This window comes from Musca autumnalis, unplaced genomic scaffold (genome assembly GCF_047663935.1).
Source record: "Musca autumnalis isolate F117 unplaced genomic scaffold, ASM4766393v1 scaffold_2, whole genome shotgun sequence".
NCBI lineage: Eukaryota > Metazoa > Arthropoda > Insecta > Diptera > Muscidae > Musca > Musca autumnalis.
In genome coordinates this window covers 208,925,792-209,069,970 of record NW_027411755.1, presented here as the reverse complement: position 1 = coordinate 209,069,970, position 144,179 = coordinate 208,925,792, and the positions used below count along the sequence as shown (strand labels likewise).

The following is a 144,179-nucleotide window of genomic DNA, read 5'->3' as shown; positions in this document are numbered from 1 at the left end:
GGGGTTTTTGAACTTCTGGACTATTATCTCAGGAAGTATGACTTACCCCGGGAAAGGGACCAGAATACGGACCGTAAAAAGAACCTTCTTCAAAAAAAAAAAAGAAAATAATAATCAAATAGATCCGATACGGGTCTTCAAACTGCACTTTTTCCAAATTTTGTGTGGGGGGTACTCGAAGGACGGACCGATATAGTTTCGACCAATCAGAAAATCCCCTTAAGAGTTAACTTGCGGATTTGCAGCGCAAGTAAAATCTGCTGAAAAAATTTCAAAACGATTCTAGAGGACTCTTAAATTTCCCTTTTCCGAATTTTTTGTGGGAGGTACCCTAATTACCGATATAGTCTTATCCGATCTATATCTGGAAGGAATAATAATATATGGAAAGTTTGGAGCAAATCGATTGCTCACTTCGCCAGTTATCGTTCACACAATTTTTCGAAAACAATTTTGAACTTTTTTGGGGGTGGTGTGGACCGACATAGCCTACATTCGAACTTAAACAAAGTTTAGTCAAAATATTACGTTTAGTCAAAATGTTACGTTAAAATTTGTTTCTAATCGGTAGATCCATACGAGAGTTGTCGTGCGCACCAGCCAGCTAGACATTAAGAAACGACATCTGAAACGAATTTCGTCCAAATATACTTGGGGTCTAAAACCAATATTTCGATGAGACACATCTTTGGTCGTATTTTGTGTGTATCCCGTTTACCCTAAATCCTGAGGTATACAATAGGTGGCGAGGCGACCCCATGTTGCAATATTTGTATAAAAATCCAATTTGACAACTGAACTGAAAATTTCTCTGTCATGATAGAGACAATTTGTAGCATGGGAGGAAATTGTGGTTCTCTACACAAAACATATTATATATCAGGCAGTAGGTGCGTTATCTAGCAGACACATTATTGCAATTTGCATCAGGGGAATGATCAGTAGTTATTTTTCCATATGTAGGCTACTTTGCCGGTATATGCCCTCCAGGAATGAAAATATGGACCAAAAATTAAATTTGTATATTTTTCATACAAAAGTAATGGCCTAAGTCAACCGCTAAATAATATCAGATAATCATGCAAAAGTATAGGAATTTTCTTCAACCTAAACTCTTACTTCGTGCAAAATTTCGTGGCTATTGAGCTATAATTGCGACCTCTAGCGTGTTTATGATTACACTACCAACAAAAAACTGGATATATAAGGCTGTAACTCTGTTATCTGATCACATACATCAACATAATTGACATTAATGGAAAGGTCATGAGATCGTCTTCCAAATATAACTCACGACTGGGGCAGGTGTCTTTCAGGAACAAAGATATAAGCTGTTAATTAAAATCTTTCCCAATTTTCACACAAAAGTTATGGTCCATTTAACCCTCTAAATATTATCTGATCGCCATCTCAAATTGCAAGCTTCCTCTTTGTCATATACTCTTACCTTATTTAAAATTTCGAGGCGATCGGGCTATTATTGTGACCTACAGAGCAGCTGCAAAATCGGATAAAAATTATGTTTTTGGTCCATTTAACCCGCTAAATATTTCACGATCATCACCAATTAAAATAGCGATCTATTCTGATGTGAAACCGACCTCCATACCAAATTCCGTGACGATCGGTCCATAATTGCGGCCTGGAGTTTGATTACAATTTATAATGGACAGACGGACACACGGACGGACGGACGGACACACATCTCAAAATCGCTTTATCTCGCCGAGATATGAAGATTGGTATACCACATTGGGGGTCTCCGACGAATATTTCGCGGTGTTACATGAATTTTTCCCAAAACAAACTTATATTACCCTTTCCACATAGTGGTGTAGGGTATAAATATACACGTGTGTACGTAAAAATACAAACTTCATTTCTATTGGATCCATGGTTTAAATGCTGATGAAAAAATCGAATCTTACAGGACTTCTTTTGAATGGGTTCTAATGCTGATGAAAAGATCGGATCCTTCACGACTTCATTTGAACCAATGCAAAATATCCATGGAATGGCATCTGATGGAATCACTTTTATAAAATTTTGCTGGGTTTCGATGATGATAATTTTATGCATTGGATGAAGGGCAATATTATCAGGTCTAGAGACTGCATACAAAATAGAAAATATTTTTCAAACGCTTCTACTCTGAAAAATTTCATATTATTATTTCATATTTCATATTACACTGTGAACCGAAAATTTGGGCCAGAGATAATTTCTTTTGGGGATGAAAGCCTTTGGTGAGTATATTAAGAATCCCGAAGCACAGATCCGCCGTGAGTCGAACTTCCGAGTTATGGCGTGATGAAGATTCTGCTGAAGACCCTGTAGGGCATCTGAAATTAGCGTTATATCTTTGTTAATTGTTGTTTTAGCTTATTTATGAGATGGCATGTCTTCAGTTAAATCGAATAAGGATTATTATCGTGGGGCATTTCGACATTCTAACTCGCTTCCTTCAATGTCCTTTTCGTCCTTTATTTTAAGAACCGCTATAAAAGTACCACAAGATGACGTTTTTCAGCTTCGAAATGTTATGCAAAAAAGTCGCTCAGAAAATTTTACATACGGTTCGCACTGACAACTTATCGATATAGTCGCTTTTTCATAGCCCTTTTGTGCATTTGCCCGGTTCAGAAAAATACTATATTTTGTTCTTTGTATATTCGTTATTTATTGTTTTTCGAACATACAGAATAAACAAAAACAGGGTAAATTTCAAAAATGGCCATGAAAGCGCGACAAAATCGATTAGTTGTCAATGAGAGTCGTACCTACAATTTGAGCTGGTGGTACTTTTATAGCGGTTCTTAAAATAAAGGACCTAAAGGGCACTGAAAGAAGCAAGTTAGAAGGTCGAAATAATCTACGAAAATAATCCTCATTCGATTTGACTGCAGACATATCATATCAAAAATAAGCTAAAACAACAATTAACAAAGACATAACGCTAATTTCAGATGCTCTACAGGGTCTTCAGCAGAAACTTCATCACGCCATAATTCGGAAGTTCGACTCACGGCGGATCTGTCCTTCACGATTCTTAATAGATAGAATATATACCCTCGTTAGCATAAATGCTGAGGGTTATAAAAACTGCTTTTCCACATCATGAGTAATAAAAATATAACGATAATACAAAGACTTTAGAAACAAACGTTGTAAATTTTTATAACCTCCAATGGCCCAATGTTGCCCACAGGCAATATTTGGAAACTCCCTTACCGCGAGGAATTGATCAGATTTTTTTTGCAGAGGACTTGATTTTGCGACTACTAATCATAATAAATATGAACAAGTAATGCCTTGTTCAGACTGACGGTGTTTCGCTCTCTATTCGTTGTTCGACCCCAAATTACGATGTAATTACTTCATTTCCCATACAAAATATTGAGAAAGAACAACGTTTTGTGTACATTGTTCAATTTAAATTACTCCCAGAACGACGATAAAATATGTTCCATCCCTAACAAATGAGAGAATTTATCGAAATAAATTAATTATGACAGGAAAAATACAAAAATTTAAAACCAAGGCGAATTTAACAAGGTGATCCAATAGTTGACGTTAGGATGTAGTCTTCATTTGCTGTCAAATTTGTTTGCGCGAAATATCCACAAAAGTTAGAAGAAAACGTTAAAATATTATTCGCGAAACAAAGCTGTTGTATACAGATATTTTTATAGAAGCGAAATATTTGTTATTTATTTTTGATTAAAAATATTTTTTGACAGCAAATGAAGACATAGGTTGCTATTATTGTATCACCTTCTTTCTTACACCATGTTTAAAACTTTATTAAAAACCCAAAAATTTTTAGAAAAACTGCAAAATATGAATGAAATGTAAATGGTTTAACGACCAATATATATTCAAATCATAGCAAATTGTGTCTTCTCATTCATTGCACTTGCATTTCTCGTCCATCGTTTCAAATTCGCGTACAAATTTAGAAACAGAAATCAAATGCCTGCCAGAAAGTCTGTATACCAAAAAGTTATTTTGGAAGGTCTCTCCCTCGTTAATTTTTAAAATAGAAAAACTTGAAAATATACTGAAAACACCAAAATCGTGAGAAAAAATAGAAAACATGAATGAAACATATATAATATAATATTAAATAGATATCTGAAAAAAGGATAAATATTTTTTCAGTTCATATCAATTAACTTTACTCGTCCTTTGGCTGAAACTTATTTTAAAATCAGTAAACAAAAACCATGAAAATATGAATCATGTTGCTATGAATTGTGTAATATGCCGTATGAACGGGTTCATTCGTGTACGTAATTATGAGAACGAACGACGTGATTCAAATGCTGGTATGAACATGGCATAAGAACTTGTTATACCCTCCACCACGAATTGTATTGAAGTAAAATGGAACAATTAGTTTCCTTTCGTTTATGAAGAACACTAACTACCAAATTTCAGCAATTTCGGTAAAACAATGTAGCTAACCTTCAAAATACCAAAAATCGGGAGGTACCGTTCTATGGGGGCTATATGAAGACGTGGACCTATATGGACAAAATTCTGGGGAACATTTTATAACCCCAAGACTAATTACCAAATTTCGGTCATTTCGGTAAAATAAGGAAGCTAAAACCTTCAAAATACCGATAATCGGGAGGTACCGTTCTATGGGGGCTATATGAATTTTGGTGAAATAATGAAACTAGAACCTTCAAGATACAGAAAATTTGCAATACCAAACATCCTAGGAGTATTAGAAACATCTATACCAAATCACAAAGCTCTATATTAAAAATTGCGAGTTGTATCTTGATTTCAACAGACGGACGGACAGATGGACATGGTTATATCGACTAAGAATTTTACCCTGATAAAGAATATATATACTTTATAGGGTCTCCGATGAATATTTCAATGTGTTACAAACGGAATGACAAATTTAATTATACCCTCCATATTATGGTGGAGGGTATAAAAATATTTGTATCTCTACGGAACAAATTCGGGATTCAAAGGGATTCATGCCTGGACATTTTTAAGGACTTCTGCCAGATATTCCTATTTCAAGGAATTTAAAATGACTTCGGGAAAGTATTTGTAATGAATGTTTAAAGCATTTCTTGTAGCGATTGTTAATGATTTTTTCAAGGACTTCTGGCAAGGATTTTAGTGACTTTTTTAATGACTTTTGAATGTCTTCAGATGTGGATTTTTAATGAATCTTTAAAGGACTTCTTATAAGGAATTTTTAATAACAGGGATTTTTTACTAACGTTTATAGTTCGTTGGACGTGAGTTTTAATACCTTTTTAGGGATTTCTGGCAGGGCTCCTTGCAGCAATGACTAATTCATGTTTATGGATTATTGGTAGGAATTTTTAATGAATTATTAAAGGACTTCTGACAGGTATTTTAATGTTTTTTTAAGAGACATGAATCGTATATTTTTAATTAATTTTTAAGGGACTTTAAAAATTCTTCGGACATAAATTTTAAATAATTCTCAAAGGACTTCTGATAGGGATTTTTGTGAACATTTATAGTTCATCGAACTCAGATTTTTAGTGCATATTGAAGGGATTTCTGGTAGGGATTTTTAATTACTTTTTGAAAGACATCTGGCTGGAAATTGTTAATTAATTTTAAAAGACTTCAAATAGAGATTTTAGTGCATTTTGATAGGACTTTTGGCAGGGAGTTTTAACGAATTTTTAAAGGACTAGCGAATTTTAATTATTTTTTAAACGACTTCTGGCAGAAACTTTTTAATATTTTTCAATGTTTTTTTTTTCTTTCTATAGGTCTTCAGTCGTGGTTTTTTATACCCTCCACCATAGTATGGAGGGTATATTAAGTTTGTCATTCCGTTTGTAACACATCGAACTAATCATTTGCGACCCTATAAAATATATATTCTTGATCAGGATAAAATTCTAAGACGATCTAGGCATGTCCGTCTGTCCGTCTGTCTGTCCGTCTGATGTAATCACTCTAGCGTCCGCAATAATTGAGATAGAGTGCTGAAATTTTGCACCCGAGGGTCTTTTTTCGATAGGCAGGTCAAGTTCGAAGATGGGCTATATCGGTCCACTTTTTGGTATAGCCCCATATAAAGGTACCTCCGGATTTGAGGTATTTTGACGTTCTTCGCCACATTTGCAGACCGAATTAGCTATAATTTGGCACTTGGGGTTCCTAGTGACTTATATCCCAAAGGATATGGGCATATGCCCATGTTTTGGTATAGCCCCCATATATCGGTACCTCCCGATTTTCGGTATTTTGAGATTTTTAGCTACAATTTTTAACCGAACTAGCTGTAATTTGCCATTTGAGGTTCTCAGTGGTCGCATAATATATCCACTAAACATCGTCAACATAGGTCCATGTTTTGGTATAGCCCCCATATAACGGTACCTCCCGATTTTCGGTATTTTGAGAATTTTAGCCACAATTTGTGACCGAACTATCTGCAATTTGACATTTGAGGTTCTCAGTGGTCATGAAACATCTCCACCAAACATCGTCAACATAGGTCCATGTTTTGGTATGGCCCCCTTATAACCGTACCTCCCGATTTTCGGTATTTTGAGCATTTTAGTTACAATTTTTAACCGAATTAGCTGTAATTTGACATTTGAGGATCTCAGTGGTCATGAAACATCTCTACGAAACATCGTCAACATAGGTCCATGTTTTGGTATAGCCCCCATATATCGGTACCTCCCGATTTTCGGTATTTTGAGAATTTTAGCTACAATTTTTAATTGAACTAGCTGTAATTTGCCATTCGAGGTTCTCAGTGGTTATGAAACATCTCCACCAAACACCGTCAACATAGGTCCATGTTTTGGTATAGCCCCCATATAACCGTACCTCCCGATTTTCGGTATTTTGAGAATTTTAGCTGCAATTTTTAACCGAACTAGCTGTAATTTGACATTTGAGGTTCTCAGTGGTCATGAAACATCTCCACCAAACATCGTCAACATAGGTCCATGTTTTGGTATAGCCCCCATATATCGGTACCTCCCGATTTTCGGTATTTTGACAATTTTAGCTACAATTTTTAACCGAATTAGCTGTAATTTGCCATTTTAGGTTCTCAGTGGTCATGAAACATCTCCACCATACATCGTCAACATAGGTCCATGTTTTGGTATAGCCCCCTTATAACCGTACCTCCCGATTTTCGGTATTTTGAGCATTATAATTACAATTTTTAACCGAACTAGCTGTAATTTGACATTTAAGGTTCTCAGTGGTCATGAAACATCTCCACGAAACATCGTCAACATAGGTCCATGTTTTGGTATAGCCCCCATATATCGGTACCTCCCGATTTTCGGTATTTTGAGAATTTTAGCCACAATTTGTAACCGAACTATCTGCAATTTGACATTTGAGGTTCTCAGTGGTCATGAAACATCTCCACCAAACATCGTCAACATAGGTTCATGTTTTGGTATGGCCCCCTTATAACCGTATCTCCCGATTTTCGGTATTTTGAGCATTTTAGTTAAAATTTTTAACCGAACTAACAGTAATTTGACATTAAAGGTTCTCAGTGGCCATGAAACATCTCCACGAAACATCGTCAACATAGGTCCATGTTTTGGTATAGCCCCCATATATCGGTACCTCCCGATTTTCGGTATTTTGAGAATTTTAGCCACAATTTGTAACCGAACTATCTGCAATTTGACATTTGAGGTTCTCAGTGGTCATAAAACATCTCCAACGAAACATCGTCAACATAGGTCCATGTTTTGGTATAGCCCCATATAACGGTACCTCCTGATTTTTGGTATTTTGAGAATTTTAGCTACAGGTTTTAACCGAAATAGCTGTAATTTGACATTTGAAGTTCTCAGTGGACATAAAACATCTCCAACGAAACATCGTCAACATAGGTCCATGTTTTGGTATAGCCCCCATATAACGGTATCTCCCGATTTTCGGTATTTTGAGAATTTTAGCTACAATTTTGTCTATTTAAAAATAATCGTCAATATAGGTCCATGTTTTGGTATATCCCCCCATATAACTTTACCTCCCGATTTTCGGGAATTTTCAGTGGTCACGACATTTCTTCATTAAATTCGTCAACATGGGCCCATTTTTGAGGGTCTACATAGTTTTGATAAAATTACCCTGAATTTGACTCTTGAAGTTCCCTGCAGCTATAAAAATTTTCCGCCAAAAAATTTAAAGATAGGTTGTCTCTTTGATATAATACCTTTCACCTAGCTGAACACATTTTTTTAGATTAGATAACACTGTGTAACAAAATGGAGGTGAAAGTCTGGGGCATGGAAAATTCCTCTTGTGGAAGAAAGGCCTTGGTGAGTATATTATGAACCCCGAAGGACAGATCCACCGTGAGTCGAACTTCCGCGTTTTGGCGTGATGAAATTTTTGTTAGAGACCCTGTGGGCCATCAGGAATTAGCGTTATATCTTTGTTCACTGTTGCTTAAGTGCTCTACAAAAACAATAAACAAATATATAATGCTAATTCATGATGGCTTACAGGGTCTCTTGCAAAAACTTCATCACGCCATAACGCTGAAGTTCGACTCAGGGCGCATCTGTCCTTCGGGGTTTTTAATATACTCACTATTGTCGAAAAGTTGTTACACCTAAAATTGTAAAAGGACCCTAATAATTCCATTTTAATTAAGACTTTTTTATGGTGGAGGGTATAAAAAGTTAGGCCTGGCCGAACTTAACGACTTTTTACTTGTTAATACATTTTAAGGGTTACTGACATGGGCTTTTAATGATTTTGTTCTTGGACCTTTAAAGGCCTACAGATATGCATAATGAATTGATTCTTAAGGACTTTAAAAGTACTGTGGACTTAAGAAAATTTCAAGGATTTCTAAACGTGTTGGGATGTACACGAGGAAAACACAAGGACACTTTTATACTTTTCACACTGGTGGTTTATTCACAACTGATGATTTATTCTACAATGGGTACAGGTACTTATATGTATACATCTTACAGCATATTCAGGTATGTAAATATTTGCATTGGTACATTTCCAATACTCCTCCTCAATGAAAATATTTACATTTCCTTTTTACCTTTAGAGTTGACATACAACTTACATTGACATACAATGTTTTCTTAAATATAGACACACTATAAATTATCTTACATTCTAGTATATACAGATACATATTTACATAATTCATTAATTTCATATTATCAACTATTTACATTCCAATTTGAATTAAATCTTTTTATTGCCGTTAATCAAACATATTCTGGACTAACCATTTTCATCAAAAGGCTTCACACTCTTCGTAAGGCTTCACACGTTCGTAACGTGTTCGCATTTTCTGTGGCCCGTATGGAACTATGTTTTCTTCGTTTTCACTTTCGTTGGCTGACTCATAATCGCTCTCATCCTTCTGTTCTTCAACAATCTGGCTCACATTGGATTTTCTCTCCTTACTCGCATCATAGCCGCGCCGATTGCTGGTTTTCTTCGGGCTGTACAAAAACAAATTTCCTTGTTTTCTGGCGAACATAACAGTTTTACCTCTGTCTATTATTTTAGCACCTCTGCTATCAAACTTCACTGTTGCCTTTTCTGCGATCTTGCCCACAGACATAAAATTGCACTGCATCTCAGGTACGTACAGCACATCTTTCAGCATGAAGTCACAATCTGCCAGCCATACACTGCCTTTGCCTCTAGCAACGATTTTCTTTTCGCCAACCAAATCGATCTTTTCTGTGTGCTCAACCAAATTCTCGAACATATCTCTTTCACAACACATGTGATTTGATGCTCCGCTGTCGACACACCACACGCTGGAGTTTAACACGCTCTTCTTGTTCGACGATTGCAGCACTGCATATGAATTTGTGTGTGTTTCTTCACTGGACTTTCCCTTTTCTCTGCACTGTGCGGCAACATGTCCTCGGCGACCGCAACTGTAACACTTCACATTGCCTTTGTTTTTACCTGTGCGCCTGTAGCCATTGTTGTTGTTGCTGTACTCACGCTTGCTTTTGCGCTCACCGCCGTTGCTTTTACCTTTTGCACCTCGGTCTCTACATTGTGCGGCGTAATGTCCAGAACCTCCACAATTGAAGCATTTGAAGTTGCGATGATTTTTCTGCTTACTGGTACCTGCGTCGTTATTTCTGCCCTCGTTGCTTCTTCTTGTGTGTGCCATAAAAATCTGAACGTCGTCTTCTCCTAGTGCGCTGTTGTTGACTTTTCGACGATCGCATTCTTCACCCAATTTGATCTTGAGAGTACTTAACTTTGGCAGCTCATCTCTCGCTTCTAGTGCAACAACTAGATTTTCGTATGATGTTGGCAGGCTCGCTAACAGCATGATGACATACAACTCCTCCTGTAGAGCTATTCCAGTTTCAGTAACAAATTTACAAATGTACTCCTTTACATCTTCCTTTTCTGCCATGCGCATCTGGATCAGTTGCTTGAAGAGGGTCACTTTTCTTACCAGTCCCTTTGGCCGATGTACCTCTTTTAACGCTTCCCACGTCTCCTTCGCTGTTGTGCAGTTCTTAATGTGAGCAATCTGCACCGGCGTTGCACTCAATATGATGGTTGCTGTAGCCTTCTCATCCTTGGTTTTCCATGCGGCAACTTCACTGGAATTCTTCTCATTTGGAACAGGCTTCTCCATCTCACCATTGACCACCGACCACAAGTCTTGATGTACCAGGACACTTCTCACTTGTAGGCTCCATGAGTCGTAGTTGGTATCATCCAATTTCGCAATGTTGTAGAGGGAATTCATTTTCCTTGCTTTTCACGTTCACAGCTGCGCACTTTAATTTTTTACAATGTATTACTGCTCACTGCGTGTTGATTTTTCCTTTTTCACTGCTGCTTTTTCCTTGTTGTCTCTATTTGTCACTTTATGCACACACACTTTTATTTCTGCCTGGGCCCATAACCTGTTGGGATGCACGAGGAAAAACACAAGGACACTTTTATACTTTTCACACTGGTGGTTTATTCACAACTGATGATTTATTCTACAATGGGTACAGGTACTTATATGTATACATCTTACAACATATTCAGGTATGTAAATATTTGCATTGGTACATTTCCAATAAAACGTCTTTAAGGGACTTCTGTCATTCATTTTTAAAATGTTTTTCAAGCTATTTTTAAGGTATTTAAGCCAGGATATTTAAAGGTATTTTATCCAAAATTTTAGTGAATTTTAGAATGAGTGTTAAAGATTCTCAGGGCCGGGTTTGTAATACACCGTTGAAAAGGCGACTGACAGGGGTTTTAAATGTTTTTTTTTTTTCAAGGTCTTCTTGTGTAGATTTTAAATAATTCTTTTAACTTACTTCTGGGTTTTTAAAGATATTTTTATTTTTTAAGGTAATTTAACTCTTAAATGCTTGACATTTAGGACTGTGCTCCTCTTTGGCGTGGATCGAAACTAGTCTTCCTTGCCCTACCCCTTGGCGAACAATGCCGAACTTTCTCCACTAATAAACTTGTTGTTTTAAATATTAAAACAACAAAAGGGATTAAGCCAGACTATTTTGAAAAATCACAATTGTAACAGCTATCCCACTTAAATAAACGCCACCAATGTTCTATTTGTAAAAAATAAATAAAATAACAAGCTTGACTTTTTAAATTCTTTTTTTTTTTTTTAATTTCTTCAGGATTTTGTATAGATGAAAACCCTCTACCTCTACCCTTGTAGATTTTCTTATCTAATACATATTTCTTGCACAGTCTGCGCTATAAATTATATTTTACTCTTGTTGATTTCGTTATTTCATGGAACTCAATTAAATGTGGCACGCACAACCTTTCATGTCTAGGCTTACTTAAACATAACGACAATAATTACGACATTTTTTCATGTAAAAACTTCGTTGTTAATAATATTCAGCTGGGGCGACGACAATTAAATTGCCCTCTTGTTGAATTATAAACCACTTCAGAAGAAATAATAAGTATTAAACTAAAATAATACCCTCTTAGCATAGGTTATAAAAATATAGAAAAACTACTAAAATAAGGTATGTCCTTAATGAACAGAGTTTTACAACGTAAGCAATGACTAAAGAAATCATGAGCATGAAATCAAAATTGTCAGATCAAAATTGTCACATCAAACAATAAAATATATTAAGCCAATATGGTTTGAGATTTGTGTTTAAAGCGATTTGATTTCATGATAAGTTTGAAGATACAAGCCTGAACTCTTAAACAATTTGAAATTAACAACAAACGCCTAATTATATGCAATAAATTAGGCTTACATTTGTGTGTAACAAGTATCCCAACTTGTTAAACAATAAATCTCAATTTATCTCACTATCCCACATTTAACTCCATAGGCCATCGTTTTGCTCAAAGTGGCAGATGTTCGATAATAGCTTGTATCTTATATTCTTTCCATCAGCCACCCACTATGACCGGTAGCAATCAATCTTTGGTTTGTTACACATTTTTGATACAATCAACATTTATTTAGGCAAAAAATGAGCAACATTTGTTTCCTCCCCAAAAAGTATGCAAAGATTTTTTGCATTTATAAATTAGCCTTGAACTTGACTTCGGTGTAACAATTGCCTCGAATAGAATGGAAAATAGTCTCCCACGTTTATTCAAAATTCGTTTACAAAAACATGTCGAAAAACAACAACAAAATTCTGACATTGATGTGGCGTGTACGAAATAATATATTTAATATAATCGAATAGAATATTAAGCGTTCGGTAGGGGTAGCACCACTATTCACTGCTGCCTGAGCTGGAAACACGTCTACTTAAATTAACTTGTTTTAGACACGCCATCATTGACGAACAGCGCCTCCTGCTGTTGAATACGCCATTAGAATTATTTTTATCGTTTGCTGAAAGTAGACAATGATTTGTGACATAAATTAGTGCCTTAAAGTATGCAATTTCAAATGCAAAATTAATTTCATATTAAGTATACACTGGAGGAAGGGATTCTTTCTAAATACTCCCCACATACTAAAATTACCTGATAATTTAATAAATATTTCCATAATAATACGAGGGAGTACTGTTAGAGGTAAATTTTTTTTTAATTTTTTGTGTTGGTTTTGAGTTTTTTACACATGATCTACCAAACTGGCCAACATAACAAATGTCTCTCAACATCAAAGACAGATGACACTCGGACAGAGAACATGAAGGCGGTAAAGCTAAAAATGTTTAAACACAAGTCAAGCCATAGGACTGATGCTGTTACCGGCCCTTGAAGGCTCGATGAGAACTCAAAGCTGATTTTGCTTTCTTTCTGTTCTGCGGCACCAGACTCGTCACAAGAAGAGATAACATACTTTTATTTATTTTTCAAATCGTATATCGAATAACAAATAACAAAAGAAGTTAGCAGGTCAGGAAGTCAAAAAGAACCCCTTCCATCAACATGACTTTCCGTTTTGCTATATTTTTCATAAATGTTCTAATTGTGCATCTTCACCACAATTCGCCACTTTTGTAATCGACCAAGTTTTTCTGTGGCGTGCAGCACTTAAAATTTGTTCTCATTTGAAATCATTGGTGAATATAGAGAAACGAAGGTCGAAGTTAAAGGTTAAGGTCAACATTGACTACAATGTGGCTGTGGAAAACGATCGCATTCACCCGTACCACTTGCATCCCTTTTTCTTCCCCTCCTAACAGACATCTTCAAAGAATTTTCTAAGCAAAACCTTTTCAAACCCACCTCGTCCAAACACAACCAGGAAATCCCCTGACTTGCTCGCTCGTTCACAATTTGTTTTTGCGGATAAACGAAAGCCAAAAACCCGAACCGAATGAAAAACCATTTTAACACTAAAATATTAAACTGTCTAAATGGTGTTATTTATGATTCGTAACCGAAACTTACGGGTTTTCGCTTTCTTTGTCGCTTTGTTGTTATTGTTGTTGCTGCTGTTGTTATTGAAATAGCCATAAATTTTATGGCAAACAACAAAGCTACCAAAACCGATAAACCAATAAAAAACAAACAAATAATGCGCTCAACAAATTAAACTGTGGTGGCAAAACAAAAGACAAATAAACAACTGAAAACTTACACGCTTACAAAGGAGATAACAAAAACATGTAAATATCCTTTATTTATTGCCATTGGGTAGGGGTCGACAAAGTGGTATCCTACATGAGTACCATGACATATGAAAAACAATTGGAATTACAAATAAATACTTATAGGTCTTCTAAGAAGAATAAGACTTATGCCACGGCGGCTGATTTTTCGATACCGGTTTGACCGGTGAGAACAGGCCGTAGTGGGTCGTCGTCATCAGAACACTAGAACCCCTCTTTCTATTGACCGTTGCTGAAAGAAAGGGTGCTTCTATAGAACCTTGCTGACAGAAAGGGTGCTTCCATAATATAATAATAATAATAATATAATTGTTCCACAAACATCCCAGAAAGGACAAGGGAGACTTCTCTCATATCAATGAGTGCACCCCGATTCATATTAGCTCAATGATATGGGACCTACTGTTTATCGCTAAGTCCAAACGGCGTGTCTTAAGACACCCCTTGACACCAAAGACCCTTGTAAAAGGAAGGGTGCTTCTATAGACCCTTGCTGATAGAAAGGGTGCTTCTATAGACCCTTCCTGAAAGAAAGGGTGCTTCTATAGACCCTTGATGAAACAAAGGGTGCTTCTATAGACCCTTGATGAAAGAAAGGGTGCTTCTATAGAAACTTGCAGAAAGAAAGGGTGCTTCTATAGACCCTTGCTGAAAGAAAGGGTGCTTCTATAGACCCTTGCTGAAACAAAGGGTGCTTCTATAAACCCTTGCTGAAACAAAGGGTGCTTCTATAGACCCTTGCTGAAACAAAGGGTGCTTCCATAGACCCTTGCTGAAAGAAAGGGTGCTTCTATAGACCCTTGCTGAAAGAAGGGGTGCTTCTATAGAACCTTGCAGAAAGAAAGGGTGCTTCTATAGACCCTTGCTGAAAGAAAGGGTGCTTCTATAGACCCTTGCTGAAAGAAAGGGTGTTTCTATAGACCCTTGCTGAAAGAAAGGGTGCTTCTATAGACCCTTGCTGAAAGAAAGGGTGTTTCTATAGACCCTTGCAGAAAGAAAGGGTGCTTCTATAGACCCTTGCTGAAAGAAAGGGTGCTTTTATAGACACTTGCTGAAAGAAAGGGTGCTTCTATAGACTCGTGCTTCTATAGATCCCTGCTGAAAGAAAGGGTGCCTCTATAGACACTTGCTGAAAGAAAGGGTGCTTCTATAGACCCTTGCTGAAAAAGGGCGCTTCCATAGACCCTTGTTGAAAGAAAGAGTGCTTCTATAGACCCTTGCTGAAAGAAAAAGTGCTTCTATAGACACTTGCTGAATGAAAGGTGCTTCTATAGACCCTTGCTGAAAGAAAATGTGCTTCTATAGACCCTTGCTGAAAGAAAGGGTGCTTCTATAGACCCTTGCTAAAAGAAAGGGTGCTTCTATAAACCCTTGCTGAAAGAAACGGTGCTTCTATAGACCCTTGCTGAAAGAAAGAGTGCTTCTATAGACCCTTGCTGAAAGAAAGGGTGCTTCTATAGACCCTTGTTGAAAGGAAGGGTGCTTCTATAGACCCTTGCTGAAAGAAAGGGTGCTTCTATAGACCCTTGCTGAAAGAAGGGGTGCTTCTATAGACCCTTGCTGAAAGAACGGGTGCTTCTATAGACCCTTGCTGAAAGAAAGGGTGCTTCTATAGACCCTCGCTGAAAAAAAACGGTGCTTCTATAGACCCTTGCTGAAAGAAAGGGTGCTTCTATAGACCCTTGCTGAAAGAAAGAGTGCTTTTATAGACACTTGCTGAAAGAAAGGGTGCTTTTATAGACACTTGCTGAAAGAAAGGGCGCTTCTATTGACCATAGCTCAATAGAAAGGATGCTTCTATACTTCCTTGCTGAAAGAAAGGGTGTTTCTATACATCCTTGCTGAATGAAAGGGGGCTTCTATAGACCCTTGCTGAAAGAAAGGGTGCTTCTATAGACCCTCTTGCTGAAAGAAAGGATACTTCTAGAGACCCCTGCTGAAAGAATGGGTGCTTCTATAGACCCTTGCTGAAAGAAAGGGTGCTTCTATAGACCCTTGCTGAAAGAAAGGGTGCTTCTATAGACCCTTGCTGGAAGAAAGGGTGTTTCTATAGACCCTTGCTGGAAGAAAGGGTGCTTCTATATACCCTTGTTGAAAGAGAGGGTGCCTCTATAGACACTTGCTGAAAGAAAGGGTGCTTCTATAGACCCTTGATGAAAGAAAGGGTGCTTCTTAAGACCCTTTCCAAAAGAAAGGATGCTTCTATAGACCCTAGCTGAAAGAAAGGATACTTCTATAGACCCTTGCTTAAAGAAAGAGTGCTTCTATAAAACCTTGCTGAAAGAAAGGCTGCTTCTATAGACCCTTGCTGAAAGAAAGGGTGCTTCTATAGACACTTGCTGAAAGAAAGGGTACTTCCATAGACACTTGCTGAAAGACAGGGTGCTTTTATAGACCCATGCTGAAAGAAAGGATGTTTCTATAGACCCTTGCTGAAAGACAGGGTGCTTTTATAGACCCATGCTGAAAGAAAGGATGCTTCTATAGACCCTTGCAGAAAGAAAATTTGCTCCTATAGACCCTTGCTGAAAGAAAGTGTGCTTCTATAGACCCTTGCTGAAATAAATGGTGCTTCTATAGACCCTTGCTGAAAGAAAGGGTGCTTCTTTAGACCCTTGCTGAATGAAAGGGGGCTTCTATAGACCCTTGCTGAAAGAAAGGGTGCTTCTATAGACCCTCTTGCTGAAAGAAAGGATACTTCTAGAGACCCCTGCTGAAAGAATGGGTGCTTCTATAGACCCTTGCTGAAAGAAAGGGTGCTTCTATAGACCCTTGCTGAAAGAAAGGGTGCTTCTATAGACCCCTGCTGGAAGAAAGGGTGTTTCTATAGACCCTTGCTGGAAGAAAGGGTGCTTCTATAGACCCTTGTTGAAAGAGAGGGTGCCTCTATAGAAACTTGCTGAAAGAAAGGGTGCTTCTATAGACCCTTGATGAAAGAAAGGGTGCTTCTATAGACCCTTGATGAAAGAAAGGGTGCTTCTATAGACCCTTGATTAAAGAAAGGGTGCTTCTATAGACCTTTGATGATAGAAAGGGTGCTTCTATAGACCCTTGATGAAAGAAACGGTGCTTCTATATGCCCTTGATGAAGGAAAGGGTGCTTCTATATGCCCTTGATGAAGGAAAGGGTGCTTCTATAGACCCTTGATGAAAGAAAGGGTGCTTCTATAGACCCTTGCTGAAAGAAAGGGTGCTTCTATAGACCCTTGCTGGAAGAAAGGGTGTTTCTATAGACCCTTGATGAAAGAAAGGGTGCTTCTATAGACCCTTGATGAAAGAAAGGGTGCTTCTATAGACCCTTGATGAAAGAAAGGGTGCTTCTATAGACCCTTGATGAAAGAAAGGGTGCTTCTATAGACCCTTGATGAAAGAAAGGGTGCTTCTATAGACCCTTGATGAAAGAAAGGGTGCTTCTATAGACCCTTGATGAAAGAAAGGGTGCTTCTATAGACCCTTGATGAAAGAAAGGGTGCTTCTATAGACCCTTGATGAAAGAAAGGGTGCTTCTATAGACCCTTGATGAAAGAAAGGGTGCTTCTATAGACCCTTGATGAAAGAAAGGGTGCTTCTATAGACCCTTGATGAAAGAAAGGGTGCTTCTATAGACCCTTGATGAAAGAAAGGGTGCTTCTATAGACCCTTGATGAAAGAAAGGGTGCTTCTATAGACCCTTGATGAAAGAAAGGGTGCTTCTATAGACCCTTGATGAAAGAAAGGGTGCTTCTATAGACCCTTGATGAAAGAAAGGGTGCTTCTATAGACCCTTGATGAACTAAGGGTGCTTCTATAGACCCTTGATGAAAGAAAGGGTGCTTCTATAGACCCTTGATGAAAGAAAGGGTGCTTCTATAGACCCTTGATGAAAGAAAGGGTGCTTCTATAGACCCTTGCTGAAAGAAAGGGTGCTTCTATAGACCCTTGCTGAAAGAAAGGGTGCTTCTATAGACCCTTGCTGAAAGAAAGGGTGCTTCTATAGACCCTTGCTGTAAGAAAGGGTGCTTCTATAGACCCTTGCTGAAAGAAAGGGTGCTTCTATAGACCCTTGCTGAAAGAAAGGGTGCTTCTATAGACCCTTGCTTAAAGAAAGGGTGCTTCTATAGACCCTTGCTGAAAGAAAGGGTGCTTCTATAGACCCTTGCTGAAAGAAAGAGTGCTTCTATAGACACTTGCTGAAAGAAAGGGTGCTTTTATAGACACTTGCTGAAAGAAATGGCGCTTCTATGGACCCTAGCTCAATAGAAAGGATGCTTCTATACATCCTTGCTGAAAGAAAGTGTGTTTCTATACATCCTTGCTGAAAGAAAGGGTGTTTCTATACATCCTTGCTGAAAGAAAGGGTGCTTCTATAAATCCTTGCTGAAAGAAAGGGTGCTTCTATAGAAACTTACTGAAAGAAATTGTGCTTCTATAGACCCTTGCTGGGAGAATGGGTGCTCCTATAAATCCTTGCTGAAAGAAAGGGTGCTTCTATAGCACCTTACTGAAAGAAATTGTGCTTCTATAGACCCTTGCTGGGAGAATGGGTGCTTCTATAGACCCTTGCTGAAAGAAAGGGTACTTCATTAGACCCTTGCAGAAAGAAAGGGTGCTTCTATATACCCTTGCTGAAAGAAAGGGTACTTCCATAGACCCTTGCTGAAACTAAGGGTGCTTCTATAAACCGTTGCATTGGAGCCGTGAATAAGTGAATTGCGGTCAACAGTTAACTCTCGAACCCGGGAAAGAAGGAAGATAGGGCCTCGGTCACGTTTGGCGACGTTCCGCTGACTAATCCGAAGAAGTGCGCAAATTATTTTAATCGACAGCTTGTAGAGCGCCCTGTGAGTGGCGTGGCGAAGAGAACAGTACTTCGTCGGAATAGATGTTTTTTCTTGCCGAGGAGGTACCACCACAATTTATAATAGAAGATGTTGCGAATGCCAACAGGATCGCTAAATCATTCAAAGTGTTGGGTCCTGATGGCATCTCCATGGTAATGCCTAAACAGCTGGACGAGCAGGGTGTCAAGTACCTACCTCACCAATGTTCTCCAACCTGTCGCAAACCACCCACATTGTTCCCTAAGTCTGGAAAAAGGACAGGGAGGTCTCGCAAGTACAGCCAAGGCAAGTACAGCCAAGTATTTAGCCGGAAACACTTGGGGTGCAGATAAAGAAAACTTGTTGGCCACATATAATGCGATGGGTCGTCGGTTTGGGCTTAGCTATGCGGCACCAGTGTAGTCCGCGAATATTAGTGCAACGCGTTGGAAAAAATATTCAAACCTGTCATAAGGCCGCCCTATGAAGTGCAACAGGTTACCTTCTCATGTCTTCTGTGGAGCATCTACACGAGGAGACAAATAGGCTTCCAGTAGAGCAACAAAATGGCATGCTCTCGTTGCAGTACTTGATAAGGTGTTACCTGAGAACCATCCTAATCACCATATGGTGGATTGGGTATTGTATCGACAATATCCTGTTGTGTTGACGCACCGATAAATCCTTGGTCATCTCATGAAGATGGTCCACGGGTGTCATGAGGAGGCACCCTGTTGCAGTCCTCAGTGTGACATTCTGGCAGGTGTCGCATTGGCGCCGTATAGCTTACCACAGACCGGCATACTGCAACAAGGTTTCTTTGTCAGCACCCCAAGTACTACCGGCTGGCGACTTGATGACCTTGTTCCTACCTCCGATCTTATCGCAAATAACTGTGGCTTACGCGGACGACTTACGCCTGCTGGTCGGAATCAGTACACCATCGACCAATATGTTCAGTGGGAACCTTATTTCAGCCGTTCAAGTGGCGAAAAGTGCGGATATTTTCATATTCCTCATATGGAAGAACTGCACTAGGTCAGCTATGTAGACATTTAACCTAACACACCTATCATCGATGATAGGACCCGACACCAAGATCGTACAATCATCCGCATACATTACGATCGCTATGCCGTCTGGAGGGTGTGGAATTTCGGAATTGCATGTTTCTGAATTCCACAAACGACTAGCGTCCGCACCTATAATTGATTATCCAACGTTCCAAACACGGCTGGAGTACTCTCTTCTCTATATCCTCGAACAGATTGTCATGGTTGACGGTATCGAAGGTCTTCGATAGGTCAGGTGTTACGATAATTGTTCGGTTGCACAGCCTGTTCTGATTCAGTCCTTTACTGATATGTATGAATATGGCGTGTAATGCTGTTGTAGTACTATGCAATTTCCGGAATCCTTGATGATATTGGGCAATTGTAAAACAGCTTCTCATCGTGTGGAGGAGTAGTGACTATATTTGCTACTGCCGACAGGGGGAAATCGGCCTGTACGATTCAACTCTGCTGTCATCCTTGCCCGGCTTTAGAAGCAGGACCACCCTGCCAATTTTCCAGGCTTCTGGTACAATATGGGTGCTTAACAATAGGTTGAGGATACACAGCATTACTACTGATATTCCGTGTGGGACCAACGCTTTGAATGATTTCGGATGATGACCTCTGCAACTTCGCCCGTCGTAAATTGAAGTGGTATCTCCTCGGCTGGGATGGCTTTTGTTATATGGCGTAGCGCACTCCTCTTCGCCCTATCACTCTCGGGGTGCTCTATAAACTGCCTGTTAAAATTACACACCTACCTCCTTGTGTTAGTTACTCGCACGCCGTTGAATGTAACAGCCATTCTATCATTCTTCATTCCTGTTATCAAGAGTGTACCAATGTTGTATTGCTTCAGTTGGTCTAGCTACTTTTTCCGCTTATGCTCACCCACTTGCGCGTTATGTTCGACAGTAAGTTCTCTAACTCTTGGGTCTACAGGTTTCGTACGACGAAGCTCACCACGCTCATTTGCTAGTCCCCTCGCCTCTACTGAGAAATTCGGTCTGATTTCGGGTATTTGACTAGAAGGTATGTACCCTAGAATTTAAGGGAATGTACAGCTCCTTGAAGCGGTAATTGGTAAATTCTCTGAACCCTTGCCAATCAGCTTGTCCATGGTTCAGAAAAGTGCGGCGTTCAGATGTTAAGAAAACGGGTGGTCTGTTTAAGGAGACGCTGATAGGTGGTTTGACCCAAGGGGAATTACGGGTTGCCAGGACACGCCATTTTTCCGACCTGGTGCCAAAATGGTGATATCTGGCGAGCTGTGGCAATATCCTTTTATCCAGGCCTGTTGGTGTTCCATAAGAAGACCTGTTGGTATTCAATACGAAGACGTATTGGGCTTCTATAAAAGGCCTGTTGGTCTGCTATAAGAAGAACTGTTGGACTTCTATAAAAAGACCTGTTGGTCTTCTAAAGGAAGACCTGTTGGTATTTTATACAAATAGGTATTGGGCTTCTATAAAAGACCTTCTATTAGAAGAAGACCTATTGGTCTTCTATATAAAAAAGAACCACAAGTCTTCTATAAGAAGAAGACCTGTAAGTCTTTTATAAAAATACATGTTGTCTTCTATATGAAGGCCTGTGGTCTTCTATAAGAAGACCTGTTGGTCTTCTAAAGGAAGACCTGTTGGTCTTCTAAAGGAAGACCTGTTGGTCTTCTAAAGGAAGACCTGATGGTCTTCTTAAGGAAGACCTGTTGGTCTTCTATATGAAGATCAGTTGGTCTTCTATTAGAAGACTTCTTGGTCTTCTATAAGAAGACATGTTGTTATTCTTTAAGAAGACCTGTTGGAAGACTTGGTTGTCTTATACAAGATGACCTGTTTGTCTTCTACAGGAAGACCTGTTAGTATTCTATAAAAAGTTCTTTTGGTCTTCCATAAACCTCTTAGTCTTCTATACGGAGGCATGTTGGTATTCTAAAAGAGATACGAATGCTTTTTTAAACGAAGTCCGAATTGTCTTCTATAAGAAACTTTTGTCTTCATTCTATTGGCAATAAAAAATTACTTAAAATTCCAAACTTACAACACGCTTTAATCTCATCCCTTTACCATTCGTTTTCTATTTTTATTTTATTGCGAAACAACAAGTTTAAACTTTGTTGAGCAATTTTTTTTTTATTTCCAAGTGAAAAATATTTTATTGTTTTACGTGTTTACTTTTTTTCTTTTTTTCTTTACTTCTTTTTTATGTTTTTTGTCCGCACCTTTTATTCGATGCGGTTACATTGGTTATAACTCTTGCAGGGCTAGCTTTTCTACCTTTATTTCCTTACAAAGTGGGTTTCTATTTTTTTTTTTTTTGTTATTGTTTTTTTTTTGTCTATGTATTTTATTACCGCATGCAGATGAAAGTTATTTGTTGTATGGAGGCGGTGGTATCAGCTTGAAAGAACACAAACATCATGACGGGTGAAAGTATTTCAAATTGAAATTTTTATTTGGTGGAAAATTTAAATAGAAAATAAATTGAAATTATTTCTATTTGAAATTTAAAATGGAAGTGGATATTGTTTCCGGTAGATAAAATGGGTGGTTTTAAAAGGGGAAAATTAGGGATCTTGGCTTTCTTCAGATTGATGATTGTTTTGGTGCATGATTTTTACATTTGGTTTGGTGACAGAAAATGGGGACAACCACTGGACGCATGCCTATTGACATCAACCATACGCTCTGTGTGTCTGCGGTATATGTGCCTCATCGAAATAATGGTTTTATGCTCCAAGTATGTTGTGACGAAATCCGTTTCAGACAATTTGCAGTTGATATAGCCATGTCTGTCCATCTGCCTGGCTGGTGCGCACGATAACTCTGGGACAGATCAACATTATCGTAATATTTTGTCCAAACTTAGTTTAAGTTCGAAGATAAGCCACTCCTTCCGATACCTCCCCCACAAATGTTCTATTGCAAATTTAATATTATTCAGTAACATCACTTCAACCAGGGTAGGAAATTAAACTCGCGGTTTTCACGTTTTACTTTCACTTTATTTCACTTTAACACTTCAGCAGATTATTCACAACTGAGGTAAATCTTTTTGTCTACAGAGGCTTTTATTCTAGATCATTATACCTTCCACCATAATATGGATGTTTGGTATTGCAAATGGGATATATCGGTTCACATTTTGATATAGCCCCATAGAACGGAACCAACCGATTTTTGGTATTTTGAAGGTTTTAGCCTCATTATCACACCGAAATGGCTGAAACGTGGTACTTAGTCTTCGTTTGAGGTATAAAACTTTCCCCCAGCAATTTGTCGGTATAGGTCCACGCCTTTATATTGCCCCCGTAGAACGGTACTTCCCGATTTCCGGTATTTTGAAGGTTGTGGCCACAATAATCCACCGAAATGGCTGAAATTTGGTATTTGGTCTTCAATTGAGGTATTAAGCGTTCCTCCCCCATAGAACGTACATCCCGATTTTCGGCGTTTTGAAGGTTGTAGCCTCAATATTCCTCAAAACTTGCTGAAATTTGGTATTCAGTCTTCGTTGGTGGTATAAAACCACCAGCAGAAACTTGTCGGTACAGACCCACGCCTTAGTATAGCCCCCATAGAACGGTACCTCCCTATTTCCGGTATTTTGAAGGTTGGGGGCTCAATATACCACCGAAATGTCTGAAATTTCGAATTTGGTCTTAATTTGGGGTATTAAAGGTCCATATGAGAATTTTCGATATAGGTCCACGCCTTCATATAGCCCCCATAGAACGGTACCTTCCTATTTCCGGTATTTTGAAGGTTGGGGGCTCAATATACCACCGAAATGGCTGACATTTGGTATTTTGTCTTTAGTTGGGGTATTAAACGTTCCATATGAAGTTTGTTGGTATTGGTTCACGCCTTCATATGGCCCCCATAGAACGGTACCTCCCTATTTCCGGTATTTTGAAGGTTGGGGTCTCAATACACCACCGAAATGGCTGAAATTTTGAATTTGTTCTTAATTTGGGGTATTAAACGGTCCATATAAAAATGTTCGGCATAGGTCCACGCCTTAGTATAGCCCCCATAGTACAGTACCTCCCTATTTTCGGCATTTTGAAGGTTGTGGCTTCAATATTCCAGCGAAATGGCTGAAATTTGGTATTTAGTTGGGGTATTAAACGTTCCATATGAAGTTTGTCGGTATTGGTCCACGCCTTAGTATAGCCCCCGTAGAACGGTACCTCCCTATTTCCGGTATTTTGAAGGTTGGGGTCTCAATATACCACCAAAATGGCTGAAATTTGGAATTTGGTCTTCATTTGGGGTATTAAACGGTCCATGTGAAAATTTTCGGTATAGGTCCACGCCTTAGTGTAGCCCACAGAGAACGGTACCTCCCTATTTCCGGAATTTTAAAGGTTGTGGCCTCAATATTCCACCGAAATGGCTGAAATTTGTTATTTGGTCTTTAGTTGGTGTATTAAACGTTCCATATGAAGTTTGTCGGTATTGGTCCACGCCTTCATATTGCCCCCATAGAACGGTACCTTCCGATTTTCGGTATTTTGATGGTTGTGGCTACAGCAACCTACCGAAATGGCTGAAATTTGGTATTTAGTCTTTGTTGGAGGTAAAAGCCTTTCTGACTGAAATTCGTCGGTATAGGTCCACGTTTCGAAAAAGCCCCCATAGAACGGTACCTCCCGTTTTTCGTAATTCTGAAGGTTGTGACGTCAAAACACCAACGAAAAGCTTAAATTTGTTATTTAGTCTTACATGGGGTTATAAAATATTCCAGAAGAAAATTATCAGTATAGGTCCGCGGGTTCCTATATCCCCCATAGAAGCGTACCTCTTGATTTTCGGTATTTCGATATATAGATTTGATATAGCCACCATGTTACCGCACCTCCAGAATTTCGGTATTCTGAGGATTAGCCACATTGTTTTACCGAACTTGCTGAAATTTGGAAACTAATTGTTCCATTTTACTTCAACACAACACGTGGTGGAGGGTATAACAAGTTCGGCCTAGCAGAACTTAACGTCGCTCTTACTTGTTCTTATTCTAGATTTCTCTAATGCCATCATCGGATCATTTTGAAATACTAAGATCTTTTTGAAATGAAAGTCATCTCCGGTGAACTTTTGTATAGGAAAAGACATCTCCGGTGAACTTTTGTTTAGGAAAAGTCATCTCCGGTGAACTTTTGTATTGGAAAAGTCATCTCCGGTGAGCTTTTGTATAGGAAAAGTCATCTCCGGTGAACTTTTGTATAGAAAAAGTCATCTCCGGTGAACTTTTGTTTAGGAAAAGTCATCTCCGGTGAACTTTTGTATTGGAAAAGTCATCTCCGGTGAACTTTTGTTTAGGAAAAGTAATCTCCGGTGAACTTTTGTATTGGAAAGCCATCTCCGGTGAACTTTTGTATAGGAAAAGTCTTCTCCGGTGAACTTTTTTATAGGAAAAGTCGTCTCTGGTGAACTTTTGTATAGGAAAAGTCATCTCCGGTGAACTTTTGTATAGGAAAAGTCATCTCCGGTGAACTTTTGTATAGGAAAAGTCATCTCCGGTGAACTCTTGTATAGGAAAAGTCATCTCCGGTGAACTTTTGTATAGGAAAAGTCATCGCCGGTGAACTTTTGTATACGAAAAGTCATCTCCGATAAACTTTTGTATTGGAAAAGTCATCTCTGGTGAACTTTTGTATAGGAAAAGTCATCTCCGGTGAACTTTTGTATTGGAAAAGTCATCTCTGGTGAACTTTTGTATAGGAAAAGTCATCTCCGGTGAACTTTTGTATAGGAAATGTCATCTCCGGTGAACTTTTGTATAGCAAAAGTCATCTTCGGTGAACTTTTGTATAGGAAAAGTCATCTCCGGTGAACTTTTGTATAGGAAAAGTCATCTCCGGTGAAATTTGGTTTGGCAAAAGTCATCTCCTGTGAACTTTTGTATAGGAAAAGTCATCTCCGATGAAATTTTGTATAGGAAAAGTCATCTCCGATGAAATTTAGTATAGGAAAAGTCATCTCCGATGAACTGTTGTATAGGAAAAGTCATCTCCGGTGAACTTTTGTATAGGAAAAGTCATCTCCGGTGAACTTTTGTATAGGAAAAGTCATCTCCGATGAAATTTAGTATAGGAAAAGTCATCTCCGGTGAACTTTTGTATAGGAAAAGTCATCTCCGATGAAATTTAGTATAGGAAAAGTCATCTCCGGTGAACTTTTGTATAGGAAATGTCATCTCCGGTGAACTTTTGTATAGCAAAAGTCATCTTCGGTGAACTTTTGTTTAGGAAAAGTAATCTCCGGTGAACTTTTGTATTGGAAAGCCATCTCCGGTGAACTTTTGTATAGGAAAAGTCTTCTCCGGTGAACTTTTTTATAGGAAAAGTCGTCTCTGGTGAACTTTTGTATAGGAAAAGTCATCTCCGGTGAACTTTTGTATAGGAAAAGTCATCTCCGGTGAACTTTTGTATAGGAAAAGTCATCTCCGATGAAATTTAGTATAGGAAAAGTCATCTCCGGTGAACTTTTGTATAGGAAAAGTCATATCCGGTGAACTGTTGTATAGGAAAAGTCATCTCCGGTGAATTTTGGTTTGGCAAAAGTCATCTCCGGTGAACTTTTGTATAGGAAAAGTCATCTCCGATGAAATTTAGTATAGGAAAAGTCACCTCCGGTGAACTGTTGTATAGGAAAAGTCATCTCCGGTGAATTTTTGTATAGGAAAAGTCATCTCCGGTGAACTTTTGTATTGGAAAAGTCATCTCCGGTGAATTTTGTATAGGAGAAGTCATCTCCGGTGAACTTTTGTATAGGAAAAGTCATCTCCGGTGAACTTTTGTATTGGAAAAGTCATCTCCGGTGAAATGTTGCATAGGAAAAGTCATCTCCGGTGAACTATTGTATAGGATCGTTTTTAAATTTTTGGCAAAACGGTTAGTATGTAGCCCTACTTACGACGGTTCAATTTTTTGCGGCAGCAAGTTCATACTTCTTGAAAATTGACCAAAAAACTCAGAAAACCCCTATAGGCGTCAGAAGTATTGTGTTTACTTATATTACTTAGATCCAAGGCTGAGGGAATATCTCTGTCGGCACTTGACTGATACTTTCTTACTTGTTCTTGTTTCCTCTAATTTTTTTCTCCACAAGAAATAACAACTGCAAATGTTTTTAACATTTTATTGCAATTTATTGAGTTTAAACTTGTAGTTCTGATTAACTTTTACCGTTTCATCCGTTTAGGTTGTATCCCCGGAGTGCTATAAAGAATAGTTGATGGCATTGCAACAACGTTGAATGGAAAATGTTTTTAGTTTGTTGCTGTTGTTGGCCAAGAGATAGGATGACAAAAAGCATACAGGAAAACGATTTATATGATTGGGAATCAAATCCATGATTTCGTGCTGATGACGTTGGGCATCAATTGAATCAGAAATGTACAATTATCCGAAACTTTTCCGGTAATGATCATAATACGAAAACGAAATTTTTCACAGTGTAAATTTCATGCAAGGGTCCGCTTTAACGAGCTATACAAGACGTCTGGCATTAAATATCGACATTTAACCCCCAAATATAATTTTACTTTTTCTAAAACATATCTCAGATACCCGGAGACATTCGCCAAATCAATAAAATGTATAAATTTTGCTGCTAATTCCATAAAATGTGCGATAATATTCATATTTCCTATCACTTTTGTAACTATCATTTTTTGGTTTTTGAAAAATGTACCGTTATTTATATTATGGAAGTAGCTGAATCCGGTGCGCTTCGCTACCCCGACTAAGATAAATTACACAGTACAACAAAATTGAATTTTTTTTAAAAAATTACAAGAAACCCCGCACAGATTATGAAAGTGGACCGAAAAATAGAAGACACGTGTATCGGCGTTTTGAAAGTTTACGTCGGGAAGTAACCTAAATAGGCGTGGCAAGTTCCGCCCATTTCTACAGGTTTTGAAATATTCCACATCGGATTCCTAGAAATTCTTGCATTTATGTATAAAGTGTCTTTGGCAATATTACTGACAACAATGCGGGATATCTTTTTATGGAAAAAATTAACACTCATGCGAGTCACTATAGGGGTCTTTTTGGTCCCTTTTTTCAAAAACGTTTAAAAAATCCTTTAAAATTTGATCGTATCAGATCAAAATGTTCCACAAAATTATTTCTCATAAAATTTTACTATAGGTCACCGAATACAACAAAACTCTAAATCGTACTAAAACGCCAGGATTCTGCCAAAAGTAAAATCACGTTTTAGGGTTAATGTTGTACTTTATCTGAGTTTATTAAGATTTGTCCCACAAAACTTCATTCTAGATAGAAAACGTCAAAGACAAAAATATTATCCATCAAATTTCAATATAAGTCGCCGAATAAATGAAATATGTATTTGCAATATATATATCAAGAAAATATATACATCAAATTTGCCAACAAAACACCCAAATACTGTTTTGAATAAATTTGTTTTGTTCTTTTTTCGAGTTAATGCATGAAAGTAACATGAAATTTAGTTCCAGACGAAAGGTGTTAAAAGAATAAATATTTTACACAAAATTTCACTGTAAGTCCCAGAACAAACTGGATATCTAAGTAAAATACTTTGCTAAGAAAATGTCGTTACACAATTAGATATTATAGGTAGAAAATATTTGTTAAACTTTTAGACCCTTAATTAAAATTTATTCCATACTGAGTCAAAATCTCCTAAAATACTTCACTTTTTGAGGATTGTGTCAAAAGAATAAATGTTCCAAATCAAATTTCATTATGAGTCTCTTAACAAAAGAAATTTGTAGCTATAATATTTAACATCTCCAGAAGCTTTCGCTTTTTATTCACATTTTCGTTATCTGCGGTCACAAAATATATTTTATTGATGTTTTTTTGGCACATTTCTCAAAAAGTGAAGTATTTTAGGAGATTTTGACTCAGTATGGAATTAAATTTAATTAAGAGTCTAAAAGTTTAACAAATAATTTCTAACTATAATATCTAATTTTGTAACGTCATATTCTTAACAAAGTATTTTACTTAGACATCTAGTTTGTTCTTAGATTTACAGTGAAATTTTGTATAAAATATTTTTTTTAACACCTCTCGTCTAAAACTAAATTTCATGTTACTTTCATGCATCAACTCGAAGAAAGGACAAAACAAATTTATTCAAAAACAAGTAAAAAAGTATCTGTCGGCTTTGCCGACAGAGATATACCCTCAGCCTGTGCAAATTGAAACACTTTTTTCACAAAAAACTTATGTATTTAGGGGGTTTCAAAATTTTGGTTGTATGAACCGACGAAATGTTGATTAGGATTAAAGTTCAAAAATTTTGCGGAAAAGGTACTTAAAGGAATGGACCGACATAGACCATGGGGGTGCCATAGGGGGTTTTTACACCCTTCGGGCTGTTTTCTCAAGAAGTATGGACTTGCCCCTGAAACAACTTTTACCATCGTAATTGAGGCTGCGAATGTAAGTTGCTTCAACAAAAATCAAAGTGATTCAATAGCAGGTCTTAAAGTGAACTTATCCAAAATTTTGTGTGGGAGGTACAGGATGGACTGGACAAATATAGTCCATATTCGAACCTGATCTATATCTGGTAGATATTATGAGAAAGTGTAATGTATGGACCAAATCGGTCACTCCCATCAAGAGTTATCGTGCGCACAATTTTTCCGAATATTTTTGAACTTCTGTGGGGTAGGTACCTGAAGGAGTGGACCGATATGGCTTATCTACGAACTTAAACTAAGTTTGGAAACAATATTACGAAGGCCAAATTTTGGCCGGAATCGGCATATCCGTTCGAGAATTATCTTGCGCTTCTACCCATAAACATGGTGTCATAGGGTTTGTTTTTCAACTTTCAGGCTATCTTTTCAGGAAGTATGGACTTGCCCCTGAGGTAACTTGTATCTTCGTATAGGGAACAGTGAATACAAGATGTTACAACAAAAACCAAGGCGATTCGAGAGCAGGTCCTAATTTTGTATGGGAGGTACTCGAAGGAGTTTACCGATTGAGTCCATATTGGAACCTCATCTAAGTCTGGTAGAAATTTCATAATGTGCAAAGTATGGACCAAGTCGGTTACTCCCTTCAAGAGTTATCGTACGCACAAATTTTCCGAACATATTCGAACTTTTGTGGGGGAGGTACCGGAAGGAGTGGACCGATATAATCCATCTTTGAACTTGAACTAAGTTTAGACAAAATATTACCAAAGCCAAATTTTGGGCCGAATCGGTAGATCCGTTCGAGAGTTATCTTGCGCTGCAACCACTACACACGGTGTCATCGTGTTTTTTGTAACTTTCAGGCTATTTTCTCAGGAAGTATGGACTTGCCCCTAATGAAACTTACAGCGTCGTATAGAGGAAAGCGAATACAACTTGCGTAAACAAAAATCAAAGTGATTCGAGACCAGGTCCTAAACTGAACTTTTCCGAAATTTTGTGTGGGAGGTTCCCGAAGGAGTGGACCTATATGGTCCATCTTCGAACTTAAATCGAACCTGGACAAAATATTTCGATACCCAACATTTGAACCGAATCGATTGATCCGTTCGAGAGTTATCGTGGGCACCAGCCAGCCAGACCGACAGACAGACAGACGGACGGACATTGCTAGATCTACTCAAAATTGCCTGAAACGGATATCGTACAAACATACTTGGGGTCTAAAACCATTATTTCGATGAGGCACATTTTTGGTCGTATCAAAGTGTAAATACCCTCTTAAGCCTAAAGGCTGAGGGTATAAAAATATTTGGGTGTTTCGTTGGCAAATTTGATGTATATATTTTCTTGATATATATTGCAAATACATATTTCATTTATTTGGCGACTTATATTGAAATTCGATGGAGAATATTTTTTTCTTTGACGTCTACTATCTAGAGTGTACAATATTAACCCTAAAACGTAATTTTACTTTTGGCAGATTCCTGGCGTTTAGGTACGATTTAGAGTTTTGGTGTATTCCTATAATAAAATTTTATGACATTTAATTTTGTAAAATATTTTGATCCGATACTTTAAAGAATTTTTTTTTTCTTTTTTTTTTTAAAAAAAAGGTCCAAGACCCCGTCAGTGACTCGCATGAGGATTAATTTTTTTCATAAAAAGATACCCCCCATTGTAAGACACTTTATAACTAAAATGCAAGAATTCCAAGGAATCCGATGTCGAATATTTTAAAATCTGTAGAAATGGGCGGAACTTGCCACGCCTATTTAGGTTACTTCCCGACGTAAACTTTCAAAACGCCGATACACGTGTCTTCTTTCTTCGGTCCTCTTGCATAATCTGGCCGAATTATCTTGTAATTATTTTTTGTGTTGTACAGTCTTATAAAGGAATGACGTATATTATATTAACTTTCTAATTTTTTTATTTATAAATACAGGTGATATGAAACGTTCTATACGGCTTCAGTTATGTTTATGGAGCCTATTATATGGTTTTTTAACACTAATCCTAAATCCTCGTATACTCTTTCCCTCTTAAGTTCTCCTAAAGGTAGAATTAGACGTGACATAGCCATAACGCCATAACCATAGGAAACCAAAACCCAATTGGTTTCTTATGGATATGGCTACGGCATTATGTTATGTTACTACTAATCGAATACATTGATTTCCATAGGTTTGGTTGAATCAGCTGATTGATATGGCCTTATGGATTTATGGTTATGTCACGTCTAATTCTACCTTTAGTGTCCAACTGTATAAACTGTGACAACAACCACATGAAAAATGTGTAAGTGATGTCATGTTGGTTCTTGAATTTTTCATGTGGTTGTTGTAACGCGGCACTCAATGGACCGTATGTGCCGGGGTCTTTAGTCGTTTACAAAAAGTTTCTGAACTTTTACAAATTTGTACAAATTATTAGCTCTGTTCCTTTACGTCCAAGAATCTTCAAGTTTTACCACTTTTTACTCGAAAAGCGTTCCTTCACTTCAGACACCATATAATTCATATGGGAGCAGTTTTAAACTTTTACCACTTTTGCCGGTTTTACCATTTTCAAAAGTAAAGGAACAGACCAAATGAGTAAACGAAAGCACCTAATGTGTTATTTTTTAAAGTCAACCAATCTGGCAAGACTCCAACCAAGTGAGAAAGAAGAAGAATGTGCAAATACACTGAACTATCAATTCAATGTGACTGAATCTGTTGTGTTGTTGTTGTCATTCTGTCGCATTTTTTTAAATATCATTCTTTTGTTGGCCGGAATTTGGAATTTTTTGCAAACGGGAAAAGTTAGCAAAGAATTTCTCTGTTGTTGTTGTAGAAAACTATAAAAAGAGTAAACGATTAATGGGTCTATCTTGTATTGCCACTAAACTTGAGTTGCGTTGTCAGTTGTCTGCGCGACTGAGACGAAATGTTGTACCATTAATGTCAACTCAACTGGGTGGTCGATAAACATGTTATCGATCAGTGTTTTTTCAAACTTGTGACCTCTATTCGCCAAAAAAAAGACATTTTAAAAATAATTGCGCTTTGGATAACTCTTTTGTATATTCTGGACAATATTTTAATATTTTGGCTGAGTTTTCGAGCAAATTTGGAAAACAACCCAAGATTGGAATATAACCTGCCCATTGAATCTTCGGATCGTCAAGTTTTATTTGCTGTACCAAAAAAAGATAAGTTCGGTGGAATTATTTTTTGATGATGAGGAAATGTACAGGACATTGCATCTATTAGAAGAAATTTGAGGGAAAAGTCGAATCCATTGGAATTGCCATCTGCACTGTAAGCTGATGATCATGTGGAAAGATCTGTATAATTAGTAAATTATTTCAGGTTTAAGGCGTACTTTCGATTGCGTAGTTTACGTTGTAGAAACGTTAAAGGATGACTTCAAAGTAAGTTACAGATCAACAGCAATACCCCCACTTTTTAAAGTGTACGCAGCGTTGCGATTCTTTGAGGATGGAAGTTTCCAAAAAACCCATGGCAATGATTTCAACAATTGCATGGCTCAATCTACATTGTCGAGAGTATTGAAGGAAGTTGTCCACTTGATAGAGGACAAATTGTGCCAAAATTGGATCGTTTCGAAGTTGAGGAGGAAAAAAGACAAAATAAAAACCATTTTTATTCAAAAACGAAATTCCCTGGTGTAGGAGGTGTTCGTCATTTATACTTAAACTGAACCTACTGTATTTGTCACCAAATTCATTTGCAAAAGATTTGCTGCTGTCCGCTCCAAAGGCGATAAATTCACTTATTGTGATGGACCACCACCAGTGTCGAAGTTTATTTTATTTTGAGGCATTTTCTTTTTCAACTTTGCTCTAAAGTGAATCCAGACTCTGCCACTCTTCAGGTGTTCGTGTTGGAGGTTCATGGCTGTTTAAACTGTCCGAAATGGACCTCCACGCTTCATCCGTGGTTTCACCAAAACTCCCGAACTCCTTGGGCTAAGTTTGGATTTTCACTCAGTTTATCAATTAATATTTCGAACTGTTGCTTTGTCGTTATTTTCACCATATTGATACACAAAATTAATTAATGATGCAAAGAATCAATAATTGTTAACAAAATGTTTATTTTTCCTTCTATTTTACTTCTTGTTTCTTCGAAAATGTTCACTGCAACTGAAAATTGGTGGTTGCTGAAAAACAGCCGCTTCGTCAACTGAGATTCGCAACTTCAGTTGAGAGTTGCCATACGTGGATCAATTTTGACAACTGGCAACGCCACTCAACGATAATTGTTATCGATGATCGACCCCTAAGAAAACACTACAATAACCACAATGGCAAACACATTGGACAGCTATAAATTAAGTCACAGTATGGACAGAAAACCATTCAACGTATGTTCTCCACCTCCTTCATTGCAGGAAATTTCAATTGCAAATGATGGCGACCCATCGTCTAATGTTACTATCCCTATTCTGCTAGTTCAGTTGCTGCCAAAATTAAGATGGTCAAGGTTTGGGGAAAAGTTCTGCCCCAGTTACTCAAGAACAAAAAATCTTTGGAAGCGACATTAGGACAAATAGGAGCAAGTCAAGATTATAACTATGGGACACAATTTGCTGGGTTTGAAAGTGCCTACGACAGGGTAGGTAATTGTTTTGAAATTATCATTTGTGGGATGATAATGAAGTAAAAAATGTCTTATTTCAATTTAATTCTAGGCTAAAGAGCAAAAAAGAAAATATATCGACGACTGGATTGCAGAAAATTCTAATTTGGCAAAACAGCGTGCTCAAGACTTAAAGCCCCCCTTAAACGTGATGTTGAAGTTTTGCAGAAAGCGGTCATTGAAAATTTAGTACTAAAAGATGCTCGATACGACCCAGCAAAATGAATCATGGGTGCAAGTGACATGTCATAGGTGAAAATTTAGGTGAATCACCAATGACATTTACAAGGGAGTGAAACACACATTCACCAATTCATTGTCATGGCTTCTTGCACCAATGCTTTGGATCCAGATTTTCGCCAATCAGAAATAAAATTTGCAATACAGTTATGTAATTTGTTGAATTAATAAGAATACAATGCACAGATGATTTGTACCGCCAGATGTTATTTTTCTTTATTTTGTATGTAATTTTCAAAATTATATATTATATTAATCTGCAATATCATATTTATCTCTTCCAATGGCTGCAAGATATTTCTTTCAACTTGTGGTTCCGTTTTTCCAATATTCGATAAATTATGTGTCAATCTCTGAACCAAGCTCATCATTTAAGAAATCTAGTATAAATTTGAATACTGTTATGTTATTTAAAAAAAATGGAGCAAGTTGAGTTTAAGCATTAAGCTCGGAAAAAATTATAATTTTTTTATATAGCCGGCCTTCGGCCGGGTATTTAAGACTTTCTGCTATGGACAGGAGCCAATCTAGGGAACGGGAGCAACATTTTCTTTTAAATTAAAATTTTTCTCTAAGTAGCCGACATTTAACAAGGGAATTTTCGGAACTTCGGAGGCCCATATCTCGAGAAGTATGGACTTCCGCAAAAAATTTTATATATATTTGTGATCAGGGTAACGAGACCTACCTGTGGAAAAAATTTGGTATCGATCCGAGCTTAATGCTTAAACTCATCTTAAGCCAAAAAAATATATATCCTGTAATAGTTACCATGTTATGGTCTCTTTTATACATACCTATTTTACCGATCTTCTTCTTTGCTTCTCTAACTTTGGATGCCATGTTTTTAATATCCACAAAACTAAACAGGTTTCCAAACACAAAATATATTTTTCTTTTGTTTTATATCAATTTACATTATATTTTTAATTAAAATAAATTTTGCCACTATCGATCACTTTCACCTGACTTTTATTTTCATTTTAACAATTACTTCTGCAAGTACACAATTATTCGGCCACATGATTATTTCATAATTTATTGTGCGGGTACTTATCAATTTATTTAAACTCATGACAATATTATGACGAAGATCGGATCTTTCACCACTTCAATTTCACTCATGAAAATTCGCACTCATGCAAAAGAACCAGTGAAATTATGATTTCACATGGAATCACTTCCAATTAATTTTGCTGGGGATTGTGTTTGGAATTTCGAAACTATCGTGGTCTGGCTTCGCTACACAATGATCATGTAAAACATCTGCGTGGTCGTGTTGTTATTGAATCTGAGATTTAATTTCACGTGGAAGGATTTCGTCTCGTAATGTAAACCAACTACTGTATACTGTATAAAGTACCCATATACCTTGGCCAAATCTACATTATAAAAAAAAATTTTGTTCATGGCCAAGGTATATGGGTACTTTATACTACATGTTTTTTACATATGAGTTGTCACTTCTGCAGCTCTGTTTTATATGAAAATCGTTTACGACTTTTACAAACTTTTACGACTTTTACCACTTTATAAAGGTACACACGATCAGTTTTTACTGTCGATTTTTCAGAAATATCGATAATTGTCAAACAGTCCAGCAACTATCGAAAATCGAAAAAGTATTGATATCGAAATATCGATTGCTCGGTATTCCCCTATCAGACGCGCAAAATAGAGTGTTAGTTTGAAAAATCTTTGAAGCAGGAAGTATGTGCTAAATAATAATTTTATTTTGTTATAAAAAAGTACTAATTCATATATGTATATTATTTTTTCAGCATACATGATGAACTTTTGGAGAAAAATTGCCAATGGCATAAAAAAAAATTGCCAAAAAGGTCTTGGACGCTGCAAAAAAGATGCTCATAGATGCTATATTAGACTTGATTGTGAACGCAGTGAAACAGTTTTTGTTAGCAATTGCCAAAAAGTTTTGCAATTTTATTGTAAAATTGCTTTTTACAATTTTCTTGAAAATTTTCAATCAGTGTCACCATGTATAATATTTTAAGAATAAAATAAATAAATAAAATGTAATGTAATTCGAAACGAGGAGGTTTTTTGTTAGCAGTGGTGGGTGGATTGCAGCAAAGTGTCTTTCTCAAAGGGTGCTGGTGCCTGCTATTAGAACACTAAGTCTTGGTTACTTTTCCAGCAAGAATTGTCCAGGAAGAACTTTCTCAGAGAGAAGGGATTTTTATTCTCTTTTGCTAGAAAATTGTAAAAAGTAAACAGACACCTTCCCAGCAAGCAATCAGCTGACTTGCCAAAACAGATCAATTTGTCCGCTAATAAAGGAAGCAAAAATGTGTATTTTATAAAAAAAAAAAAAAAGCGCAAAAATGGATTTTTTCCACCTCGCAACTTTGTTCTCCAAAAAATAAATAAAATTGGACTTGCTATTTCCGCAATAAAATTGTTTTTTATATTCACAAACATAAATCAACAAACAATTAAAAACAGATGATTGATTGTTTTCAGGAAGAAGAACCCTTGCAAAAATGTTTGGCTAGAAAGAAATTTGTCCAGCAAGAATTGGAAGAACTGTCAAAATGTCTCTCTCGAATTCCTCTCTTTTGCTGGTTTTTAGTGTTAACAGAAGACTTTCCAGCAATTTCCGATTTTTCGGAAATATCGATAATTGTCAAACAGTCCATCAACTATCGAAAATCGAAAAAGTCTTGATATCGAAATATCGATTGCTCGGTATTCCCCTATCAGACGCGCAAAATAGAGTGTTAGTTAGTTTGAAAAATCTTTGAAGCAGGAAGTATGTGCTAAATAATAATTTTATTTTGTTATAAAAAAATACTAATTCATATACAGTTAGTCAACTTAATTATTGCAAAACTAAAATTATTACAAAATTTTAAATAAAACATCATTTTATTGGTATAAATAAATATCATTATTAATATTTTTGTTAACAATGCAATTCTTACACATGTTTATTAATATAATAAAATAAAAAGTAGCTAAATTTCACTAAACATTTTCTTAAAATTAACAAAAATGAGTACAACTCATTATTTGCACTGTCAACTAAAGAATTGCAAAATTCACAACTTTTCAGTCTTTCACGGTATTTTTCGAAAAGTTGGTTCTAATATTTCGTATGCCCACATTTGGCATCAAAAACAGCTTGTAAACGTATCTGAATTTAATAAATAAGTTTCGGAATGTCATATTCCAATGGTATTTTTTAGCCATACTTCTTTATTGCATTTTATTTAGTCCCCCAGGTTAGTGGGCGACCTATTCCCGACTTTTTCCTCCAGGTGTACCTATGAATTTTCGAAGGGGTTAATATCTAGACACTGGAACGGGGTGAAAATGGCTTTGGTACAGTTGTATAACAACCAAGTCTTACACAAATTAGATTTATGCTTAGGGTCGTTGTCTTGGTAGTACTTATATTGCAATTTGTTTGAATTTTCAGGGTCAACAGGCCAAAATTTCTTGACGCTTTTGGTTAAATATTTTCTTAAAGCATCTAAATAAATCTCCTATGTCATTGTTTCTACCAAAATCAGGATTTTACCAAGGTCACTGCTTGGTATACAACCCCATACCATAAGTAACACTTTTCCGAACTTTACGGTATGTACTAAATTTTTGTTTTCCATGGCTTTCAAGGGTTTTCCCAATACTTTTTGAGGTCCATTGTGATAGTACAACATAATTTTAGTCTCATCAGAAAATATAACGACATCCCAATACGAAAGATGGCGTGAAAAGTTGTCTATAACAAGTCGGAATAGTTTCTATATATTGTGATGGGAGGGCAATGGTTTTTACCTAGTCTCTCGTGATGAGTGCTAGTTATTATGTACCACTTTTCTGACTTTTCCCTGTGACACACATACTCCAAAATCATATTTAATTAGAAAAAGCTATTTTCTGGTGCTGCTTTGGGCTATTTCGTTAATTTCTTTAATCATTCTACAGTCAATTCGTGAGGTTACTATTTTGGACCTGCCATGTAACGCCCTCAGTTTGAGCCTGGCTTCTTTCTCGGTGCGGTATATGATGTTGTATACACATATCAGCTTACGAGAGGTGATTTTAGGGATTTCTCTTTCGGATTTACCATTATTATAATTGGAATAGACCAAATCTAGCATATTTTCCGAAACCGTTTACATGACTTTCTCTTTTTCTGTTTATACTGTCTATGTTACACACACAAAAATTAATTTATGATCAAAAATTAGGATCTACATGTCCACATACCATAAAATTCTTAAAAATCCTTAAATGCAAAAAATCGCCGGCGAACCCCCACGATTTTATTGCACATTAATTCATTTTGCAATTATTTAGTTGACACCACAAAAACCAGGTGCCTATCTTTTTCCCCCGCCGTTTTTGTTATTTCCAACCGATTTCTGGATTTATTGGCTTGATGTTGTCATTAACAGGTAAATCAACAGATATTTACAAAAAGCCCAACATTATTGAAAGAATTTCTTGTAGTAATTCCTAATTAAACATCTAAAATTTTAAAAATGCATCATTTGCAATAATATAGTTGACTAACTGTATGTATATTATTTTTTCAGCATACATGATGAACTTTTGGAGAAAAATTGCCAATGGCATAAAAAAATTGCCAAAAAGGTCTTGGACGCTGCAAAAAAGATGCTCATAGATGCTGTATTAGACTTGATTGTGAACGCAGTGAAACAGTTTTTGTTAGCAATTGCCAAAAAATTTTGCAATTTTATTGTAAAATTGGTTTTTACAATTTTCTTAAAAATTTTCAATGAATGTCACCATGTATAATATTTTAAGAATAAAATAAATAAATAAAATGTAATGTAATTCGAAACGAGGAGGTTTTTTTGTTAGCAGTGGTGGGTGGATTGCAGCAAAGTGTCTTTCTCAATGGGTGCTGGTGCCTGCTATTAGAACACTAAGTCTTGGTTACTTTTCCAGCAAGAATTGTCCAGGAAGAACTTTCTCAGAGAGAAGGGGTTTTTATTATCTTTTGCTAGAAAATTGTAAAAAGTAAACAGACACCTTCCCAGCAAGCAATCAGCTGACTTGCCAAAACAGATCAATTTGTCCGCTAATAAAGGAAGCAAAAATGTGTATTTTATTAAAAAAAAAAGAAAATGACGCAAAAATGGATTTTTTCCACCTCGCAACTTTGTTATCCAAAAAATAAATAAAATTGGACTTGCTATTTCCGCAATAAAATTGTTTTTTATATTCACAAACATAAATCAACAAACAATTAAAAACAGATGATTGATTGTTTTCAGGAAGAAGAAGACTTGCAAAAATGTTTGGCTAGAAAGAAATTTGTCCAGCAAGAATTGGAAGAACTGTCAAAATGTCTCTCTCGAATTCCTCTCTTTTGCTGGTTTTTAGTGTTAACAGAAGACTTTCCAGCAATTTCCGATTTTTCGGAAATATCGATAATTGTCAAACAGTCCATCAACTATCGAAAATCGAAAAAGTCTTGATATCGAAATATCGATTGCTCGGTATTCCCCTATCAGACGCGCAAAATAGAGTGTTAGTTAGTTTGAAAAATCTTTGAAGCAGGAAGTATGTGCTAAATAATAATTTTATTTTGTTATAAAAAAATACTAATTCATATATGTATATTATTTTTTCAGCATACATGATGAACTTTTGGAGAAAAATTGCCAATGGCATAAAAAAAAATTGCCAAAAAGGTCTTGGACGCTGCAAAAAAGATGCTCATAGATGCTGTATTAGACTTGATTGTGAACGCAGTGAAACAGTTTTTGTTAGCAATTGCCAAAAAATTTTGCAATTTTATTGTAAAATTGGTTTTTACAATTTTCTTAAAAATTTTCAATGAATGTCAGCATGTATAATATTTTAAGAATAAAATAAATAAATAAAATGTAATGTAATTCGAAACGAGGAGGTTTTTTTGTTAGCAGTGGTGGGTGGATTGCAGCAAAGTGTCTTTCTCAAAGAGTGCTGGTGCCTGCTATTAGAACACTAAGTCTTGGTTACTTTTCCAGCAAGAATTGTCCAGGAAGAACTTTCTCAGAGAGAAGGGGTTTTTATTCTCTTTTGCTAGAAAATTGTAAAAAGTAAACAGACACCTTCCCAGCAAAAACCAGCAAGCAATCAGCTGACTTGCCAAAACAGATCAATTTGTCCGCTAATAAAGGAAGCAAAAATGTGTATTTTATTAAAAGAAAATGACGCAAAAAATGGATTTTTTCCACCTCGCAACTTTGTTCTCCAAAAAATAAATAAAATTGGACTTGCTATTTCCGCAATAAAATTGTTTTTTATATTCACAAACATAAATCAACAAACAATTAAAAACAGATGATTGTTTTCAGGAAGAAGAAGACTTGCAAAAATGTTTGGCTAGAAAGAAATTTGTCCAGCAAGAATTGGAAGAACTGTCAAAATGTCTCTCTCGAATTCCTCTCTTTTGCTGGTTTTTAGTGTTAACAGAAGACTTCCAGCAACAATTTGTACAAATTGTTACAAATTTTAGGGTAACTAGACAGACCTACTTTCTCAAAGAAAGTGTGCTTCTAAAGTCTCTTTCTCAAAGAAAGGGTGCTGCTACAGAAATTTCTTAAAGTGAGCTTCTAAAGTCTTAAAGTCTCTTTCTCAAAGAAAGGGTGCTGCTACAGAAACTTTTTCAACTTATGTTTTTGATAAATGGCGTAAAGAGGAATATTTTTCGTTATCCACAAAGTAATTCAAAATAACATGGTGCTCTTGAAACAACTTTAAAAGCTGTTCTACACGGTATGTTTTTTACATATTTGTGCATACCAACTGTCACTTTTTACAAATCTGAATTTTGTACACATGGTGTGAACCATACAGAAATTTCAATGGATGAAGGTGTTATGTGCATACATATGTATATTTTTCGAATAGAACGCGCTCTATTCTCGTCTGTACAACCAAAGGTAAACAGCTGTTTTGTTTGTACGCGGAATAAATAAAGAAAACAGAAATCGAATGAAAAATAAAATTTTGCCGTGCAGAAGGAATCACATATGCAATGATGGGCAAATTGCGAGAGACTCGTGTATTTTTTACACTTTTGTGTGTGAGGCAGAGCATTTCTGCCCATCAGTGCACATATGGACGAAAAAAAGTGACAGTTGCTATGCATGAATATGTAAAAAACATACCGTGTAGAAACCCCATAAATGGAAGGTGCTTACACCTGGGAAGTTTTAGGGGATTCTGAAACTACAATGTTCATAAATGAGAAAAATTAAAAAACACTGATTCTTACACATTGTGAGATTTGAATGTCATAATGAAATGGAATCGAATTGAATTGGTCATGGTATGGATGTTCGCTCAGTGTCGGCTGGAGCCATAACGGAAGGAAAGGAAATGATTGTGTCTGGCTCGAGAGATAAAACAACTAAGCTATGGAAACCATTAGATAAGATTACATCGAAGCTCTAACGCTGCAAGACAGGACAGACGGACATGGTCAAATCGACATAGAATTTTATGCTGATCAATAGACATCGGATTTTTGCATGTTTTTTATTTATCATCCGATTGGACTCAAATTTTGGATCTAGGCGTTTTAAGGGTCAATTTTTCGATATTTGGGGTCATATCAAAAACATGCAAAAAATATGCAAAATATATGCAAAAAATATGCCAAAAAATATGCAAAAAAATATGCAAAATATGCAAAAAATATGCAAAATATGCAAAAAATATGCAAAATATGCAAAAAAAAAATATGCAAAAAAAAATATGCAGAATATGCAAAAAATATGCAAAATATGCAAACAGATTTTGGCCGAAAATCGTCATAAAAAGTCGTAAAATTGCCATTTAAAGTTGGAAAAACATCAAAAAGTTCATAACAGTGTTCCAAACTAAAACTGTTGACCGTTTAACGTCGATTTTTTCAGCAGATTATTATGTTATTGACACCATTTACGACAGTGTGGTGTAGGGTATAAAAATATGGTATCGTAATACCATTTTTTTATTATTAAACTATGTAGAAATAGAATATTTGATAAAATATCAAACGTTCTGTGTAAAATTCAATTTTTTCTTTGCCATAATTTGTAGCATTGGGCTGGTTATTGTTCAAAGGGAACAAATCGATGTCGGATCTTTTAGGGCGGCACCCGCATAAAGTTTTTAGTTTGGTCAGATTTTAAGACTGTCAAAGTTTGAGCACAATTGGAATATGTTAACACGTGCCACTGAGGCCTCGAAGTTATGAAAATCTAGATTTGTTGGCTATTTATCTACTTCGGTGACCCATTTCTCTGGAATGGTTAAAGCTTTTTGTCCATATTAAGCATTAAATTAAAGGCCATTCTGTTCTTAACATTTCTTGCTGAACAACTAACTACGTAAGTATTACTGAATTCGAGATAATAAAGCCAATGTCCCGAAAAACGTGACTATGTAAGCCTTTGTGCGAAAATGGAGTCAATTAAAAAACATCTTCTTCCTTTTTTCAATTTTTGGAATGAAAACAAATGTCTTTTACATTTTGTTCTAATTTAAATTTATTCAAGAGTCAGACATCATATGGTTTTTGAAACTATCTGGGTACAGCTAAGTACTTGAAGAACGTTCTGCTATGTACTTCGCAACTTTCTAGTTGTTTAGCATCCTTTGCGCCTCCTGGAAATTCGGAGTTAATGTTTAATCCCTTTAACAGCAAAAATTATGCCAGACCCTTTTCTAGGAATTTCGGCAGTTGCTCTTTTAGAAGTTTGGATCGAATATTTCTGAACAAATTGATTTTTGTCGCCTTTTGGCTCTTTACGGCGTTTTGCACCGTTGGATCAAACAATACCAGGTCAGCAAGTTCAGGACTAAGATACCACAGATTATTAATCATGTTGTTATTTCCTTGTTCTGAAATTTGTGTGTCAATGTTTTCATATTTCAATAGATTTTCAATGAGGTCTATGCCTTGTTTTGATGCTAAACGTATCGTAGAATCTGAAGAACCATCTGTCCCGAAAACAATCAAGAGTGGCTTCAAGAAAATCGTAACTATGAAATTGTCATTGGTGCTGGACCCCTGTAAGGTGTATAGGAACGTTGCTAGTATAATTTTTGCTACAGTTGAAGCTATCGGAGAGGATCCCTACAAATATAAGATCTCTAGAAGCTTTATCCGTGAACAGCGGAGAGTAAACGGTGAAAAATACACGCAACAGCTTCAAGGAACGAGGCTATTTGCGTGCACTGGCATGGAAAACTATTACCAGATATTCTCAAAACAGAGAAGAAAAAACCGGTTGCTGTTCTGGTATCACATGGAGGTAAAGAACAACTCCTATTCCTGAAACTGACAGGAGCTCATGGGAGAAACAAGAACTAGCAGTGTACAGATGCCTAGAATAATGGGATGTCAACAGCTCAAGCAGATATTAGGTCGAGAACTTCTGTACCACTGTACAAACTTGTTAGAAAAATTGTTGAGAGGGATTTTTGACTGAAAGTTTTGAAGCACATCCGTACATCAACCAAACATATTTAAGCGATTTCTATAAGAATAGTCGGCGAGTGACAAATCCAAGTTCGAAGTAGGCGAGAGTGTTTTAAAACTACTGCCCAGCTCACTTTCCACGAACAAGCACCTTGCGTTTAAATTGTTCGAGACTTTTTTAACGTCCCCAGAATGTTTTTTAGTGTTATAAGTGAGAGTTTCGGTTATTGATTTTACAAAACGTATAATGAACAAGATAATGTTTATATAGATATAATATAGGATATATTGGGTAAACATTATCAATAGGTTGCAAAGAAATAGAGACAATACATTGAGTTTAAACAAAAAATAGTGAAAACGATATTCAGAAATATTTTTAGGTCCAAAACAAGACCTAAACCGCATTGAAGATTTACTTAATACGAAAGGCGTTCACAAACAAATAAAGGAAATAATAAAATGATAAATCATATGTGGTACCTTAGTCCTGAACTTATTGGTCTGGCATTGTTTGATCTGATAGTGCAAAACACTGTAAAGATCCAAAAGACGACAAAAATCTTAACAAAGCAAAGATATAAATTTCTCCAGAAATATTCGATACAAACTTACAAAAATCAACTGCCAAAATTCCTAGAAAAAGCTTTACCAGGCATAATTACAAGTGAGACTAATTGTTGTTCAAGAGATTAAACTTTAACTCCGAATTTCTTGAAAAAGATCCTGCAACTTGATCACAGAACATCAATTACCAGGAGGGGTAAACAACTTGAAAATTGTGAGCGACATAGCAAGGAGTCGAGTTCATCACCAAGTTGTCATCTGTACCCAGATGGCTCCAAAACCACATTATGTCAGTCCCTTATGTAAATTTAAATATGTATGAACAAAATGTAAGCGTTTGTTATTGAAGCCATACAATCAATGTACAAATTGTAAAAACAAAATTGCATTTGGAAAAGGAAATGTTTGATGGATAGCGAAGCCATTCCACGGCCGATATGTCTGATGAGTCTCTTCGGCTTTCCTTTTTCACTTGCAAACATCATCGGTCTTTAAGCTCGACTCCAACGAGAAATTAATTAAAATTAAAATAAATTTTCGGGTACCTCCCACACAAAATTTCGGATGAGTTCAGTTTAGGTCCTGCTCTCGAATCGCTTTGATTTTCGTTGTAACAACTTGTATTCACTGCCCTCCATACGACGGTACAAGTTTTATCAGGGGCACTTCCATACTTCCTGAGAAAATAGCCTGAAAGTTGCAATAAATCCCTATGACACCGTGTGAGGTGTTTGGAGCGCAAGGTAACTCTCGAGCGGATCTGCCGATTCGGTCCAAAATTTGGCCTTCGTAATATTTTGTCCAAACTTAGTTTAAGTTCGAAGAGAAGCCATATCGGTACACTCCTTCAGGTACCTCCCCCACAAAAGTTCAAAAATGTTCGGAAAAATTGTGCGCACAATAACTCTTGAAGATAGTGACCGATGTGGTCTATACATTGCACATTCTACTATATCTACAATATATAGATTATGTTCAAATATGGACTATATTTATCCACTCCTACGGGTACCGCCCCCACAGAATTTTGGAAAGGTTCACTTTAAGACTTCCTCTTGAATCACTTTAATTTTTTTGGAGCAACTTCCTGTCGCTACCTCCATTACGACGGTAAAAGTTTTTTCAGATGCAAGTCCATACTTCTTGAGAAAACAGCCTGAGAAGTGTAAAAAAAACCCTATGTCACCATACGTAGCGGCCGTAAAGCACGATAACTCTCGAACTGTTCAACCGATTTGGACCAAAACTTTTGTCATATTTTGTACAAACTTAGTTTCTGTTCCAAACTTAGTTTCTGTTCCAAACTTAGTTTGTCCAAACTTAGTTTCAAATGTCCAAAGGGTGCCACAAAATTCTGAAAAGACACTAAATAAATTCGATCTGTTTTATATGATAGTTTCAATTCACATTGGCTGAGGGTATATCTGTGTCGGCAAAGCAAGAAATGTTGTTCAGCAAGAAATGTTAAGAACAGAATGGCCTTTAATTGAATGCATAGCTTTAACCGTTCCACATATATGGGTCGTCTAAGTCGGCAAATAGCAAAAAATCTAGATTTTCATAACTTCGAGGCCCCAGTAGCACGTGTTAACATATTCCAATTGTGCTCAAACTTTGGCAATCTTAAAATCTAACAATAACAGAAAGTTTAGGCGGCTCCCCGGCTAAAAAAATCCGTCTTCGATTTGTTCCCTTTGAACAACAACCAGCCCAATGCTACAAATTAAGACAAAGAAAATATTGAATTTCACATAGAACGTTTGATAATTTATCAAATATTCTATTTTTACATAGTTTAATAATAAAAAAATTGTATTACGATACCATATTTTTATACCCTACACCACACTGTCGTAAAAGGTGTCAATAACATAACAATCTGCTGAAAAAATCGACGTTAAAAGGTCAACAGTTTTAGTTTAGAACACTGGTATGTATTTTTTTGATGTTTTTTCCAACTTTAAATGGCAATTTTACGACTTTTATGACGATTTTCGGCCAAAATCTGTTTGCATATTTTTTGCATATTTTGCATATTTTTTGCATATTTTGCATATTTTTTGCATATTTTGCATATTTTGCATATTTTTTGCATATTATGCATATTTTTTGCATATTTTGTGCATATGCAAATATGCAAAATAAATACAAAATATGACCCTGCCATTTAATTCAGTTTTCTTTGAAACGAATTTTGGTCCAATCAGAATCTTCGTATCTTTAATATAAAAAAATATGCAAATATGCAAAATCCGATGTCTACTGATCAATAATATACAGTGAATCACAGTCAAAAGTATCCACTTCACTTTCTTTCATTAAAACTGCTATTTCTAAGAGTTAATTAATGATAGCGATTTCATTCTTTTTTATATTAGGCCTGTTCGATAACTTCGCAAGTAAAAAGTATTTGCAAGTTCTTGCAACTACTTGCAAGTTCTTTCTCTTTTACTGAACAAGTTTGTTATCGAACAGCATTTTGTAAAAGTTTGTACAGGTTAAAGTTGTCTTCATTGCTTTCATTGGCAGCCTGTTTTGGTCGTATGGACCAATTAAGGTATGTCATAGGGCAAATACCGCCTTGGACCCTAAACACACAATTTCAACAGTAAAGCACAGACTGTTGTGGTATGGCGTTGTATGAGTGCTTTCGGTGTAGGGAAATCGTGCCTTTATCGAAGGAATTAAGGATAAGATGTATTATTTAAACATTCTGAAAGGATAATTTGAAATTTAGGCGCTGAAAAAATGGGATTTGGGACAACATTCCAATTTTATCAATATATGAGCCAGAGCACAAATCACATATTTTTCCAAAATGGATGCTATGTAACTGTCCAAAAGTGATTCAAACATCTCCCTGATCCCCGGATTTGAATCCTATAGATAATCTATGGAGTATTTTGGAGACAAATATAAAAAATCGTAACATCTAAAGTATAGGAACCCTGAAATATGCCTTGCAAGAAGAATGGGGAAACATTCCGATATCTTGCCCCGAAAACTTAGTTAAATCTTTGCCAAAAAGGCTAAAAGCTGTAAAGGATAACCAAGGGCTGAAACCCTAAAAAATCCTTTTTGTTTCATGAAACTTTTAGAGTACATACTATTCACTGTGAGGTAGAAATCGATGTTGTTTTATCTAAATTTACCTGAATTTCGTTAATTTTATTTTATAATATTTAAGTTAAGACACTAATGTAACAATATAAAAAAGAATGAAATCGCTAACATTAATTAACTCTTAGAAATCGCAGTTTTAATGAAAGAAAGTGAAGTGGATACTTTTGACTGTGATTCACTGTATGTCATTTGAATCCTATGGGCAATTTAAGTTGTATTTTGGAGATAAATATAAGAAGTCATAACATCTAAAGTATAGGTATAGGAACCCTGAAAAATGCCTTGCTTAAAACATTAGTGCTGGCGACATTGTTTGAAAATTTTGAAAAAAAAGGTAAAAAAGTAATTGTACCTACAATAAATGTACAAACCTTATTGGCTATTGCTACCAAAAAGTCCTTAATTGCGTTTACAATAATTTCTGCTAGAACATTTATCAGCAGATTTCTCACAGCTTCCAACAACTTTTGTAGCATTGGCAATTTTTTTATGCCATTGCCAATTTTTTCCAAAAATTGACCACCTTATTCATCATTTTTGCTGAAAAAATAATAAACATACATATATAAATTAGTAATTTTTCATAACAAAAATTATTATTTAATACTTACTTGCTGTTTCAAAGATTTTATCGTTGATTCAAAGTAACTATTTTGCGCGTATGATAGGGGAATACCGAGCAATCGATATTTCGATATCAAGACTTTTTCGATAGTTGCGTGAAGCCAACAATGTGCCGAGGGCAAAAAAATGTTTGTTGCTTAGCTGTGACTTCTTTGAATTTGACTGCACCAGATTAATTTTCACGGTCTTCGCCATCTTCGTCTATCCACTACTTTTCCGACGAGTCCCATTCGTCGTCAGCGATTGTGTTTATTGGCACCAGATCAGTCGGCTTAATGGGGTTCTGCTGAAAACAACAATAAATAATGTTAGACGTAAACGTTTTAAAGTTAAAACGCAATATTTAGAATTTTATCAATATGTGTGAATGGGATCAGTAGTGAAACTAAAATCGCTGAACTTCTTTTCTTTTAAGACTTCCTCCTATGGACAAGTGCAAATCTCGGGAACGGGAACAAAATTTTCTTTTAAATTTAATTTTTTTGGAGGCCTATATCTCGGGAAGTATACATACATACCCTTGAAATCTGTATATACATCAACATTTGTGGTAATTTTTTAATAATTTTCTGCGGTGGTTTGCCAAAATTTTAGACTAGGGCCTTTGCACTATCTGTGGTACTTTTTTTTCATAATTTTCTGAGGTGGGTCGGTGAAGGAATTGTTATCCCATTTTCCAGAAGCTTCTCTATCTAATAATTTAGTCAACAAAATTTATTTACCAGTTCCTTCGTTATTATCCTTTTGAATTGCTTTTTCCCAAACGAGCTTCTTTAATGCAATAAAATAAACAAATTTCTCGAGAAAACTTTGTTGACAGGGAAGTTTTCTCTTATTGTGACAGGGAATATTTCATTAGTACTGTCTTCACCACCCAATGACTCGGTGGTAAAATGGGACAAATATCTTAAAAATTGTTTAAAATGACGACGCGTCACGCGACATTTTGTATGGGGGCTATACGAAAGCGTGGACCTACAGTGAGTGTCAAAAATATTCAGTTTTCAATTTCACCAATAATAACAACTCTGTATTTTAGAAACCCATGCCCAATATTCCGAAAACCAAATACTTAAAAAAATGTTGGTCCTGTGGCAGTTAAAAAATGTATGCAACATGGATCCATGGCAACCCTATAAGCGAGAATAACAAGGAAGAAGTTGTTAACCCTGTTTTCTATGCGTCAAAAATATTCGGTTTTTGTAACTTTTGTTAAATATTTTGGCAAAAAAAACCGGTCAATATCGAACTTTTTCTGTAATATTAGTATAATTTTCAATAATTGCGAACAGAATCTTTGTTCCTGTGTGCAAAAATATCATATTTCATAGCAAATTATCAAAAATTAGGGCTAAGGAAAAACGCTATCCTAGAAATGAGAAAACTGTTTATATTTTATTATAAAAACGGCAGAAATAAAGGGAATTTTTGCTTATTTTTGAATAATTAGTGGAATATAGTTAAAACAATATGCAAAAGTCACGAAAATATAGAAATAATCGATTTTGTGAAACACATAAGGCAGCGAAAACCAAGGACTAGGAGGGAAGGTAGAGAAATCTCCTGAAAAATTACGGCTAAACCTCCGTTAATTTCCTTGAAATCGGTCACCCAGTCCTAAATGACTTTCAGAAGATAGAAAATATGCACTTACATTCCAGAAAAATAGTAAGGATTATGCCATGGCCTTGTAACACATCATAAGATATTGATATATACATGTCTCCTAGAAGCTCCTTTAGGCCTGCGTACATAAGCTGCCTTGCCTGCTTACCTTGCTTACTTCTGATAAAAGAATAAAAAAGAAAAGGGCAACCCAGTTCGAAATTTCCTCGGCCTTCTTTATTCTTTTATTTTTATTATGTCAAAAATGAAGCAGGAAAGCAAGGCAATCAGGCAGAGCAGCTTATGTACACAGGCCTTTTGTACTTTTTGTGTTGGTTTCCGGCCTTTCTTTTAGGCATTCAAAACTAACTCCATTTCACCAAGTTTCTGATGTGCAACAAGTTTTGAAGGTACATCAAGGCGAAACTTGAACTAGATTTTTGGTTACGTAAATAAGCATATGGTTTGTGATGTGTTACAAGGCCATTAAAGGCTTTATCCTTACGATTTTTTGGAAAGTAAGTGCATATTTTCTATCTTCTGAAAGTCATTTAGGGCTCGGTGATCAATTTCAAGAAAATTAAGAGCGGTTTAGCCGTAATTTTCCAGGAGATTCCTCTACCTTCCCTCCCAGTCCTTGGTTTGGCTGGCTTATGTGTTCCACGAAATCGATTATTTCTGTATTTTCGTGACTTTTGCACATTATTTCAACTATATTCGACTAATTATTCAAAAATGAGCAAAAATTCCCCTTGTTTCTGCCATTTTTATAATAAAATATAAACAGTTTTCTCTTTTCTGGGATGGCGTTTTTCCTTAGCCCTAAATTTTGATAATTTGCTATGAAATATGATATTTTTGCACACAGGAGCAAAGATTCTGTTCGCAATTATTGAAATTTATACTAATATTGCAGAAAAAGTTCGATATTGACCGGTTTTTTGCCAAAATATTTAACAAAAGTTACAAAAACCGAATATTTTTGACGCATAGAAAACAGGGTTAACAACTTCTTCTTTATTATTCTCGCTTATAGGGTTGCCATGGATTCATGTTACATAAATTTTTTAATTGCCACAGGTCCAACATATTCTTAAGTTTTTGTTTTTTTGTATATTGGGTATGGGCTTCTAAAATACTGAGGTGTTATTATTGGTGAAATTTAAAACCGAATATTTTTGACACTCACTGTACATAGCCCTCTTTCAATACCAAAAGTCCTACGTACATATAATAGATTTTCCCAAAATTTCATCCACCTACGTCAATCCGTTCGGACGTTAGAGTGATTTCCACAGACGGACGGACATGGCTATATCGATATAGAATTGCACGCCGATCACGAATATATATAGTTTGTGGGGTCTACAATTATTATTTCGAGTAGTTATAGTATAAATAAGAATGAAATCGCTATCATTAATTAACTCTTAGAAATCGCAGTTTTAATGAAAGAAAGTGAAGTGGATACTTTTGACTGTGATTCACTGTATATTATTGATCAGCATAAAATTCTATGTCGATTTGACCATGTCTGTCTGTTTGTCTGTTGAAATCAAGATACAGCTCGCAATTTTAAAGATAGAGAGTCAAAATTTAGTACAGAAGTTTTTATTACTTGCAGGATGGTTGGTATTGAAAATGGGACATATCGGTCCACGTTTTGATATAGCCCCTATAGAACGGTACCTCCCGATTTTCGGTATTTTTAAGGTTTTAGCTTCATTATCCTACCAAAATGGCTGAAATTTGGTACGTAGTCTTCTTTAGGGGTATAAAACTTTCCCCCAGAATTTTGTCGGTATCGATCCACACCTTCATATAGCCCCCATAGAACGGTACCTCCCGATTTTGGGTATTTTGAAGGTTTTAGCTTCATTATCACACCAAAATGGGTGAAATTTGGTACTTAGTCTACGTTGGTGGTATAAAACTTTCCCCCAGAACTTTGTCGGTATCGGTCCATGCCTTCATATAGCCCCCATAGAACGGTACCTCCCGATTTTTCGTATTTTGAAGGTTGTGTCTTCAATATGCCAACAAAATGTCTGAAATTTGGTATTAGTCTTCAACGTGATATAAAACTGTTCGCCAGAAATACATATGTCTGGGGTACAGATCTCGACAATGTTTAGAAATGCCTACTACGACCTATTGGACTCACTTCGTGTACTCTGCAGTACTACTGTTGCATATTTTTTAAGGGGAAAATAATACTGACGGCAATATAATGCTTCAGTGTTACCATGGAAGCCAAAAAAAAATTAGAGAATTCCTCTGAACTGGCTCTAAACCGTTAAAATCGGATGTCCATTATAAAATCAGTATAGACTGACAATATCTTGCATATGTATTTCTTAGCGATATTTGTATTTTTATATCATATTTTGGATTGTTTTAGAGAATTGCCTTATCCATTAATTCAATTTGATTTAAATAAACAAATCTTAAGCCCTGGTTATGGATTCAGGTGGTCTCATTTACTGTTTGTATAACCTGGTACCTTTTTCGTACATCTGGCAACCCTCCTGATTTAATTATTCTGAAGGTAATAATTGTTTTAGTTGATGGCAATCCATCCTAGGGAACTAAAGAAACTCATAAAACGTCTTAGTTTTCAGATATTCCCGGTTTAAAACCTATAGGACCCTGTTTACATGTAATATGACCTGGTACCCCCTTGGTCCATATGGTAACCCTCTTAGTACGGTTATTCGATGCCTAATATTGTTGATACTTGTTAGTTACTCCCTGTTTAAAATAAAATTCATAAATTGTCCTGATTTTCAAGTATTTACCGAAAATATGGGGTATATTGGAACCTCCATTACATTTCGAAAACATTTATTTGACATTTTACATTACATGTAGTTATGGGTTTTCGTTATTTTTTGTTGGACTACGTGGGTTAATTTTTTATTTATACATCCTATCTTGTCTTAAATAAGTCGTCCCACTAATTTTTGTAAAAAACCCAACATTTTTATCACAATTATCAGTAATTTTTTCAGAAACTAATACAGAAAATGTTAGTTTTCTTGGTTCGAAAACATTTACTTGACAAACTGTATATATGAATATTTTTGCAATTTCGTGCGTGAGTGTGCGTGTTCGTGCCTTCTTGAAAAACGCCGTGTTTGTGCGTGAATTTGCATAAAAATTTTGTTCCGTGTTCGTGCATGTTCGTGCCTAATTTTTTAGGCACGCGCCCATCTCTACTAGGTTAGGTTAGGGGATGTGCAGTTACTAATTTTGACTGCGTCACTCGGAGACCTTCCGGTCCATTGTGATCATCCAGTAGAAAAGAGCTACAGGAAAAAAAGGAGGTGAAAAAAGGGAGGATAGGGAAAAAAATAAAAAGAGAAAGTTGTTAGCGCAGTGAAAGAACGAGTAGATTACAAGAATGTTTAAGAGTGGAGTGAAAGTTTTAGAGTAGGAGAAAAATTTATTTTTAATGGTAGGCAGAATAGTTGAATTTATTTACGCGTTCAGGTTGCGCTGTCCCAGCCACTTCAGATTTTTGATGATGTTGTAGATCACAGCAGGCTCCACAGTTGAGTAGAAAGTTAGACACGGTGGGAAGTGAGCACCTACTAACCTATGCCGTCTACCAGCCATTGCTGGACAACGACACAAGATGTGCTCGATCGTCTCTAACTCCTCCTCGTCCTCACAGAGTCTGCAGTAGTCAGTAACATCCTCATCCCATTTGTTGGTATGGGCCCTGATGTAGCAGTGTCCAGTAATGACTCCCGTCGTTAAGTGTTAAGTTAAGTTGCAGGATTTGATGGCTTTAAGAGCCGCTTGACTATCCACAAAGATAGTCGCCGGTTCAAAGATTTCTGCATCCAAACTTTTTATCAATTCCGCTGCCTTCCAAATCGTGAAGATTTCAGCCTGGAAGACACTACAGTTGCTGTCTAGCCTGAAGGTGTACTCAAGAGATAGCCTTTCACAGTAGACGCCAGCCCCGGTACCTTCCACCATCTTGGAGCCGTCTGTATAGAAAGCCAGACCGTCCAGAGGGGGGTTACTGCGGTTCCAGTCATCTCTACTAGGTATAACGACGTCTATATCGTCAAATCTCAGGACTGGTGATATATAGTCGCTCAGTTTTCCGCGTTGGTTCACATTTATGCCTGATTCATTCAGGATACAACCATGCCCATAGGCACAACTGCGCCAGAGATCCTGTTCATGCAGCCGTAGGGCACTGCGAGTTGCCTGACACTTAATGCTGAGACTCAACGGTTTTAAGTTCAGCATTGCGTTCAGAGCAGCCTGTGGTGTGCTCCTTGTGGCTCCAGTTATGAGGATCGAGGCTGCTCTTTGTACCTTATCGAGCCTACCCGATGTCGATTTTTGGCGCAGTGAGTGCCACCACACAAGAGAACCATAGGATAAAATGGGTCTAACCACGGTGTTATACAACCAGTGTATAATCGATGGGCTTAGGCCCCAAATTTTCCCAATGGAATTCTTGCATGAATAAAGTGCAGTCAATCCTTTCTTCGCCCTTTCCTCAGCATTCCTGTTCCATCGCAATTGACAGTCCAGGATAGTGCCGAGGTACAGTTGAACCTCGATTATCCGTGAATCGATTATCCGGGAACCTCCATTATCCGTGATAGAAAAGAAATGTTGGACATTTTTCCATTTCTTCTATTTTTCGTTATAAACTTCATTGCCCGGGAGTAAAAACACACTTTCCAATTAATCTGATTAAGCAAACAGAAGCTAAACAAACGAAAACAGGAAATTCTCCCGTATTACACAATTTGTGTATTTATGGTATCACAAAAACCATGGAACAAAGTCCATTCAGATGAATCTGATTATGATGATATTATTGGTCTGTTCCTTTACTTTTGAAAGTGGTAAAACCGGCAAATGTAGTAAAAGTTGTAAACTGCTCACATATGAATTGTTTGGTGTCTGAAGTAAAGGAACGCTTTTCGAATAAAAAGTGGTAAAACGTGAAGATTCTTGCATGTAAAGGAACAGAGCTTGCACATTTTTGCCCAAAATGCGTTCCTGTACACCAAAAAAATTACAAAATGTTCACTTCTCTTTGAACAAAAATGGCGCTGAATAACTTTCTCTTTAGAAACTTTTTACACGACAAATTTGGACGAGCAAAAATGTGCAACATGTTTGCTGCCTTCGGATTGGCTGACACGTCGACTTTGACATTTGTTCCAGTTTTTATGACGTTTCTGCCATTTTTCCGTTCCCGTACATTTTGAAAAATGTGTATGTAGAACTCATTTTCGACGGTTTTCTCTTTTGACACTTTTACCATAAAAAAAGTACTGGAACGAAGCTAATATAATGATGGACTAGTGCTTGGTTTACATTTACGAAATCCACTCGATTTCAACTGTCAAATCCATAGGTTAAACGTCAAATGAAATCCAGATGAGATTTCATTTGACGTTTGAGCTATGGAATTGACAGTTGAAATCGAGTGGATTTCGTAAATGTAAACTTAGCATAATTATTCTGCCATTCTGATTACTAAAATGGATCATTTGCATTGCATCATTTTCAATGCTCATTTCAAAAATGCCAATTTTAAGTTTTCCGGTAAAATTTTAGTATAACGGTACTGTAAACGGGATATTTTTGTATGCCATCTTAGAAGAGATGGTATCAATTCCAACCCCCAAATTAGATGACGACCCGGCAATTCAAAAGGAACATGACTTAGCCAGGGCTGGTGAAAGCCAGTCTACGGCAGACAGGACCGCAGTTGTGGGCGGGGACGACCTTCACGGGACCCTCAGAACTATTCATGACACTTTAGAGAGGCAAAGTAGGGAACTCCTCGACCAGCTGGATAGGCTTGTACCGGAGGAGCATTGTGAGGACAAAGGGAGTGCGAACCCTGATACCCAACCGGATGCGGGACCGATTCCGACTGGTCCTGTGTCGGCACCTGCCAATATAGACAATAGGCTTCAAAGGCAGACTGCAACAGAAATGATGTCCGACGACGGGGACTCTAACGAGAACCCGACAACGGGCAGCGACTCGAAAGTTGCATCTGCACGAGAGGCATCGGATGCGAGGCACTACAAACGTGCTGTATCCTATCTTCGCAAGTTCGTAGGGAGAGATGCGAACTTGCATTCGGCGAGGGAGGTCCACCTCATCAGGGGTAAGCTGAAATTTATAAGGAAGTACGAGAGAACTTACCCGCATGAATTTCATCGCGAGCTCCAGGTGGAACGGATCTTCCTCCCGGATAAAGTAGTGGAGCCGGCTAAGCCTACTGCCTCTGGCAAATGTGCTACGCCTAAACCTATTCAGAAGCTTAACCCGAACCGTCAGGTAAAGGCTATTGAGTGCACCCCCAAACCTACAGGCACCCCTAGTGATGACCGACCGGTGAAGGACTCTGCCTCAAAGCCCGATTCTGCACCGAAAGGCAAGGGTGAAGCGGCTGGAAATGCTGGTCTCAATAGGAAGATGGTTGGACCAGCTAAGGAAACATCGTCTTCTGGAGAAACGAACAATGCCCCGCAGAATAAATCTGTGAAGCGCGTTCGTTCCTCCGAGGGTCCACAGCCCTCACCAAAGAAGACGATGACTTCTCAGCTGGTTGAACCATCAACCTCGTATGCGGCGGCTGTTGAGCGTACTACCAAGGGGAAGCAACCGAGTACAGAGAAGGCATCCACCTCCTCTGGAAAAGTTAACCCCAAGGCGCGCGGTCAAGGACGCAAGAAGCCATACAGTAGACCAGTTGCAGTGGCAGATGATAAAGACCTTCATTTGGCAATCATCGACAGAGCTGACCCGAATGGTAGAATCAGCGACAGTCACTGGTTGCTTTTTGAAATTGGTCTTCGTTCTGCAATAGTTTCTGAACCGGAAGATCAGGAGGACCGACAATTTGGCAGCGCCTTCTTGCGGAAGGGTGTCAAAGTTATTAATTATCTGAACAAGAAGTCACGAGACTTTCTTGTTCGGACAGTTGAGGGCTTTGGCGCTCTGTGGGAAGGAGCTGATCTCGCGGCGGTCCCCCTAACTGATATTCCATCCAGGAAGGTCCTTTCAGCGTGGATTCCCCCACCTACTGTGGATAAGGAGCTCCTGCTGAAGATGCTCAGATTGCAAAATCCCAAACTCACTACATCGGGCTGAACTGTAATAAGTCTAGCACCCTGTAACGAGGATGGTTGTTTAGTTGCAAGAGTGGCGGTAGACCCCCCTGGGGAGTTATATCTTAGAGAACGTGAGGGAAAACTGAATTTCGGTTCAGGATGGGTTCGGTTTCGACTGAGTCCACCCCACGAAACTCAGTAAGGGTAGGGAAGCGGCAAAAGCTGCGCATTTTGCAGATCAATCTGCATCATTGCAAAGCCGCCGCCGCTGAACTACTCTTGTCCCTCACGACCTCTGAAGTAGACATTGTCTTAGTCCAGGAGCCTTATATCTATAAAAATAAGGTTTCTTGACTAAGCAATGCCAATTTCGACATCTTCGCCGCGTCCGAGGGGGACAAGGTGAGGACTTGTATAGTAGGTAAAAAGAGCTTAAATCTAATCTTTTTATCTAATTACAGCAACGGTGACATGTGCAGTGTTAGGCTGGAGAATGGTACGGGGATGGCCACACTGCTGTCATCCGTATACATGCCTTTTGAGGCCCCAGACCCACCAAACTTGGATGTCCGACGGTTGCTCGATGACATGATGGGTACCTGTAACGTGATCCTGGGATGCGACGCAAACGCTCACCATTTCCAATGGGGCAGCAAAGACACCAACAAAAGGGGTGAGTCTATATTCGACTTTATTTTATCATATAATTTACGAATATGTAACAGGGGTAATGATACAACTTTTAAAATTAGGGATAGGGAGGAGGTCATCGACCTAACCCTCTCTAATCTAGATGACTCCGTCCTATGTAATTGGAGGGTATCTAAAGAATGTTCCTTCTCGGATCATATGAAGATATCTTTTGATGTCATTTTGGACGGGGGTCGCCAAATGCCTTATAGGAACCCGCGAAGAACAAACTGGGATAAGTACACGGAACTAACGAGTTCTCAACTGGCTCTTAACATTAATGTGGAAACAGCTGAGGATCTTAACGGGACCGTAAAAAATCTTACAGACGTTCTTCTCCGTTGCCATAAGGAATCCTGTCCACTAACCTATCCTGGGAAGAAATCTCTGCCAGTGTGGTGGAACAAGGAACTTGGCGAGCTTAGAAAAACTACCAGGGCTCATGAGACTAAACTCGACATTGATTGGGACTCCTACAAGGTGAGTTTCAATAAATACAAGAGTGAGATCAAGCGAGCTAAGAAAAAATCTTGGGTGAATTTCTGTGAGTCAGTAGAAGGAGTTAACGATGCAGCTAGGTTTCGTAGGAACTTTCCAAGGACCCTAAATCCATTGGAAGTATCAAGAAGCAAGATGGTGCGTGGACTGACTCTGCTACCGATACTCTTAACCTCCTGGCGGAGACCCACTTCCCAGGCTGTAAGGATGCGGACACCGTCAATAATGAATGTGACGACCTCCAAATTCAAGAGCCTAGGGATTTGGATCTCATTGATAAGATGGTTAACAGAAATAAGATTAAATGGGCTGTCAACACTTTCAAGCCATATAAGTCACCTGGAACTAATGGTATAACGCCGGCGATGCTTCAATTTGCAGCGCCGCTTTTATATCAAATCCTGGAGGAGATCTATAGGGCGTGTTTGACACTCTCATATGTACCGGGTCTGTGGAAAGAGGTAGAGGTTACTTACATTCCCAAAGCGGGGAAACCTAGTCACTCTGCACCAAAGGACTACAGACCCATTAGTTTATCCTCCTTTCTCCTTAAGACTCTCGAGAGACTGATCGATTTGGAGATAAGGAGTCATGTAGACACCGCCTCTATATGCAGCTCACAACACGCCTATATTAAAGGCAAATCTGTGGAGTCTGCCTTGCATGAGGTGTTTGGCTTCATTGAGAGGAATATGGAAAACTCAAACTTTACCTTGGCTGCCTTTCTGGACATAGAAGGAGCCTTTAATAACGTAGAACTTGAGTCCATAAAACTCTCACTTAAAGCATAGTACACACGGTCCAACAAAACTGACAGTCAACGTACTTTAACGGCAATTTTCTGGCAAATAAAAACTTTTTGTTAGCTAAAAATGATTGAAATACAACATTTAAGGTATAATTTAGTGATTAGGAAAGTAATTATTCAGCTAGACTTTGATATTAGGTCTGTACGATAACTCAATAGTTTGTACAAATTTGTACAAACTTTTACAAAATGCTGTTCGATAACAAGCTTCTTCAGTGAAAGAAGACTGGGAGGTATTGCAAGTACTCGCAAGAACTTGCAAATACTTTTTACTTGCGAAGTTATCGAACAGGCCTATTAACGAAATAGACCTCGATGACTGTCAGTTTTGTTGGACCGTGTGTACTAGCTTTAAGAAAGTTAACACACCTGAGCCCCTAACTTGCTGGATAAATAATATGCTAGAAAGCAGAATTATAAACTCCAGCATTGGGGAGACAAAAATTAGGAAAACAGTAACTAGAGGCACCCCCCAAGGAGGGGTGCTCTCACCGCTACTGTGGCTACTTGTTATAAACAATATTTTGACGGACCTGGACAATCAAGGTATAAAAGTTGTCGCCTATGCGGACGACGTTGTACTACTGATTTCCGGTAAGTTTCCGTCAACCATTCGGAGCTTATGCAAGGAGCATTATCGACGCTGTCGCGCTGGGCTAAGGCCAATGGCCTTGGAGTAAAGCCAACCAAGACAGAACTGGTAATGTTCACGATAAAGCGTAAGCTCGGCGCATTTGTACCACCAACATTGGATGGAGTGCAGCTTCGGCTCTCGCCTGAGGCAAAGTACAGTCGGACCTCGATTATCCGTGATGGTCGGGACCGGAGGCATTACGGATAATCGATTTTTCCGGATAATGGAGGCAATGCTTTTATGTAGTTTTTGAACATATTTTTAAGTAAACATGGCATAATATTGTACAATAATATGAAAATCTGCAATTTTTATTAAATTTGTTGCGGTAATCCACCAAATTTTAGAAGGGTAAATAAATATCATCATCATATTCATCTGAATTGACTTTGTCCCATGGTTATTGTGATACCATAAATACGCAAATTGTGTAATACAGGAGAATTTCTTGTTTTCGTTTGTTTACCTTTTGTTCGCTTAATCAGATTAATTGGAAAGTGTGTTTTTACTCCCGGGTAATGAAGTTTATAACGAAAAATTGAAGAAATGGAAAAAAGTCCAACATTTCTTTTCTATCACGGATAATAGAGGTTCCCGGATAATCGATTCACGGATAATCGAGGTTCAACTGTATTTCTTTGCAGTCTACCAATCTGGCAAGTTTCCAAACAAATGAAAAAGAAGAAGAATTTGCACATACACAACTATCAATTCAAAGTGACTGAATCTGTTGTGTTGTTGTCATTCTGTCGCAATTTTTTTAAATATCATTCTTTTGTTGGCCGGAATTTGGAATTTTTTGCAAACGGGAAAAGTTAGCGACTAATTTCTCTGTTGTTGTTGTAGAAAACTATACAAAGAGTAAACGATTAAGAAAACACTGCAATAACCACAATGGCAAACACATTGGATAGCTATAAATTAAGTTGTGAACTTATAGGTCACAGTTCAGATGTGAGATCAGTGTCGGCTGGAGCCATAACGGAAGGTGGACAAATGATTGTGTCTGGCTCGAGAGATAAAACCACTAAGCTATGGAAACCATTAGATAATGGTTACATCGAAGCTCTAACGCTGCAAGATCACAAGAATTTTGTATCCTTTGTATTCTATTATGAAGCAGAAGGTTGGCTATGTACTGGTAGTAATGACGCCACAGTATGCATTTATGCAGAAAATTCAGTATTGCCAATTCTAACACTGAAGGGTCATGAGTCTACGGTTTGTAGCATAGCGTCCGGAGTGGAGCCTCATAGCATAATCACTGGTAGTTGGGATAAAACAGCACGTATTTGGACCATAGACGAATCTGGAGCCTACACATTTGTTGAACTGAAAGGCCATGAAGCTGCTGTTTGGTCTGTGGCCTCAATGCCAGAAACAAAGAAATTTGTGACCGGATCAGCTGATAAAAGTATTTGTTTCTGGAATGCCAAGGGCGAGAAGTTGCGATTGCTCAAGGGTCATACTGATTGTGTAAGGAGTATATTGGCCCTTAGCAGTGGTGCTTTAATATCCTGTGCCAATGATGCCACAATACGAGTGTGGAATGAAGATGGTGAATGTGTCCATGAAATGAGTGGTCATACTAACTATATTTATTCCTTGGCACAGCTAAAGGCATTAGGTGACGATTACATCGTCTCGTGTGGTGAAGACAGTACTATGCGTATGTGGAATATAAGTACAGGCCAACAATTGGGCGATGCTTTAGTCCACCCTGCCCAATCCGTTTGGTCTGTAACATGCTTGCGTAATGGTGATATTGTTACTGGCTCGAGTGATGGCATTGTTAGAGTATTTACCAAAGACGCTGGCCGTGTTGCACCTGAGGCTGTTCTTAAAGCGCATACCTTGGCTGTGGAAACACGTAAACAGCAAATGTCCGAAGATTTGGGAGGTGTTAAGAAGACGGAGTACGTTTTTGGAGTGGAATAATTATAAACATACTAATTTGAAAATGTTTTTGTTTTTAGTTTACCTGGGCCAGAGTCCCTGTTGACCAATGGCACCCGTGAAGGTCAAACCAAAATGGTTAGACATCCAGACGGCAGTGTGAAGTGTTATATGTGGGAACTAGGTAACTGGAAGTTAGTGGGTGATGTGACTGGAGCCTCCGGTGCTACGCAAAATACTTCCGGCAAGAAATTGCATGAAGGCAAGGTAAGTAGAGAAGCGAAATAATCAATTTCAATTCCTTTTAATCTTGGATGTATTTTCATATTTTTTAGGAATATGACTATGTGTTCTCAGTTGATATATCTGATACTGAACCACCTCTGAAACTGCCCTATAATCGCGGTGAAGATCCCTGGCATGCTGCCCAAGCATTTATACATCGTCATCAATTACCTCAAGCATATTTGGATCAAGTTGCAAATTTCATTATTAAAAATGCAGACAGTGCACCCATACAGACGGCCACCAATACAGGGTAAGTATTGCGATATATCGCACTAAAAATATCTTTAACCATATTGTCTTTACAGTGCCTATCAGGATCCCTTTACTGGTGGCAATCGTTATGTACCCGGTTCTGGTAATAGCAATTTTCAACCGACTGGTAATGCGGATCCATTTACTGGTGGATCTAGTTATAGCACTGCTGCTAGTCAGCAGGCGCCTAAAGTGGATGTTAATTTTGTAAAAGGTTTGTGCACTTGCAGATATCCTTTCGAAAGCAAATTTCCTAATTCCACATTTAATGTTTCAGGTGAAAAACATTTTCCTGTTAGCAAATATTTAACATTCGATGTTTGTGATCCTACAAAAGTTTTAGAAAAACTCAAGTAAGTAAACAATAGCGAACGTTTGATTGCCAAATCATCCAGTCGAATCTTCGTTTGAATGAGTTGATCATAAATGAAAACAACTACCTCTACTGGTTCCAATAAAAAATAGCAGGGTTTAAAATACTAACTCCATATTAGCAAAAGCACCGAAAATTTGCAGCTTTGCCTGCTAAAAAAAAACAAAACAAAAACAAAAAACAAATTCTTTAAAAAATCCACGTCTTGTGGTCTGCCGTTCCTTAAAAAAAATATTAAAAAATCCACGTTTTGTGGTCTGCCGTTCCTTGAAGAAATCTTTAAAAAATCGAGGCTTTGGGCTCTGCCGTTCCTTGAAAAAAATCCAGGTTTTGTGGTCTGCTAGTTCTTGGAAAAATTCTTTAAAAAAATCCACGTTTTGTGGTGGTCGTTAAAAAACTTCAGAAAATTCACATTTTGTGGCCAGCTTGTTCTTGGAAAAACGTCTTTAAAAAATTTACGTTTTGTGGTCTGTTGGCCCTTGGAAAAAAATATTTAAATGTCCAGGTTTAGTGGTCTGTTTGTCCTTGGAAAAAATTCTTTAAAAAATCCAAATTTTGTGTTCTGCCGATCCTTGGAATAAATCTATTTAAAGAGTCCCCTAGATACATAATGTATTTTTCTGCTTTCCTCCAGAGAATTTAATAAAAAATTACCTGCCACAAATGAAAAGGTATCCGACACCCTTTTGGAGGCTTGCATCAAGTTGACAGATCCTGCTCCAGAAGTTGAGCAAACATCCATAGAAGCTTTACAAATCCTACTAAGATGGCCAAGTGGTAAGTAAAAACAAAATAAAGAGCCCCATATAAGCCCTGCAACTAAAACCTATTCCTTATTTACAGAACTACTATTTCCTGTTATCGACATCATACGCTTAGCTGTACGCAATGAATCCATATTTGTACTGTTGAATTCGATGAATTTCCTTGATGCCCTACTGCCACACATTACCACATCGGCCCCCAATCAACTGATGATCGTACGCACCTTGGCAAATAGTATGAATCATGCGGCTGGCCGTAAAGAAGTTGATGTACGTTTGGCTCCCTTGGTCGAACATATTAATAACATTAAATCGGGAAGCAATAATTTACAAATTGCCATTGCCACTTTCTATTTAAATCAAACCATAACACAGACCACTGGCCTGGCAAATGGTGATAAGTGCCGCATTTTAACTGAAGGTTTAATAGAATTCCTAAAATGGGCCAGTGATTTGGAGGCCTGTTATCGTTGCATACAAGCATTGGGTAATATGACCACTACACCATTTGGTCAAGAAACTTCAGCCTTGGTTATATCTGTGGACTATGTTATGGATAAGTTGCGTGAGCTTACAAACACACCTCAAGTAGAGACATTTGCCAAAATCAATAAGGCAGGAACAGCTTTGTTGGCGGCATTTTAAGTTTGTGTAATCTGGGTGTGTGGGATGCGTGTGGATGCATAAATACATTTAATAATATCAATCATCAAATATTTGTAGCACTGCAGTGAGAAACAACAACAAGTTAATACAATGAAATAATATTTTATTTATCTCTTTTTTAAACATTAACATTCTATATAAGTATTAATTTGTTTAATGTTTTGCATATTAGGTTAACTACAGAGTGTGGATTACGAAGTTATGGTTATTAGATGATAATGTAGAGGTTTTTCAAATCGTTTTGAAAAACATATGGAATAGTTTGCAGTATGTGGCCGACTTTCGTATTGTCAGTTGCTTTGTATTCGTGCATGAAACTAGGGGATCCTAAATTGATTTCCCCCACTACTGCAATTTCATAAAATTACTCTAGTATGTAACTCGATTTAAGAAAACCTAGTTTCATGCACGAATACAAAGCAACTGACAATACGGAAGTCAGCTATCTGTCTTAATACACTACTTGGTTTGTTTATCTACGTCCATTTGACCATCATTGGAACCTGGTTTCCTTTGTCGTATACGTTCCAGTAGCTCCTCTTTCCAACGTTCTTCCGGTACACCATCAGCCCACGAGGGTACAGCCATATTGGGTAAAGAGAAATTGGCCATGGCGCTTAAAATCTAAAATATACGAAGTATATCAGCAAAAACTTGGTTTTGTTCGGGGCCGTGTCCAAAATCCACAATCGATTTTCCTTTAGATTCACTATTATGGATGTATTTGGCCGACTTCTGTATTGTCAGTTGCTTTGTATTCGTGCACAAAGATGTAAATATATACGTCTTTGTGCATGAATACAAATCAACTGACAATTCGGAAGTCAGTCTGTCTTTTCACTTACCTGCTGTGTCTTATTACTATCCAATTCAATTTCTAACTCTTGTGGTCTTGGTTGACTCCAAACTTCTCGCTCCACTTCAGCATCTATACTTTCAATGGGTGGTAAATTTGGATCACCATATGTCACCTCACTGGCCTCTACATTATCTTCATTTGTAGAGGGTTGTTGTGCTCTAGACTGTGCATTGAAACCTTCAGTATCATCGTCAGCATCTTCATCATCATCTTCCATTGCACCATTTTGTAGTGTATACCCCTGATTATGTTCATCCATAGATAAAGGTTGATACCCATCATAATCGTTCATTGATTCATTATCACTATCATCGCTGCCGCCAGCAGGAGGCGGATGATGTACAATTTGTGTTGTACGTAAATCTTCTTCACCAGCATCGCTGGGTAATTCTGGAGAGCCCATGGAAAAACGTTCTGAACCTTGGAAAGTGCTAGGAATGCTTGGAAAAGGTGATTCAAAATTGTTTTGATTCTTCTTCTTCCTTCTTGAGATTAATTTATTGGTGGGATGATAACCAAATGTGCCCATCTCAAAGTAAATGTCACTGTTGTCATTTTAACATAGTCCGTGTTTACCATGGTACAATTACTTAGGTAGAAACCACGGTACAATTACTTAGGTAGATGCCTCAGCCCAGCTGATCGAATCTAAAACGTCAAAAAACTAGGAATTCGCCATGAAAAATCAAAACAAATAACCATATGATTGGGTAAGTAAGAGATAGCATGTCATCACTTTAAAGACAAACACAAGCGATAAAAAGAGACAACAAGAGACCATTCGGCGAAAATTTTGACAGTTTACATTACAAAAAAAGTTGCTTTGTTGTAGCAATTCGCCGATGCATCTACCTTCCTAATTGTATCATGGGTACATGGTACAATTACTTAGGTAGATGCATGGTACAATTAGAAAGGTAGATGCCTCAGCCCAGCTGATCGAATCTAAAACGTCAAAAAACTAGAAATTCGCCGTGAAAAATCAAAACATAAACCATATGATTCGGTACATGGTACAATTACTTAGGTAGATGCATGGTACAATTAGAAAGGTAGATGCCTCAGCCCAGCTGATCGAATCTAAAACGTCAAAAAACTATGGGGGTTATCATGAATGAAAGTTCCCCCGTGAATTTTGTTTTTCAGCCGTTGCAACTTAAGGGAGAAAGTGAAAAAATTCACGGGGAATTGCCGTTCATGATAACCCCCTATGAATTCGCCATGAAAAATCAAAACAAAAAACCATATGATTCGGTAAGTAAGAGATAGTATGTCTACACTTTATAGACAAACACAAGCGATAAAAAGAGACAACAAGAGACCATTTGGCGAAAATTTTGACAGTTTACATTACAAAAAAAGTTGCTTTGTTGTAGCAATTCGCCGATGCATCTACCTTTCTTATTGTACCATGGGTAGATGCCTCAGCCCAGCTGATCGAATCTAAAACGTCAAAAAACTAGGAATTCGCTATGAAAAATCAAAACAAAAAACCATATGATTCGGTAAGTAAGAGATAGCATGTGTTCACTTCATTGTACAAACACAAGTGATAAAAAGAGACAACAAGAAACCATTTGGCGAAAATTTTGACAGTTTACATTACAAAAAAAGTTGCTTTGTTGTAGCAATTCGCCGATGTTTCTACCTAAGTAATTGTACCATGATTCGGTAAGTAAGAGATAGCAGTTCAAGTACGATCAGCTGGTATTTTCTGTTTCGTCAAACAAAAATAACTACGGTAACTACTTTTTCTCGGAAAATGTTTTGTATGTATCTACCTGAATTGACAGAAAAGAAATTCGCCTCTGTTTATGAATTTTGACATTTAAAATCTTCGTTTTTCATTGAATTCGCTTGATGGAGGACCATGGTACAATTAGAAAGGTAGATGCCTCAGCCCAGCTGATCGAATCTAAAACGTCAAAAAACTATGAATTCGTCATGAAAAATCAAAACAAAAAACCACATGATTCGGTAAGTAAGAGATAGCATGTCTACACTTTATAGACAAACACAAGCGATAAAAAGAGGCAACAAGAGACCATTTGGCGAAAATTTTGACAGTTTACATTACAAAAAAAGTTGCTTTGTTGTAGCAATTCGCCGATGCATCTACCTTTCTTATTGTACCATGTGGAGGACCAATTATTGGGCCATGGTTTTTAGGCAATAGGGGGTAGGAAAGAGTATTGAGGAGCTCTTTCCTCTCCGCTCTCTCCCAAAAACTCAATTTACTTTCCCGAGAAATTTGTGTGTCTAAACACAGACATAAGATGGGTCTGGCTGTTAGAAATTTGAACAAAATGTTAACAGATCAATTCAATTTGTCGAAGGTGTAACGGATGATGAGGACGATTTTGTAGAGACAATTTAATTTCTTTGGTAATTTTTATTCATAAATAAACTATGGATTCATAGCATATACATCAATACTCTCTTTACTTTTAGAAGACAGTGACGAGCAGTACTAAGATGGATTTTAACAGCGAATATGTTGATAAGCTAATGAGTCAAAAGGAGAATAGACAAAAATTAAGAACGGAAAATCTTCGAAATCAAATCATGCTGCGACAGATAAAAGATACTCATCCCATGTACTGAATGTCAGATCGATTAAAGGAGCAAAAGCAAACAAGTGCATACATTGGCTGGATCCAAACATGGTTATGGTTTCAAGGTAATAAATTTCCCATAAGATGGACGTGTCATTTAAATAATTTTATTTATTAACATAATTTCAATTTTTATTTGAAATAGACTTCATATCTATTTTTAACACAACATACTAAAAAAATTTCCTCGAAAAATGGGACGTCGTAACTCCAACAAACAACGTAAATCCAATGCTGAAGAAAAAAATCCAACCCCCTCATCTATGACAACAGAAAATTACCGCAAGCGCATTTTCCTCTATCTACAGCCAAAAACAATATTCTATCCATTGGATGAGGAAGAAGGCAATGTGGAAGAAAATGTAACATCTGTAGAAATTGAATTGACACATCAATATAATGCAATAACTAAACTCTCCGATCATTATACCATCGATAATACCATACACCTTGATGAATTTGCGATGGGAGAGGAGAAACCAACATTTAGCATTACCATTAATCAAGATGATATTGACAATGTAAACAATTGTTTTATAACACTTACCCTTTATGAGAATATTTCCCGGCCATTTTGGCCAGACGTGGGAAGTGAGGAAGAATCTATTGGCGATAGTGTTCATAGATTGGACAAACAACAATACGAAAATGTATCTCTAGAAGAAGCTGGCGAAACCGAAGAAAGTAATACTTTGTACATTATTGAGCACCGTCCTGTGGCTCAGGGCTATATTGATCTATTGGATTTCTTTAGCAAAACTCGCATCAGATCCAGCTGTACTGTTTTTCTTTATCCCCTAAACACATCGAATCATCGTTTAACCTGTAAAATGGAATGGGAAATTTATTCTTTACATCCACTTGTTAAAGACATGACCCTGTCAAATGTCCTCTTTATCACATTGGCTTCCATTTACAATGTAGATGGGGAACTTTTTGAGAGCTCATGTGAAGATCTAATGGCGAAATTTTCATTATTTGCAACTAGACCCAATGAAATGATGGAAGTGGATAAGATACCCTTATGCAGTTTTCGTGGATTCTCCAAGCAATTGATTAAAGATCAAGTACTTGATATAAAATGGGAGAACCTTAAAGATGCTCGATTTCAAAATGAACAAACAATGGCCATAATGGCTGAGTCGAAAATCAATCCCCAAAAATTATTCTATGAACTGTTGACAAATGAAAACAGCGATGTTCACTTTGAGGATATTGATTGTGATCAGGATTCTGCTTGGATATGTAACTCAATGTATCGTTATGTTCTTACGGATGTCATGGAAAGGCAAATAGAAGATGTGTTGGCTTTTGATAGCTATCGAATTTTGTTGGAATTGGTGAGAGAAAGTGAACCGGATTTGGTTATGCTGCAGGGTTTTATAAATCCGGCGGTTTTTATGTATCCTCAAGGTAAGAGGCGCACTTTATCACTATTGATATTAGGTCTGTCTGTAACAAATTGTTAACAAATTGTTGAATGTTATCTGTTTAGACGATTTTTTAATGTCTGCATTTGATGTAGGATATAACGCATCAAATTTTTGGGGCCAATGTGCCATGTTTTTTTTGAGTACATAACGCTTTTTGTCAACTTAAATAATTTTGTTTTCGAATGAAAGCTGAGGTAGGCAGACAGACGGACAGATACAAAATTCGGCTACGCGAACCTTTTGTTTACAATTTGTTCTAATATTTTTTTCTCATTTATTCAAATCAAAAACAAAAAGGCTCCTCTACATCACCAATAACTTGTTATCGGCGATTATTTTCTATCGTTTTACGTAATACAAATTTTAAATTTTGTGGCAGAGACGACTGGCAACGCAACACGACTCGTGTCGCAATACGAAATCGACCCACAAATCTTTTTCTATTTCATCTGCGGCCGTGATTGGAGACGTCAACATTTAGACAGATGCAAACACAGGGAACTAATCTATTTTTACTTGTTTCAGTCCACAACTGTTCATTTGCTGTTGAGTTGAGACCACCGGGTTACAAGAAACCAACTCTTCCCATACCCAAAGATCCGATTCCAAAGAATCTCAAAAACCACAACAAAAAGGGAAAACGTAAGGGTTCTCAGTCAACAGTGGAAACTTCAAGACGATCTACTATGCAATCAAATAACACCACAGTCAAAGAGAAAGTTCCATTTGCCATTGTTAAAATGTGTCTACAAAAACCCATAACGGAACCAAAAGAAAATATGATTCATGTCCCCAAATCTGAAATAAAATCTTCGAAATTTGTTCGATGTCCAAGGAAGACCAAAAATTCCCAACAAATTGTCGAACAAAATATTAAAGATATTTGTGAAGAAACCTATCGAAGTTTTGATGAGACAATTCTCGACATGGCTGATTATATCTTGAGAAATAATATAAAAACGATTGGTGATGATAAACGTTTCTATTGTTCCCAATTGGGTAATCTTAGCAATAAGATGTTGCGTCTGATTGCATGTGATTTCAATAGGCGAGTACCAACGCAAACCAATATTGAATTTGAGGTAATAGAGTTACACTTTTTAATTAGAGAAAAAAATGTTAAAAATTCCAAATCTGTTTTTAGAATCTTATGACAATGGTTTATCAAGAACTATCCGATCGTATCTACAACATTATAATGCAGTGTAGTTCAAAGGGTACCGAAAAGTGTCTTTATGCCGGCGATGAAATACAAAGAGAACTTATTTTCAAATTTAACATTTGCAAATACATGTTTGAAGTTGAAAACTTTGAATTGGTTGATCATTTAAAGGCAAAACTAGTTGAAAAATATGCAAACAATCCGTTATTGAATTTTTATGGTTTTCTTTGGGATATTGAGTGTGAAAACTTTAATTCTGTCTGGGAATATTTGAAGAAACCATTGAAAGAGAAATATATCGCAGGAGAGCACTTCGAGTATGTTTTACAATAATCAAATTATGATTTCAATTATCTTCTTACATTGATATTTCCAGAAAAACAATAGAATTATATATCACCTATATACAAGAATTGGAAGAAAATGAAACATCTCGCAATGCCAAAGAGAATCTAATATACAGCCTAGCACAAAATTGTGAAAGGGATCCACCAAATATTTCATCTTGGATTTTACTCTACTGTCTTTATAAAGATGGCCACTATTTACCTGGCATGGAATATTGCCGTTGGAAATATGAAAATCTATATAATTGCGAATTCATTGATATTCCACCCGCCCCAAAGTCTCGTTGGGAAATTTATTTACCACATGAAATTCAATTTAAAGCACTTAAAGATCAACATTTTTATAAGGTGGTAAAGTTGTTTACAAAACTTGGTCTGTACAAATTTGCAGAGATTATATTTAATGAAATCGCACTGGAATCATTGGATTTTGAAAGGTATATGATGACCAGTACGTTTGGTATAATGTTGCATCAACTTGAGAAAAAGTATAATGTGAAAAATTATCCGGTGGAAAAGTATATGAACCCAAACTATTTGGTAAGATGTTTTTTCCCTATAAAAATCTTTTAAAAATCCAGCCTATTTTCTTTTTGGGTCCCCTACAAAAATCTTCTAAAAATCCACGCCTTTTTTTCTTTTTGGGTCCCCTACAGAAATCTTTAAAAAATCCACGCCTATTTTCTTTTTGGGTCCCCTACAGAAATATTTAAAAAATCCACGCCTATTTTCTTTTTGGGTCCCCTACAGAAATCTTTAAAAAATCCACGCCTATTTTCTTTTTGGGTCCCCTACAGAAATCTTTAAAAAATCCACGCCTATTTTCTTTTTGGGTCCCCTACAGAAATCTTTAAAAAATCCACGCCTATTTTCTTTTTGGGTCCCCTACAGAAATCTTTAAAAAATCCACGCCTATTTTCTTTTTGGGTCCCCTACAGAAATCTTTAAAAAATCCACGCCTATTTTCTTTTTGGGTCCCCTACAGAAATCTTTAAAAAATCCACGCCTATTTTCTTTTTGGGTCCCCTACAGAAATCTTTAAAAAATCCACGCCTATTTTCTTTTTGGGTCCCCTACAGAAATCTTTAAAAAATCCACGCCTATTTTCTTTTTGGGTCCCCTACAGAAATCTTTAAAAAATCCACGCCTATTTTCTTTTTGGGTCCCCTACAGAAATCTTTAAAAAATCCACGCCTATTTTCTTTTTGGGTCCCCTACAGAAATCTTTAAAAAATCCACGCCTATTTTCTTTTTGGGTCCCCTACAGAAATCTTTAAAAAATCCACGCCTATTTTCTTTTTGGGTCCCCTACAGAAATCTTTAAAAAATCCACGCCTATTTTCTTTTTGGGTCCCCTACAGAAATCTTTAAAAAATCCACGCCTATTTTCTTTTTGGGTCCCCTACAGAAATCTTTAAAAAATCCACGCCTATTTTCTTTTTGGGTCCCCTACAGAAATCTTTAAAAAATCCACGCCTATTTTCTTTTTGGGTCCCCTACAGAAATCTTTAAAAAATCCACGCCTATTTTCTTTTTGGGTCCCCTACAGAAATCTTTAAAAAATCCACGCCTATTTTCTTTTTGGGTCCCCTACAGAAATCTTTAAAAAATCCACGCCTATTTTCTTTTTGGGTCCCCTACAGAAATCTTTAAAAAATCCACGCCTATTTTCTTTTTGGGTCCCCTACAGAAATCTTTAAAAAATCCACGCCTATTTTCTTTTTGGGTCCCCTACAGAAATCTTTAAAAAATCCACGCCTATTTTCTTTTTGGGTCCCCTACAGAAATCTTTAAAAAATCCACGCCTATTTTCTTTTTGGGTCCCCTACAGAAATCTTTAAAAAATCCACGCCTATTTTCTTTTTGGGTCCCCTACAGAAATCTTTAAAAAATCCACGCCTATTTTCTTTTTGGGTCCCCTACAGAAATCTTTAAAAAATCCACGCCTATTTTCTTTTTGGGTCCCCTACAGAAATCTTTAAAAAATCCACGCCTATTTTCTTTTTGGGTCCCCTACAGAAATCTTTAAAAAATCCACGCCTATTTTCTTTTTGGGTCCCCTACAGAAATCTTTAAAAAATCCACGCCTATTTTCTTTTTGGGTCCCCTACAGAAATCTTTAAAAAATCCACGCCTATTTTCTTTTTGGGTCCCCTACAGAAATCTTTAAAAAATCCACGCCTATTTTCTTTTTGGGTCCCCTACAGAAATCTTTAAAAAATCCACGCCTATTTTCTTTTTGGGTCCCCTACAGAAATCTTTAAAAAATCCACGCCTATTTTCTTTTTGGGTCCCCTACAGAAATCTTTAAAAAATCCACGCCTATTTTCTTTTTGGGTCCCCTACAGAAATCTTTAAAAAATCCACGCCTATTTTCTTTTTGGGTCCCCTACAGAAATCTTTAAAAAATCCACGCCTATTTTCTTTTTGGGTCCCCTACAGAAATCTTTAAAAAATCCACGCCTATTTTCTTTTTGGGTCCCCTACAGAAATCTTTAAAAAATCCACGCCTATTTTCTTTTTGGGTCCCCTACAGAAATCTTTAAAAAATCCACGCCTATTTTCTTTTTGGGTCCCCTACAGAAATCTTTAAAAAATCCACGCCTATTTTCTTTTTGGGTCCCCTACAGAAATCTTTAAAAAATCCACGCCTATTTTCTTTTTGGGTCCCCTACAGAAATCTTTAAAAAATCCACGCCTATTTTCTTTTTGGGTCCCCTACAGAAATCTTTAAAAAATCCACGCCTATTTTCTTTTTGGGTCCCCTACAGAAATCTTTAAAAAATCCACGCCTATTTTCTTTTTGGGTCCCCTACAGAAATCTTTAAAAAATCCACGCCTATTTTCTTTTTGGGTCCCCTACAGAAATCTTTAAAAAATCCACGCCTATTTTCTTTTTGGGTCCCCTACAGAAATCTTTAAAAAATCCACGCCTATTTTCTTTTTGGGTCCCCTACAGAAATCTTTAAAAAATCCACGCCTATTTTCTTTTTGGGTCCCCTACAGAAATCTTTAAAAAATCCACGCCTATTTTCTTTTTGGGTCCCCTACAGAAATCTTTAAAAAATCCACGCCTATTTTCTTTTTGGGTCCCCTACAGAAATCTTTAAAAAATCCACGCCTATTTTCTTTTTGGGTCCCCTACAGAAATCTTTAAAAAATCCACGCCTATTTTCTTTTTGGGTCCCCTACAGAAATCTTTAAAAAATCCACGCCTATTTTCTTTTTGGGTCCCCTACAGAAATCTTTAAAAAATCCACGCCTATTTTCTTTTTGGGTCCCCTACAGAAATCTTTAAAAAATCCACGCCTATTTTCTTTTTGGGTCCCCTACAGAAATCTTTAAAAAATCCACGCCTATTTTCTTTTTGGGTCCCCTATAAAAATCTTTTAAAAATCCACGCCTATTTTCTTTTTGGGTCCCCTATAAAAATCTATTAAAAATCCACGCCTATTTTCTTTTTGGGTCCCCTATAAAAATCTTTTAAAAATCCACGCCTATTTTCTTTTTGGGTCCCCTATAAAAATCTATTAAAAATCCACGCCTATTTTCTTTTTGGGTCCCCTATAAAAATCTTTTAAAAATCCACGCCTATTTTCTTTTTGGGTCCCCTATAAAAATCTTTTAAAAATCCACGCCTATTTTCTTTTTGGGTCCCCTGCAAAAATCTTTTAAAAATCCACGCCTATTTTCTTTTTGGGTCCCCTATAAAAATCTTTTAAAAATCCACGCCTATTTTCTTTTTGGGTCCCCTATAAAAATCTTTTAAAAATCCACGCCTATTTTCTTTTTGGGTCCCCTATAAAAATCTTTTAAAAATCCACGCCTATTTTCTTTTTGGGTCCCCTATAAAAATCTTTTAAAAATCCACGCCTATTTTCTTTTTGGGTCCCCTATAAAAATCTTTTAAAAATCCACGCCTATTTTCTTTTTGGGTCCCCTATAAAAATCTTTTAAAAATCCACGCCTATTTTCTTTTTGGGTCCCCTATAAAAATCTTTTAAAAATCCACGCCTATTTTCTTTTTGGGTCCCCTATAAAAATCTTTTAAAAATCCACGCCTATTTTCTTTTTGGGTCCCCTATAAAAATCTTTTAAAAATCCACGCCTATTTTCTTTTTGGGTCCCCTATAAAAATCTTTTAAAAATCCACGCCTATTTTCTTTTTGGGTCCCCTATAAAAATCTTTTAAAAATCCACGCCTATTTTCTTTTTGGGTCCCCTATAAAAATCTTTTAAAAATCCACGCCTATTTTCTTTTTGGGTCCCCTATAAAAATCTTTTAAAAATCCACGCCTATTTTCTTTTTGGGTCCCCTATAAAAATCTTTTAAAAATCCACGCCTATTTTCTTTTTGGGTCCCCTATAAAAATCTTTTAAAAATCCACGCCTATTTTCTTTTTGGGTCCCCTATAAAAATCTTTTAAAAATCCACGCCTATTTTCTTTTTGGGTCCCCTATAAAAATCTTTTAAAAATCCACGCCTATTTTCTTTTTGGGTCCCCTATAAAAATCTTTTAAAAATCCACGCCTATTTTCTTTTTGGGTCCACTATAAAAATCTTTTAAAAATCCACGCCTATTTTCTTTTTGGGTCCCCTATAAAAATCTTTTAAAAATCCACGCCTATTTTCTTTTTGGGTCCCCTATAAAAATCTTTTAAAAATCCACGCCTATTTTCTTTTTGGGTCCCCTATAAAAATCTTTTAAAAATCCACGCCTATTTTCTTTTTGGGTCCCCTATAAAAATCTTTTAAAAATCCACGCCTATTTTCTTTTTGGGTCCCCTATAAAAATCTTTTAAAAATCCACGCCTATTTTCTTTTTGGGTCCCATATAAAAATCTTTTAAAAATCCACGCCTATTTTCTTTTTGGGTCCCCTATAAAAATCTTTTAAAAATCCACGCCTATTTTCTTTTTGGGTCCCCTATAAAAATATTTTAAAAATCCACGCCTATTTTCTTTTTGGGTCCCCTATAAAAATCTTTTAAAAATCCACGCCTATTTTCTTTTTGGGTCCCCTATAAAAATCTTTTAAAAATCCACGCCTATTTTCTTTTTGGGTCCCCTATAAAAATCTTTTAAAAATCCACGCCTATTTTCTTTTTGGGTCCCCTATAAAAATCTTTTAAAAATCCACGCCTATTTTCTTTTTGGGTCCCCTATAAAAATCTTTTAAAAATCCACGCCTATTTTCTTTTTGGGTCCCCTATAAAAATCTTTTAAAAATCCACGCCTATTTTCTTTTTGGGTCCCATATAAAAATCTTTTAAAAATCCACGCCTATTTTCTTTTTGGGTCCCCTATAAAAATCTTTTAAAAATCCACGCCTATTTTCTTTTTGGGTCCCCTATAAAAATCTTTTAAAAATCCACGCCTATTTTCTTTTTGGGTCCCCTATAAAAATCTTTTAAAAATCCACGCCTATTTTCTTTTTTGGGTCCTCTATAAAAATCTTTTAAAAATCCACGCCTATTTTCTTTTTGGGTCCCCTATAAAAATCTTTTAAAAATCCACGCCTATTTTCTTTTTGGGTCCCCTGCAAAAATCTTTTAAAAATCCACGCCTATTTTCTTTTTGGGTCCCCTGCAAAAATCTTTTAAAAATCCACGCCTATTTTCTTTTTGGGTCCCCTGCAAAAATCTTTTAAAAATCCACGCCTATTTTCTTTTTGGGTCCCCTGCAAAAATCTTTTAAAAATCCACGCCTATTTTCTTTTTTGGGTCCCCTGCAAAAATCTTTTAAAAATCCACGCCTATTTTCTTTTTGGGTCCCCTGCAAAAATCTTTTAAAAATCCACGCCTATTTTCTTTTTGGGTCCCCTGCAAAAATCTTTTAAAAATCCACGCCTATTTTCTTTTTGGGTCCCCTGCAAAAATCTTTTAAAATCCACGCCTATTTTCTTTTTGGGTCCCCTGCAAAAATCTTTTAAAAATCCACGCCTATTTTCTTTTTGGGTCCCCTGCAAAAATCTTTTAAAAATCCACGCCTATTTTCTTTTTTGGGTCCCCTGCAAAAATCTTTTAAAAATCCACGCCTATTTTCTTTTTGGGTCCCCTGCAAAAATCTTTTAAAAAATCCACGCCTATTTTCTTTTTGGGTCCCCTGCAAAAATCTTTTAAAAATCCACGCCTATTTTCTTTTTGGGTCCCCTGCAAAAATCTTTTAAAAATCCACGCCTATTTTCTTTTTGGGTCCCCTGCAAAAATCTTTTAAAAATCCACGCCTATTTTCTTTTTGGGTCCCCTGCAAAAATCTTTTAAAAATCCACGCCTATTTTCTTTTTGGGTCCCCTGCAAAAATCTTTTAAAAATCCACGCCTATTTTCTTTTTGGGTCCCCTGCAAAAATCTTTTAAAAATCCACGCCTATTTTCTTTTTGGGTCCCTGCAAAAATCTTTTAAAAATCCACGCCTATTTTCTTTTTGGGTCCCCTATAAAAATCTTTTAAAAATCCACGCCTATTTTCTTTTTGGGTCCCATATAAAAATCTTTTAAAAATCCACGCCTATTTTCTTTTTGGGTCCCCTATAAAAATCTTTTAAAAATCCACGCCTATTTTCTTTTTGGGTCCCCTGATAAAAATCTTTTAAAAATCCACGCCTATTTTCTTTTTGGGTCCCCTATAAAAATCTTTTAAAAATCCACGCCTATTTTCTTTTTGGGTCCCCATAAAAATCTTTTAAAAATCCACGCCTATTTTCTTTTTGGGTCCCCTGCAAAAATCTTTTAAAAATCCACGCCTATTTTCTTTTTGGGTCCCCTGCAAAAATCTTTTAAAAATCCACGCCTATTTTCTTTTTGGGGTCCCCTGCAAAAATCTTTTAAAAATCCACGCCTATTTTCTTTTTGGGTCCCCTGCAAAAATCTTTTAAAAATCCACGCCTATTTTCTTTTTGGGTCCCCTGCAAAAATCTTTTAAAAATCCACGCCTATTTTCTTTTTGGGTCCCCTGCAAAAATCTTTTAAAAATCCACGCCTATTTTCTTTTTGGGTCCCCTGCAAAAATCTTTTAAAAATCCACGCCTATTTTCTTTTTGGGTCCCCTGCAAAAATCTTTTAAAAATCCACGCCTATTTTCTTTTTGGGTCCCCTGCAAAAATCTTTTAAAAATCCACGCCTATTTTCTTTTTTGGGTCCCCTGCAAAAATCTTTTAAAAATCCACGCCTATTTTCTTTTTGGGTCCCCTGCAAAAATCTTTTAAAAATCCACGCCTATTTTCTTTTTGGGTCCCCTGCAAAAATCTTTTAAAAATCCACGCCTATTTTCTTTTTGGGTCCCCTGCAAAAATCTTTTAAAAATCCACGCCTATTTTCTTTTTGGGTCCCCTGCAAAAATCTTTTAAAAATCCACGCCTATTTTCTTTTTGGGTCCCCTGCAAAAATCTTTTAAAAATCCACGCCTATTTTCTTTTTGGGTCCCCTGCAAAAATCTTTTAAAAATCCACGCCTATTTTCTTTTGGGTCCCCTGCAAAAATCTTTTAAAAATCCACGCCTATTTTCTTTTTGGGTCCCCTGCAAAAATCTTTTAAAAATCCACGCCTATTTTCTTTTTGGGTCCCCTGCAAAAATCTTTTAAAAATCCACGCCTATTTTCTTTTTGGGTCCCCTGCAAAAATCTTTTAAAATCCACGCCTATTTTCTTTTTGGGTCCCCTGCAAAAATCTTTTAAAAATCCACGCCTATTTTCTTTTTGGGTCCCCTGCAAAAATCTTTTAAAAATCCACGCCTATTTTCTTTTTGGGTCCCCTGCAAAAATCTTTTAAAAATCCACGCCTATTTTCTTTTTGGGTCCCCTGCAAAAATCTTTTAAAAATCCACGCCTATTTTCTTTTTGGGTCCCCTGCAAAAATCTTTTAAAAATCCACGCCTATTTTCTTTTGGGTCCCCTGCAAAAATCTTTTAAAAATCCACGCCTATTTTCTTTTTGGGTCCCCTGCAAAAATCTTTTAAAAATCCACGCCTATTTTCTTTTTGGGTCCCCTGCAAAAATCTTTTAAAAATCCACGCCTATTTTCTTTTTGGGTCCCCTGCAAAAATCTTTTAAAAATCCACGCCTATTTTCTTTTTGGGTCCTCTGCAAAAATCTTTTAAAAATCCACGCCTATTTTCTTTTTGGGTCCCCTGCAAAAATCTTTTAAAAATCCACGCCTATTTTCTTTTTGGGTCCCCTGCAAAAATCTTTTAAAAATCCACGCCTATTTTCTATTTGGGTCCCCTGCAAAAATCTTTTAAAAATCCACGCCTATTTTCTTTTTGGGTCCCCTGCAAAAATCTTTTAAAAATCCACGCCTATTTTCTTTTTGGGTCCCCTGCAAAAATCTTTTAAAATCCACGCCTATTTTCTTTTTGGGTCCCCTGCAAAAATCTTTTAAAAATCCACGCCTATTTTCTTTTTGGGTCCCCTGCAAAAATCTTTTAAAAATCCACGCCTATTTTCTTTTTTGGGTCCCCTGCAAAAATCTTTTAAAAATCCACGCCTATTTTCTTTTTGGGTCCCCTGCAAAAATCTTTAAAAATCCACGCCTATTTTCTTTTTGGGTCCCCTGCAAAAATCTTTTAAAAATCCACGCCTATTTTCTTTTTGGGTCCCCTGCAAAAATCTTTTAAAAATCCACGCCTATTTTCTTTTTGGGTCCCCTGCAAAAATCTTTTAAAAATCCACGCCTATTTTCTTTTTGGGTCCCCTGCAAAAATCTTTTAAAAATCCACGCCTATTTTCTTTTTGGGTCCCCTGCAAAATCTTTTAAAAATCCACGCCTATTTTCTTTTTGGGTCCCCTGCAAAAATCTTTTAAAATCCACGCCTATTTTCTTTTTGGGTCCCCTGCAAAAATCTTTTAAAAATCCACGCCTATTTTCTTTTTGGGTCCCCTGCAAAAATCTTTTAAAAATCCACGCCTATTTTGTTTTTGGGTCCCCTGCAAAAATCTTTTAAAAATCCACGCCTATTTTGTTTTTGGGTCCCCTGCAAAAATCTTTTAAAAATCCACGCCTATTTTGTTTTTGGGTCCCCTGCAAAAATCGTTTAAAAATCCACGCCTATTTTGTTTTTGGGTCCCCTGCAAAAATCTTTTAAAAATCCACGCCTATTTTGTTTTTGGGTCCCCTGCAAAATCTTTTTAAAAATCCACGCCTATTTTCTTTTTGGGTCCCCTGCAAAAATCTTTTAAAAATCCACGCCTATTTTGTTTTTGGGTCCCCTGCAAAAATCTTTTAAAAATCCACGCCTATTTTGTTTTTGGGTCCCCTGCAAAAATCTTTTAAAAATCCACGCCTATTTTGTTTTTGGGTCCCCTGCAAAAATCTTTTAAAAATCCACGCCTATTTTGTTTTTGGGTCCCCTGCAAAAATCTTTTAAAAATCCACGCCTATTTTGTTTTTGGGTCCCCTGCAAAAATCTTTTAAAAATCACGCCTATTTTCTTTTGGGTCCCCTGCAAAAATCTTTTAAAATCCACGCCTATTTTCTTTTTGGGTCCCCTGCAAAAATCTTTTAAAAATCCACGCCTATTTTCTTTTTGGGTCCCCTGCAAAAATCTTTTAAAAATCCACGCCTATTTTCTTTTTGGGTCCCCTGCAAAAATCTTTTAAAAATCCACGCCTATTTTCTTTTTGGGTCCCCTGCAAAAATCTTTTAAAATCCACGCCTATTTTCTTTTTGGGTCCCCTGCAAAAATCTTTTAAAATCCACGCCTATTTTCTTTTTGGGTCCCCTGCAAAAATCTTTTAAAATCCACGCCTATTTTCTTTTTGGGTCCCCTGCAAAAATCTTTTAAAAATCCACGCCTATTTTCTTTTTGGGTCCCCTGCAAAAAATCTTTTAAAAATCCACGCCTATTTTCTTTTTGGGTCCCCTGCAAAAATCTTTTAAAAATCCACGCCTATTTTCTTTTTGGGTCCCCTGCAAAAATCTTTTAAAAATCCACGCCTATTTTCTTTTTGGGTCCCCTGCAAAAATCTTTTAAAAATCCACGCCTATTTTCTTTTTGGGTCCCCTGCAAAAATCTTTTAAAAATCCACGCCTATTTTCTTTTTGGGTCCCCTGCAAAAATCTTTAAAAATCCACGCCTATTTTCTTTTTGGGTCCCCTGCAAAAATCTTTTAAAAATCCACGCCTATTTTCTTTTGGGTCCCCTGCAAAAATCTTTTAAAAATCCACGCCTATTTTCTTTTTTGGGTCCCCTGCAAAAATCTTTTAAAATCCACGCCCTATTTTCTTTTTGGGTCCCCTGCAAAAATCTTTTAAAAATCCACGCCTATTTTCTTTTTGGGTCCCCTGCAAAAATCTTTTAAAAATCCACGCCTATTTTCTTTTTGGGTCCCCTGCAAAAATCTTTTAAAAATCCACGCCTATTTTCTTTTTGGGTCCCCTGCAAAAATCTTTTAAAAATCCACGCCTATTTTCTTTTGGGTCCCCTGCAAAAATCTTTTAAAAATCCACGCCTATTTTCTTTTTGGGTCCCCTGCAAAAATCTTTTAAAAATCCACGCCTATTTTCTTTTTGGGTCCCCTGCAAAAATCTTTTAAAAATCCACGCCTATTTTCTTTTTGGGTCCCCTGCAAAAATCTTTTAAAAATCCACGCCTATTTTCTTTTTGGGTCCCCTGCAAAAATCTTTTAAAAATCCACGCCTATTTTCTTTTTGGGTCCCCTGCAAAAATCTTTTAAAAATCCACGCCTATTTTCTTTTTGGGTCCCCTGCAAAAATCTTTTAAAAATCCACGCCTATTTTCTTTTTGGGTCCCCTGCAAAAATCTTTTAAAAATCCACGCCTATTTTCTTTTTGGGTCCCCTGCAAAAATCTTTTAAAAATCCACGCCTATTTTCTTTTTGGGTCCCCTGCAAAAATCTTTTAAAAATCCACGCCTATTTTCTTTTTGGGTCCCCTGCAAAAATCTTTTAAAAATCCACGCCTATTTTCTTTTTGGGTCCCCTGCAAAAATCTTTTAAAAATCCACGCCTATTTTCTTTTTGGGTCCCCTGCAAAAATCTTTTAAAAATCCACGCCTATTTTCTTTTTGGGTCCCCTGCAAAAATCTTTTAAAAATCCACGCCTATTTTCTTTTGGGTCCCCTGCAAAAATCTTTTAAAAATCCACGCCTATTTTTCTTTTTGGGTCCCCTGCAAAAATCTTTTAAAAATCCACGCCTATTTTCTTTTGGGTCCCCTGCAAAAATCTTTTAAAAATCCACGCCTATTTTCTTTTTGGGTCCCCTGCAAAAATCTTTTAAAAATCCACGCCTATTTTCTTTTTGGGTCCCCTGCAAAAATCTTTTAAAAATCCACGCCTATTTTCTTTTGGGTCCCCTGCAAAAATCTTTTTAAAAATCCACGCCTATTTTCTTTTTGGGTCCCCTGCAAAAATCTTTTTAAAATCCACGCCTATTTTCTTTTTGGGTCCCTGCAAAAATCTTTTAAAAATCCACGCCTATTTTCTTTTTGGGTCCCCTGCAAAAATCTTTTAAAAATCCACGCCTATTTTCTTTTTGGGTCCCCTGCAAAATCTTTTAAAAATCCACGCCTATTTTGTTTTTGGGTCCCCTGCAAAAATCTTTTAAAAATCCACGCCTATTTTGTTTTTGGGTCCCCTGCAAAAATCTTTTAAAAATCCACGCCTATTTTTGTTTTTGGGTCCCCTGCAAAAATCTTTTAAAAATCCACGCCTATTTTGTTTTTGGGTCCCCTGCAAAAATCTTTTAAAAATCCACGCCTATTTTGTTTTTGGGTCCCCTGCAAAAATCTTTTAAAAATCCACGCCTATTTTCTTTTTGGGTCCCCTGCAAAAATCTTTTAAAAATCCACGCCTATTTTGTTTTTGGGTCCCTGCAAAAATCTTTTAAAAATCCACGCCTATTTTCTTTTTGGGTCCCCTGCAAAAATCTTTTAAAAATCCACGCCTATTTTGTTTTTGGGTCCCCTGCAAAAATCTTTTAAAAATCCACGCCTATTTTGTCTTTTGGGTCCCCTGCAAAAATCTTTTAAAAATCCACGCCTATTTTGTTTTTGGGTCCCCTGCAAAAATCTTTTAAAAATCCACGCCTATTTTCTTTTTGGGTCCCCTGCAAAAATCTTTTAAAAATCCACGCCTATTTTCTTTTTGGGTCCCCTGCAAAAATCTTTTAAAAATCCACGCCTATTTTCTTTTTGGGTCCCCTGCAAAAATCTTTTAAAAATCCACGCCTATTTTCTTTTTGGGTCCCCTGCAAAAAATCTTTTAAAAATCCACGCCTATTTTCTTTTTGGGTCCCCTGCAAAAATCTTTTAAAAATCCACGCCTATTTTCTTTTTGGGTCCCCTGCAAAAATCTTTTAAAAATCCACGCCTATTTTCTTTTTGGGTCCCCTGCAAAAATCTTTTAAAATCCACGCCTATTTTCTTTTTGGGTCCCCTGCAAAAATCTTTTTAAAATCCACGCCTATTTTCTTTTTGGGTCCCCTGCAAAAATCTTTTAAAAATCCACGCCTATTTTCTTTTTGGGTCCCTGCAAAAATCTTTTAAAAATCCACGCCTATTTTCTTTTTGGGTCCCCTGCAAAAATCTTTTAAAATCCACGCCTATTTTCTTTTGGGTCCCCTGCAAAAATCTTTTAAAAATCCACGGCCTATTTTCTTTTTGGGTCCCCTGCAAAATCTTTTAAAAATCCACGCCTATTTTCTTTTTGGGTCCCCTGCAAAAATCTTTTTAAAAATCCACGCCTATTTTCTTTTTGGGTCCCCCTGCAAAAATCTTTTAAAAATCCACGCCTATTTTCTTTTTGGGTCCCCTGCAAAAATCTTTAAAAATCCACGCCTATTTTCTTTTTGGGTCCCCTGCAAAAATCTTTTAAAAATCCACGCCTATTTTCTTTTTGGGTCCCCTGCAAAAATCTTTTAAAAATCCACGCCTATTTTCTTTTTGGGTCCCCTGCAAAAATCTTTTAAAAATCCACGCCTATTTTCTTTTTGGGTCCCCTGCAAAAATCTTTTAAAAATCCACGCCTATTTTCTTTTTTGGGTCCCCTGCAAAAATCTTTTAAAAATCCACGCCTATTTTCTTTTTTGGGTCCCCTGCAAAAATCTTTTAAAAATCCACGCCTATTTTCTTTTTGGGTCCCCTGCAAAAATCTTTTAAAAATCCACGCCTATTTTCTTTTTGGGTCCCCTGCAAAAATCTTTTAAAAATCCACGCCTATTTTCTTTTTGGGTCCCCTGCAAAAATCTTTTAAAAATCCACGCCTATTTTCTTTTTGGGTCCCCTGCAAAATCTTTTAAAAATCCACGCCTATTTTCTTTTGGGGTCCCCTGCAAAAATCTTTTAAAAATCCACGCCTATTTTCTTTTTGGGTCCCCTGCAAAAATCTTTTAAAAATCCACGCCTATTTTCTTTTTGGGTCCCCTGCAAAAATCTTTTAAAAATCCACGCCTATTTTCTTTTTGGGTCCCCTGCAAAAATCTTTTAAAATCCACGCCTATTTTCTTTTTGGGTCCCCTGCAAAAATCCTTTTAAAAATCCACGCCTATTTTCTTTTTGGGTCCCCTGCAAAAATCTTTTAAAAATCCACGCCTATTTTCTTTTTGGGTCCCCTGCAAAAATCTTTTAAAAATCCACGCCTATTTTCTTTTTGGGTCCCCTGCAAAAATCTTTTAAAAATCCACGCCTATTTTCTTTTTGGGTCCCCTGCAAAAATCTTTTAAAAATCCACGCCTATTTTCTTTTGGGTCCCCTGCAAAAATCTTTTAAAAATCCACGCCTATTTTCTTTTTGGGTCCCCTGCAAAAATCTTTTAAAAATCCACGCCTATTTTCTTTTTGGGTCCCCTGCAAAAATCTTTTAAAAATCCACGCCTATTTTCTTTTTGGGTCCCCTGCAAAAATCTTTTAAAAATCCACGCCTATTTTCTTTTTGGGTCCCCTGCAAAAATCTTTTAAAAATCCACGCCTATTTTCTTTTTGGGTCCCCTGCAAAAATCTTTTAAAAATCCACGCCTATTTTCTTTTTGGGTCCCCTGCAAAAATCTTTTAAAAATCCACGCCTATTTTCTTTTTGGGTCCCCTGCAAAAATCTTTTAAAAATCCACGCCTATTTTTCTTTTTGGGTCCCCTGCAAAAATCTTTTAAAAATCCACGCCTATTTTCTTTTTGGGTCCCCTGCAAAAATCTTTTAAAAATCCACGCCTATTTTCTTTTTGGGTCCCCTGCAAAAATCTTTTAAAAATCCACGCCTATTTTCTTTTTGGGTCCCCTGCAAAAATCTTTTAAAAATCCACGCCTATTTTCTTTTTGGGTCCCCTGCAAAAATCTTTTAAAAATCCACGCCTATTTTCTTTTTGGGTCCCCTGCAAAAATCTTTTAAAAATCCACGCCTATTTTCTTTTTGGGTCCCCTGCAAAAATCTTTTAAAAATCCACGCCTATTTTCTTTTTGGGTCCCCTGCAAAAATCTTTTAAAAATCCACGCCTATTTTCTTTTTGGGTCCCCTGCAAAAATCTTTTAAAAATCCACGCCTATTTTCTTTTTGGGTCCCCTGCAAAAATCTTTTAAAAATCCACGCCTATTTTCTTTTTGGGTCCCCTGCAAAAATCTTTTAAAAATCCACGCCTATTTTCTTTTTGGGTCCCCTGCAAAAATCTTTTAAAAATCCACGCCTATTTTCTTTTTGGGTCCCCTGCAAAAATCTTTTAAAAATCCACGCCTATTTTCTTTTTGGGTCCCCTGCAAAAATCTTTTAAAAATCCACGCCTATTTTCTTTTTGGGTCCCCTGCAAAAATCTTTTAAAAATCCACGCCTATTTTCTTTTTGGGTCCCCTGCAAAAATCTTTTAAAAATCCACGCCTATTTTCTTTTTTGGGTCCCCTGCAAAAATCTTTTAAAAATCCACGCCTATTTTCTTTTTGGGTCCCCTGCCAAAAATCTTTTAAAAATCCACGCCTATTTTCTTTTTGGGTCCCCTGCAAAAATCTTTTAAAAATCCACGCCTATTTTCTTTTTGGGTCCCCTGCAAAAATCTTTTTAAAAATCCACGCCTATTTTCTTTTTGGGTCCCCTGCAAAAATCTTTTAAAAATCCACGCCTATTTTCTTTTTGGGTCCCCTGCAAAAATCTTTTAAAAATCCACGCCTATTTTCTTTTTGGGTCCCCTGCAAAAATCTTTTAAAAATCCACGCCTATTTTCTTTTTGGGTCCCCTGCAAAAAATCTTTTAAAAATCCACGCCTATTTTCTTTTTGGGTCCCCTGCAAAAATCTTTTAAAAATCCACGCCTATTTTCTTTTTGGGTCCCCTGCAAAAATCTTTTAAAAATCCACGCCTATTTTCTTTTTGGGTCCCCTGCAAAAATCTTTTAAAAATCCACGCCTATTTTCTTTTTGGGTCCCCTGCAAAAATCTTTTAAAAATCCACGCCTATTTTCTTTTTGGGTCCCTGCAAAATCTTTTAAAAATCCACGCCTATTTTCTTTTTGGGTCCCCTGCAAAAATCTTTTAAAAATCACGCCTATTTTCTTTTTGGGTCCCCTGCAAAAATCTTTTAAAAATCCACGCCTATTTTCTTTTTGGGTCCCCTGCAAAAATCTTTTAAAAATCCACGCCTATTTTCTTTTGGGTCCCCTGCAAAAATCTTTTAAAAATCCACGCCTATTTTCTTTTTGGGTCCCCTGCAAAAATCTTTTAAAATCCACGCCTATTTTCTTTTTGGGTCCCCTGCAAAAATCTTTTAAAAATCCACGCCTATTTTCTTTTTGGGTCCCCTGCAAAAATCTTTTAAAAATCCACGCCTATTTTCTTTTTGGGTCCCCTGCAAAAATCTTTTAAAATCCACGCCTATTTTCTTTTTGGGTCCCCTGCAAAAATCTTTTAAAAATCCACGCCTATTTTCTTTTTGGGTCCCCTGCAAAAATCTTTTAAAAATCCACGCCTATTTTCTTTTTGGGTCCCCTGCAAAAATCTTTTAAAATCCACGCCTATTTTCTTTTTGGGTCCCCTGCAAAAATCTTTTAAAAATCCACGCCTATTTTCTTTTTGGGTCCCCTGCAAAAATCTTTTAAAAATCCACGCCTATTTTCTTTTTGGGTCCCCTGCAAAAATCTTTTAAAAATCCACGCCTATTTTCTTTTTGGGTCCCCTGCAAAAATCTTTTAAAAATCCACGCCTATTTTCTTTTTGGGTCCCCTGCAAAAATCTTTTAAAAATCCACGCCTATTTTCTTTTTGGGTCCCCTGCAAAAATCTTTTAAAAATCCACGCCTATTTTCTTTTTGGGTCCCCTGCAAAAATCTTTTAAAAATCCACGCCTATTTTCTTTTTGGGTCCCCTGCAAAAATCTTTTTAAAAATCCACGCCTATTTTCTTTTTGGGTCCCCCTGCAAAAATCTTTTTAAAAATCCACGCCTATTTTCTTTTTGGGTCCCCTGCAAAAATCTTTTAAAAATCCACGCCTATTTTCTTTTTGGGTCCCCTGCAAAAATCTTTTAAAAATCCACGCCTATTTTCTTTTTGGGTCCCCTGCAAAAATCTTTTAAAAATCCACGCCTATTTTCTTTTTGGGTCCCCTGCAAAAATCTTTTAAAATCCACGCCTATTTTCTTTTTGGGTCCCCTGCAAAAATCTTTTAAAAATCCACGCCTATTTTCTTTTTGGGTCCCCTGCAAAAATCTTTTAAAAATCCACGCCTATTTTCTTTTTGGGTCCCCTGCAAAAATCTTTTAAAAATCCACGCCTATTTTCTTTTTGGGTCCCCTGCAAAAATCTTTTAAAAATCCACGCCTATTTTCTTTTTGGGTCCCTGCAAAAATCTTTTAAAAATCCACGCCTATTTTCTTTTTGGGTCCCCTGCAAAAATCTTTTAAAAATCCACGCCTATTTTCTTTTTGGGTCCCTGCAAAATCTTTTAAAAATCCACGCCTATTTTCTTTTTGGGTCCCCTGCAAAAATCTTTTAAAAATCCACGCCTATTTTCTTTTTGGGTCCCCTGCAAAAATCTTTTAAAAATCCACGCCTATTTTCTTTTTGGGTCCCCTGCAAAAATCTTTTAAAAATCCACGCCTATTTTCTTTTTGGGTCCCCTGCAAAAATCTTTTAAAAATCCACGCCTATTTTCTTTTTGGGTCCCCTGCAAAAATCTTTTTAAAAATCCACGCCTATTTTCTTTTTGGGTCCCCTGCAAAAATCTTTTAAAAATCCACGCCTATTTTCTTTTTGGGTCCCCTGCAAAAATCTTTTAAAAATCCACGCCTATTTTCTTTTTGGGTCCCCTGCAAAAATCTTTTTAAAAATCCACGCCTATTTTCTTTTTGGGTCCCCTGCAAAAATCTTTTAAAAATCCACGCCTATTTTCTTTTTGGGTCCCCTGCAAAAATCTTTAAAAATCCACGCCTATTTTCTTTTGGGTCCCCTGCAAAAATCTTTTAAAATCCACGCCTATTTTCTTTTTGGGTCCCCTGCAAAAATCTTTTCTTTTTGGGTCCCCTGCAAAAATATTTAAAAATCCACGCCTATTTTCTTTTTGGGTCCCCTGCAAAAATCTTTTAAAAATCCACGCCTATTTTCTTTTTGGGTCCCCTGCAAAAATCTTTTAAAAATCCACGCCTATTTTCTTTTTGGGTCCCCTGCAAAAATCTTTTAAAAATCCACGCCTATTTTCTTTTTGGGTCCCTGCAAAAATCTTTTAAAAAATCCACGCCTATTTTCTTTTTGGGTCCCCTGCAAAAATCTTTTAAAATCCCACGCCTATTTTCTTTTTGGGTCCCCTGCAAAAATCTTTTAAAAATCCACGCCTATTTTCTTTTGGGTCCCCTGCAAAATCTTTTAAAAATCCACGCCTATTTCTTTTTTGGGTCCCTGCAAAAATCTTTTAAAAATCCACGCCTATTTCTTTTTGGGTCCCCTGCAAAAATCTTTTAAAAATCCTCGCCTATTTTCTTTTTGGGTCCCCTGCAAAAATCTTTTAAAAATCCACGCCTATTTTCTTTTTGGGTCCCCTGCAAAAATCTTTTAAAAATCCACGCCTATTTTCTTTTTGGGTCCCCTGCAAAAATCTTTTAAAAATCCACGCCTATTTTCTTTTTGGGTCCCCTGCAAAAATCTTTTAAAAATCCACGCCTGTTTTCTTTTTGGGTCCCCTGCAAAAATCTTTTAAAAATCCACGCCTATTTTCTTTTTGGGTCCCCTGCAAAAATCTTTTAAAAATCCACGCCTATTTTCTTTTTGGGTCCCCTGCAAAAATCTTTTAAAAATCCACGCCTATTTTCTTTTTGGGTCCCCTGCAAAAATCTTTTAAAAATCCACGCCTATTTTCTTTTTGGGTCCCCTGCAAAAATCTTTTAAAAATCCACGCCTATTTTCTTTTTGGGTCCCCTGCAAAAATCTTTTAAAAATCCACGCCTATTTTCTTTTTGGGTCCCCTGCAAAAATCTTTTAAAAATCCACGCCTATTTTCTTTTTGGGTCCCCTGCAAAAATCTTTTAAAAATCCACGCCTATTTTCTTTTTGGGTCCCCTGCAAAAATCTTTTAAAAATCCACGCCTATTTTCTTTTTGGGTCCCCTGCAAAAATCTTTTAAAAATCCACGCCTATTTTCTTTTTGGGTCCCCTGCAAAAATCTTTTAAAAATCCACGCCTATTTTCTTTTTGGGTCCCCTGCAAAAATCTTTTAAAAATCCACGCCTATTTTCTTTTTGGGTCCCCTGCAAAAATCTTTTAAAAATCCACGCCTATTTTCTTTTTGGGTCCCCTGCAAAAATCTTTTAAAAATCCACGCCTATTTTCTTTTTGGGTCCCCTGCAAAAATCTTTTAAAAATCCACGCCTATTTTCTTTTTGGGTCCCCTGCAAAAATCTTTTAAAAATCCACGCCTATTTTCTTTTTGGGTCCCCTGCAAAAATCTTTTAAAAATCCACGCCTATTTTCTTTTTGGGTCCCCTGCAAAAATCTTTTAAAAATCCACGCCTATTTTCTTTTTGGGTCCCCTGCAAAAATCTTTTAAAAATCCACGCCTATTTTCTTTTTGGGTCCCCTGCAAAAATCTTTTAAAAATCCACGCCTATTTTCTTTTTGGGTCCCCTGCAAAAATCTTTTAAAAATCCACGCCTATTTTCTTTTTGGGTCCCCTGCAAAAATCTTTTAAAAATCCACGCCTATTTTCTTTTTGGGTCCCCTGCAAAAATCTTTTAAAAATCCACGCCTATTTTCTTTTTGGGTCCCCTGCAAAAATCTTTTAAAAATCCACGCCTATTTTCTTTTTGGGTCCCCTGCAAAAATCTTTTAAAAATCCACGCCTATTTTCTTTTTGGGTCCCCTGCAAAAATCTTTTAAAAATCCACGCCTATTTTCTTTTTGGGTCCCCTGCAAAAATCTTTTAAAAATCCACGCCTATTTTCTTTTTGGGTCCCCTGCAAAAATCTTTTAAAAATCCACGCCTATTTTCTTTTTGGGTCCCCTGCAAAAATCTTTTAAAAATCCACGCCTATTTTCTTTTTGGGTCCCCTGCAAAAATCTTTTAAAAATCCACGCCTATTTTCTTTTTGGGTCCCCTGCAAAAATCTTTTAAAAATCCACGCCTATTTTCTTTTTGGGTCCCCTGCAAAAATCTTTTAAAAATCCACGCCTATTTTCTTTTTGGGTCCCCTGCAAAAATCTTTTAAAAATCCACGCCTATTTTCTTTTTGGGTCCCCTGCAAAAATCTTTTAAAAATCCACGCCTATTTTCTTTTTGGGTCCCCTGCAAAAATCTTTTAAAAATCCACGCCTATTTTCTTTTTGGGTCCCCTGCAAAAATCTTTTAAAAATCCACGCCTATTTTCTTTTTGGGTCCCCTGCAAAAATCTTTTAAAAATCCACGCCTATTTTCTTTTTGGGTCCCCTGCAAAAATCTTTTAAAAATCCACGCCTATTTTCTTTTTGGGTCCCCTGCAAAAATCTTTTAAAAATCCACGCCTATTTTCTTTTTGGGTCCCCTGCAAAAATCTTTTAAAAATCCACGCCTATTTTCTTTTTGGGTCCCCTGCAAAAATCTTTTAAAAATCCACGCCTATTTTCTTTTTGGGTCCCCTGCAAAAATCTTTTAAAAATCCACGCCTATTTTCTTTTTGGGTCCCCTGCAAAAATCTTTTAAAAATCCACGCCTATTTTCTTTTTGGGTCCCCTGCAAAAATCTTTTAAAAATCCACGCCTATTTTCTTTTTGGGTCCCCTGCAAAAATCTTTTAAAAATCCACGCCTATTTTCTTTTTGGGTCCCCTGCAAAAATCTTTTAAAAATCCACGCCTATTTTCTTTTTGGGTCCCCTGCAAAAATCTTTTAAAAATCCACGCCTATTTTCTTTTTGGGTCCCCTGCAAAAATCTTTTAAAAATCCACGCCTATTTTCTTTTTGGGTCCCCTGCAAAAATCTTTTAAAAATCCACGCCTATTTTCTTTTTGGGTCCCCTGCAAAAATCTTTTAAAAATCCACGCCTATTTTCTTTTTGGGTCCCCTGCAAAAATCTTTTAAAAATCCACGCCTATTTTCTTTTTGGGTCCCCTGCAAAAATCTTTTAAAAATCCACGCCTATTTTCTTTTTGGGTCCCCTGCAAAAATCTTTTAAAAATCCACGCCTATTTTCTTTTTGGGTCCCCTGCAAAAATCTTTTAAAAATCCATGCCTATTTTCTTTTTGGGTCCCCTGCAAAAATCTTTTAAAAATCCACGCCTATTTTCTTTTTGGGTCCCCTGCAAAAATCTTTTAAAAATCCACGCCTATTTTCTTTTTGGGTCCCCTGCAAAAATCTTTTAAAAATCCATGCCTATTTTCTTTTTGGGTCCCCTGCAAAAATCTTTTAAAAATCCACGCCTATTTTCTTTTTGGGTCCCCTGCAAAAATCTTTTAAAAATCCACGCCTATTTTCTTTTTGGGTCCCCTGCAAAAATCTTTTAAAAATCCACGCCTATTTTCTTTTTGGGTCCCCTGCAAAAATCTTTTAAAAATCCACGCCTATTTTCTTTTTGGGTCCCCTGCAAAAATCTTTTAAAAATCCACGCCTATTTTCTTTTTGGGTCCCCTGCAAAAATCTTTTAAAAATCCACGCCTATTTTCTTTTTGGGTCCCCTGCAAAAATCTTTTTAAAATCCACGCCTATTTTCTTTTTGGGTCCCCTGCAAAAATCTTTTAAAAATCCACGCCTATTTTCTTTTTGGGTCCCCTGCAAAAATCTTTTTAAAATCCACGCCTATTTTCTTTTTGGGTCCCCTGCAAAAATCTTTTAAAAATCCACGCCTATTTTCTTTTTGGGTCCCCTGCAAAAATCTTTTAAAAATCCACGCCTATTTTCTTTTTGGGTCCCCTGCAAAAATCTTTTAAAAATCCACGCCTATTTTCTTTTTGGTTCCCCTGCAAAGATCTTTTAAAAATCCACGCCTATTTTCTTTTTGGTCCCCCTGCAAAGATCTTTTAAAAATCCACGCCTATTTTCTTTTTGGGTCCTCTGCAAAAATCTTTTAAAAATCCACGCCTATTTTCTTTCTGGGTCCTCTGCAAAAATCTTTTAAAAATCCACGCCTATTTTCTTTTTGGGTCCCCTGCAAAAATCGTTTAAAAATCCACGCCTATTTTCTTTTTGGGTCCCCTGCAAAAATCGTTTAAAAATCCACGCCTTTTTTTTGGGTTCCCTGCAAAAATCTTTTAAAAACCCACGCCTATTTTGGGTCCCATACAAAAATCTTTTAAAAACCCACGCCTATTTTGGGTCCCCTTTAAAAAATCTTTTAAAAACCCACGCCTATTTTGGGTCCCCTACAAAAATCTTTTAAAAATCTACGCCTATTTTCTTTTTGGTTCCCCCACAAAAATCTTTCAAAAACCCACGCCTATTTTGGGTCTCCTTTAAAAATCCACGCCTATTTTGGGTCTCCTTTAAAAATCCACGCCTATTTTGGGTCTCCTTTAAAAATCCACGCCTATTTTGGGTCTCCTTTAAAAATCCACGCCTATTTTGGGTCTCCTTTAAAAATCCACGCCTATTTTGGGTCTCCTTTAAAAATCCACGCCTATTTTGGGTCTCCTTTAAAAATCCACGCCTATTTTGGGTCTCCTTTAAAAATCCACGCCTATTTTGGGTCTCCTTTAAAAATCCACGCCTATTTTGGGTCTCCTTTAAAAATCCACGCCTATTTTGGGTCTCCTTTAAAAATCCACGCCTATTTTGGGTCTCCTTTAAAAATCCACGCCTATTTTGGGTCTCCTTTAAAAATCCACGCCTATTTTGGGTCTCCTTTAAAAATCCACGCCTATTTTGGGTCCCCTTTAAAAATCTTTCAAAAACCCACGCCTATTTTGGGTCTCCTTTAAAAATCCACGCCTATTTTGGGTCCCCTTTAAAAATCTTTTAAAAATCCACGCCTTTTTAAAAAACCACGCCTATTTTCTTTTGGGTCCCCTTTGAAAATCTTTTAAAGTTCCACGCCTATTTTCTTTTGGGGTCCTCTTTGAAAATCTTTTAAAAATCCACGCCTATTTTCTTTTTGGATCCCCTCTGAAAATCTTTTAAAGTTTCACGCCTATTTTTCTCTTTGGGTCCTCTTAAAAATCCACGTGTTCTCTCTAGAAACAACCTTCTTAAAATTCGAGATAACTTTCCTATGTTATTTCCCTTAAAATTACACATTTTCATTTAATAGCGTGCAACTCTATCCCAAGTGAATGGAAATATAGAATTTTATCGCAATGGTTCCGCAGATTTTGCCATAAAACACTACTCCCAAATTATTGATGTCAAGGATCTGCAAAAGTATGACCCATTTAATTTGGGTATTTTACGTTATGGCTATCAGATGATGAAAGCGAAGGAATATAACAAAGCCAAGGAAGCATTTTCCCTATGTTGCAGTACTGGTGAAGAAAATGGAAACTGTGTGGTTGCTTCCATTGGGCGGGGAAAGGCTTGTTATAAGGTAAGAATACTGTTTTATTATGGCTTATTTTCAATAGAATTCTCCCATCAGTTGGACGAACTAGATGACGCCGAAGAAGCCTTCGCCCAAAGTACTCAATATGGTATTTATTTGCCAAATGTTTGGGCATATTTGGCATTGATAAATTTGAAAAAGGGTGAAAACTACAAAGCCTTAGAATGTTGGAAATATGCCCGCCTCGACCCGGCAGAAAATATACACCCAGAAATCCTTGATGAATTGGAAAAAATCAATCATAAAGATATCAACCTATACATAGACATACCCGAATTGAGAAAAACTTAAGTCAACCTTAATTTCATACTTTGTATTGGTACTTAATCAACTTATCTAAATCTACATGCAAAAATATACAAACAAAATATCTTAATTAAACACAAAATTTGCTGCCGCAGGCGGCACACCGGGAGGGACGCCTTGAGCAGTGGGATTAACGGTTTGAACAGGCACAGGAACTATGGAAACCTTTAAATCACGATTGGATGGTTTCCTTAACTCCAATGAGGCATGCTTAAGTTGTACCATACATTCTGGATTGGCATTAAGGGCTGTTAAATTAATTGCCTCCTTATCGAATAGAGTAGCCATTGCCTCCAACAGTTCTATGAAACCAATCGAGAGTGCAGCTCGACGTATGCGATTCAGTTCTTTGTAAAAATGTTGAGTTTTTTCTGGCATCTTTTTGGCATGGCGTAAAACTTTCTGGACATCGGATTGTAAACTAACACGATTTATCCACACCACGCAACTTTGTGAATAGGAACGTTTATCAGCCTTAACGGGAAATGATGCCGTTTCACCGGCCATTACATCTTCAGCAAAGCCCAACATTTGTAAATCTCCAAGCCAGGGTATGACATTGCTCCCAAGTGGTAAAATATTTAACATAAGATTTGATTTCTTTTTACTGTCAGCATAGGAATACAAAAAACCATACCATGACTTTTCTGGATTGAGTAGTACCAAGGCAGCCAAATTTTCCACCTTGAGGGCCCCATGTAACAGGGCACACATAGATTCCTTTTGCATTTCATTTAAGGGGACAGATGTATTTGACGTATTCTTGTCCGCTTCTTCTGGTGCCTGCCCAGAGCCCTCATCTCCGTCCTTAACATCTTTGGTGTAGAAATCTCTTATATCTTGTTCCAATTTTTCATATTCATAATTTACATTATTCACATCAAGCTTTGGACTTTTATCGGTGGATAATTTACTTGCACTTCCCGATTTATCGGATGATCGACGGCTTGGTTTCTCCCGTTCGATTTTTGGTATAATCAAATGGCGACTTAGTGACGAAGGAGAACCTATATCTGATAGTGACAAATACCCACAAATTTCCAATTTGGGAGCCAATGTTACTGGTGCGGCTTTATCATTTTCCGGTGGTTGGTATGGTAAGGGTGGAGGCCATAAAATAACCTGACACTCCAAACGGAAGTAGCCACCACATTTTAACACCACCTCATACGGCTTGTAATTTGTCTCGCACAATTTTTCAATCATTTCAAACATTGCAGTGCGCCCAAGTTCACTTTTGTGGCCAGCTAGTGGATTCTTTAATGTTTCCGTTATGGAGGTATCTGATGATTCCAAATCCTTGGGTGCTTTGGTCATGTAAAGTTGACCTGTAAAAAATACAAAACATTATTTAGCATCTCATTTCAACGAAAATAAAACCAAACATCTTACCTTTAACACCAGTTAAATCCAGTAACTGCTGATAAACGCCCACGGCCCGGGTAAAATAATTATCTGCATGTACCCCCAAACAAATGAAATTCCACTTCACCGGCTTAATTGCCTTAACCCATGCATATTCTGGTTCATGTTCTTTACCGGCATAATTTTGAAGAAATGTTTTCAGCGAAGTACTTCCAAATCCCAAACCACAATCTGTAAATGCAATTACCTGGCACTGCGATTGTGTACCCCAGTTTGTAGTGAATATACTACCAACATTTTTCATAAGGGTGATGAAACATAGCTTGTCTACAGCTTCCACTTTCTTGACAACTTGTTTGATTTGATCATAGTCGCGTGTAAAATCTACTTTTAGCTCACAACTGCTGCTGTATGTAAGCAAGGCAACGTACTCCAACTTTGATATCGACAAGTATTCCAAGAGTTGTGATATTCCTTTCAGTGCCAATTGATGATACGTAATGGCATTTTCTTCACTTCGACCTGGAATGGTTCTTTGCATAGACAGCGAAACATCCAAGGCAATTATTGTGGGCATCTTAACAGTCCTTTGGTTTTTTTTTCGAATTTCGGGAGTTAGAGCTTGGCCAATTTCCAGATAACGCCACAACAAAAAGTCCTTCGGTTGTTTGGTGCTGCAAACTTCAAATCAAAACAAGAAACACAATATACAGGGTTCAACAGATTGGAAAAATCTACCTCTCCAGGGTTTTACAGATGGAAAAACAAACCAATAAATGTTTTGGTCGTTGTTACACTATTGCACGAAACGGCGAAAAAGCAAGCAGAAACTGGCAGACACGTTGTACATTTTTGCACTCCCAAATTTGTCGGGTAAAAACTTTCTAAAGAGAAAGCTATTCAGCGCCAGTTTTGGTTAAAGTCTTGTTCATAATGAGGGTAATTCGCTCTCTATTCGTTGTTCGAGTCCAAATTATGTTTTAATTACTTCATTTTCCATACAAAATTCTGAGAGCGAAGATCGATTTCTGTACATTGTTCAATTTAATTGGTCTGTTCCTTTACTTTAAAAAATGGTAACAGTGGCAAAAAATGGTAAAAGTGGTGAACTGGTCTCATATAAATTGTATGCGTGTTAAAGTAAAGGAACGCTTTGCAGGTTAAAAATGGTAAGAAATGGTAATCTCAGACAGGTAAAGGAACAGAGCTAATGGTTATATCACACCATATGCTTTTTCACATGTATGTTTTCACTTTGGCTATACTAATATACAGACCAGCTGATGTCATACATGTGAAAAAGCATATGGTGTAATATAGCCATAAGCTCTGTATCTTTAAGTTTTACCACTTTTTACTCGAAAAGCGTTCCTTTACTTTAGACACCGAACAATTCATATGGGATCAGTTTGCAAATTTTAAAGCTGAAACCACATACAACGTTTGAGTAAAGTTTTGTGTCGTTTTGGCCGTTTTTACACTGTTGGGCATGATGCCGAAAAATTCAAATTCATTTGAAATATATGCCGACAAACAGATAAACGCTGGACTTTGGTGTCGTCGTCGCCCTGTTGTTGTTGTTTTTTTCTCGACGCCCAACGCAAAACTTTAATCAAACGTTGTATCTGTTTTCAGCTTAATACTTTTGCCCGTTTTACTAAGAGCTAGTTTACACTATCTATCAATGTCATATGACACGAAATAAAAATGTGGAGACGTAGTTTTTTTTACATTTTTGCTGGTGTGGACGCACAGAGTAAATGGCGTAAGGAAAATCTCCAATATTGCACATATTAGCGTATATAAAACGATGGAAAATTTTATGTCATATGACATTTACATATAGTGTAAACTACCCCTAAAGGAACAGACCATTAAATTATCCTCCGAACGACGATAAAATATGTCCCATCTCTAACAAATGAGAGTATTTATCGAAATTAATTAATTATGACAGACAAAATTCCAAAATTTATGAAAAACAACAACATTTATAGAAAAACTGCAAAACATGAATGAAAAGTAAACGGTGGAACGATTAGTATACATTCAAATCATAGTAAATCTTGTCTTCTCTTTTTTATTGCAGTTACATTTCTTGTAGATTGTTTCACATTCGCGTACAAATCTAAAAACTAAAATCAAGTACCTGCCTGATAGTCTGTATACAAAAAGGTTTTTTTGACAGGTCTCTCGTTAGTTTTGAAATGTGTTGAAACATTACAATTTTAAGAAACATGAATGAAAAGAACAGTGGTATAGTCCCAATTTACATTAGGCGAGTCCCAGTTTGTGGAAGAGACACGTAAGAGGAGTGGAAATGAAAAAAAAATTGCTCGTACCGGCAATTCTCAGGCAATTCATTTTATATTTTTCGTATTTGACATTATTTTCATTGTTTTGAAAACAAAACTTGTCGGAACAGAATTGCCTTTTATAAGTCCCAATTTACATTAGGCGAGTTTACTTGCGGCAATTGTCAGTTTGTGGGTGAGAGAGGGTGTTGAGAGGCAAAGGGTTACCATATACCTGACCTCTCTCTCCATCAAACTGACAATTGCCGCAAGTAAACTCGCCTAATGTAAATTGGGACTAATATGAAAAAATGAAATGAAAACTTTTATAGCCCTGCGTTTACACATGGCAGGCCTGTGTGACGTAGGCGTCCAGGCAACTGCAAAAACAATTGTAAATTTATGAATGAAAATCATCGATTTCATTTCGTTTTCTGTTCACATATTTTGTTTTTGTACATATTAGCTTCGTTCCCGTTCTTTTTTATGTAAAACTCGTAAAAGAGAGAACTGTAAAATATGTTTTCTCACACAAAAGTTTTTTGAAATATGTAGTTCGGGAACGGAAAAATGGATACGTCAAAAAAAAAAACTGGAACAAATGTCAAAGTGGCCGTACAAGCCAATGAAACGCCGGCAACCATGTTACTATTTTTACACGCTCAAATTTGTTGAGTAAAAAGTGTTTAAAGAGAGCGCCATTCAGCGCCTTTTTTTAAAGAGAAGTGAACATTTTACAACTTTTTTGTGTACGAGAATGGTTTTTGGGGTAAAATGTATAAAAGTCGTAAAAGTTGTAAAATCTTTTTAGTTCTGGAACAAAGCTAATCTTTTGTTTTCAGCATATTTGAATTATCACCTCAATTCTCTGTCACAAAAATTTGTTAACCCCACTGTCTGTAAAAAAATGATGGACAGCTGGAAGACAGCCGACAAATGCATGTATGTGTTAGTAAATCAGAGTTGTATTTGAAGACAAACTGTCAGGTGTAAATGCCTAGTAAAGGAAAAAAATGTCAAATGAAAAAAATTATAAGGGAAATATTTTTCATTTAAAAATTTCATGCAGCCCCAAGTATGTCCCGGTCCACACTAGAGTGATTTCATTGAAAAATGTGCATGAAATTATGCGTCTCTAGATCGACTTCCATAGTAGAGTAAAATCATAAAATTGCTGTAGTGGGGAATTCGATTTGAGAACGCCTAATTTCATGAAATTTTTTAATGAAATTCACGCTCGTGTGGACCGGGACTATGAAAATCACTGAAAAATACAACCCTGTAGCCATGGCTTAAAACGTTAATAGCTATACCTAATTTAAGTCGTGACGTACAAAAAATATTCACCTACCTACCACAACAACGCTCTCTGAGCGTCCGTATTACCCAAATACGTTGAATTCGAAATCCCATTTAAAACACAAAAACCGCGACTGAAACTTTATTAAATGTTTTCATTCGTAAAACAAACATTTTTCCTTTCCAATAAATTGTATTTCATGTTTTGTTGGGCTTTTGTTTTCAAAATACAAAACACACATACATACATACAATAACATATCGTACGTTCTGTCAAAGTTGAAAATGTTCAACTTACAAAAAGTATACGCTCGACGTATTTCGGTAGTTCTCATAAGAATACATGTGTTCTACTTTTTTCACCACACACGCCCTGGGAATACGGTCGTATTTTTAGGCATAGCAGTTAAATGGCATGGAACAATAATAAAGGTAGATGCATCTGGATAGTTAGTCGGTTTTACAAAGGCTCTGTTCCTTTACGTGCAAGAATCTTCAAGTTTTACCACTTTTTACTCGAAAAGCGTTTCTTTACTTCTGACACCATACAATTCATATGGGAGCAGTTTACAACTTTTACTACTTTTGCCGGTTTTACCATTTTCAAAAGTAAAGGAACAGACCAAAAAACATATGAAATTTAGAACTTCACTGTTTATGTTAAAGTTACCGAATATAGTAAAATATAAAATTCATTTCAGCTATGCTCCAGAATATTATTCATAGAAAGGTGGTGGTGAATTTTGTAGAAGACTCTTTTCTGTGTAAATAGAGTCAGGTAGATTTCTTTTTAATGCATGCGTTCGAAGAATCTATGTTTAAAAATAACCGACTGCCTGTCATTAATAATGGAACAAATGTCGTGCCCAAAATAGTAAAGATAAGAAAGGGTCTATAATAAATGTATTTTCCATTACCAATGCAACGTGTGTGTGCATGATGTATTTATAGACACAGCGTGCATTTCTAATGTGCATGTAAACAAAATGTATGTGTATGTGGGTTATTGTTAGATTATAAGATTTAGGTTTAAATATTTTGTAGTAAATAAAGATTCTCTCTAAAACCATCAAACAGACAACATCAGACCGCGTGTTTTCTTTTCTTGGGTTTTTTCCTTAGTTTTTCTTGGGCTGCATTTTTAGTGATGAGGTTGAGGAGTCGACCTCATCATTTGGTGACCCCGACGTGATTGTTTCGTGTTTAAAAAAAGACACGTAATAGTTCGCGTAGATAGATAATAGCGGGATAAGCGCGTAGAAAAAAAGTTACTGCGTTGTATTTATCCGCTAGGATAGGCTAGGATCATAGTGAAATGTGATAGTGTATCCGTCTATTTAGTATAGTGTTAGTGACACGTAGTGAAACGAAAAAAAGTGACTGACGTTAGGTTGGTAACATGTTTATTTAAAGAAAAAAAAATTTAATTTGTTTTCTTAAAGGCGCACAATATTTTTTCGTCAAAATGAATTTTGGAGAATTCATTCAGCATCAAAAGATGTTGGGCGAATATATTGTGTCGCTATACTTAAAAATGTGCAAAATTGCTCAAACAAGTGTAGCAAGAGAAACTAGGGAAAAGTGTGAAGTCATTGTTAGTTCTTTCACGGAAGCCAGAAAGGATTCTTTAGACAATGATAGAGAGCTCCGGCACATGGGAAAATTTCCATAGTCCCGGTCCACACTAGACTAAATTTCATTAAAAATTTTCATAAAATTAGGTGTTCTTAGGCCGGATTCCCCATTGCAGCAATTTCATGATTTCAATCTAGAGACCCATAATTTCATGTTAAAATTTCAGTGAAATTATTCTAGTGTGGCCCGGGACATATGAAATGCATAGCATATTTGCCTCAGGTGTGCGATATGCAATAAAAAAGTTCGACTATTTAGATCGTCAGATTAGAATAGATTTGGGCTTAGAATCAAATAGGGATTCGTCGGAGTTGCGAACTCCTTCTAGATTTAAATATATAGCTGAGATGGACAGCTTAAGTCCATTGGAACAGCATGAAAATAGACACATACTGCGCCATTCTAAAACATTAAAAGGTGGTTTAATTAGAAAGTTTGAATATATGTTGAATGACTTGGAAACTGAAATCAGGACTGACTTTCCAAGTGTGGAATATATGACAGAAAGATACGATATTGCATCGTCAGTCTTGATGGAATTTTTGAGGGAATTTCCAAAAGAGGATGATCTCGTTGATCGCAATAAATAAATAAATAAATTTCAATTTTTTAACAATTTGTTACCGCATGTTGAAATATGGGAACATTTCCAGAGTATCACCTAAGAAGATGATAATAAAAAATAAAGTACAGTTTTTAGGTAGTCTAGGGATTCAGTTGTTGAGATCTTGAAACATACGGAAACTGAAAATGAAAACGTTCGCGGTGATGTTTCGCGAAAATTAAAAATCGAAAATAACCAAATACGTGAGAAAAATGAGCAATTGAAGTCCAGATTACATCGACAAACCAAGGCTTGCTCAATTGCCGAGGAAAATGCTCAAACGGCTATTGATGATCTAAATGATTTACAAAAGGAATTGGAGTTCCTACGCAAGCTATTGAATGAAGCAACCAAGAACTGCCGAATTGCTGAAGAAAAGGCTCAGAAGTATGAGTCACAGTTGGCTGACATTAACGCTAAATATTATGCTGCCAATGCTGATTGTGGAAAAGCCGTCGATGACCTTAATAACTTGCAAAAGGAGTTGGAGTTTATACGAAAACAAATGGATGAGACTCATAAACGTTTGCAAGATGAAACACAGACACGAATTGATTTGGAAAGCAACATTCAGAGTCTACTTAAAGAAAGTGCCGTCAAGAAGCAAGAGTATCATGAATTAAGGAATAGTAAGAATTCATTAGAGGTTGAAGTTCCTGTCTACGACAAACTACTGTGTGGCGAAGCAGGTAGTAGCCAAACGGAATATTTTATAACCAGCAGTGATGACATCGAAGTTTCTAAATATGAGCCGATGGTAACGGTACAAAACAAAGGTACCAATGAGATGGAAAATGATGATTGGCGAATTGAACGTAAGGACAATCCGTTCTATTGCCCTCGCAACGTTACGAGTGCAGCAGATGAACCATCAACCACTATTTCTATGAAGTCACTAAAATGGCAGATTGGCAAAAGCATAAAGACGTCGCCGTGTAATGCCGATGAGGAGGAAGTTACCGGTGCCGACGGTAACAAGCATACAATTATATACAAATCATCGTATAATTAATGAAGAAAGTTCTAGTAGCGAGAAGAATCCTCTAAGAAGAAAATGGATTTACCACGTAATTCATCGAGGGAAAAGAAGTCCTCATCCTAGCTGGTTGCTGAAGGTGTTGGGTGCCATCACCTAGAATGAAGCCATGATAATTCTCTATATTTTTTATTATTAATTTAGAATTTAAAGAATGCCTTCAGCAGAAAATGAAAAGTATTACATTATGATCATGTTTAAGATAATATTCCTATTTTGTAGAAAATAACATTCAAACATTATTGTTAACAGATTAGAATACTCTAAGAGCAGAAGAGTGCTAGTTTTGTATCTAAACTATTTAATGTAAATTGAGTCAGATAAATAGCAAGAAAAAAATGTTCAATGTCCTGTATTAACTGTTAAAAGATTAGGATCTTTTAAGGCGGGGAGAATGGTGAATTTTGTAGAAGACTCTTTTCTGTGTAAATAGAGTCAGGTAGATTTCTTTTTAATGCATGCGTTCGAAGAATCTATGTTTAAAAATAACCGACTGCCTGTCATTAATAATGGAACAAATGTCGTGCCCAAAATAGTAAAGATAAGAAAGGGTCTATAATAAATGTATTTTCCATTACCAATGCAACGTGTGTGTGCATGATGTATTTATAGACACAGCGTGCATTTCTAATGTGCGTGTAAACAAAATGTATGTGTATGTGGGTTATTGTTAGATTATAAGATTTAAGTTTAAATATTTTGTAGTAAATAAAGAGTCTCTCTAAAACCATCAAACAGACAACATCAGACCGCGTGTTTTCTTTTCTTGGGTTTTTTCCTTAGTTTTTCTTGGGCTGCATTTTTAGTGATGAGGTTGAGGAGTCGACCTCATCAGGTGGTGCAAAAATAGAAAAGTTGTACCCAAAACTTAAGACAGTGAAAGTAAAAATGCCATTCTCTTATATTCTACGTGAAAAGATTGGCTGATCTAATATCGTGATAGCTGCCATCCGATTTCCAGATACAGCGACATTTCAGCTAGAAACCCATGTACATGGTTTTCTGTGTTTGTTGTGTCGCCTCTTCTTGTTATTCGTTGCAAGTTTTTTTCTTCCATTTTCTTTCATTTTTATTTTCTCAAGCAAACGTTAACAACAAAATAAGCATAAAAAGATTTAATAAAAACATTTAATTAACGAAATAGTGAAAATTTAACTATTAATAGCTTCGTTCCCGTACTTTTTAATGGTAAAACTCGTAAAAGAGAGAACTGCAAAAAATTTGTTCTTACACACAAGTTTTCTGAAATAGTTACTTACTTACTTAGCTGGCCCATTACAGAACATTTGTTCTATAGGCCGAACTAAGAAGAGATCTCCATTCCTCTCTATTTGTTGCTTTGCTCTCTGGAATACCGCGCCTTGTCATCTCATCATCCACTTGTTTGCGCCATCTATTCCTTGGCCTGCCAATTCTGCGTGCACCGCCATGTGGCATGTATTCATACGCCTTTTTAGTGGGTTCATCATCGCTCATTCTTTTGATATGGCCTAGCCAACGCAATCGCTGCATCTCGATACGTTTAGCAATATTGATGTCGTTGTATAGCAGATACAGCTCGTGGTTCATGCGACGTCGATATTCACCGTCAACGCAGATTGGTCCGTAGATCTTTCGAAGAATTTTTCTCTCAAACACACCAAGCACTGCCATGTCTGCTTGCGCAAGTACCCAGGCTTCGGAGCCATACATCAGCACGGGTAGTATCAGTGTTTTGTAGAGCGTTATTTTTGTTTGACGAGATGTGGCTTTGTTTTTAAACTGCTTACTTAATCCAAAGTAGCATCTGTTGGCCAATACAATTCTTCTTTTTATTTCACAACTGATGTCGTTTGTTGTGTTGACGGAGGTGCCGAGGTAGACGAAGTCTTTTACTACCTCAATATTATAGGAACCAACTTCCACAGTCGGTCCGAGCTCAATGGACGCATTGCGCGTCGACACCATCAACTTGGTCTTCTCACCGTTTACCGCCAGACCCACTTTAGCAGATTCTCCTTCGACTTTTATAAAGGTATCAGTTACTTCTTTTACTGATCGACCCATGATGTCTATATCATCAGCATAAGCAAGTAACATGTGACAATTGGTGTAGATTGTGCCACTTCTTTTGACGTTTGCCTCTCGTATAACCTTTTCTAGCAGGATGTTGAAGAGGTCACACGAAAGGCTGTCTCCTTGTCTGAAACCTCTTTTGGTACCAAACTCTTCGGAGAGGTTCTTTCCTATTTTAACTGAGGACCTCGTGTCAGTTAAAGTCATTTTACAAAGCCGGATGAGCTTTGCGGGAATACCAAATTCAGACATGGCTTGGAATACCTTTGAGCGCAGCGGACTGTCGAAGGCTGCTTTATAATCGACAAAAAGGTGGTAGGTGTCGATCTGCATCTCTTGGGTCTTCTCCAGGATTTGCCGCAGGGTAAATATCTGGTCAATGGTGGACTTGCCAGGTCTAAAGCCGCATTGGTATGGTCCAATAATCTCGTTGACCATTGGCTTTAGTCGTTCGCACAATATCCCTGACACGATCTTGTAGGCAATAGGGAGTAGACTTATGCCCCTATAGTTAGAGCATACAGTCTTATCTCCCTTCTTGTGGACGGGGCACAGGATACTCAGGTTCCAATCGTCGGGTACTCGTTCTTCCTGCCAGATGGTGCTAACTAGCTGATGAATACACCTTATCAGCGTGTCGCCTCCGGTTTTGAACAGCTCGGCTGGTAAGCCATCGGCCCCTGCTGCCTTATTATTCTTCAGCCGATTTATTGCTGTCTTTACCTCATCTTGGCTGGGCGGTATACATTCAATACCATCTTCTGGGATTGGGACTGTGGTATCTTCGTCGTCTTCGCTGCTATTGGATACCAACAGATTTGAAAAATGTTCTTTCCATATCCTGAGTACACTATCTGTATCAGTTACCAAATTACCTTGCTGGTCTCTACAGGAGGATGTGCCTGTACCAAAGCCATCAGTTTGATGCTTGACTCTTTGGTAGAATTTTCGGACTTCATTCTGGCTCCTGTACATCTCGATTTTTTCACACTCCCGCTTTTCCATCTCTCTCTTTTTCCTGCGGAAAAGACGTTTCTCCTCTCTCCTTTTCTCCCTGTATCTCTCTCGTGCGCTACGCGTTGCTACGGATTGTAAAGTAGCCTTATATGCCGCATTTTTCTCTTCGGTGGCAGCACGACACTCCTCATCATACCATGGATTCCTTGGTGGAGGTCTCTGGTATCCAAGTGTGGATTTTGCGGCTGTTTGCATGGAGTGGGCAATGCTTTGCCATTGCGCTGATATGTTATCGGGATGAGGAGGGCTTTGATTAAGCAATTGGGCTAGTTGAGTGGAATATGCTGTGGCTATCTGTTGTGATTGCAGCTTACCGATGTCTAACTTTCGTGTTGTGTCTGTTCGTACTTTGTTTGCTACGTTTAAGCGGGTGCGTACCTTTGCTGCAACAAGGTAGTGGTCCGAATCAATGTTTGCGCCTCGGAACGATCGTACATCCAACACGCTCGATGAATGTCTTCCATCTATCACAACATGATCAATTTGGTTTCTTGTTTTCTGATCTGGAGACAGCCAGGTGCCCTTATGAATATCGAGATGATTAAATCTGGTACTGCTAACTACCATGTTTTTTCAGTGTTCGAAAAGAAACAGTACACTAAAATAACGTACCGAACCAGGTACGGTATCACTAAAAAATTCTTTAGTGTACCGTACCGGTACGCAAGCACTAAAAAATATTTTAGCGTACCGTACCGGAGCACAACGAAAATCGTAGTGAACCGCAGTCGGTACACTAAAAAATCGTAGCGTACCGCAGTCGGTACACTAAAATATCGTAGTGTACCACTGGTCGGTTCACTAAAAAAATAACGTACCGGTAATGTACCACACATGTGTTTTTTTTAATTATGAGGAAATATGAATTGTTATATGCTTTCTTGGGAAAGAAGGCAAGTATAATAAATAAAATTCAATATTGTATAAATTAATTACATTTTAATCGTTTATATATATTGAGAAAATTACTAGAAAATATAATGTTGTTTAAAAAAATCGTGAATTATAATATCATTTACATGAATGAGTAAAGAATAATTTTACTATTTTGATGTCATTAGCATTTTTTGGAAAAAGATTATTCAGAAAAATTTAATATTTGCTATACAATCCACATTAATATTACCAGTACCAACAAAAAATACCCATCTATTTTGTTTGTAGCGAACAGTACTGTTCATCACTAATAGTCCGGTCAAAATAGACATGCGTATAAGGGGGAAATAGCAAAAATTCCCACAAAGCTGAATTTTGGTGGATAGCTAGGGTTAGCCATTAGAAGCAACGTCCTAAAAAAACGGTAAGACTTAGCAAAAGCCGGCTAAAGTAAAAGTTGTAGATTCAATAATTGTCTACAAGAGCGGTCTTTATGATTCTTAAAAAAGACTTACCATTTTCGAGATATCGCGATCTAAAGGTCAAATAAAGAGTTAGCCGCGTAAGTACAGTATGAGGCGAACCGGTTGAAGTAACGACACTATGTGTTAGATACTTCCGTAAGCTTTCAAATGATATCCACTTTGCAGTAATCGGTTCAGTAAAACCGGGTCTAACCCGGTTTTTAAATTTGGTCTTTCGGGTCGAATAACCGGCGAACCAGATCCGCAACCGTTGAAAATTATACATTTTCGTAATCAGCGCAACAAACCCTACCTTCGGACAAAACTAGAAAAAAATCGGAGAGTTTTCGTTGGGGTCGTTCCCGTTGGGCTTTCGATTATACATGTGGGTTAAATGAGTTATTTGTGCATAAAATTACTCTAACATTGAATAACTCTACTAAACACGCTCCGATTTTGTTGGAATTTTTTTTAGAATATAGCTATAATTTCGCTCTTCAAGAAAATATATATTTTTTGGGGGGACAGACCCGATTACTTCGCTTATTTTAGCCGGTTCGTCTGAATATGTGCATATTTCCCTTATAAGTGCATTAAAATCATGTGTTTTTTAGAACAGCTATATCTCAAGAATGGTTGCTTCTAAGAAAAAAATTATAAGGTTCAAACTTGTAGATAATTTTTCTGTCTACAATATTTACTTTAGTCACTTTTTGATTAGATCAACCGTTTTCAAAAAATAAATCCGAAAACCTAAAAACCCTTAAATTTTGACCTTTGACCCCGAATAATTTTTTTTGCACACATGGGATCGATGGGGACTTTTAGGACGTTGCTTCTAATGGCAAACCCTAGCTCTCCACCAAAATTCAGCTTTGTGGGAATTTTTGCTATTTCAATGTCTATTTTGACCGGACTATAAGGTTTTTTCCAAGCTATGTTTATTTACACATTTAAAAGTATTTATAGCCAAATTACAAATTTTAATATGATTTTTTCAATGTGGAATGTATTTATCATAACACCAGTATGAGGTTACTAATTGACGTCATAAGAATGTTTAAAAATCCACTCGTGCAAAATCATTATTATTGGCGGCACCAATAACAGAAAATCTATTCATAGCAAGGTAATGTGGACGATCAAAGAGAATTTTGCCTGTTACTTTGTGGTACTATTGAAAAGGACGAAGCAGTAAAACAACATAAAGAAAGTTGTGGCATAACATATTCAAATTTTTACGATGCCACTACCTGTGTAATTGTGCCATGATTCTTACCATTTTTTTGTTACCTATTACAAACGGATTTTATGTTTTATGCAATTTTATTTTAATTAATTCAAACATATCAACATTAAAACTTCAACAGAATAAACATATTAAAATTTTAAAATATATTAGCTGGAGACTCAATCTTTAGTGATCCGACTGTGGCTGTTTTGTTTGTTCATGTGGATTGGACAACAAACATAACCTTTCTATGAATTGACTTTTGCCGCAAATAAACATCCTTATGACACCAACATATTAACGTTATTCTTTTCCATTCATAGAAATGGTTTTATGATACATGCATTATCACCCCTTTTTACTTGTAGAAACTGTCTAATTATTTAACTAGGGAACAAATAATATTTAAAAAGCAGTGTTTTAATATGTACAATGTACATTGACTACAAGGACCCTAATGAGCCCATAATAAAATTTTCTCAAAGCGAGTAAATAGAAATACATACATTAATAATATGGGTTTTAAACCTAATACTATAATAGAGGGTGGTTCACTAAAACTTCTTATAAAATTTATTAAAATATGTATTGGTTGGAAATTTTAGCTAATTTCATATTTTACACTAATTTTCTAAAAATTCGTATACCGACCGAATTTACCACATTCGTGCATTTAATTTATATAATCTTGAATTTTAGTTACTATTCTTGCCCTTATTCTCAAAAACATCAAACATATAATTTTTCATCACAATTTACAAAAAACACACGTGCGGTACATTACCGGTACGTTATGTTTTAGTGTACCGACCAGTGGTACACTACGATAATCGTACTGTACCGCAGTCGGTTCACTAAAAAATCGTAGCGTACCGCAGTCGGTACACTAAAAATCGTTGTGTACCGCAGTCGGTACAGTAAGATTTTCGTTGTGCTCCGGTACAGTATCACTAAAATATTTTTTAGTGTTTGTGTACCGGTACGGTACATTATCGTAGCGTACCTATCCACCTTGGTACGGTACAGAACGGCACGGTACGATTCCATAGTGTTTATTTTCGAACACTGTGTTTTTTGCAGCTGCAAAGTCTATCAGTCTCATACCATTGTCAGATGTTTCACTGTGGAGACTGAATTTCCCGACTGTTGGGCCAAAGATATTCTCCTTTCCAATTTTGGCATTAAAATCGCCTAGAATGATTTTAATGTCATGGGCAGGGCAACGGTCATATGTTTCTTCTAAGCGCTCGTAAAATATATCTTTGGTCTGTTCATCCTTTTCTTCAGTGGGAGCATGAGCGCAAATAAAGCTGATGTTGAAGAATTTAGCTTTTATTCGAATTGCAGCAAGTCTTTCATTCACTGGAGTGAAGCTGGATACAAGATGTTTTAGTCTCCGACTAACTACGAATCCACAACCAAACTCATGCTTTACGTCATGGCAGCTATAATACAGTGCGTCACCTTTAGGTGTTGTTGTGACGCCTTTCCCAATCCATCGTATTTCCTGTATGGCAGTAATATCGGTCTTGTACTTTTCAAGTACGTCTGCCAATGCGAAGACTGCACCTTCTCTATAAAGAGTGCGAACATTCCAGGTGCAGATTCGCAGATCATGGTCCTTAAAACGTTTGCGGGGTTCGTCAACTTTAGAGGGGTTTGTTTTTCTTTTCTTTCGTTTTTTCATAGTAGGCTGTTTTTTCTAGGGGAGGGTTACTAACCCGACGCCCAAACCCAAGTTTTTAACGTTCTTATGGGTGAACGCGCGGCACATGTTAGCTCACTACCTTTAACGGGTGTTAAAGGCAGTTCCCCAGGTGACACCACGGGGAGGTCAGTGTCCACTTGGGATGAAAGAGGGACCAAGATAAATCCTGGGCTTTGCCATGTTAAAACCGGTCAGGACCGTTCCTTGGTATCTTCCATCCCCTACGTCTGAAATAGTTCGGGAACGGAAAAATAGAAAATACGTCAAAAAAACTGGAACAAATGTCAAAGTCGGCGTATCAGCCAATCAGACGCCGGCAACCATGTTACTATTTTTTTACTCGCCCAAATTTGTCGTGTAAAAAGTTTTTAAAGAGAGCGTCATTCAGCGCCATTTTTGTTTAAAGAGAAGTGAACATTTTACAACTTTTTTGTGTACGGGAACGCTTTTTCGAGTAAAATGTGTAAAAGTCGTAAAAATTGTAAAAACTTTTTAGTTCTGGAACACAGCTAATATTAATTTATTATTAATGTTAATTATTTTGTGTTGTTTTTCAGTTTATTTATGTTTGTTTTGTTTTTTTTTTTGGTATGAGAAACACAACAAACGCGAATGGTAAAATAAAGTGGACACGCAAAAATCTTAAATTTCACGTTAACGTGAGTAGACACTAAAGGGGTGTAGTAAAAGTTGTAAACTGCTGCTATATGAACTGTATGGTGTCTAAGCCCCGGTCCACACTAGCGTGAATTTCATTAAAAAATTTCATGAAATTAGGCGTTCCTAAATCGAATTCCCCACTACAGCAATTTTAGGATTTTACTCTACTATGGAAGTCGATGTAAAGACGCATAATTTCATGCAATTTGTTCAATGAAATCACTCTAGTGTGGACCGGGACTAAAGTAAAGGAACGCTTTTCGAGTAAAAAGTGGTAAAACTTGAAGATTCTTGAACGTAAAGGAACAGAGCTAACGTGTGACCACTATGAAAATTTTCATCTATCAAAGTGACGTGGCAACTCATATATACATTTTTCATTTAAGTCCAATTTACATATGTATATTAAATGATTTCATTTTACGAAATCCTAGAATCAAATGAAGTGTATTTACATCTGTTTTTTTTGCGTCATTTGCTTACGCACACAATCGCACATACACACTTATACAATAACACAAACACACGCACACAATATATTTATTCAGAAAAATAGGAATTTCATAACACAAATGTGTATCAAATAACCTAAATTAATTCCAAAAACAAAAAAAAACATAAGTTTTGCAAGTTTTTTTTAACCATTTATTTTCACTTTTTAACACACACAAACAAATAAAGACATCATAAAACAGTTGCATTTTTTTCGTAGTTTATGACAAAAAGACAGGGCTGCTTATAATAGTATGGTGTTTTCATGCGTTGTTTAGAATAAATGACGCAGCTATCGTCATTTATTTTTGTATGACAAATTACGCAAAATGTTGCCTGTTTTAGCAAATAAATGACGAATCAGCTCTAAATGACGAAAAAGTTGCTAATGTAAATTGGACATTAGGGAGCGCTCTATTCGGCCATGTATTTTCGTATGCAGTTGAGAAATTAATTGTTACCAAAAAATGAAGGAAATAGGTAAAGAAAACGAAAATGTGAGTGCTATTAAAGTTTTTAACAATATAAATTGTGTTATTTGCGTGATTTATGTTTTGTGGTCATATGAAATTTTATGCTAGTGTGAACGCAAAAACTAAAAATGGTATGGACTTTGAGAAGCATATAGGATGTCGAATGGATAAAAGAAGTGACAGCTCATATGACATTGATAGATAGTGTAAACACCCCTTAACGAAACATGAAAATACACTTTAAGTCGATTTCGGTAAAGTTTATTTTCAAGTTTCGTTAGTGTCCACACTAGGGTTATGACTTTTTGACATTTTTCCTCAAAAATGATTTCCTGTAGCAGGGATGAATGAACTTTTGCTTATTAATCACTATGCTATCGTATATTCCATTGAAATATAAAAAAAGGTCACGCACAAATCGATTTTAAAAAAAATAATTTTTTGGAAAAATATATGAAATGAAAAAAATTTTTTTTCAAAAAATTATTTTTTTGTTGCACGAATGAATAAATATTAGACTACTAATAACTATAATAACGTTTATTTCATTCAAATATTAAAAAAGTCTCGAAAAAAGTCACTTTGAAAAAATTTTAAATTTTTTTGTTTTTTGTTAAAAAATTATATTTTTGAATAAAAGCGTTTGCGACATTTTTACGTTTCTCAGAATTGAAGAAAAATAGTGAGAAATAAATTTTATGTCATTTTAATTATCTCATGTGGCTCTAAAGTTTATTTTCAATTATATATCTGTTTTCAGTGACTTCAAAAAATTGTCCATAATTTTGATAAATTCAAATTTTAAAATCATTTTGTGCGTGAGGTTTTTTCACCGAATCACCTTATAATTAAGATTATATGTAATCTTATGGCAAAACTCATCACGCTATGATACAGGGATATGAGGTTGTAAAAAAGTCATAACCCTAGTCCACACACGTTAACGTGAAATTTAAGATTTTTGCGTGTCCTCTTTATTTTACCATTCGCGTTTGTTGTGTTTCTCATACCAATAAAAACAAAAAAAGACATAAATAAACCAAAAAAACAACATAAAATAATTAACATTAATAATTAAATTAATATTAATAGTTACATTTTCACTATTTCATTAATTAAATGTTTTTATTAAATCTTTTTATGTTTGTTTTGTTGTTAACGTTTGCTTGAGAAAATAAAAATGAAAGAAAATGGAAGAAATAATCTTGCAACGAAAAACAAGAAGAGGCAACATAACAAACACAGAAAACCATGTACATGGGTTTCACTACTTCATACCCCTCGCCTATAAACTTGACGTCGCCATGTTGAAATCGTGCTAGTCTGACCATCGACTAACGAAATTGGTTTCAAGAAACCTTGCTAGTCTGACCATCGACTATGTATACGAGACATGGTACAATAAGAAAGGTAGATGCATCGGCGAATTGCTACAACAAAGCAACTTTTTTTGTAATGTAAACTGTCAAAATTTTCGCCAAATGGTCTCTAGTTGTCTCTTTTTATCGCTTGTGTTTGTGTATAAAGTGTAGACATGCTATCTCTTACTTACCGAATCATATGGTTATTTGTTTTGATTTTTCATGGCGAATTCCTAGTTTTTTGACGTTTTAGATTCGATCAGCTGGGCTGAGGCATCTACCTTTCTTATTGTACCATGATACGAGATAATAAATAAATGAAATGTAAAACATTATAAATTTCGATCAATGTAAACGTAGCCTACATTATGTTATCAATCCGAGGTTAGTGTAATTACGACTCAATAGCTTTAACGTTGTTACACAAAAATCGCCAAGCAAAAACCAAACACAACGCCGATACTAATACATCGTTGACTTTGCTCTCTGCGCCGACACAACAAAATTAGTTTACGACAATTATACATTTTTTGTCGCGATATAAAATTAAATTTTGGATATAAAATACTTACAATAACTTATAAACAAAATGATAAACTAATAGAGCAAAAAGAAATTTATTGAATTTTAGTGAAATTGGTGAGTAAATTAAACGGGAAAGTGCCAACAAAATTGTGTGATTTTTGTGTGTCGCTCGCTTCCGTTGATTGCAAATGTGTGTGAATTTTCTTCTCAGGTTGAGGGTACTTACACAAAAAAACACACGCTGTGTTTTGTTCTTTTATGATTTTATTTTGTGCCAAAAAACTTTTATCCTAAATAGCTGATGAAGATATTTCCAGGCAATGTTTTTATTGTTTTGTCATTTGCTGCGCTGTAACTGTGTACTGTGTTTCTTGTTGAGTTGATAATTCAACAGAGGAATCGTTTAATATTTTGCAAAACAAACTCTGAAAATATGCCTATAACGAAAAAACAAAGTGTCTGTTTGTGTGTGTTTTTGTCTGCTTGTTTTACAACATTAAGCCTACGTACACATGCCAATGTAAAATTTTTAATTTTGGCTTTTGTCGTCAACTATTTGGTTAAAGTACAAATTAAAACCCAGTGTCTCGTCTCTCATCCAAATACGGAGCTCATCAACTTGTTCTGGCTGAATTGGTCGGTATTGAACTTTTTGGATTGGTATGTTTGTTTACGGTTGTTTTTTTATTTCACATCCCAGCAAACATATTTGGCCTACGAAGTACATTTTAATGTTTTGACACAATTTTCCTTTAGCGACAGTTCGCAGGAAAAAAATGCAGAACAAATGAACCATATAAATCTCTGGTACTTACAATAATTTCCAGCCATAATTTTTCCATACAGACCTATTTGAACAAGTCGGGGCTTAAATGTCGTTTAGGGGCACCTCTCGGATCGGGCTGAAATATTTACAGTAGATAGCCCTTGGCATCCTGAATAAAAATATATATAATTTTCGGGGGGGAAGTCCGTACTTCCCGAGATATGGGTCTTGATATTTTACAATTCTAACGTGGGCAATATACTACTCCCAGTACTTTTTTGCACGCGACCTATTTTTTACACCTTTTTACAGGAGAATGTATTAAACTCCTGGTCAAAGCCGGCTACTTAGGAAACTTTCAAGTTAAAAGAAAGTTTTGGTCGCGTAGCCCACTTTTGTCCTTGTCCATAGGAGAAAGTCCTAAATCCCCGGCCAAAGGCCGGCTACGTAAGAAAACTTTCAACTTAAAGGAAAGTTTTGATCGCGTCGCCCACTTTTGTCCTTGTCCTACTTAACAACACTTTCAATTTGAAAGACATTTTTGATCGCGTAGCCCACTTTTGGAAATATGAATTTTCACCCGGAGAGCTATATATCGTTGTGTTCAGGGTGCCAAGGGCTATCTAATGTAAAAATTTCCGCCCGATCCGAGAGGTGCCAATAAACAACCTTAAGGTGTTAAAGTACGAAATTTCAGAAATGTCAAGAGCCATATCTCGGGAAGTATGGACTTGCCCCACGAAAATTTATATATCGTTGGGATCAGGGTCGCAAGGGCTACCTATGGTAAACATTTCGGACCGATCCAGGAGGTGCCCCTAAACGACGCTTGTTCCCAATAAATGTTATAGGTATATCTATTTGTGATCAGGGTGACGTGAAAAAATTTGGCCCCGTTACCATTTTTAACCTGCAAAGAGTTCCCTTACTGTAAATGCATACAATTTATATGAGAGCAGTTCACCACTTTTACCATTTTCTGCAACTGCTACCATTTTTAAAAGTAAAGGAACAGACCATAATTATATAGGTTAATTTTCGAAAGCGAACATGCCAAGCGATAGCTTAACATGACACCATTTTGTTTTAAAGCCCGTAGGCGTAGTCTCTACATGCAATTTTATGTCTTCACGGTGAACCGTCCGAAGACGAACTGAGCCAAATTTTCTTAGAACTAGTAATATTTCGCCAATAGCCAGCCTTGATGGACAGGTGCAAAAGTCGGCTAAGAGGTTGTTTACACTAGCTATCAATGTCATATGACTCGAAATAAAAACATTCCATATATACCCAAGTAGGCAATGTGGAGACGTAATTTCACTGCATTTTTGCTGGTGTGGACGCAAAAAAGAAATGGCGTAAGAAAAATCCCCAATATGTGTAATATAACATTAGCGACTGTATAACGATTGAAAATTTCAGCACATATGACATTTATAGATAGTGTAAACAATCCCTAAGCGAACTGAATTTTCTTATACAATATAAATTTGTCCCAATACTCGGTATTCAGATGAGGATTTAAGACTTGCACGGCTACGAGTTTTTTTGGAACTTATCTCCTATATCTCGGGAAAGTATTGACTTCCATAGACGATATATTTTTGATCAGATATTTTAGTTCTTTATCTTATATTCTTTTCATATACCAAATCAACTAAGTTTTTCTTCACTCTTTTTAGGAATAAAATTTTGAATTTCATTTAAACCATCAACATTTTTTCGGAATCGTATCTATGAATTTCAAAAATATCTAAATGCCACTTAAAAGAAACGAAACAAATTTTAAAATCAAATTTAAAATATGAATCCCTCCGAGTTGAGAATGATGTGGATGAGTCAATATAATCCTAATGAACGTATATCACTCGAAGATGCAGCAACATTTTTTAATCCAAATATTGGCCTTTCCGTAATGGATGATATTGGACAGCAACAACAACAACACCAGCAGCAGCAGCAACAACAAACAATGGTAAGTTTTTTTATTAGATTAGATTTTAAATTACAATAGATATCACCAAAACTAACCAAAGCACCAACTTAACACAGTAGAAAATAGAAAAAATCAACAACTATTTGGTTTACTTTTTTCACTGTTTATTTCACACATTAGTTCTTTAATTTTTAATATCTGAATAATTTTTCCTTATAAATAAAACTTTCATTTCAAAATTTTATTTCTCTATGTTTTTTCTTTGTTTCTTTTCATATTCGGTTTCCAAAAAATCTACGTTTATTTCACAACAACAACTTGGCGTCTTTGTTTTGCAATTGAATACAAAATACCTATCCTACAAACAATTTTTTACTTTATGTTTTGATCAAAATTTATAACATAAAAACACTGGTATGTTGGTGGGACACACTAAACAAATCAATAAAAAAAATGGAATCTCCAAAACCAAAACACCATGCAGGATGTCAATTCAATGATGAACTTAGTTGGGGGGGATTTCAATAATCAAGCAGCGGTGGCTGCAGCTGCTGCGGCAGCATCATCTGCGGCCGCACTTGGTATACAGCCCACCACTTTGTTGGCAACAAATACAAACGATATTTACAATTTCGCCCAAATGGGTTTACATCAACAACTACTGCAACAATCTGCAGCTGCCGTGTTTCAAAACTACACAAATGTTGAAGATATGGCAAGTGTTTCGGGAGCCGTAACAGCGAATTTCAATAATGCCTTAAATGTAGCTTCGGCTGCCACAGGAGGAGGTGGCATTTTGGTCAACAGCAATGGTAGACCCATCACAACTGCCCAATTCCTGGCCAATGCAGGACAACAACAACAACAACAGTCACAATCCCAACAACAGCAACAGGTCCAGGCACAAATGTACGATGATACTGCTGGTGGTTATGGTGATGACTCCGCAGAACTTACCCCCAAAAAGGAAATTATCAATATCGATGATTTTGTTATGATGACCGATTCCAATTCCTATGATGAAGATGGTGATTTCATTAATGACAATGATAAATCAACAAGTGGCGGCATTGATATAACCCAACCCCATGGTGTCAACGATAATGATTTGTTGACAACAATGTCACTGAGTGGAAAACATAAATTGCTAAGTGATGCTGCTGCTGCAGCAGCTGCTAATCGTATCGGCGATGGTGGTGCTGGAACTGCAACAGCGACTGGTGGTGTGGGTGCTTCTACTCCTGGTGTTGGTGGTGGTGGTACTACTTCAAGTCTACGTTCGCAACGTAAAACACGTAAAATTGAACCAGTCAATCGGCCAGGTTTAGTTTTAAAAACACCAATTGCCTATAAGGGCAATATTGATCCATCTGTTATACCAATACAAAAAGATGGCATGGGTAGGTTACATTCAGTTTATTTGTTTTGATTTTTTTTAACTTTCTTCTTTTGTTTCTAAGTGTGAATTTGTTATTTTGTTTACAAGTAAAATACTAATATTTGGAAAAATGTATATTTCGCGAAGGTTTTAAATAGTAGTTCTTAGTCAAAAGCTTTGGTGAGGCAATCTATTTATACCACGCTTACAGTTTATCCCGGGGTCCTGAAAAAAATATTAAAATTCCAGTCAAATTTTTATAAAAATTGTCTCCATTCTAGGCCCACGTTTTGGTATAGCCCCTATATAACGGTACTGTCCGCGTTAATTAGCTGTTATTTTGCATTTAGAGTTTCTAGTAGTCAACAAATTTTTACATCAAAATTGTAGACATAGGTCCACGGTTTGGTATTTTTTTTCCTTTATTTATTTATTCCACTTGGGAACATAGTGCTTCTACAAGATTATTCCAACCTATCCTATCATTACATATCATTTTTATATCATCATAAGATTTATTTATGGTTTTTAGTTCATTCAAAATAGTTCTTCGCCACGTCATTTTCGGTCGACCTGGCCTCCTGCTTCCTTGGGGATTACATTCAAGAGCCATTCTTGGGATACTCTCCTCGTTCTTTCTGAGGGTGTGGCCAATCCAATTCCATTTTCGTCTGCATATTTGTCGCGCCATCGGTTCTTGTCTAGTTATCCTGAGCAGGTCCTCGTTTGATATGGTCTTTGGCCAAAATATTCTGCATATTATTCGTAGACATTTGTTCACAAATACTTGTATCCGCTGGTTTATGTTGTTGTTCATAAGCCACGTTTCGCTTCCATACAAGAGGGTAGATTTCACACAGGAGTTGAAAATTCGAAGTTTCGTGTTTTTTGAGATTTGCGTTGAGCGCCAGGTTTTGCTCAGGCGTCCGAATGCAGATCTTGCCTTGTTTAGTCTGTTGCAGACATCGTCTTCTACTCCATTTGTTACTGACATTATACAGCCCAAATAGCAGAAGCTTTCCACGTATCTTACATTTTTATTACAAATTTTGAACGGTGCATCTGTGCTGTAGTTAATTCTCATCGCAAGAGTCTTTTCTATGTTGATTCCAAGACCTGCTTTCGCTGCCAGTGCGACTAATTCGTCCAGTTTTCCTTGCATATCATGGAAATTATGCGAAAGTAGGCATATGTCGTCCGCAAAATCCAAATCTTCCAGTCTTTTTTTGAAACTCCAGACGATACCGCGTTTTTTCTTTTCTAACTTTAGCATAATTTCGTCCAATACCACCGCGAATAACAATGGAGATAGTGGGCATCCTTGTTTTACGCCAGCATTTGTGGTAAAGGGTTCACTCTTTAAGCCCTTGTGACGTACATGTAAATATGCGTTGGAATACATTGCCTTTATTATTGATATAATCTTTTCTGGCACCCCTTTAGTTTTTAGTGCATTCCATATGGCACTACGGGAGATTGTGTCAAAGGCTTTTCTAAAGTCTATGAACACTAGGTACAATGGCGTTCGGAACTCAATGGACTGTTCGATAATTATTCTTAAAGTGTTAGTTTGGTCCAGGCAGTTTCTATGTGGGCGGAATCCAGCTTGCTCATCTCTTAAAAGTTTTTCGATGGGATCTAATCTATTGTTTATGACCAGTGCTAAAATCTTATATATGGTGTTAAGGAGAGTTATACCTCTCCAATTGTCGCAATTGGTCAGATCATTTTTTTTCGGCAGTTTTATTATCGCACCTTCGGTCCATGAGATTGGGAGACTTTCGTTTGTCCATGCAGCTTGAAGGTGGGGATGTAAAATTGCTGCTGCTGGGTTTGTTTGTAGCAGTTCTGGAGGAATTCCGTCCTCTCCAGGTGCCTTGTTCCTTTTTAGTTTGACAATAGAGTGTATCACCTCTTCAATGCTTGGAGTTTCGGTTGATATGCCAGAGTTAGGAGCGGTTTCTATTTGACTTTGTTCAATATTTTCTTGTGACTCTGGTGTATCCACATTACTTACACGTATAAAGTGCTCGCGCCATCTTTTTGTTTGGCCTTCGACGCATGTGATTAGATTGCCGCCGTCATCTTTAACTATTGCTGTACGGGATGTATAAGTGTTCGCCAAACGCCCAATGAGTTGGTGTAATGATCGCATGTTGTTAGAGCCTGCAGCGGCTTCTGCATCTTCCGCAAGGTTTTTAAAATATTTTCTTTTGTCTCTCCTGGCTGAGGTTTTGACTGCTTTGGCAACGTTTTTATATTGTGTTGATAATGACGGGTTGTGTAATTTCTTTTCCTTAAGCGAGTTTCTCTCTTTGATAAGTTGCCATGTCTCGTTTGTTATCCAGATCTTTCGTTTTTCTTTTTGTTTTATTCCGATTTCTTCATCGGCTATATCTTTTAAGGTTTTGTGGGTGTCTTCCCATGACCTCGGGTTTGGTGTGATGCTTTCTCTTAACAGATTTGCTACTCTATTTCTTTTTGGTATATCCCTCAGTTGTTCTACATCTAATCGTTTGTTCTTTTTTTCAGTTACTTTTCGGTAGTTCTTTTTTAGTTTTAGTCTAACTGTTGCCACCACAAGTTCATGGTCACTATCTATATCTGCGCCCCTTTTTGAGCGCACGTCATTTAAGGACCCTCTCCATTTTCTTCGGATACAAATATGATCTATTTGATTTTTTGTACTACCATTCGGAGATGTCCATGTGTACTTATGAATTTCTTTATGTGGAAATAATGAACCTCCAATCACCATGTCGAATGTTTGGCAGAATTCTATCAATTTTTCTCCATTGTCGTTTTTTATGCCCATTCCGTGTTTGCCCATAATATGAGATAGGCCTGTATTGTCGCTACCGATTTTAGCATTAAAATCACCCATCAATAGAAGAATATCGCGGTTTGGAACATTCCGTATTGTTGCGGTTAGTTGGTCATAAAAGTCATTTTTCAGAGTGGGTTCAGCATCTTCCGTTGGGGCGTAGCATTGTATTATGTATAGACACTTTCTTATTTTTGTAAAAAATCTTGCTTTTATGATGCGTTCTGAAATTGGTTTCCACTCTTTTAGAGATTGCTTCATGTCTTTCGATATTATGAAGCCAACGCCATGTTCGCTCCTCTCTTTCTTGCCACTGTGCAATATCAGATTTCCATTTGCTGATGTTGTTTCATCTTTTCCACACCATCGCATCTCGCTGATTCCCAAGATGACTAGATTTAGTTTTTGGAATTGGTCTTCTAATTGAGCCAATCTTGAGGTTTCTCGAAGCGTTCTAACATTCCATTGTCCAATTCTAATCCTTGTTCGTGGTCCAAAAGTCGTCAACGGGTTGGGGGGATTATAGTTCGTTTTCATTCTTGTATTAGTTTCTGTAATCGATTTTGTTTAAGACGTGCGGCTGATTGGGCCACAGCGTCCGATCCTAGCGTTAGGATTGCCAACAAACCCTCTAGGCAGGGTCGCCTTCTCACTCTAGCTATCAACAAACGGTTGTCTGTTCGATATTACCAGGGAATACCACGGTTTGGTATAGCCCCCATATAACGGTACTATCTGATTTCAGCTATTTTAAAGTTTTTATCTACATTTTCGGTCTAAAATTGCATTTATGGTTCTTAGTGGGTAAAAACTTCTCCACCTAAAATTGTGGATACATTAGATTTAAAATCTTGCTACCTGCTACACACGTCCTCAGCTAGTCCTACTCGAACGAAGCGAAGACGTCATAGTTGGCATTGCTTGGCAATGTCTACTTCAGAATCTGTGAGGGACAGGAGTAGTTCGGTAACAGCAGGTGTAGACTATTATATCCGACAACTCCTTACGATAACTCCCTCATTTATCACATTTTCGCTTATGTGTAGTTTAAAGGTCTCTTGGAAGATTGTTTTGAAATTTTCATCGAAGGTAGTCCTTGTGTACATCGTCAGCATTTATGCTAACGAGGGTATGTATATACACTTTCATTCGGGCAAAATGTGCCTCATCGAAATAATGGTTTTAGACCCCAAGTATGTTTGGACGAAATGTGTTTCAGACAATATGGAGTCGATTGAGCAATGTCCGTCCGTCTGTCTGTCTGTCTGTTCGGTTCAAATTTTGGCTTTAGTAATATTTTGCCCAAACTTAGTTTAAGTTCGCAGATGGGCTATATCGGTCCACTCCTTCCGGTCCCACACAAATGTTCGAAAATGTTCGGAAAATTTGTGCGCACGATAACTGTTGAAGGGAATAACCGATTTCGTCCATACTTTGCACGTCGTGAAATTTGTACCAGACTTAGATAAGGTTTTAATATGGACTCGATCGGTCCACTCCTTCGGGTACTTCCCACACAAAATTTCGGAAAAGTTCAGTTTAGGGCCATCTCTCGAATCGCTTTGATTTTTGTTTTAACAACTTGTATTCACTGCCACCCATACGACGGTACAAGTTTCATTAGCGGCAAGTCCATACTTCCTGAGAAAATAGCAATAAAGTTGCTAAAAACCCCAATGACACCCTGTGAGGTGGTTGGAGCGCAAGATAACTCTAGAACGGATCTGCCGATTCGGTCCAACATTTGGCCTTAGTAATATTTTGTCCAAACATAGTTTAAGTTTGAATTTTAATGAATTTTAAGACTATTAAATTTAATGTATTGTTAGATTTAAGCTTTTGGAGTAGTGTATGTTTTGTAGCTTTTGGAACCGCTCTTGGCCCTATGGGCTAGGTTCCCATTTATGAAAATAAATTGAATTGAATTGAATTGATAAGCCATTCAGGAACCTCCCCCACAAAAGTTCAAAAATGTTCGGAAAAATTGTTCGTACGGTAACTCTTGAAGAGAGTGGCCGAATTGTTCCATACTTTACACCTCTAATATATCTACCATATATATATATATATATATATATATATATATATATATATATATATATATATATATATATATATATCAGGTTCGAATATGGACTATATTTGTCCACTCCTTCGGGTACCTCACACACAAACTTTCGGAAAGGTTCACTTTAAGACCTGACCTCGATTCACTTTGATTTTTGTTGAAGCAACTTGCATTCGCTGCCTCAATTACGATGGTAAAAGTTTTTTTCAGGGGCAAGTCCATACTTCTTGAGCAAACAGCCCGAAGGCATGGCACATGGCACCATATATAGTGGCTGGAGATCCACTTCCATAATGGTCAATGTCGATCCATTCCTTTTAGTATCTCCTTCGCAAAACTTTTGATATTTAATCCTAATCAACATTTTTGTCGGTTCAAACGCCCAAAATTTTTAAAACCCCCTAAATGCATACGTTTTTTGGGAAAAAATTGTTTCAATATACACAGGCTGAGTGTATATCTCTTTCGGCAAAGCCGACTGATACTTTTTTACTTGTTCTCTCAAATTTATGTGAAGTTCGAAGACATATTTTCCGATACCGTTTTGATACCTCCCTCAAAAAAGTTCAAAATTTTCGTTTAAGTGCAGTTTAAGGACCGTTCGGGTATTATTTTTAAATGTTCATCGAAGATTGTCCTTGTGATTCTATTTGCAACAATATAATTTTTTGTGGGCAAGACCATGCTTCTTGACATTATGTCCCAAGAGATCTAAACCATCCTACGGTGTCCAACTAATGTGGCGGCTGGATGGCACGATAACTTTCAAAAGAAATTACACCCAAAATTAAATCCACTTCCAAAATGTAGTGTTTCGGACCATTTCTTCAGACATCTACTTTGCAAAAGTTCAACACTTTTGCCCCTTTATCCAATTCAAATTTGTCCTTATTATGAAACGTAACCCCCTTTTCACTGTGTTTGCTTTAGATCTCTGGAGCTGGTTCTTTGTTTGAAATTCTTTCACCATAATATGATCGTAATTTTTTTCCAAAATATTCTATACTTAAGACTAGAGAGATGTTTCAATCTTTCATATTCATTTTTAATATTTTGTGTGATTTGTCATTTTTCGTCTCTTCAAGCCGTCTGCGAACGATGTGGAGCAATAGGTGTCAAACATACATTCTATACGAAATCTCGTCGTTTCTGTAGTATGGCATGTGCTCGTGGCGAACTATATTCTCTGGTGGTGAATAAGCAAGGTTATACAACGCAACAACAGCAACAGGCCCTCTTTAATATGGAAAATAATTTCAATGAAAATAAAATGCAACAACAGCAGCAACAACAACAATCAGCAGCAGATGCTGCAACCGCAGAAGCAGCGAGCCATCAACAGCAACAACAAACAATGTTTGCAGCAGCACAGCAGCAAGCAAATGATGTGGAGATGGCTTTACGTGTGGCCCATATAAAAAATACGAATTATCGCTTTCGTATTACCGATCAATCAAAAATCACACAAATTAATGGTTTAGGTGAACCCATCAACAACAACAATAACAATGTGACGGCGAATAATGCTGTGGTTGCTCCACAACCAACAGAACTTGTGGATACAAAAGCCGCATCATCTGTGGTTTGTGGTGGTGGTCAAACAACATCACAATTACCCATAAATACCGCTGCTGTTCCCGGCGGTGGTGGGGGTGGCATACAATATGCCACCGATAGTGATCAGTTGGCAGAAATGACTGGCACCCCCAAGGCTTTACGCATGTATCGCGATGTCATGCCCCAAGATGAATTACCACAAATACCAAAATATGATCGTCTTCCAACACCATGTCCGCAAATGGAAAAAATCATTAGTATACGAAGAAAATTGTATGATCCAACGCATTCCTATGATTGGACACCACGTTTGGGTCGTGAAGATTTCTATGCAGCACCGGTGACATGTTTTCATCATGCACCCGGTTGTGATGTATGGGATAATTTGGGCATTGATATGAAAGTGGAGGTAGAGAACACGGACTGTGATCAAGTGGAGGTAATACAACCCGGTCAGACACCGCATTCATTTTGGGTGGCAACTATTTTGGATATTCAAGGTTACAAGGCATTAATGAGATATGAAGGTAGGCTCACTCACATAATAAAATTATCCTTATGAAAACAGTTTTTATTTTAATTTTCAAGGTTTTGAAGATGAGGCCCATGACTTTTGGGTGAATCTCTGCAATTCTGAAGTCCATGCTGTTGGTTGGTGTGCCACACGTGGTAAACCTTTAATACCACCGCGCTCTATAGAAAACAAATATAAAGATTGGAAAGATTTCCTGGTGACACGTCTCTCCGGGGCTCGAACACTACCCTCAAGTTTCTATAATAAAGTTAACGATAGTATGCAATCACGTTTTCGGCTAGGTCTGAATCTGGAGTGTGTAGACAAAGATCGTATATCTCAGGTTCGCTTGGCCACGGTAACGAAAATTGTCGGTAAACGTTTATTTCTGCGTTACTTTGATTCGGATGATGGTTTTTGGTGTCATGAAGATTCACCGATTATCCACCCCGTTGGTTGGGCCACAACTGTGGGTCATAATTTGGCAGCTCCGCAAGACTATTTGGAAAGAATGTTGGGTAAGAATGTTGGTCATACGTCCACATGAGACTTTTTCAATATATATTTTTTCTTGTTCTAGCTGGTCGTGATGCCATGATTGAGGTGCATGAAGACGATGCCACAATTGAACTTTTTAAAATGAATTTCACCTTCGAGGAATACTATTTGGAGAATAAGGCCAAAACCTTTGTTGAAGGCATGAAACTGGAAGCGGTAGATCCTTTAAATCTATCCTCAATATGTGTAGCAACTGTTATGGCGGTACTAAAATTTGGCTATATGATGATACGCATTGATTCATATCAGCCAGATGCCACTGGAGCTGATTGGTAAGAGGCAATGTTAATTTGTCTACCTTTAAATATAAGCATAAATTTCCATTTTAATTTTAGGTTCTGCTATCACGAAAAATCACCAAATATATTTCCTGTAGGCTTCTGTATCACCAACAACATAACTCTCACACCTCCTTATGGTTATACAGCTGCAAACTTTACATGGGAACAATATTTACGTGATACAAACTCAGTGCCAGCTGGTTCGCATTTATTTCATCGCACAGTGCCTAGTCATGGTTTTGAGGTTAGTTAAAAAAAATAAATTGTCTGATACGAAACCTGCAAGAATCTACTATTTTCGAAATTTTTACAATTTGATTCTCTATAGAATTCAAAATAAGTGGATTATTGCTGGTTCTGCAACAGAGCAAATAGTAAATCTTAATTTTTCCTTGGCAGGTTGGTATGAGCTTAGAGTGTGCCGATCTCATGGATCCACGTTTGGTGTGTGTAGCAACCGTTTCTCGAGTGGTGGGACGTTTGTTAAAAATACATTTTGATGGGTGGACAGATGAATATGACCAATGGCTTGATTGTGAGTCATCTGATATTTATCCTGTGGGTTGGTGTATATTGGTGGGCCACAAACTTGAAGGACCCCCAGCTCCTGCGCCGGCCCCTCCAAAGACTGCTCGCAAACCCAGAGTTCAAAAGAAACGCAAGAAAAGACCAGCAGCAGGTGGCAAAAATTCAAACACATCACCTGAAAGCGCAGCACCTCAAGGTAAAAATCTTAAACATTTTGATTTTTTTTTTTTTTTTTTGAAATACATTTTTACCATCAATTTTGTTTTGTTTTTTGTTCTCCTTTCATTTCAGTTAAATCTCGTACAATAGCTTTAAAGACAACACCCCATCTCCCTAAGCTTAGTATTAAATTGGAATTAAAACCGGAACATCACAATCCCGCCTTCTACGATAATACCGCTCATGATGCGGCCGATGACGATGAAGATGATGATATTGATGAATACGATGAAGACACAAATAGCATGCTCTCAAATCAATCATCCACCCACATGATGGATACATCACATGGTGGTGGTAGCAGTGGTGCCGGAACAACATCACTGCTTATGAATCCTGCGGCGGCAGCTGCTGCTGCTGCCAATAGTAGTGGTATTGATAGTAAAGTACGTAAGACCAAAAAATCAAATTCGATTAAAAAACCTCAATCACCTGCACCGCCTATTGCAACACGTAAAGCAACTAGTTATATTGGGGTAAGTGGTAGTTGAAACCCTATAATAGTGCGTCGCCTTTTGATCGCTCTTCCTCCCAACATAAAAAAATCAAAATTTTTCCTTTGTAAATAGACAAGAAAACAAGAGAAGGAAGAATCCTTAATCAAAATTCATTCCATTCATTCATTACATTCCATTTCATAGCACCGACCTGGACATTTACAGATTACTTTGCAGAAGGTAATATTTTTCAGTTTTCATCCATAACTCATGAGAGATGGTTTGCTATGTAGGTAGTGAGCCAAAATCGATCAAGTCTGGGGTATATTTAAAGCATAACAATTCAATAATATATAAGAGAATTTATTGGAAGGTATTGGCCCTTTGATAAACAACGGCTGGCATGGATAAAGGGGTTAAATTTAAACAGAAAAAAAACACCCTTTCCGTTGGAAAGGGTCTCACGAAGCACCCTTTCCATTGGCAAGGGTCTTACGAAGCACCCTTTCCATTGGCAAGGGTCTTACGAAGCACCCTTTCCATTGGAAAGGGCCTTACGAAGCACCCTTTCCATTGAAAAGGGTCTTACGCAGCACCCTTTCCATTGGAAAGGGTCTCACGAAGCACCCTTTCCATTGGAAAGGGTCTTACGAAGCACCGTAAAATAAGCCTCGTACTTTTTTTCTTTCCATTGGAAAGGGTCTAACGAAGCACCCTTTCCATTGGAAAGGGTCTTACGAAGCACCCTTTCCATTGGAAAGTGTCTTACGAAGCACCCTTTCCATTGGAAAGGGTATTACGAAGCACCCTTTCTATTGGAAAGGGTCTTACGAAGCACCCTTTCTATTGGAAAGGGTCTTACGAAGCACCCTTTCTATTGGAAAGGGTCTTACGAAGCACCCTTTCTATTGGAAAGGGTCTTACGAAGCACCCTTTCTATTGGAAAGGGTCTTACGAAGCACCCTTTCTATTGGAAAGGGTCTTACGAAGCACCCTTTCTATTGGAAAGGGTCTTACGAAGCACCCTTTCTATTGGAAAGGGTGTTACGAAGCACCCTTTCTATTGGCAAGGGTCTTACGAAGCACCCTTTCTATTGGCAAGGGTCTTACGAAGCACCCTTTCTTTTGGAAAGGGTCTTACGAAGCACCCTTTCTATTGGAAAGGGTCTTACGAAGCACCCTTTCTATTGGAAAGGGTCTTACGAAGCACCCTTTCTATTGGAAAGGGTCTTACGAAGCACCCTTTCTATTGGAAAGGGTCTTACGAAGCACCCTTTCTATTGGAAAGGGTCTTACGAAGCACCCTTTCTATTGGAAAGGGTCTTACGAAGCACCCTTTCTATTGGAAAGGGTCTTACGAAGCACCCTTTCTATTGGAAAGGGTCTTACGAAGCACCCTTTCTATTGGAAAGGGTCTTACGGAGCACCCTTTCTATTGGAAAGGGTCTTACGAAGCACCCTTTCTATTGGAAAGGGTCTTACGAAGCACCCTTTCTATTGGAAAGGGTCTTACGAAGCACCCTTTCTATTGGAAAGGGTCTTACGAAGCACCCTTTCTATTGGAAAGGGTCTTACGAAGCACCCTTTCTATTGGAAAGGGTCTTACGAAGCACCCTTTCTATTGGAAAGGGTCTTACGAAGCACCCTTTCTATTGGCAAGGGTCTTACGAAGCACCCTTTCTATTGGCAAGGGTCTTACGAAGCACCCTTTCTATTGGAAAGGGTCTTACGAAGCACCCTTTCTATTGGAAAGGGTCTTACGAAGCACCCTTTCTATTGGAAAGGGTCTTACGAAGCACCCTTTCTATTGGAAAGGGTCTTACGAAGCACCCTTTCTATTGGAAAGGGTCTTACGAAGCACCCTTTCTATTGGAAAGGGTCTTACGAAGCACCCTTTCTATTGGAAAGGGTCTTACGAAGCACCCTTTCTATTGGAAAGGGTCTTACGGAGCACCCTTTCTATTGGAAAGGGTCTTACGAAGCACCCTTTCTATTGGAAAGGGTCTTACGAAGCACCCTTTCTATTGGAAAGGGTCTTACGAAGGAAGCCCCCTTTCCATTTGAAATGGTCTTACGAAGCACCCTTTCCATTGGAAAGGGTCTTACGAAGCACCGTAAAATAACTCGTACTTTTTCTTTCCAATGGAAAGGGTCTTACGAAGCACCCTTCCCATTGGAAAGGGTCTTACGAAGCACCCTTTCACTTGGAAAGGGTCTTACGAAGCACCCTTTCCATTGGAAAGGGTCTTACGAAGCACCCTTTCCATTGGAAAGGGTCTTACGAAGCACCCATTTCTTCGGAAAGGGTCTTACGAAGCACACTAAAATAACCCTCGTACTTTTTTTCTTACAGACTCGGGATATGTCCGAATATTCACTACATCTGACCACTCTTTCGGGTACTTCCCACACAAAGTTTGAAAATAGTGCAGTTTAAGAACTCGTCTGAGTTCGTTTTTAATTTTTTGGGCAATATGTTTTGTATGCACCCTAGTTACGACGGTACAATTTTTTTGGGGGGCAAGTCCGTACTTCCTGAAAATTGGCCCAAAAACTCAAGAAACCCCTTTGGATGTCTGCAGTATTGTGTTTACTTCTTTTCTTTAGGTTCGAGGCTGAGGGGGTATATCTCTGTCGGCACAGCTTTCTGATACTTCCTTACTTGTTTTTGTTAGAATTTTTTGTTCTATTCGAAGATCATTCCGTTGTGATCATATTTAAGTCATGGAACAAGCCAGGCCTCTAAGTGAGATGGGGAACTTGCACGCATTTACTCTTCCAGTGCCTGTTGCGCCACTGTTGTAGAGGAGAATCGATAAACTTGGCCACAATATACTGATTATCGTTTTTTTTCTATCACTCCAATACATGTTTCTGATATGAAATAGTGAGTCCATACCAAATACATAAATACCCTTGCTTGATAATCGATCATCTCAGGCTTTGCTTTAATTTTTAATGTTTTCCCTATTATGCTAAGCTTTAAATCATCTTATTTTTTCAATAGCCCATAATATACTTTTGTAGGGTTCTTTACGACATTCACATATATTTACTAATTTTGCGCACTGTTATTGGCATTTACCAACCACCCACCCATATATTCCATTTTTCACAATAATCATTTTCACTATTAAAAATACATAAATGTGTTTCTCTCTAATTCTAATTAACATCTTCTAATAATATAAACAAATATTTTTTACAACTTCCTCCAACTACCATTTAGAACTCATCGGTTAGCAATACCAAATATATACCACGGCTAAGTGATTGCAGTGACAGTGAGAATAATGCCGAACTAATGCCGGACACCTGGAATGTTTATGATGTTTCACAATTTCTGCGAGTAAACGACTGTACGGCACATTGTGATACATTTAGTCGCAATAAAATTGATGGTAAACGTTTGCTACAACTGTCAAAGGATGAAATTATAACGCTGTTGGGCATGAAGGTAGGACCAGCGTTAAAAATCTACGATTTAATACAACAATTGAAGTGTAAAGTGAATCCGGGTAAATCGAGAATGCACAAAAACAATAAATATTTATAGTCCAATATGAAAGATGTAAATGAGAATAATAATGCCGCTGCTACAACCACCATTAACGCCTCCTCCTCCTCCACATCCACTTCCTTGTATTCCAACAGTAGCAATTATATGACAACAAATTGTAATAACAACAATAATGAAAATGATACTACTTTTGCAGCTGCTACTACTGCAACAACAACAACAATGATAAAACTTAACTGGAAATTATTTATAAAATAATTTTTCTAGCTTGAGTCTTATTTAGTTTATTAGCTATTGTTATCACACTGTTTTATGTTTTCATAAGTTTATTGTTAAGCTCAAAACTTTTGCTTTATTTTAAGAAATCTTTTACAAATTATTTCATCATCTACATTTTTGCAATTCAATTTTCTTGGGGTTTTTCTATAACTTTCCTCATAAATGGGAATATTATTGGAGTGAAGTTTTGAAGGGTATTTTTTATTATTAGGGAACGTTTTATCATCCCTTCATGATTGGCTTTTTTTAATTTGTCGGAGAAGAATTGTGAGTATTTTGGTCTTCTAATAAGAAGACCTAATAAACTTATTTTAGGAAGTTTTTTATTCGTTTTCAAAGAAGACTTTTTGAGCATATTTTAAGATTTCTTGGAAATAAAAATAAAAATTAATTGTGGAAGAGTCTTCTCTTGACTTTGCTTTTCCCACATAAAAGTCCATTTGATCTTCCCCCTTGATGATAATGATGACTTTACCAATTTCTCGGAGAAAACTTTTTTCGTCGACAATGTGTAGAGCCTGTAGATTAGTATGGAAGGACAAAAATATTAAAGGGCGCTTCGCGTTTCTGATTCTTGGGATTGTACTGAACAAAAAAAGTCAAATAGATGATAATCCAGGCAGTTTTGGTCTTGTGAAAGTGCACATTTTGGTTGTTGTTGTTGTAGCAGCATATAATGCTGGGTTGGCAGCCGCTGGCCGAAACACTTTTGGTTTCGTGTCAATCCGGTACGTAATTTAGTAATATTTCCACGAAAAATTTGCACTTTCACAAGGCTAAAACTGCCCGCTCCTCCAATGCTTTTGCGATGTACTACACCATTTTCACATGTAATTCGAATAATTTCAGTTGTAATTTGATTATTTCATTTGAAATTCGAAACATTTCACTCGTAATTTGAGAATTCCAATTGAATTTCGAATTATTTCATTTGCAATTTGAGAAATCCATTTGAAATTCGAACTATTTCATTTGTAATATGAATTTTTTCATTTGTAATTCGAATTATTCCATTTGTAATTTGAATTTTTTTTATTTGTAAATCGAAGTTTTTCAGTTGGAATTTCAAATGAAAAAACTTTAAATTACAAATGGAAAAATTCGAATTACAAATGAAATTATTCGAATTACAAATGAAATTATTCAAAATTCAAATGGAATTCTCAAATTACAAATGAAATAATTCGAAATTCAATTGGAATTCTCAATTTACAAGTGAAATGTTTCGAATTACAATTGAAATTATTCGAATTACATGTGAAATGGTCTAGAGAGTTCTTAACTATTGTCTTGTTTTAGTATTGGATCGGAAATCTCAATGGTTTGGCTGTTATAAACACATTTTCGACTTTTGAATATGAAAAAAAAAATTTCCAATATGTTCAGAGGAATTATAGTCCGAGATAATAGCTACAACACTGCTTTTAAAAAACAAGTCAACATTTCAAATAGTTTAGGAAAATTTCCAAAACAAAAAAAGAGAAAAAACTCCAAGTCAAAATGTGGAAACCCAATTTCTACCGTAGACGTATGGTCTAATGGACTGTTTAGCTCAGTACAATTCCGAGAATCAGAAACGCGAAGCGCCCCTTAAGATGTTCAACTCGACCCACCCTACTGTAGGTACCGTTTGGGCTTATGGCCTCATCTTAATCGTGCTGAAACTAAATTTTTTCACTGAACGGTCCCTTCTCTCAAAAAATTAATAGGAATTTTATTTTGCAATATTGTAGCCATAAAGTACAAGAACTTACATCTGGAACAGATGAACTAGGAAAAACTGCATCGAGCCCAAACAAAACCATCGATAAAATATCAACAATTGGAAACTCAATTTTTACCGTCTAATGAACTGTTTTGCTCAGTACAATTCAGAGATTCAGAAACGCGAAGCGCCCCTTAAGATGTTCAAATCGACCCACGATATTGTAGGTACCGTTTGGGTTTATGGCCTCATCTAAATCGTGCTGAAACTAAATTTTTTCACTAAACGGTCCCTTATCTCAAAAAATGAATAGGAATTTTGTTTTGCAATATTGTAGCCATAAAGTACAAGAACTTACATGTGGAACAGATGAACTAGGAAAAACTGCATCGAGCCCAAACAAAACCATCGATAAAATATCAACAATTGGAAACTCAATTTTTACCGTCTAATGAACTGTTTTGCTCAGTACAATTCAGAGAATCAGAAACGCGAAGCGCCTCTTAAGATGTTCAACTCGGCCCACCCTACTGTAGGTACTGTTTGGGCTTATGGCCTCATCTTAATCGTGCTGAAACAAAATTTTTCACTGAACGGTCCCTTATCTCAAAAAATGAATAGGAATTTTGTTTTGCAATATTGTAGCCATAAAGTACAAGAACTTACATCTGGAACAGATGAACTAGGAAAAACTGGATCGAGTCCAAACAAAACCATCGATAAAATATGAACAATTAAACATAATTTCTGGAATTCTGGTCATAGCTGCTAAACAATAGGGAGTCTAGTTAAGTAAAAAAATTACCAATGATGTGCAAAGCAATTATTTGGAACATTCTGAAACTCTAAGCGCACTCTCCTTGTGGTACCTCTTTTGGTATGAAGATGGACTAAATGGTATGGTATACTCCTTCGCGTCTGGTTCCCACACAACATTTGAAAAAAGGTACAGTTTAACAGCTCGTTTCGAAACGTTTTGCAAATTTTTGCAACAATTTCTTCTAGCGGGCCATGCTACGACGGCACAATTTTTTTCCGGGGGCAAGTCCATACTTCCTAAGATAATGACCCACCCAAAAGCTCCAAAAATGTTTGCCGGCACCAATTAAAGTGGGTTACGTAAGATAACCCTCGAAGGAAGAAATCGATTTGGTCCAAATGTTGTATATCGTATTATTTCTTACAAACTCGGATTATGTCCGAATATTGACTTCATCGGACCATTCTTTCGGGTACCTACCACACAAAGTTTGGAAAGTGTGCAGTTTAAGGACTCGTCTGGGTTCTTTTTTAATTTTGGGAAACATGTTGCGTATGCGACGGTACAATTTTTTGGGGGCAGTACTATCTGAGAAATTTGCCCAAAAACTGGAAAACCCCCTATAGACGTCAGAAGTACTGTGTTTACTTTTTTCTTTAGGTCCGAGGCTGACTGAGCCTCTCTCTGTCGGATTGTTTTCCTTTCAATAATTTATTGTTCTACATCTCAGGATAGATAATTTTGAAAAACAAAAATTATTTGGAATGTGTTAAACATTTAACGAAATAGGAAAACTATTATTAAATCCCTTGTCAACTCTTAACATTTTCAATCGCACACAGTTTGTCTAATTTTTTTTATAAGATGAGTTGTTATTAGCTTTTACAAAGTATACTTAAAATACATTTATTCAAGTTATACATACACACACACCATTAACATATTATGTATATATATACAAGTTACTTTTATATTTTCTTATTAATTCTATGAAACGCTTGCTCTATCACATAGTATCACATATGTACATATACATATATTTATGTATAATTTGTTTTATATATTAAAAAAATCGTGATAAGAAATGAAATCAAATGAAATTTTATGAATTTGTTAGATTTTGTTTTAGCACAGGACAGACAACCAATACATTTATATATAGTTTTAAATATTAAGGAAGATATTTCAAGTCACATAAATTTCCAATCATATGGGAGAAAATTATGAATAAAATGAACAAAATTGGTATATTTTATCAGTTGTATGCATGTCTAGGGGCATATCAAAAAATCAAATTTTGTTTTCTACATTGATCCATTGTCATTTAATATAAATTCCATGTAAATATTACAAAAAAAAATATCCAAAATCTAAAAAACAACACCCACAATGTTCTTTTTATTCCCCCATACTCCTCAAAAATATCATAAGAATTTACAAAATCCCCTCTCCCATAAAAAACCAAGTTTTCCACATTCTTTTTTTATTCTAAATCATAGTGTTTGTAGATAATTTTAAGTTCGTTTCTAGTATAGTCCATAAGTTTAGAAATACAAACTAAATTTTGAATTATAAAAAAAACTACTCTCACACATAAAACTCTTAAAAACAAATAAATACTATTTTATTATTTAAGTATTTGCATATATCTATACCCATTTCTCTATATTTAGATCATCGTTAAAGCCCTTCCCCTGCTACAGAAAGCAACAAAATATAAATAAAAAATCTCTACTGAATAGACATTTAAAAAAGATAATTACTTAACAATTATGATTATAATAAAATTATTATTATGTATTTTAATATTTAACAACAACAAAAATTGCATCAAAGAAATAAACATCAGCAAATCCTAAAAACAAAAAACAATACAAACAAAATAAAATAGTAAAGTATAATTACAAACAAAAAAAAGTTTATTAAATATTAATTTTGGTCTTTTAATTATGCGATGAAGAAGGTTCCGTTCGGACTCGGCAATAAAAAGTAGGGCCCATATCAATGAATGACAACACTAATAAGCAATGACCCCAGCCACTGCACAAATTCAAGGAGGCCTTATTTCCAGGCAGCGATAGATGGCAGCCCCACCATCTAGGAAAGGCTACTGCAGACCAATCTACTTTGCTGGAATACAACACTGATTAAAGAAACTAACACATGGTATAATGAACAACAACGTCACATCACACACATTCGACACTACGTTCAAGTCGTACTCGCATGCCACAGCTATCTGCGAAAACTGAGAAGGAACAAGGTCCTCAAGTCCCTAGCCGGCAGCACTTGGGGTGCATATAAAGAAACCATGTTGGTCATATTTAACGCGGTAGGTCGGGCTGAGGTAAGCTATGCGGCTCCAGTTTGGTCCCCGAGATTATGTGATACGAATTGGGGAAAGATTCAAACCTGTCAGAATGCCGCACTGAGAACAGCAACAGGGTGTGGAAGAGATTCAACGATACATACGTCGTGGTGTTTAATGTGGGTACCTGCCATGCGGCCTACCCCACAGTGCTTTTAACCAATCCCACGGCAGCGGGTTCTTACGTACCGGATTGACCCGAAACCAAAAGTGTTTCAGCCAGCGGCTGCCAACCCAGCATTATATGCTGCTACAACAACAACAACAACAGTGCTTTTAACACCGGCTGAATACAATGCGTCTACCCCCGCACAGAAAGTACGAGTACCAATTCGCTCACACGTATTTGGACGTGATCGCCTCCTTGGTTAGAAGCGGTGCCTATCTAAACCCCTGCCTTTTTTTGGGTCAGGCACCCGGTTGATATGCAACTCCACATTCGAGCCGAAACTCTACCCGCGATTTGGGTCTAAACCACAGCGACCGCGATGCTCCCACAAGGGGGCCAACACCAACTGCCAGATCCGAGGATCTGGGGGTACCTGGCACCCGCGGTACCAGAATATAGCCTCCGGTCAGGTTTCGTGGCCAATGACCACTACCAGTTGGACTCCAAACAGCCCCGGACTGGTGACCTCCTCCATTTATGCCAGCAGAATAAACACACAAGACAGGACCACAAACAATTAACATGCTGTCCTCACGGACTGCACAATGGGCCCACAGGGACCGCGGCAACGGACAACACAACACAAACAATGCACGAGCCACCCTCACGAATGACCGGCACGACATCCACACCAGGAACCGACGCCGCACCACACAACTTCTCCAACTTACCTCCTCCTCCACACCAACACACCCAACTGTAGAGATGACTATGTGGAGGAATTACCTCCACTAAGTCTAGTCCTTCTCCTAACAAACACTTCACGTGCAAACCTACTTAAACAACTAAAAGTCCGTCTGTCTTCAAGTGCCCTACTGAAATCCCACCCCGCCCCTCCATACGTGATACCCATATTGACTAATGGGCCGATTCCGTACAGCGAGGCGAGTCATGTCGCGTCGTCTATCGTCTCTGCGACAAAATATAAAAAATGCACTACGTACAGCGACAGAAAATAATCGTCGATAACAAGTTATTTTTATTTTATTTTTATTCGTTAGTAAAAATGAACGGCGACAGCTAATTTGTTGTCGCCGAAAAAAGAACATTACGGCGACAAAATTTGACGTCGTCGTGCGACTTTTGCCATACGTAATGGAAAAATTGCAACTGGCAATGCGACACGACTCGCCTCGCTGTACGGAATCGGCCCACTAATAGAGCAGTCAATTGAATATAGCAGCCGTCTCTACCTCCTGTTTGTGGACTTTGTCCCGACCTCCTTTGTGGGATACGCTAAATATAAAAGGGATTCCTCAGAAAATTATACGCCTGATACGTGACCTATACAATGGTGCAAAATGCAGAGTTCGCTACAAAGGACAAGAGAGTGAACCCTTTGAGACCTTTTCTGGCGTTAAACAGGGCTGTGTCTTATCCCCCACATTAGTTGTACTTCTCCTAGATTGCGTGCTGCAGGAAACAAATAAAGAGGTGCCATATGGTATCCGCTGGAACATAAATGAGCTGCTCTGTGACATCGATTACGCTGACGATATCTGCCTGTTTGCGCACCGTTTTGAAGATATAGAGAAAAAATTACATGCACTCTCAAATAACGCCAATAAACTGAAAATTAACGCAAAGAAAACCAAGCTAATGCGAATTGCTACTAACAACACCACAGCACTAACCTATGGAGAACAGACTATCGAGGATGTCGCAGTCTTCTCCTATCTGGGATGTACTATTTGCAAAGAAGGTGGATCCCATGAAGATATAATGGACCGTATTAATAAAGCCCGCAATGCGTTTCACTCCTTACGCAGAACTTGGCGGTCAAACAACATCTCAACCAAAACGAAACTCAAAATATTCGACTGCAGTGTAAAATCGGTGCTATTGTATGGCTGCACCACCTGGAGCTCCACCCAAAATTCCAGAAAGAGACTGCAAACATTTCATAATAAATGCTAAAAGCAAATCCTGCGCATATTCTGGCCAAATTGGGTGACAAATACCCAGCTACTTACACTAGCAAACCGCAAGCCCATCGATAATGATATCTGTAGGCGCAAATGGCAATGGATTGGCCATATACTGAGAAGACCACCCAACGACATAGACAGGCAAGCCCTTGAATGGAATCCCCAGGGTCACAGATAACCTGGCAGGCCTAGAAACACATGAGTTCGTATGGTTAGAAACGAATGTCAATCTCGTAACATGACATGGAACCAAATAAAGGTCCTAGAAAATTACCGACCAAGATGGAGAGAGTTTGTTGACGACCTATGTTCAGTATGAACTTTTGAATTATTCTTTTTTTTCTTGTTTTAAACTATTGTTCGTAGTATAAGACATTAAATCAAATAATTTCAAATAAAGGAATAAAAAAAAATTGTATAATGAACAACAACGTCAAATTCACACACAATTGACACTAAGTTCAGGTCGTGCGCGCATGCCACAGAAACCTTGTTGACCACGGCCGACTTCCGTATTGTCAGTTGCTTTGTATTCTTGCATGAAACTAGAAGGTTCTTAAATCGATTTCCCCACTACTGCAATTTCAATAAATTACTCTAGTATGGAACTCGATTTAAGAACTCCTAGTTTTATGCACGAATACAAAGCAACTGACAATACGGAAGTCAGCCCACATGTAACGTGGTAGGCCGGTGTGTGGTATGCTATGCGGCTCCAGTTTGGTCCCCGAGATTATGTGATACGAATTGGGGAAATATTCAAACCTGTCAGAATGCCGCCCTGAGAGATGTGGAAGAGATCCAACGATACAGGTGGAACCCCTAGATTAACAGGCATATCAAGCAGGTTTAAATAGAATTCACACGGACGCAGTTGCAAATATAGGGGGTTATCATGAACTGCAATTCCCCGTGAATTTTTTCACTTTCTCCCTTAAGTTGCAACGGCGGAAAAACAAAACTCACTAAAACTATCATGATAACCCCCATAGTGTGAATAAAGTCTCGGAGTACATTCCCCATCTATTGCAGCTGAGAAGCGTCAGCTGCCACCGCAAACCAGAGTAGTTTTTACTCATCTACGCTCGAGATATTGAAGTCGCTTAAATTCTTATAGGGCAAAGATCGATCGCACCGTGCAAAACATCTGTCCAGCATGGGCCCGCACAACACACTGCACCTTTTCAACTGCCCTGCCAAACCTACTCATCTAACTTCGGTGGATCAGTGGCTACATCCCATCGAAACAGCCACATTCCTGGAATTGGAGATAGACCCAGAGCCAGATTGAGCGTTCTTCTGCTCACAACACACAAACATAGGCCGATAGTTAATTGCCACAATATCATGACGTTGTTGTTGTTACAGTGTTTATTATTGTATGGCTGACTTCCGTATTGTCAGTTGCTTTGTATTCGTGCATGAAACTATTTCGATTTCCCCACTACTGCAATTTCATAAAATTACTCTAGTATGGAACTCGATTTAAGAGCCCCTAGTTTTATGCACTAATACAAAGTAACTGACAATTCGGAAGTCAGCCATACAATAATAAACACTGTAACAACAACAACGTCATGATATTGTGGCAATTACCTTTGGCACAGGAAATAGGAAGCGCATGTACGCATGTAGGAAGGTATGTACGAACTTTTCGTGAAGCTTCGAGGTTTGCATAGCTGGAACAGCAAATGGCATCGTGTAGGATCGAAGTCTTAGGTCTAAGCGAAATGAGATGGAATAAAAACGATGGACTTCTCAAAGAATGTACTATATATACGGTACGGTATACGGAATGTACTATATATACGGTGGAAAAGAAAATTATGGTGAAAACAAGTTACGGAAGTGTTGTGTGCCACCGTGGTGCAACGGTATGTACACCCGCCTTGCACGCTGAAGGTCATGGGTTCGATACCCCGGCCAGGCAACATTAAAAAATACCACTCAGTAATGTTGACGACATTTCCTGAGTATTGCAGTCATGTAAAACTTCTCTACAAGTGGTTTCTTAAGACACACCGTTCGGACTCGGCAATAAAAAGTAGGACCCATATCATTGAGCCAATAAGAATCGGGGTGCACTAATTAATATGAGAGATGTCTACCTCGTCCCTTTCGGGATGTTTGTGGAACATTTATTATTATAAGTTGTGGAAGAAACATCGGGCGTAGTCCAAAAACAGAGACAAATGTGGATATCAGACGACACTTGGAATTATTTTCTTAAATATGGGAACCTAAGGTGCAGTTGAAAAACAACAATATCACAAGAGAGCAAGAAAAGACAGGAGAAAGTTCCCAGAAAATCTGGTAAAAACAGCCGAGTAAACAGCTAGCTAGTATCACAAAAGAGCAAGAAAAGACAGGAGAAAGTTCCAAGAAAATCTGGTAAAAACAGCCGAGGAAGCAGCTCTGGCTAGCTACACCTACAGTAGATAGTCTCATAAACAGAAGGTGTACCAGGATCCAAGCAATAAAAGATCGTAATGGTAGACGACAACGATAAACAAATTCAAATATGGAGAGAACATCTCGAAGAATTGGTAACGTCAGAAATGTCACTGAAAATAACGAAATGTACAATAGCAATCCTGCTCGACACCATATACAAAATTCCAGCAGCCATAATACAAAGAAGAATTCAAAGGCGAGTAGAAAACCTTCTGAAAGATGAACAAGCTGGCTTCAGACCAAATAGAAGGTGTGTAGACCAGGCCAACGCCCTACGAATCATAACAAAAAACTCTATAGAATGGCACACCCCCTGTATCTACAGTTCATTGTCTTAAAAAAGACCTTCAACACCACCAGACGAAATGCCATATGGGAAGCATTGAGCAAAAAGGGAGTAACCCAGAAAATAATTCAAATAAGAAGAGCCATGTACCAGGATGCACACTTCTGAGTTCTTCACTACGGGAACATAAGCCATCCGTTTCTCACCAATGCGGGAGTAAAGCACGGATGCCCTCTGTTACCCTTACTGTTCACAATGGTACTGAATGAAATAAAGGGGGTTATTATGAATGAAAATTCTCCGTGAGTTTTGTCTTACCGCCGGGAAAGTGAAAAAACTCACTGGGAATTTTTGTTCAATATAACCCCAAATGATCTATATTTGTGCCTTGATGTGCCCAGGAGGATAAGATGTGATTTCCAAATCTAGTCAGATAGCTGGCCCCTTACAGAACATTTGTTCCATAAGCCGAAATAACAAAAGATCTCCATTCCTCTCTGATCGTTGCTTGTTTTACCTTGGGGTGTTCTCCTGGATTTGCCGCAGGTAAAATATCTAGTCAATGATGGATTTGCCAGGTCTAAAGCCGCATTGGTATGGTCCAATTGTTTCGTTGACCATAGGCTTTAGTCGTTCGCACAATATCCCTGACACTAACTTGTATTTTGGTAAAATCTATTGTACTTACGTAGGACTTATGGTATCGAAAACGGGCTATTTACGTCCACGTTTTGGTATAGCCCCCATACGCTTGACGCGACGCACTAAATACTTCGTTGAACAAATTTATTGATGGGGGGTGATAGAAAACATATTAATTAAGAAGAATCTTAATTTGAGGATTTAAATCCGACAATTTTAGTTAATACGTATTTTTGTGTTTTTTTTTTCTATAATTAATTAATTATATTATGCGTTAATATTTAAAATTTAATTTTAGACACTCTTTCTTATGTTCAGAAAAAAAGACTGCGACTTTAGGGATCAAAAAATTGGCTTGCTTGGCTAGGGATCTTTAAGCGAGTGCTTCCAAAATGTATCGAGCGGAGTGCATTTTCATAACTCCGTGTGGATGGCATCGAAAGATGTATTGAAATCATAACTCTGCATTGCAGTACTTCCAAACTTTTTTGCTGGGTAAGTTTATTAGTTTTCTGAAGCAAATTTTAAATTGAATGGAGTGGGAAAAAATGTTATAAAAAGGTATATCGATATTTTTGCTGTATGAGTAGTAAAAAGTGAGTACTTCAAATATATAAAGGTCAGCTGCAGAGGTTTGCAGACGAATGTGTCATTTCTCTTTTTCAGTGACCACCTCACTGAGAGGATACCCCCTTTTTAACAAATCGTTTTGTGGTGTTGGCTATAGCGCGAAAACAAATGAACCGATCATCATATATTTTTGTGGGCTTATTAAGTACCTAATAATCTTGCTTTAAAACGAGAGAATTTTAAAAAAATAAATTTTTAAAAAAATTGTGTACAGCGAAAAATCAGAATTCGATTTTTTACAAAAAATTTACCGTTTTTGACCACTAATCGGTCAAAAAAATTTTTTAAAGGAAATTTCTCATATATAATGAGAAGAGTTTGATATATTCAATATGCTCATAAACAATATGAAGACTAAACACCAAATTTCAGTCATATCGGGTGGATATTGAGGTCACAACACTCAAAATACCGAAAATGAGGAGGCACGTTTCTATGGGGGCTATAGGAAGACGAGGACCTATACCGACATATTTCTGGTGGAAGGAGACTTAATACCAATTTTCAGCCATTTCGGTGTGATAATCAGGCTAAAACCTCCAAAATACCGAAAATCGGGAGGTACCGTCCTATGGGTGCTATATGAAGGCGTGGACCTATACAGACAAATTTCAAGGCCCCCTACGAAGACTAAATACCAAATTTCAGCAATTTCCGTGTAATAATGAGGCTAAAATCTTCAAAATACCGATAATCGGGAGGTACCCACAATTCTCTGTTGGAATGTTTGATAACTCTGCCGAAGACTAACCACAAAATTTTAATACTTTCGGTTGGTCATTGTGTCTAAAACATTCAAAATACCGAAAATCGGGAGGTACGGTTCTATGGGGGCTATATCAAAACGTGGACCGACCAACCCAATTTTTTGTCCTGAAGATTGTAAGTCAATAATAGGTACGTGTACCAAAATTGATGCACCTACGACAACTCCTTCTATTTTTGGCCACAGTTAATATGAACTCGCGACATTGTGCGACGTCGTTTTATGGAATTTTTAAGATATTTGTCCCATTTGACTACTGAAATGGTTGTAATTTGGTATTTTGTGTCTACTAAAAATGTTTTATATAGGTCACGTCTATGGTATAGCCCCCATATAACGTCCCATATATAGTACGTGTCACTTTATGATATTTTGAATGTATTAGTCCCATTTGAGCACCGAATTGGTTGTAATTTTGTATTTTGTGTTTCCAGAGGCTAAAAAACATTTCTACATAAACATATAGCCCCCATAGGACGGTATCTCCCGATTTTTGGTATTTTGAAGGTTTTAGCCCTATTGTTTCACCGAAGTTGCTGAAATTTGATACTTAGTCTTCTTCGGGGCTACAAAACTTTCTCTCAGAAATTTATCAGTATAGGTCCACGTTTTGATATACCCCCCATAGAACCGTAAATCCTGATTTTCGGTATTTTGAAATTTTTAGCCTCATTATCACACCGAAATTTCAGAAATTTGGAATTTACTCTTGTGTGGGACTACAAAACTTTCTACCAGAAATTTTTCGGTATCGGTTCACGTTTTGATATATTGTGAAGGTTTTAGCCTCATCATAACACAGAAATAGCTGAAAATTGACATTTAGTGTTCATAAGGGGTACAAAACTTTTCATCTGAAATTTGTCGGTATAGGTCCACGTCTTCATATAGCCCCCATAGACCGGTACCTCCCGATTTTCGGTATTTTTAAGGTCGTGTACTCATCCCATCGAAATGGGTTTTATTTGGTATGTAGTCTTCGTTGGGAGTACGAAGCTTTTGTCGGTGTAGGTCCACGCCTTCATATAGCCGCCATAGAACGGTACCTTCCGATTTTCGGTATTTTAAAGATTGAGGCCTCAATTCCACACAGAAATGGCTGATATTTGGTATTAAGTCTTTGATAGGGGTATAAAACATTCCACCAGAAATTTGTGGTTATAGAACTACGCCTTCATATAGCCCCCTAATAACGGTACCTCCCGATTTTCGGTATTTTGAAGATTGGTTGAAATTTGGGGAAAGATTGAAGCTGGGGGTCTAAAACATTCCACCTGAAATTTGACGGTATAGGTCGACGTCCTCAGATAGCCCCCATTGAAGATACCTCCCGAATTTCTGTATTTTGAAAGTTGTAGTCTCACATAGGCCGCGGAGAACCGTATCTATCGGTTTTCGGTATTTTGAAAGTTTTGTATTTAGACTGCCATTGCAGAAGAGAATTATCAGTATAAGTCCAATTTTTTCAAATAGCCCCTCTTGAAGCGTACTTCCCTAACCGTTGGTTGGTATCTTTCATTCTCTACGTCACCCATGACATGTCCTAGCAACTTGTTATTTCCCTTGGTTCTGAATAACTTCCGACCATTTTCTCCATTAACAGACCTCCCGACTTCATAACCTCTGATCCCCATACTTTTCTGAACTATAGAAAAGCCGATTGACAAGTATTCAGAAAAATTACCAATCTCCGCTTCAGAGAACTGTCCATCCGCTCATATTCTAGGGTAGCTGAGAGAATTTTTCGTGATATTATCACAGCTGCAACCGTTCGCTACATACCTGCTGGTCGAATACCCGAAAACAGATCAAATTTTCTAGCATATTAGAGTGCTGGGCTTTGTCGTACGAACCCTAAAGACCCAAGGATTAGGGAACTTACTCTTGAAGTCAACATACTAGTGTGGGCGAGCATAACCGGAAAAGGTTGTTGCTTCCAACGGCGTGTGGGAGAGAGATCCGAAGAGGCGAACGTGTTATTTATAGGGCAGCCAATAGGGTCCGCCAATTTATAGAGCACCCATAGAGGGATATGGTAAAGGGGAGGAGTGTGCGACGCTATATAAGAGCCATCCCAGCCGGGGAGGTACCACCACAATTTACCATAAACTCCCTCTTGTCGCCAGCAGCGAATGTTCTAGATGTCCACCACAGCAACATTGCACGCATTACACGACATATCAGTCGAGGTCTAAAGGCCTGGGTACAAAAGCTGCTTTGCTTGGTTGCCTTGCTTTCCTGCTTCATTTTTGACATAATAAAAATAAAAGAATAAAGGAGGCCGAGCAAATTTCAAACTGGGTTGCCCTTTTCTTTTTTATTATTTTATCAGAAGCAAGCAACCAGGCGAGGTAGCTTATGTACGTAGGCCTTTAACCCGAACAGGCCCTGCAACCAAATAGTTATGGTGTCTCTTGACCTATAGAGGGCCTTCTATACCGTCAACCATACCAAGCTGTTGAAACGATAGATAATCAATTCAGTTGGATCAAAATTCAGTATAAAACCCGTAGAGTGAAACAGGGAGTTCCCAAGCAGGGGTGATATCTCCGGTACTATATAAACTCTACTTTTCTGAAATTCCACACCCAGCAGACGGCAAAGGGATGGTGATGTATGTGGGTGATTGTACGATTTTGGCGTCGGGTCTTGTCGTCGATGACCTATGTGATAGGTTAAATGTCTACATAGCCGACTTAGTGCAGTTCTTCCAGTGAAAATATACAAGTGGCTAAATCATCTGAAGAGTTGCAACATTGGAGCCGGTATAAGTAAATTGTGGACAACGGTTAAGTCACTCTCGAACCCCGGAAGGATGGATGACAGGACCTCAGTCACGTTTGGCGACGTTACGTTGACTGACCCCAAGAGGTGTGCAAGTTACTTCAATCGACTGTTTGTCGAGCACCCCGAGAGTGACAGGGCGAAGAGAAGAGTGTTACGTCGCATTAGATCTCTTCCTGCCGAGGATGAACCACCACAGTTTAAAATGGATGATGTTGCGAATGCCATCAGGAACGCTAAATCATGCAAAGCGTTGGGCCCTAACGGAATTTCCATGGTAATGTTGAAACAGCTGGATGAGCCGGGAGTGGAGTGTCTCACTAAAGTTCTCAACCTGTCGCTAGCCACCCTTATTGTTCCCGAAGTCTGTAAAATGGGCAAGGTGGTCCCGCTACTGAAGCCAGCCAGCAAAGGTGAATCGTACAGGCCGATTTCGCTTTTGTCACCAGTAGCGAAGA

The 144,179-nt window shown here is 37.1% G+C and overlaps 5 protein-coding genes across 9 annotated transcripts; 3 read left to right on the top strand and 2 right to left on the bottom strand.

Annotated features, from left to right (window-relative positions):
* The first annotated feature begins 60,090 nt into the window (after window positions 1-60,090).
* Plap (phospholipase A2 activator protein) lies at window positions 60,091-63,766 on the top strand. 2 transcript variants are annotated; one of them, XM_073970728.1, is made up of 7 exons: window positions 60,091-61,314; window positions 61,375-61,561; window positions 61,630-61,832; window positions 61,888-62,048; window positions 62,112-62,187; window positions 62,842-62,984; window positions 63,051-63,766. In XM_073970728.1, exons 1-7 carry the CDS (start codon window positions 60,293-60,295, stop codon window positions 63,614-63,616), a joined length of 2,358 nt encoding a protein of 785 aa, XP_073826829.1. In that variant the 5' UTR covers window positions 60,091-60,292; the 3' UTR covers window positions 63,617-63,766. The 2 variants fall into 2 exon arrangements, with proteins under 2 accessions (XP_073826829.1, XP_073826828.1); XM_073970727.1 differs by having other exon boundaries at window positions 60,093-61,314; window positions 61,888-62,187.
* On the bottom strand, window positions 63,724-64,997 carry LOC141395190 (uncharacterized). The gene is made up of 2 exons (XM_073970730.1): window positions 64,483-64,997; window positions 63,724-64,261 (listed from the first exon to the last, which is right to left on the bottom strand). Exons 1-2 carry the CDS (start codon window positions 64,897-64,899, stop codon window positions 64,097-64,099), a joined length of 582 nt encoding a protein of 193 aa, XP_073826831.1. The 5' UTR covers window positions 64,900-64,997; the 3' UTR covers window positions 63,724-64,096.
* A 1,325-nt stretch (window positions 64,998-66,322) lies between these two features.
* On the top strand, window positions 66,323-93,339 carry LOC141395187 (uncharacterized). 3 transcript variants are annotated; one of them, XM_073970724.1, is made up of 9 exons: window positions 66,323-66,473; window positions 66,596-66,881; window positions 66,948-67,176; window positions 67,257-68,524; window positions 69,070-69,626; window positions 69,689-70,023; window positions 70,083-70,593; window positions 92,676-92,948; window positions 93,000-93,339. In XM_073970724.1, exons 4-9 carry the CDS (start codon window positions 67,306-67,308, stop codon window positions 93,252-93,254), a joined length of 3,150 nt encoding a protein of 1,049 aa, XP_073826825.1. In that variant the 5' UTR covers window positions 66,323-66,473; window positions 66,596-66,881; window positions 66,948-67,176; window positions 67,257-67,305; the 3' UTR covers window positions 93,255-93,339. The 3 variants fall into 3 exon arrangements, with proteins under 3 accessions (XP_073826825.1, XP_073826826.1, XP_073826827.1); XM_073970725.1 differs by having other exon boundaries at window positions 66,336-66,881; XM_073970726.1 differs by lacking the exon at window positions 66,323-66,473 and having other exon boundaries at window positions 66,763-66,881; window positions 66,951-67,176.
* On the bottom strand, window positions 93,262-95,378 carry IntS14 (integrator complex subunit 14). Its single transcript, XM_073970729.1, has 2 exons — window positions 94,662-95,378; window positions 93,262-94,597 (listed from the first exon to the last, which is right to left on the bottom strand). The coding sequence occupies exons 1-2, from the start codon at window positions 95,209-95,211 to the stop codon at window positions 93,336-93,338; spliced, it is 1,812 nt and encodes a 603-aa protein (XP_073826830.1). The 5' UTR covers window positions 95,212-95,378; the 3' UTR covers window positions 93,262-93,335.
* A 16,963-nt stretch (window positions 95,379-112,341) lies between these two features.
* Sfmbt (Scm-related gene containing four mbt domains) lies at window positions 112,342-128,991 on the top strand. 2 transcript variants are annotated; one of them, XM_073970722.1, is made up of 10 exons: window positions 112,342-112,478; window positions 114,813-115,105; window positions 115,551-116,466; window positions 122,422-123,420; window positions 123,482-123,925; window positions 123,988-124,237; window positions 124,301-124,490; window positions 124,646-124,970; window positions 125,066-125,379; window positions 128,660-128,991. In XM_073970722.1, the coding sequence occupies exons 2-10, from the start codon at window positions 114,935-114,937 to the stop codon at window positions 128,984-128,986; spliced, it is 3,936 nt and encodes a 1,311-aa protein (XP_073826823.1). In that variant the 5' UTR covers window positions 112,342-112,478; window positions 114,813-114,934; the 3' UTR covers window positions 128,987-128,991. The 2 variants fall into 2 exon arrangements, with proteins under 2 accessions (XP_073826823.1, XP_073826822.1); XM_073970721.1 differs by having other exon boundaries at window positions 125,066-125,469.
* The last annotated feature ends 15,188 nt before the right edge of the window (window positions 128,992-144,179 follow it).

What these genes read in the sequence shown, in the direction of transcription:
- Plap (XM_073970727.1), top strand. Translation starts at nt 60,293, where the DNA reads ATGGCAAACACATTGGATAGCTATAAATTAAGTTGTGAACTTATAGGT. An exon ending in GGAGGTGTTAAGAAGACGGA is followed by an intron (nt 61,315 to 61,374) that starts GTACGTTTTTGG and finishes TTTTGTTTTTAG; the next exon opens with TTTACCTGGGCCAGAGTCCC. An exon ending in CAGACGGCCACCAATACAGG is followed by an intron (nt 61,833 to 61,887) that starts GTAAGTATTGCG and finishes TTGTCTTTACAG; the next exon opens with TGCCTATCAGGATCCCTTTA.
- LOC141395190 (XM_073970730.1), bottom strand. Translation starts at nt 64,899, where the DNA reads ATGGGCTCTCCAGAATTACCCAGCGATGCTGGTGAAGAAGATTTACGT. An exon ending in ATAGTAATAAGACACAGCAG is followed by an intron (nt 64,262 to 64,482) that starts GTAAGTGAAAAG and finishes CGTATATTTTAG; the next exon opens with ATTTTAAGCGCCATGGCCAA.
- LOC141395187 (XM_073970724.1), top strand. Translation starts at nt 67,306, where the DNA reads ATGGGACGTCGTAACTCCAACAAACAACGTAAATCCAATGCTGAAGAA. An exon ending in AAACCAATATTGAATTTGAG is followed by an intron (nt 69,627 to 69,688) that starts GTAATAGAGTTA and finishes ATCTGTTTTTAG; the next exon opens with AATCTTATGACAATGGTTTA. An exon ending in ATATGAACCCAAACTATTTG is followed by an intron (nt 70,594 to 92,675) that starts GTAAGATGTTTT and finishes TTCATTTAATAG; the next exon opens with CGTGCAACTCTATCCCAAGT.
- IntS14 (XM_073970729.1), bottom strand. Translation starts at nt 95,211, where the DNA reads ATGCCCACAATAATTGCCTTGGATGTTTCGCTGTCTATGCAAAGAACC. An exon ending in GGATTTAACTGGTGTTAAAG is followed by an intron (nt 94,598 to 94,661) that starts GTAAGATGTTTG and finishes TATTTTTTACAG; the next exon opens with GTCAACTTTACATGACCAAA.
- Sfmbt (XM_073970721.1), top strand. Translation starts at nt 114,935, where the DNA reads ATGAATCCCTCCGAGTTGAGAATGATGTGGATGAGTCAATATAATCCT. An exon ending in AGCAGCAACAACAAACAATG is followed by an intron (nt 115,106 to 115,550) that starts GTAAGTTTTTTT and finishes AACACCATGCAG; the next exon opens with GATGTCAATTCAATGATGAA. An exon ending in AAGCAACTAGTTATATTGGG is followed by an intron (nt 125,470 to 128,659) that starts GTAAGTGGTAGT and finishes ACTACCATTTAG; the next exon opens with AACTCATCGGTTAGCAATAC.